This window comes from Pseudophryne corroboree, chromosome 2 (genome assembly GCF_028390025.1).
Source record: "Pseudophryne corroboree isolate aPseCor3 chromosome 2, aPseCor3.hap2, whole genome shotgun sequence".
Classification (NCBI taxonomy): Eukaryota; Metazoa; Chordata; class Amphibia; order Anura; family Myobatrachidae; genus Pseudophryne; species Pseudophryne corroboree.
The window spans coordinates 609335166-609457061 of NC_086445.1; the positions used below are offsets into that span (position 1 = coordinate 609335166).

The 121896-nt window shown below is 45.8% G+C and overlaps 1 protein-coding gene and 1 long non-coding RNA gene across 3 annotated transcripts; both read right to left on the minus strand.

Moving 5' to 3' along the window:
- Positions 1-38047: 38047 nt before the first annotated feature.
- Positions 38048-42740, minus strand: LOC135051013 (mucin-2-like). Its single transcript, XM_063957214.1, has 2 exons — positions 42030-42740; positions 38048-39524 (listed from the first exon to the last, which is right to left on the minus strand). The coding sequence occupies exons 1-2, from the start codon at positions 42667-42669 to the stop codon at positions 38428-38430; spliced, it is 1737 nt and encodes a 578-aa protein (XP_063813284.1). The 5' UTR covers positions 42670-42740; the 3' UTR covers positions 38048-38427.
- Positions 42741-47137: 4397 nt separating this feature from the next.
- Positions 47138-121562, minus strand: LOC135039637 (uncharacterized). Of its 2 annotated transcripts, none has more exons than XR_010233645.1 (3): positions 121420-121562; positions 47724-47880; positions 47138-47228 (listed from the first exon to the last, which is right to left on the minus strand). It is a non-coding gene; the product is annotated as an uncharacterized LOC135039637 (long non-coding RNA). The 2 variants fall into 2 exon arrangements; XR_010233639.1 differs by lacking the exon at positions 121420-121562 and adding an exon at positions 120968-121068.
- Between the last annotated feature and the right edge of the window lie 334 nt (positions 121563-121896).

Consider the following 121896-nt stretch of genomic DNA (forward strand, 5'->3'; position numbering starts at 1 on the left):
AAATGGGTGTGAACTGGCTCCTCCCTCTATGCCACTCCTCCAGACTCCAGTTATAGGAACTGTGCCCAGGGAGATGGACATTTTGAGGAAAAGGATTTATTGTTAAACTAAGGGTGAGAAACACACCATCTCACACCACAAACACGCCGTACAACATGGCATTAGCAAAAAGTCCAGTCAACGGCATGAACAAAATCAGCAACAGGCTGACCATAACAGAAACACAACCTTTGTGTAACAACAGCAATAACTATTAAACAAGTACTGCAGATAGTGTCCGCACAGGGACGGGCGCCCAGCATCCTCTACGGACTAAGAGAAAAGGATTTACAGGTAGGTATTGAAATCCTATTTTCTCATACGTCCTAGAGGATGCTGGGGATGCTTCAAGAACCATGGGGTTTATACCAAAGCTCCAGAATGGGCGGGAGAGTGCGGATGACTCTGTAGCACCGATTGACCAAACAAGAGGTCCTCTTCAGCCAGGGTATCAAACTTGTAAAACTTCGCAAAGGTGTTTGAACCCGACCAAGTAGCAGCTCGGCAAAGCTGTAATGCCGAGATCCCTCGGGCAGCCACCCAGGATGAGCCCACATTTCTGGTAGAATGGGCTTTTACCGATTTCGGTAACGGCAATCCTGCCGTAGAATGAGCCTGCTGAATCGTATGACAGATCCAGCGTGCAATAGTCTGCTTGGATGCAGGAGCCCCGATCTTGTTGGGAGCCCACAGGACAAACAGAGCCTCTGTTTTCCTAATCTGCGCCGTTCTGGTGACATAGATCTTCAAAGCTCTGACCACATCAAGAGACTTCGAATCTGCCAAGGCATCAGTAGCCGCCGGCACCACAATAGGCTGGTTTACGTGAAATGATTAAACAACTTTTGGCAGAAATCGCTGACGAGTTCTCAACTCCGCTCTATCAGCATGGAAGATTAAATAGGGGCTTTTGTGAGACAAAGCCGCCAACTCGGATACCCGCCTTGCGGATGCCAAGGCCAACAACATGACTACTTTCCAAGTAAGGAATTTTAGCTCAACCTTACGTAAAGGTTCAAACCAATGATATTGCAGAAACCGCAATACCACATTAAGATCCCACGGTGCCACAGGGGGCACAAATGGAGGTTGGATGTGCAGTACGCCTTTCACGAAGGTTTGAACTTCTGGAAGGGAGGCCAATTCTTTCTGAAAGAAGATTGACAAAGCCGAAATTTGTACTTTAATAGAGCCCAACTTTAGGCCCTCATCCACAACTGCATGCAAAAAATGGAGCAAACGCCCCAGCTGAAATTCTTCCGTAGAAGCCTTCTTGGATACAAACTGTCAAAGTCAGAAAAATATCTCTATGCACACTACCATATTTGCACCTCACACAGGTCCGTGCTGCGCATGCGTACGCTCTCCCGTACGTGCGCATACTCACAGTCGCGGGCACCCGCAGGCGCACGGTATGCGTATTTACGGTAGAGTTTATGTGATCGTAGCGTGCGACTCAATCATTACATATTTTCACTATATAATGTATTTTTTAGATCATGGTCCCTTTGATAGATTCTGAAAGTTTGGTTAATATAGAATGTTCATGAACAGAGAAATCCCCCTTTGTTTGATACGAAGGGTCAGACAGGAGTAATACAGTGGTGTTTAGTATCCATCGGAAGAATATTTAATTAGAAATATTCCGGTGTTGGTTTGAAGCAGATCAATCGCTCGTGCGAATAGTTATGGACATAAGAAGTTTATGAACATTTACTTTATTTGCACTTTATTACCCATGCGGCGGGAAACCCAGTTTCCCTCCCACCTGAGCTGTTGGAAATAGTCACAGCCCACCTGTATGAATCAACCTATGACCTTTTGTTATGATGCAAGGCCGAATTCCTGTGTCCAATGAACAATGAGATTGTAGGGACCATTGAATTGCATTGTGTGTGGGGCATAAATAGAAAGGCCGATCACATCCAGCTCTTACTCTTCAACGGTTATCATTGCTGAAAATCGGGAGCTGGATGTCCAGAGGCGCATGCGATCGTTTCCTTTGTGCGTAAGTTTTTCTCCATAATCATACTGTTTCTCTCTTGTTATTATGGGCCATCTCTCTCTCTCTCTCTTCTCTTTCTCTCATTCTTCTCTTAAACTTAATTGTATTGTATTTACTGTGTAGTTACCTGGTTAGTTAGTCTATGTTATATTGTAGTGTATGATTTGTATTTGTATTAATTCTTTTGCAAGTATATCATTCAAAATATATATATATTAGGCGTTGGACCCTAAGCCCAGGTATCTGTGTATTTCTTATAGAGTTAAGTATTCTCAGAGCGTCGGTGACTCTCAAACTGCTTTTAAGCTAGTAAGGTTATACTGTGTTGCATTTACACCATATCACTACACAAAGGGTTTACTGCATAATACACTGTTTATGGTTTAGATATAAAGGTTTTACATTGTGAGCGTATGCGCCGCTGGTGATCTCCTCGTGGTCTCGAGCGGTCGCATCGCTATAGCGAATCATTACGGTAGTCGGCAGCCAAACGCCAGCGAAACGCGTAAGGAAACCAGCCCTGACCCAGACACCCTAAAGCCACCATCAGGACACCACTGCAGATAATACCATCTTGGATATTTTCAATCTATGGACGTGGAAAATTAACAGAGGGAAAACCACCAAAAACATCTGCGTTGGATCGGAGACAGCCTCTGGATCTTCGCTAGGTGGGATACCCGGCCAATCCACTGTAATCCTGGTAATTATACCACAAGATTGGACATATCTGCATATTTAAGGATCCTGTTGATATTGTGACCGGTCACAGGGACATTGTTAAATACCAAGAGGTGTGCATATTTACATCAAAATGTCGGTGGTCAGAGACTGGCTATAGAGGCTCTATATTTTTATGGTTTATCTTTGTGAGAATTTTCTCTTTTATATATATGTTGAATATTATTAAAACGTATGCAATTTATTTTAAGGAAACACCTGTCTATTAGATTCTTTATTAGCGCTGTTTTTATGTTTCACACGTTGTATTGGCAGCCAATAGCGTGCCTGCCAGTGATCTCTTGGCCGTGAGCGAACGTAACGCTTGAGCGTCTCGACCACGGCTAAGCGATTGTTACGCAACGTGCGTACCCTTACGGTACTTCATACGTAGTTAGCGTACAGTGTTCTTAGACCTCATAAAGGGTATTATATACAATAAATATTTAGCTTTAACAATAGCGGGCTCGTCCTGTCCTTCACATATCTGCACTAGGTAATTTCAGCAGACATTATCCAGCAGCAAAGGGCGGGAGATCATATTCCTCGTAGTGCTGTTTGGATAAGCGTCTGCTTCTCTTAGTAAAGGGTGCTGAAGGAATCCGGGAACCGGAGGTAAGAACAACACGCTAGTCTCTTTTAAAACTGTTTATTTTTCTGTCTTGCGTACACACGCACGCATATCTGCATTTCTTTTCATTCGTGTATTTTCGTATATCACTCTCCTGTTTGCTATTGTATAGTTGATAAACGTGCTAAGAGAGATTTGCCGCTATTTCGAAGTGTAAAAGTAAAGATAACATAGTTAAAATATAGACAAACACACAGCTGTGCCTGAGAGACAAGGCGAAGTCAGTGTGGTGCGCGGTAGATGATAAAGGATCATCTACATTGATAAACGTATAAATTGTGTTACGGTGGATCTTTGCTTTGCGTACACGTGTCTCTAACAAAAGACTGAGACTTGCGTACGCAATCCAAGGGCCGACGCACGCAGCGTATATTACGCAACGGAGCGTACGGGTACGCCCACGTAACTCAAATCACAAGTTTTTTTTCCTCTCCTCTCAACGCGATAAGTAGCGCCACGCGGTAAATAACGCCAGGCGATAAATCGCACAAATTTATTTTAAATTCGAAATTTAAATTAATAGATCCTTCTCCTAATTTGTAACACATCTGGTCTAAAGAGAAATTTCTGCGCAGAAATAGAAATAGAAACAAAAGTGTACATGTGGTGAGTGAGTGTGTTGTATACAATTTTACAGGTTGAACCACAAGAAAAGTCGAGTTCTCGTGAGGTACATGCGTGTAAGTGACGTACATGGTGGCTAGGGAGGCATCCCTGGTTAAAACATACAATTTGAGCATTAGAGTGTAGCAGACCAGGAGGTCATACTGTAACAGACCAGGAGGTCATAGCAGACCAGCAGGTTCAGGTACAGCAGACAAGGAAGTCCGCTATACAGTCCACAGGCACAACACCAAGAAAGGGTTGGTGCAACACCCATATAGGCCATACAAGCTCTTGCTGAAGGAATTCGCAGCCGCAATTTTCGATTCCACTGGTCGCTCCATACATAAGATTAGTTGCTTATGTGCTGAACGATTGTACCGCACGTAATTGTGTACATTAGTAAACCTGACCGGTACTATTTGTGTACGAAGGTCATAAACGCTATTTGTACATTCTAACGTGATTTGTGTAATTTTTTTTTATTTTAAGGGAAGTTCGCTGCTCACTCAGGAACTATCCAGCAACCAATAGTTACTGGAAAGAGTAAGTGTTCTTCGGATCACCCTCACAGGTTCCAGTAAATAGAGGTTCAGGTCGCAGGGGCCCTAGGTCGAGTACGCCAGCACCATATCGGTGTGATCAGGTCGTATTGGTCGGCGTGGGCGAGTGAGTGGGGTACTCGGTAAACCGCCACCGTCAGCCTATTTTGGACATTTGGTTTGCGTAAGGGTTGGCTGGATAAAGCAACACTTTCGAACTATGGGGGCCACTTGTTCAGGTAGGGGGCGATCAACCTCGGTTCGGGTTGATTCAGTGAACCGACCAATTGGGTCGGCAAGGTATGTAATGTGTGAGAAATACGGAAGTCACACAGAAGCTTTATGTGATGAATGGGAGAGAATGACAGTACATGACGGGGAGAAATTCCCAAGAGTAGGTAGCTTCAGCTCAGAAGTGTTAACGAATTTAAGGAGAAGGATATGTCTCATTAAATCAGCAAAGAGACGAATCAAGCATTATGATTATTTGCAGTTGTGGCAACAGGAGGGTGACATACAGAGAGGATTGGCTCAGGCGGCGGGATCTGGCTCAATCAGAAAACTGATAGCCACGGCCCCACCGCCACCATACATATCAGGAGAGAAATTGGTTGCGGAGAATGACGCACTAAGGTGTAACACACAAACACTTAGCAACTGTGTAAATGTTAAAGATAATGTTAACCAATTAACCAATGCAAGTATTAACCCGTGCAAGTTGTACCCTGTTTTGAACTTTCCTCAGGAGTGTGATCAAGAAGACGAATCGGCAACAATTTCAGCGCTCTCTCTAGCAGCCACCATAGCAGAGACCACAGTAGGCACAGCTCCACCCACGAGATTAGTAACAAGGGCCCCTAGCGGAGGGATAGGTGAGGTCGTATCTACAGGTAAGTACGGCACCATACACTATGCTGAAGCCATTTCACCACAGGCTGTAGAACCCACACAGAGTGATGTTGTTAGAGTTAATCCTGTTAGGGTAATAGCTGTTCCAAATGGGAAAACTGACACATCAGGAGTCACCCCTGTGAGGAACATTGCCATGTATAGCCCATTTTCCAGAATGGAATTAAGGACCATAGTGTCTGAATTCCCTGACCCTAGAAAAGACTTAGTTGCCAGTCAAAAATACATCAGAGACTTAGGTAACACTGTAGAGCCCAACAATAAAGACTGGCAGATATTGCTGAGAGCATGTTTACCCTCCAATGTTGACGCAACTCAATTTTTAGCTGATTGCGGATTAGATCAGGATGTACCTCTTACAGATGTGTACAACAAAGATAATGTAAAAAGAATAAGCTTACAGTTAAAAGAGTATTTCCCAGCGGTAGTCAGATGGAACAAGATATTCTCCATTAAACAGAAGGAGTCAGAGACAGCTGCAGAGTATTTTCACAGAGCATTATCAGAAATGGCAAAATACACAGGCATAGAGGACATTAAAACAAACATAAACCATCGAGAAGTAGCAGTATCGGTACTGATGGATGGTTTAAAAGAATCATTAAAGACTAGGGTACAGACCACACAACCATGTTGGCGAGGTCTGTCTGTGGCTACTTTGAGAGAGGCTGCTATTGATCACGATAGGAACATCACCAGACACAGGGAACAACAAAGTGATAAGTTAATGGCAGTAAGTATACAGGCCCTGACCACAAAACAGCCTGTGTTAACATCACCAAACCCTGTGGGTAAGTCAAATGTGGTAACATGTTATTTTTGTCACAGACAGGGACACTTTGCACGAGACTGTAGATCGAGAAATGTACAAAAATCTTATCAACCCCCTAGACAACGACACGACACACGACATTGGGAGCAAGGCCCGCAGAAACGGAGTTATGAGCCACATGCAGGGGAAACAAAAAGATACCCCCCAAACAGAGATTGACAAACCTCTGGTAGTTCCCAGCTAACTCCCTCACAAGTAGTTGCTGCCAGCGGGATTCAGGGAGGTCACCATACCCAATAGGGGTGTGGCCATACCTGTAATCTGCAGCCAGTAAAATTGATTGCAAGTCTTGGAAGTGAACCAGAAATTGCAATCAATGTAGCTGGTAAATCATTAAACTTTCTTGTAGACACAGGGGCGGCCAAATCAGTGATAAATTCGACAGTGGGCATGAGGACCACTGGTAGGACAATTCCAGCCGTGGGAGTAACAGGAGTAGTCCAGCATTACCCTGTTAGCAAACCAGCAGAGATTACAATAGGGCCTTTACATACCAAGCATTCCTTTTTGCTGGCTGCATCGGCACCGACCAATCTCCTGGGAAGAGACTTACTGTGTAAAATGGGGTGCGTCATTTATTGTACTCCTGAAGGTGTATTCTTGGACATACCTGAGAATCACGCTCAGGAAGTGCGAGACATGTTAGACTCCCCATCAAAATTAATGTCACATACCATTATGACAAATAGGGCTCCCTCCCAAGTAGAAGAAATTACATCTCAGATACCAGAGTCACTTTGGACTAAAGATGGACAGGACACTGGATTAATGGCAAACGTAGCTCCGGTAGTTGTACAAGTAAAAGATGGTAGGATAGCTCCAAAAATCCCACAGTACCCTCTGAAGCCAGAGGTGGAGTTAGGAGTTTACCCAGTAATAGAGCGCTTGCTACAACAGGGCATTCTGGTAAGAACGTCCAGCACTGCTAATAGTCCCATCTTCCCTGTGAAAAAGAGTGGGGGGAGGGGTTACAGGCTAGTGCAGGATCTAAGGGGGATTAACAAAATAGTTGAGAGTCAGTTCCCCGTAGTGCCAAATCCAGCTGTCATCCTAATGCAAATCCCTCCCACTGCGAAATTTTTCACTGTTATTGACCTCTGCTCCGCTTTTTTTTCGGTACCTCTGCACCCTGACAGTCAATATTTGTTTGCATTTACATACAGAGGAGTCCAATACACATGGACTCGATTACCACAAGGATTCATAGATAGCCCAAGTATATTTTCTCAGGCTTTGCATGATTGTTTACAGTCTTTCCAACCAGTGAGTGGATCAGTATTAATACAGTACGTGGATGATCTACTACTGTGTTCTGATTCATTGGATGCATCCCTGAAGGATACGAAACAGCTCCTGTTTCATCTTTCAGACACAGGACACAAGGTTTCCAAAGACAAGTTGCAATTATGCCAAACTAAGGTAAAATATTTGGGACACTGTTTAACACAAGGACTGAGACACCTGACCGCTGATAGAATTCAAGCAATTAGAGACATGACTCTGCCACAAACCCAGCAACAGATCAGAACATTTTTAGGAATGTGTGGGTATTGCCGTAACTGGATCCCAGGGTTTTCCATCCTAGCGTTACCTTTGCAGGAGATGGTCTCCTCAAACAAACCTGATCGGATTTCGCATACAGACGAGTCTGAGGCAGCATTTGAGAGACTTAAACAGTGCCTAACGCAGGCACCAGCATTAGGTATGCCGGACTATGGGAAACCCTTTGAACTATACGGAACAGAAAGTGCTGGTTGCGCGGCAGGCGTACTAACCCAAAAGCACGGTGATGCCAGCAGGCCGGTAGCATATTACAGCGCTCAGCTAGACACGGTAGCGCGATCCCTCCCCACATGCTTGCGAAGCGTTGCTGCGATAGCATTGCTAGTAACGAAAAGCGAAGACGTCGTGCTAGGTCACAACCTCACAATTCATACACCACATGCAGTGTCAGCCTTGTTAAATTCTGCCCAAACCAGGCACGTCTCATCAGCGAGGTTTACAAGATGGGAATTGGCACTAATGGCCCCCGTAAACATCACCATAAGGAGATGCAGTGCATTAAATCCTGCAACATATCTCCCAGGTGTGCCTGGACAGGCACAAAGGGTGGAGGATGAGAGTGGTGGGGAAGGAGGATTTAATACAAAGGAAGACACTCATGATTGTATGGAATATTTGACCCAAAATTTTACCGCAAGGCCTGACATCAGTGACAACCCACTGGAAGATGCAGAACTTACGTTCTACACGGACGGTAGTTGTCATAGACAGTCAGACTCGGGAGACTTGTGTACTGGATACGCAGTCGTAGATGACCAAGGCACCATAGAAGCGGAACCGCTAGGCCCACCTCACTAAGCCCAGGTTGCTGAACTGGTCGCCCTAACCAGAGCATGTGAATTGGCTAAGGGCAAATCAGCCAATATCTACACCGATTCTAGATACGCATTCGGGGTAGTCCATGATTTCGGAGCCCTATGGCGCCTCTGAAATTTCATGACGGCAGCTGGTACACCGGTAGCGCATGCAGCTCACATAAAAAGGCTTCTAACAGCGATACAGGAACCCGACAGAGTGGCTGTTATCAAATGTAAAGCACATACATATAGCCAAGACCCAGTATCGCTTGGTAACAGCCGAGCAGACGAAGCGGCTAAATTAGCAGCTGGTACCCCCAGACAGACAGACACCACACAATTGATGGTATTTAATACCATCAACACACAGAAGTTGTGTGAAATGCAAAATTTGTGTTCCACACAGGAAAAGGCAGTCTGGAAGGCAAAGGGATATGGCCATGAGTCCTCAGGACTCTGGACGGATGGACATGGTAAACCAGTGGCCCCCAGAGCATACCTTCCATGTTTGGCTGAAGCAGCTCACGGGCTGACTCATCTAGGCAAGGAAGGGATGTGCAAGTTGGTAAGAGCATATTGGTGCGCCCCAGGATTCTCCTCTCATGCGAGTAAAAGAGCCATGTCATGCCTTACCTGTTTGAGAAAGAATATTGGAAAGGCAATACCTACAGAACCATCCCATATCCCACCTGCCGGCGGCCCTTTCCAGGTAATACAGATTGACTTCATTCAATTACCCCCTTGTCGAAATTTGAAATATGCACTTGTTTGTATAGATGTTTTCTCAAATTGGGTCGAAGCATTTCCGGCGGCCACAAATACCGCTATGTTTACTGCTAAGAAAATTGTGCAGGAATTTGTATGTAGATATGGTATCCCTAGAATTATCGAAAGTGATAGGGGTACCCATTTTACAGGTGATGTCTTTCAAGGAATGTGTAAATTGATGGGAATTGATAGCAAGCTGCACACTCCATACCGTCCACAGGCGAGTGCGAAAGTGGAAAGAGTGAACAGCACTATTAAAAATAAACTGAGTAAAGTGATGGCAGAGACAGGATTGACATGGCCAGAAGCTTTACCCATTGTACTGTACAGCATCAGAACCACTCCCAGGTCCCCTCTTAATCTGTCTCCCTTTGAAATCTTGTTTGGTCGACAACCGCATGTTATGATTAACCCTCAGGATGATTTGAAGTGTAACAATGAAGTGACTGTAAAATACTTGATTAACATGAGTAAACAGTTAAGGAATCAAAATGATAATCTGAAGTTAGTGATTCCTGATTTACCAGATAGTAATTGTCATGACATTGAACCTGGGGATTATGTAATGATACGGAATTTTCTACGCTCAGGTTGCCTTATTGACAGATGGGAAGGACCATACCAGGTCTTATTGATTAGCACTACAGCATTGAAGGTTGCTGAGAGAGAGACTTGGGTTCATTCGTCCCACTGTAAGAAGGTCGTTGATCCAGAGAAGTCCTGTGATAAGGAACAGACGGTAGAGGTTGTATCACTAGAGTGTCTGTTCCAGGAGGACTAAGGCGGCACCTGAGCATCGAGAACCACAAGATCAAAAGCAGTTGTCGATCCCCTGTTCCCTTTTATTGTTTTTCTCCAACTTCCCATCCCCTCTCCCTCAAATTATTTTTTTTCCCCCTTCTCATTCTTCTCCGTTTCCTCCTACAAGATGGACTTGCCCCAAGAGACTGTGATCCGGATTTTCCTGTTGACCATGATGTTGACCAGAGCAGTCTGTTCCGGCGAGAGTACCATGGAGGTCGAGAGAGGTTCTGGAATGGGTTCTGATGACAGAGATGGAGGCGTAGTTTTCCAAGAACAACATAATCAACAAGCAAAGGCGAGTATCAGAAAACGATCCGATAGCATTGACCATAGAAGGAATTGTGAAGGATTGTTAGCTGAAGAAAACTGTATCTGTCGGCTTTGTAACAATGTCATTGAGGATGGGTGCATAAAGAAATGCCAATCCAGTTTTAATATCCATATGGACCGGCATCCATTGAGTGACTATCACTCCTTAGTGGGTAGTGTGTTAAATAAAACAGATTGTTGGGTATGCTCTCAAGTACCTCAAGGTCATAGCAAATCAGGGCTAGTACCATTTCCTTTAACGATAGGGGAGGTACTTGAGTTAAGTGGTGGGAGACCGGTGGACAGGAGGTTTAATATCTCCAGTCCTCCTAGTTTGAAGCTCCACCAATACCATGTGGATAGGTCCCTATTATGTTTCAACATCTCCAATCCCCGAAAGCCGGAAAATTGGGAAGTGTCATGGAGTAACCAAACCATGACCTTTTCGCATAGAGCAGATAGAATGCCTACAGATACAGAGCTTGTACGCCACATAGCCAGTAGAGGAAAATCTTTCCGGTATAGGTATACCTTAGGAAATAGGATTACGAGAGTTGGAGAGGTATCACCAGGATACTGTGCACATATCGTACAACCTGATACGTGTACTAAGCAGATGGAAGAATTAGGGTTAGGAGATTTCACATGGAAGGTGTGTAACCTGGTTATGTCCTACTCCGTCCCATATGTTCTCCCCGATGATGCATATTTCATATGCGGGAGAAAGGCGTATAAGTGGCTTGCCCCAAACTCTGAAGGATTGTGTTATATTGGAAAAGTACTGCCCGAAGTAATGACTGTATCACATGACAAAATGAAAGACATACACCGTGGTGCCCAAGCTCCTTATACTCACACCCATTACGAGCACGTTGTTAAAAGGCACCTGATAGAGAAGACAGAGCACCCGGCCTCTGATCTGATAAGTGAATCCACCGGGATTCAATTCTTAATCGCGTTAGATTTCACCCGCACCGCTAGAGGAGTGCTGAATTATAAATACATATCGGACCTCGCAAATTTGTTAGATAATTAGAGATGAGCGCCTGAAATTTTTCGGGTTTTGTGTTTTGGTTTTGGGTTCGGTTCCGCGGCCGTGTTTTGGGTTCGACCGCGTTTTGGCAAAACCTCACCGAATTTTTTTTGTCGGATTCGGGTGTGTTTTGGATTCGGGTGTTTTTTTCAAAAAACCCTAAAAAACAGCTTAAATCATAGAATTTGGGGGTCATTTTGATCCCATATTATTATTAACCTCAAAAACCATAATTTCCACTCATTTTCAGTCTATTCTGAATACCTCATACCTCACAATATTATTTTTAGTCCTAAAATTTGCACCGAGGTCGCTGGATGACTAAGCTAAGCGACCCTAGTGGCCGACACAAACACCTGGCCCATCTAGGAGTGGCACTGCAGTGTCACGCAGGATGTCCCTTCCAAAAAACCCTCCCCAAACAGCACAGGACGCAAAGAAAAAAAGAGGCGCAATGAGGTAGCTGACTGTGTGAGTAAGATAAGCGACCCTAGTGGCCGACACAAACACCGGGCCCATCTAGGAGTGGCACTGCAGTGTCACGCAGGATGGCCCTTCCAAAAAACCCTCCCCAAACAGCACATGACGCAAAGAAAAAAAGAGGCGCAATGAGGTAGCTGACTGTGTGAGTAAGATAAGCGACCCTAGTGGCCGACACAAACACCGGGCCCATTTAGGAGTGTCACTGCAGTGTCACGCAGGATGTCCCTTCCAAAAAACCCTCCCCAAACAGCACATGACGCAAAGAAAATAAGAGGCGCAATGAGGTAGCTGTGTGAGTAAGATTAGCGACCCTAGTGGCCGACACAAACACCGGGCCCATCTAGGAGTGTCACTGCAGTGTCACGCAGGATGTCCCTTCCAAAAAACCCTCCCCAAACAGCACATGACGCAAAGAAAATAAGAGGCGCAATGAGGTAGCTGTGTGAGTAAGATTAGCGACCCTAGTGGCCGACACAAACACCGGGCCCATTTAGGAGTGTCACTGCAGTGTCACGCAGGATGTCCCTTCCAAAAAACCCTCCCCAAACAGCACATGACGCAAAGAAAATAAGAGGCGCAATGAGGTAGCTGACTGTGTGAGTAAGATAAGCGACCCTAGTGGCCGACACAAACACCGGGCCCATTTAGGAGTGTCACTGCAGTGTCACGCAGGATGTCCCTTCCAAAAAACCCTCCCCAAACAGCACATGACGCAAAGAAAATAAGAGGCGCAATGAGGTAGCTGTGTGAGTAAGATTAGCGACCCTAGTGGCCGACACAAACACCGGGCCCATCTAGGAGTGGCACTGCAGTGTCACGCAGGATGGCCCTTCCAAAAAACACTCCCCAAACAGCACATGACGCAAAGAAAAAAAGAGGCGCAATGAGGTAGCTGACTGTGTGAGTAAGATAAGCGACCCTAGTGGCCGACACAAACACCGGGCCCATCTAGGAGTGGCACTGCAGTGTCACGCAGGATGTCCCTTCCAAAAAACCCTCCCCAAACAGCACATGACGCAAGGAAAAAAAGAGGCGCAATGAGGTAGCTGTGTGAGTAAGATTAGCGACCCTAGTGGCCGACACAAACACCGGGCCCATTTAGGAGTGTCACTGCAGTGTCACACAGGATGTCCCTTCCAAAAAACCCTCCCCAAACAGCACATGACGCAAAGAAAATAAGAGGCGCAATGAGGTAGCTGTGTGAGTAAGATTAGCGACCCCAGTGGCCGACACAAACACCGGGCCCATCTAGGAGTGGCACTGCAGTGTCACGCAGGATGGCCCTTCCAAAAAACACTCCCCAAACAGCACATGACGCAAAGAAAAAAAGAGGCGCAATGAGGTAGCTGACTGTGTGAGTAAGATAAGCGACCCTAGTGGCCGACACAAACACCGGGCCCATCTAGGAGTGGCACTGCAGTGTAACGCAGGATGTCCCTTCCAAAAAACCCTCCCCAAACAGCACATGACGCAAAGAAAAAAAGAGGCGCAATGAGGTAGCTGTGTGAGTAAGATTAGCGACCCTAGTGGCCGACACAAACAGCGGGCCCATTTAGGAGTGTCACTGCAGTGTCACGCAGGATGTCCCTTCCAAAAAACCCTCCCCAAACAGCACATGACGCAAAGAAAATAAGAGGCGCAATGAGGTAGCTGTGTGAGTAAGATTAGCGACCCTAGTGGCCGACACAAACACCGGGCCCATCTAGGAGTGGCACTGCAGTGTCACGCAGGATGGCCCTTCCAAAAAACACTCCCCAAACAGCACATGACGCAAAGAAAAAAAGAGGCGCAATGAGGTAGCTGACTGTGTGAGTAAGATAAGCGACCCTAGTGGCCGACACAAACACCGGGCCCATCTAGGAGTGGCACTGCAGTGTCACGCAGGATGGCCCTTCCAAAAAACACTCCCCAAACAGCACATGACGCAAAGAAAAAAAGAGGCGCAATGAGGTAGCTGACTGTGTGAGTAAGATAAGCGACCCTAGTGGCCGACACAAACACCGGGCCCATCTAGGAGTGGCACTGCAGTGTCACGCAGGATGTCCCTTCCAAAAAACCCTCCCCAAACAGCACATGACGCAAAGAAAAAAAGAGGCGCAATGAGGTAGCTGTGTGAGTAAGATTAGCGACCCTAGTGGCCGACACAAACACCGGGCCCATTTAGGAGTGTCACTGCAGTGTCACGCAGGATGTCCCTTCCAAAAAACCCTCCCCAAACAGCACATGACGCAAAGAAAATAAGAGGCGCAATGAGGTAGCTGTGTGAGTAAGATTAGCGACCCTAGTGGCCGACACAAACACCGGGCCCATCTAGGAGTGGCACTGCAGTGTCACGCAGGATGGCCCTTCCAAAAAACACTCCCCAAACAGCACATGACGCAAAGAAAAAAAGAGGCGCAATGAGGTAGCTGACTGTGTGAGTAAGATAAGCGACCCTAGTGGCCGACACAAACACCGGGCCCATTTAGGAGTGGCACTGCAGTGTCACGCAGGATGTCCCTTCCAAAAAACCCTCCCCAAACAGCACATGACGCAAAGAAAAATAAAAGAAAAAAGAGGTGCAAGATGGAATTGTCCTTGGGCCCTCCCACCCACCCTTATGTTGTATAAACAAAACAGGACATGCACACTTTAACCAACCCATCATTTCAGTGACAGGGTCTGCCACACGACTGTGACTGATATGACGGGTTGGTTTGGACCCCCCCAAAAAAAGAAGCAATTAATCTCTCCTTGCACAAACTGGCTCTACAGAGGCAAGATGTCCACCTCATCATCATCCTCCGATATATCACCGTGTACATCCCCCTCCTCACAGATTATCAATTCGTCCCCACTGGAATCCACCATCTCAGCTCCCTGTGTACTTTGTGGAGGCAATTGCTGCTGGTCAATGTCTCCGCGGAGGAATTGATTATAATTCATTTTAATGAACATCATCTTCTCCACATTTTCTGGATGTAACCTCGTACGCCGATTGCTGACAAGGTGAGCGGCGGCACTAAACACTCTTTCGGAGTACACACTTGTGGGAGGGCAACTTAGGTAGAATAAAGCCAGTTTGTGCAATGGCCTCCAAATTGCCTCTTTTTCCTGCCAGTATAAGTATGGACTGTGTGACGTGCCTACTTGGATGCGGTCACTCATATAATCCTCCACCATTCTTTCAATGGTGAGAGAATCATATGCAGTGACAGTAGACGACATGTCCGTAATCGTTGTCAGGTCCTTCAGTCCGGACCAGATGTCAGCATCAGCAGTCGCTCCAGACTGCCCTGCATCACCGCCAGCGGGTGGGCTCGGAATTCTGAGCCTTTTCCTCGCACCCCCAGTTGCGGGAGAATGTGAAGGAGGAGATGTTGACAGGTCGCGTTCCGCTTGACTTGACAATTTTCTCACCAGCAGGTCTTTCAACCCCAGCAGACTTGTGTCTGCCGGAAAGAGAGATCCAAGGTAGGCTTTAAATCTAGGATCGAGCACGGTGGCCAAAATGTAGTGCTCTGATTTCAACAGATTGACCACCCGTGAATCCTTGTTAAGCGAATTAAGGGCTCCATCCACAAGTCCCACATGCCTAGCGGAATCGCTCTGTGTTAGCTCCTCCTTCAATGTCTCCAGCTTCTTCTGCAAAAGCCTGATGAGGGGAATGACCTGACTCAGGCTGGCAGTGTCTGAACTGACTTCACGTGTGGCAAGTTCAAAGGGCAGCAGAACCTTGCACAACGTTGAAATCATTCTCCACTGCGCTTGAGACAGGTGCATTCCACCTCCTATATCGTGCTCTACCTCTGAAGCATATAGAGGGTTGAATTCCACCTCGTTACCACTTCTTGCTTCAGATGATGGCAGGGCAGGTTCAGTAGTTTTTGGTGGTGCTCCAGTCTTCTGTACGTGGTGCCTGTACGCCGAAAGTGTCCCGCAATTCTTCTGGCCACCGACAGCATCTCTTGCACGCCCCTGTCGTTTTTTAAATAATTCTGCACCACCAAATTCAAGGTATGTGCAAAACATGGGACGTGCTGGAATTTGCCCATATTTAATGCACACACAATATTGCTGGCGTTGTCCGATGCCACAAATCCACAGGAGAGTCCAATTGGGGTAAGCCATTCCGCGATAATCTTCCTCAGTTGCCGTAAGAGGTTTTCAGCTGTGTGCGTATTCTGGAAACCGGTGATACAAAGCGTAGCCTGCCTAGGAAAGAGTTGGCGTTTGCGAGATGCTGCTACTGGTGCCGCCGCTGCTGTTCTTGCGGCGGGAGTCCATACATCTACCCAGTGGGCTGTCACAGTCATATAGTCCTGACCCTGCCCTGCTCCACTTGTCCACATGTCCGTGGTTAAGTGGACATTGGGTACAGCTGCATTTTTTAGGACACTGGTGACTCTTTTTCTGAGGTCTGTGTAAATTTTCGGTATCGCCTGCCTAGAGAAATGGAACCTAGATGGTATTTGGTACCGGGGACACAGTACCTCCAACAAGTCTCTAGTTGGCTCTGCAGTAATGATGGATACCGGAACCACGGTTCTCACCACCCAGGATGCCAAGGCCTCAGTTATCCGCTTTGCAGTAGGATGACTGCTGTGATATTTCATCTTCCTCGCAAAGGACTGTTGGACAGTCAATTGCTTGGTGGAAGTAGTAAAAGTGGTCTTACGACTTCCCCTCTGGGATGACCATCGACTCCCAGCAGCAACAACAGCAGCGCCAGCAGCAGTAGGCGTTACACGCAAGGATGCATCGGAGGAATCCCAGGCAGGAGAGGACTCGTCAGAATTGCCAGTGACATGGCCTGCAGGACTATTGGCATTCCTGGGGAAGGAGTAAATTGACTCTGAGGGAGTTGGTGGGGTGGTTTGCGTGAGCTTGGTTACAAGAGGAAGGGATTTACTGGTCAGTGGACTGCTTCCGCTGTCACCCAAAGTTTTTGAACTTGTCACTGACTTATTATGAATGCGCTGCAGGTGACGTATAAGGGAGGATGTTCCGAGGTGGTTAACGTCCTTACCCCTACTTATTACAGCTTGACAAAGGGAACACACGGCTTGACACCTGTTGTCCACATTTCTGTTGAAATAGTTCCACACCGAAGAGCTGATTTTTTTGGTATTTTCACCAGGCATGTCAACGGCCATATTCCTCCCACGGACAACAGGTGTCTCCCCGGGTGCCTGACTTAAACAAACCACCTCACCATCAGAATCCTCCTGGTCAATTTCCTCCCCAGCGCCAGCAACACCCATATCCTCCTCATCCTGGTGTACTTCAACAATGACATCTTCAATCTGACTATCAGGAACTGGACTGCGGGTGCTCCTTCCAGCACTTGCAGGGGGCGTGCAAATGGTGGAAGGCGCATGCTCTTCACGTCCAGTGTTGGGAAGGTCAGGCATCGCAACCGACACAATTGGACTCTCCTTGTGGATTTGGGATTTCGAAGAACGCACAGTTCTTTGCGGTGCTACTGCTTTTGCCAGCTTGAGTCTTTTCATTTTTCTAGCGAGAGGCTGAGTGCCTCCATCCTCATGTGAAGCTGAACCACTAGCCATGAACATAGGCCAGGGCCTCAGCCGTTCCTTGCCACTCCGTGTGGTAAATGGCATATTGGCAAGTTTACGCTTCTCCTCCGACAATTTTATTTTAGGTTTTGGAGTCCTTTTTTTACTGATATTTGGTGTTTTGGATTTGACATGCTCTGTACTATGACATTGGGCATCGGCCTTGGCAGACGACGTTGCTGGCATTTCATCGTCTCGGCCATGACTAGTGGCAGCAGCTTCAGCACGAGGTGGAAGTGGATCTTGATCTTTCCCTAATTTTGGAACCTCAACATTTTTGTTCTCCATATTTTAATAGGCACAACTAAAAGGCACCTCAGGTAAACAATGGAGATGGATGGATACTAGTATACAATTATGGACGGACTGCCGAGTGCCGACACAGAGGTAGCTACAGCCGTGAACTACCATACTGTACTGTGTCTGCTGCTAATATAGACTGGTTGATAAAGAGATGTAGTAGTATGTATGTATAAAGAAGAAAGAAAAAAAACCACTGGTAGGTGGTATACAATTATGGACGGACTGCCGAGTGCCGACACAGAGGTAGCTACAGCCGTGAACTACCGTACTGTGTCTGCTGCTAATATAGACTGGTTGATAAAGAGATGTAGTAGTATGTATGTATAAAGAAGAAAGAAAAAAAAACCACGGGTAGGTGGTATACAATTATGGACGGACTGCCGAGTGCCGACACAGAGGTAGCTACAGCCGTGAACTACCGTACTGTGTCTGCTGCTAATATAGACTGGTTGATAAAGAGATGTAGTAGTATGTATGTATAAAGAAGAAAGAAAAAAAAAACACGGGTAGGTGGTATACAATTATGGACGGACTGCCGAGTGCCGACACAGAGGTAGCTACAGCCGTGAACTACCGTACTGTACTGTGTCTGCTGCTAATATAGACTGGTTGATAAAGAGATGTAGTAGTATGTATGTATAAAGAAGAAAGAAAAAAAAACCACGGGTAGGTGTTATACAATTATGGACGGACTGCCGAGTGCCGACACAGAGGTAGCTACAGCCGTGAACTACCGTACTGTACTGTGTCTGCTGCTAATATAGACTGGTTGATAAAGAGATGTAGTAGTATGTATGTATAAAGAAGAAAGAAAAAAAAACCACGGGTAGGTGGTATACAATTATGGACGGACTGCCGAGTGCCGACACAGAGGTAGCTACAGCCGTGAACTACCGTACTGTGTCTGCTGCTAATATAGACTGGTTGATAAAGAGATGTAGTAGTATGTATGTATAAAGAAGAAAGAAAAAAAAACCTCGGGTAGGTGGTATACAATTATGGACGGACTGCCGAGTGCCGACACAGAGGTAGCTACAGCCATGAACTTCCGTACTGTGTCTGCTGCGACTGGATGATAAATAATGATATAAAAATATATATATATCACTACTGCAGCCGGACAGGTATATATATTATATAATGACGGACCTGCTGGACACTGTCTGTCAGCAGAATGAGTTTTTTATAGAATAAAAAAAAAAACACCACACAAGTGAAGTCACACGACGAGTGTTTAACTTTTTCAGGCAATCACACAATATAGTATACTACTAACTAACTATACTGGTGGTCAGTGTGGTCAGGTCACTGGTCAGTCACACTGGCAGTGGCACTCCTGCAGCAAAAGTGTGCACTGTTTAATTTTAATATAATATGTACTCCTGGCTCCTGCTATAACCTATAACTATTAACTGGCACTGCAGTGCTCCCCAGTCTCCCCCACAATTATAAGCTGTGTGAGCTGAGCACAGTCAGATATATATACATAGATGATGCAGCACACTGGGCTGAGCAGTGCACACAGATATGGTATGTGACTGAGTCACTGTGTGTATCGTTTTTTTCAGGCAGAGAACGGATATATTAAATAAAACTGCACTGTCTGGTGGTCACTGTGGTCAGTCACTAGTAAACTCTGCACTCTCTATACTTCTACAGTACTCCTAAGCTCCAGTAAATCAGGTCAATCTCTCTCTCTCTCTTCTAATCTAAATGGAGAGGACGCCAGCCACGTCCTCTCCCTATCAATCTCAATGCACGTGTGAAAATGGCGGCGACGCGCGGCTCCTTATATAGAATCTGATTCTCGCGAGAATCCGACAGCGTCATGATGACGTTCGGGCGCGCTCGGGTTAACCGAGCAAGGCGGGAAGATCCGAGTCGCTCGGACCCGTGAAAAAAAACATGAAGTTCGTGCGGGTTCGGATTCAGAGAAACCGAACCCGCTCATCTCTATAGATAATATCACTGAAATGTATGATGACACATTTAGGTATACTGGAAGGGAACTTCAAGCTTACAAAACAGAACTGGTACAGCATAGAATGGTTCTCAATTACCTCACAGCAGTGACAGGCGGATATTGTGTCACACTGGCAACACAATACGGCGTGAAATGTTGCACATATATTACGAATAGCACCGAGGATCCGGTCGAGGTCATAGACCAAAAGATGGACGATATTCTCCAACTGAAGTGGGAATTTCGCAGGAGACACAATCTCACTCTTGCTGCTGTAGGTAATGAGCTGACTGGTTGGGTGTCATGGTTGAACCCGCGAAATTGGTTCTCTGGTTTAGGAGACTGGGCTCAAGGAGTCATAATGGATGTTGGGAAGTTTCTCCTATGTATCTTGGGTGTTGTCATATCGATTGGATTGATATTTAGATGCGGTCAGGCTTTAATGAAGTGCAAACATCGTACAAGGGTAATGAGTTTAAGGAGTGAGGAAACTGTAATTCCAATGGACTTGATTTATGACCCAAATGTAGAAACAATGATGTGATGAAAATGCGATTTCTACGGTCCGTTTCTTTCACCTGTTTTTCCGTTTCCTCCAAGGTAAAAATACCCACTTGGACGAGGAATTTGATGAGCCGATATACAGACAACAGAGGGATTAAAGAAGAAGTTTTGACAACCTGATACACAGATTTTTGATGAACTATGCCATAGATCCCCAGTTTCCCTAGAAATTTTAAAATTACGCTAGCCCAACACTTTTGTAAATCTATGGACATTGACAGCTTTTGCTCGCACCTTATGGGCAAAAGCACAAAGAAGACTGCATTCAACAGACACCAAACAAGACCTCAATCGACGAATGTACATTTACCTGACATAGAATACCACCGCATTTACCGTAATTATGTCTTTTCTTCATTTCTACCACCCTCAGGTAGTGACACACATAGTCGATAGGGAATACAGGCACAGATATCAGCAATCACATATCTCCCCCATTCATGTATCATCAACTAAAATGTGCTCCCCCATTTTGTTACAACCAAAGCCGAAAAGAGCTCGGTAAAGTTTGACAGCCCATCCACAGACCCGTACCACGGGATAAGAAGGAATTCAAATGTATACTTCGCAATACCTCGAAGCTTGATTTAAAACACGTACGGCACGATGATACATGACCCCCAGGCACGGATTCATACACACATGCTTCTGCTATCTCACTAGGTCATACCCTTTTCCTACCATCTCCTCTCCTCCCTTACCCAACCATGTAAATGTATTAACCCCTAACATATATTTTTCTTTTTTTGAAATGTTTTCAGGAAGTGGCAGTTATTGTTGACTGCCAAAGGGTGGACTGTCAAAGTCAGAAAAATATCTCTATGCACACTACCATATTTGCACCTCACACAGGTCCGTGCTGCGCATGCGTACGCTCTCCCGTACGTGCGCATACTCACAGTCGCGGGCACCCGCAGGCGCACAGTATGCGTATTTACGGTAGAGTTTATGTGATCGTAGCGTGCGACTCAATCATTACATATTTTCACTATATAATGTATTTTTTAGATCATGGTCCCTTTGATAGATTCTGAAAGTTTGGTTAATATAGAATGTTCATGAACAGAGAAATCCCCCTTTGTTTGATACGAAGGGTCAGACAGGAGTAATACAGTGGTGTTTAGTATCCATCGGAAGAATATTTAATTAGAAATATTCCGGTGTTGGTTTGAAGCAGATCAATCGCTCGTGCGAATAGTTATGGACATAAGAAGTTTATGAACATTTACTTTATTTGCACTTTATTACCCATGCGGCGGGAAACCCAGTTTCCCTCCCACCTGAGCTGTTGGAAATAGTCACAGCCCACCTGTATGAATCAACCTATGACCTTTTGTTATGATGCAAGGCCGAATTCCTGTGTCCAATGAACAATGAGATTGTAGGGACCATTGAATTGCATTGTGTGTGGGGCATAAATAGAAAGGCCGATCACATCCAGCTCTTACTCTTCAACGGTTATCATTGCTGAAAATCGGGAGCTGGATGTCCAGAGGCGCATGCGATCGTTTCCTTTGTGCGTAAGTTTTTCTCCGTAATCATACTGTTTCTCTCTTGTTATTATGGGCCATCTCTCTCTCTCTCTTCTCTTTCTCTCATTCTTCTCTTAAACTTAATTGTATTGTATTTACTGTGTAATTACCTGGTTAGTTAGTCTATGTTATATTGTAGTGTATGATTTGTATTTGTATTAATTCTTTTGCAAGTATATCATTCAAAATATATATATATTAGGCGTTGGACCCTAAGCCCAGGTATCTGTGTATTTCTTATAGAGTTAAGTATTCTCAGAGCGTCGGTGACTCTCAAACTGCTTTTAAGCTAGTAAGGTTATACTGTGTTGCATTTACACCATATCACTACACAAAGGGTTTACTGCATAATACACTGTTTATGGTTTAGATACAAAGGTTTTACATTGTGAGCGTATGCCCCGCTGGTGATCTCCTCGTGGTCTCGAGCGGTCGCATCGCTATAGCGAATCATTACGGTAGTCGGCAGCCAATAGCGTGCCTGCCAGTGATCTCTTGGCCGTGAGCGAACGTAGCGCTTGAGCGTCTCGACCACGGTTAAGCGATTGTTACGCAACGTGCGTACCCTTACGGTACTTCATACGTAGTTAGCGTACAGTGTTCTTAGACCTCATAAAGGGTATTATATACGATAAATATTTAGCTTTAACAAAACCAAGACACATATTTCCTCCAAATATGGTGGTAATGCTTTGACGTTACTTCTTTTCTAGCCTGAATAAGTGTGGGAATGACTTCACTAGGAATACCCTTTCGGGCTAGGATTTGGCGTTCAACCACCACACCGTCAAACGCAGCCGCGGTAAGTCTTGATACATGCACGGTCTTTGCTGTAACAGGTCCTCCCATAGAGGAAGAGGCCAGGGATCTTCTATGAGCAATTCTTGATGATCTGGATACCAGGCCCTCCTTGGCCAATCTGGAACGAGTGTCGCCTGAACCCTTGTTCTTCTTATCATCTTTATCACCTTTGGAATGAGAGGAAGTGGAGGCAACACATATACCGATGAAAACACCCACGGTGTCACTAGGGCGTCCACCGCTACCGCTTGAGGGTCCCTTGACCTGGAACAATATCTCTGAAGTTTCTTGTTGAGGCGGGACACCATCATGTCTATTTGAGGAATTCCCCAACGACTTGTCACTTCTGCAAAGACCTCTTGATGAAGCCCCACTCTCCTGGATGGAGATCGTGTCTGTTGAGGAAGTCTGCTTCCCAGTTGTCGACTCCTGGAATGAAGACCGCCGACAGAGCGCATGCATGTCTTTCCGCCCAGCGAATAACCTCCGTGGCCTCGGCCATTGCCGCTCTGCTCTTTGTTCCGCCCTGGCGGTTTATGTACACCACTGCTGTTATGTTGTCCGACTGAATCAAGACGGGCAGACCGCAAAGAAGATGTTCCGCTTGCAGAATGCCGTTGTAAATGGCCCTTAATTCCAGAATGTTTATGTGCAGACAAGCTTCCTGGCTTGACCATTTTCCCTGAAAGTTTCTCCCCTGTGTGACTGCTCCCCAGCCTCGGAGACGTGCATCTGTGGTCACCAGGATCCAATCCTGATTCCCGAACCTGCATCCCTCCAGAAGGTGAGAACTGTGCAGCCACCACAGAAGGGAGATCCTGGTCCTGGAAGATAGGATTATTTTCCGGTGCACGTCCAGGTGAGACCCGGACCACTTGTCCAACAGGTCCCACTGAAACACCCTGGCATGGAACCTGCCATACTGAATGGCCTCGTAGGCCGCCACCATCTTCCCCAGCAACCGAGTGCAATGAAGAATCGACACTCTTGCTGGTTTCAGAATCTGTTTTACCGTGTTCTGAATTTCCAGAGCCTTTTCCACTGGAAGAAAAACTCTCCGTAATCCTGTATCCAGAATCATGGGGTTAATTCCAAGTTTATCGCAGCAGGAAATTTTTTTAGCAGTTGTGCAAAACCATGTGCACTGCAGGGGGGGGGGGGGGGGGGGCAGATATAACATTTGCAGAGAGAGTTAGATTTGGGTGGGTTATTTTGTTTCTGTGCAGGGTAAAATACTGGCTTCTTTACTTTTACACTGCAATTTAGATTGAAGATTTAACTCACCAGACCCAAATCTATCTCTCTCTGCAAATGTTATATCTGCCCCCCTGCAGTGCACATGGTTTTGCCCAACTGCTAAAAAATTTCCTGCTGCGATCAACTTGGAATCACCCCCCATACCTAGGAACGACAGCCGTGTCGTCGGAATCAATTGTGATTTTGGCTAGTTTAGGAGCCAACCATGTTGTTGCAGAATCGTCAGTGAGAGCGCAACATTTTTCAGCAATTGCTCCTTGGATCTCGCCTTTATGAGGAGATCGTCCAAGTACGGGATAATTGTGATTCTCTGCTTGCACAGGAGAACCATCATTTCCGCCATAACCTTGGTGAAAATCCTCAGAGCCGTGGACAGACCAAACGCAATGTCTGAAATTGGTAATTATAATACTGAACAGCAATCCTCAGGTATGCCTGATGTGGAGGATATATAGGAACGTGTAAGTAGGCATCTTTTATGTCGACCGACACCATAAAATCCCCTTCCTCCAGACTGGAGATCACTGCTTGGAGAGATTCCATCTTGAATTAGAATTTTTTTTAGAAAGACATTGAGGGATTTTAGGTTTAGAATCGGTCTGACAGAGCCATCCGGCTTTGGTACCACGAACAGACTCGAATAAAAACCCTCCCCCCGTTGTGACGGGAGTACCGTGACAATGACTTGATTTTGACACAGCTTTAGTATCGCAGCACATACCACCTCCCTTTCTGGAACAGAAGCTGGCAAGGCCGATTTGAAAAATCGGTGAGGGGGCACGTCTTGAAACTCTAATTTGTACCCTTGAGTCACTATTTCTAATATCCAAGGATCCAGGTCCGAGCGAGCCCAGACCTGACTGAAGAGTTTGAGACGTGCCCCCCACTGGTGCGGACTCCCGCAGAGGAGCTCCAGCGTCAGGCGGTGGATTTGGTAGAAGCCGGAGAGGACTTCTGTTCTTGGGAACTTACCACAGCCTGTGACCTTTTTCCCTTTCCTCTTCCTTTCGCAGCAAGGAAGGAGGATCCTCATCCTTTTTTGTATTTATTGGGCCGAAAGGACTGCATCTGATAGTGGGGCGTTTTCTTTTGTTGCACAGGAACATAAGGTAAAAATGATGACTTACCCGCGGTAGCCATAGATACCAGGTCAGTGAGGCCATCACCAAACAAGACACTACCGTTAAATGGTAGAGACTCCATAGCCTTCTTCGAGTCAGCATCAGCATTCCATTGATGAATCCACAATGCCCTTCTAGCCAAGACATCCATGGCATTGGCCCTTGATCCCAAAAGGCCAATATCCCTTGCAGCTTCTTTTAAATATGCTGCAGTGTCCCTGATATGACCCAGAGTCAAAAGTACGTTATCCCTGTCCAGGGTATCTATCTCAGATGACAAGTTATCTGCCCATTTTTCAATAGAGCCACTCACCCATGCCAAAGCAACGGCAGGCCTGAGTAGCGAACCTGTAGTGACATAAATGGATTTTCCTGCTTACGATCCGCAGGATCCTTTAGGGCTGCCGTGTCCTGAGACGGAAGCGCCACCTTCTTGGACAGACGCAATAGAGCTTTGTCCACTGTGGGGGTTGACTCCCACTTTTCCCTGTCCCCCGAGGGGAACGGATATGCCACTGGAATTCTTTTGGGAACCTGTACCTTCTTGTCAGGATTTTCCCAAGCCTTTTCAAAAAGAGCGTTCAGTTCATGAGAGGGAGGAAACGTTACCTCAGGTTTCTTTCCTTTACACATACAGACCCTAGTATCAGGAACAACAGGGTCCTCCGTGATATGTTATACGTCTTTTATCGCCACAATCATGTACTGAATACTCTTAGCCAGTTTAGGATTTAATCTGGCATCACTATAGTCAACACTGAATCAGAGTCCGTGTCAGTATCTGTATCTGCTATCTGGGTAAATGCACGTTTCTGTGACCCCGAAGGGGTCTGAGCTTGTGACAATGCATCTTCCATGGATTTCCTCCATGTCTGGTTCTTAGACTCAGATTTATCTAATCTCTTAGTCAACCGAGCAATATTTGCATTCCAAACACTCAACATATTTACCCACTCAGCAGTTGACGGTGCCGACAGGGTCACTCCCACCTCCTTTTCTGTCCCCACTCCGGCTTCCTCCTGGGAAGAGCACTCAGCCTCAGACATGTCAACACACACGTACCGACACCTACAATCACACTGGGCTTTAGGGGACAGACCCACAGCAAAGCCTGTTAGAAAGACACAGAGGGAGTTTGCCAGCTCACAACCCAGCGCCAACCCGGTACTGAAACTTTATATAGAATGCCTCAGACCTGCTAGCGCCAAGTCTACTGTGCCCCCCTCCCCCCCCGTTTTGCACCCTGTTACATGTACAGCAGTGTCGAGGTCAGGGCCAGCGTCTCTGTAGCTTCTGTGAAGAGAAAATGGTGCTGGTCAGAGCTGTGGGGACTAAGCCACGCCCCCTGACCGGCGCGCTTCAGTCCGCTCATTTTTTATTTTTATACTGGAGGGGATCTATATTGAGTGCCTAGGCACTTTTCATATAACTTTTGCCAGTCCTTTCAGGTCTACATGCTGCCCAGGGCACCTCCCCTGCACCCTGTCAGAGCTGCTGTGTGTTTGGGAGCATGGCGCACAGCGCGACCGCTGCGCGGTACCTCAGGACCTGAAGTCTTCTGCCATCACTGAAGTCTTACATTTTTCTTTTACTCACCCGGCTTCTTTCTTCTGGCTCTGCAAGGGGGGTTGACAGCGCGGCTCCGGAAATGAGCAGCTAGGCGTACCAAGTGATCGAACCCTCTGGGGCTAATGGTGTCCAGTAGCCTAAGAAGCAGAGCCTTTGTACTCACAGAAGTAGGTCTGCTTCTCTCCCCTCAGTCCCCTGAAGCAGGGAGCCTGTTGCCAGCAGTGCTCCCTGAACATAAAAAACCTAACATATGTCTTTTTTCAGAGAAACTCAGTAGAGCTCCCCTGTTTGTGACCAGTCTCCCTGGGCACAGAATCTAACTGGAGTCTGGAGGAGGGGCATAGAGGGAGGAGCCAGTTCACACCCATTTAAAGTAGTGACGAGCGGGTTCGGTTCGTCGGAATCCGAACCCGCCCGAACTTCACCCATTTTACACGGGTCCGAGGCATACTCGGATCCTCCCGCCTTGCTCGGTTAACCCAAGCACGCCCGAACGTCATCATCCCGCGGTCGGTTTCTCGCGAGATTCGGATTCGATATAAAGCCACGCGTCGCTGCCATTTTTCACTCGTGCATTGGAAATTATAGTGAGAGGACGTGGCTGGCATCCTCTCAGTTTTATTCAGGTGGCTGCAAATATCTGTGCTCACTGCTTTATTGTGGGGACTGGGGACCAGCAGTATTATATAGGAGGAGTACAGTGCAGAGTTTTGCTGACCAGTGACAACCAGTATTATACATTCTCTGCCTGAAAAACGCTCCATATCTGTGCTCAGTGTGCTGCATATATCTGTGCTCACACTGCTTTATTGTGGGGACTGGGGACCACCAGTATTATATAGGAGGAGTACAGTGCAGAGTTTTGCTGACCAGTTACCACCAGTATTATACGTTCTCTGCCTGAAAAACGCTCCATATCTGTGCTCAGTGTGCTGCATATATCTGTGCTCACACTGCTTTATTGTGGGGACTGGGGACCACCAGTATTATATAGGAGGAGGACAGTGCAGAGTTTTGCTGACCAGTGACCAGTGACCACCAGTATTATACGTTCTCTGCCTGAAAAACGCTCCATATCTGTGCTGCATTGTAGTATATAGGAGTACAGTGCATAATTTTGCTGACCACCAGGATATAATATATAGCAGTACGGTACAGTAGGCCACTGCTCTACCTACCTCTGTGTCGTCAAGTATACTATCCATCCATATCTGTGGTGCATTTAAGTTGTGCGCAGTATATATAGTAGGAGTACAGTGCATAATTTTGCTGACCACCGATATAGAATATATAGCAGTACGGTACAGTAGGCCACTGCTCTACCTACCTCTGTGTCGTCAAGTATACTATCCATCCATACCTGTGGTGCATTTAAGTTGTGCGCAGTATATATAGTAGGAGTACAGTGCATAATTTTACTGACCTCCAGTATATAATATATAGCAGTACGGTACAGTAGGCCATTGCTATTGATATATTACTGGCATATAATTCCACACATTAAAAAATGGAGAACAAAAATGTGGAGGGTAAAATAGGGAAAGATCAAGATCCACTTCCACCTCGTGCTAAAGCTGCTGCCACTAGTCATGGCCGAGACGATGAAATGCCAATCAACGTCGTCTGCCAAGGCCGATGCCCAATGTCATAGTAGAGAGCATGTAAAATCCAAAAAACAAAAGTTCAGTAAAATTACCCAAAAATCTAAATTAAAAGCGTCTGATGAGAAGCGTAAACTTGCCAATATGCCATTTACTACACGGAGTGGCAAGGAACGGCTGAGGCCCTGTCCTATGTTCATGGCTAGTGGTTCAGCTTCACATGAGGATGGAAGCACTCATCCTCTCGCTAGAAAAATGAAAAGACTTAAGCTGGCAAAAGCACAGCAAAGAACTGTGCGTTCTTCTAAATCACAAATCCCCAAGGAGAGTCCAATTGCGTCGGTTGCGATGCCTGACTATCCCATCACTGGACGGGAAGAAGTGGCGCCTTCCACCATTTGCACGCCCCCTGCAAGTGCTGGAAGGAGCACCCGCAGTCCAGTTCCTGATAGTAAAATTGAAGATGTCACTGTTGAAGTACACCAGGGTGAGGATATGGGTGTTGCTGGCGCTGGCGAGGAAATTGACAAGGAGGATTCTGATGATGAGGTGGTTTGTTTAAGTCAGGCACCCGGGGAGACACCTGTTGTCCGTGGGATGAATATGGCCTTTGACATGCCTGGTCAAAATACAAAAAAAAATCACCTCTTCGGTGTGGAATTATTTCAACAGAAATGCGGACAACAGGTGTCAAGCCATGTGTTGCCTTTGTCAAGCAGTAATAAGTAGGGGTAAGGACGTTAACCACCTAGGAACATCCTCCCTTATACGTCACCTGGACCGCATTCATCAGAAGTCAGTGACAAGTTAAAAAAAACTTTGGATGACAGCGGAAGCAGTCCACTGACCACTAAATCCCTTCCTCTTGTAACCAAGCTCCTGCAAACCACACCACCAACTCCCTCAGTGTCAATTTCCTCCCTACACAGGAAAGCCAATAGTCCTGCAGGCCATGTCACTGGCAAGTCTGACGAGTCCTCTCCGAACTGGGATTCCTCTGATGCATCCTTGAGTGTAATGCCTACTGCTGCTGCTGGTGCTGCTGTTGTTGCTGCTGGGAGTCGATCTTCATCCCAGAGGGGAAGTCGGAAGACCACTTGTACTACTTCCAGTAAGCAATTGACTGTCCAACAGTCCTTTGCGAGGAAGATGAAATATCACAGCAGTCATCCTGCTGCAAAGCGGATAACTCAGGCCTTGGCAGCCTGGGCGGTGAAAAACGTGTTTCCGGTATCCACTGTTAATTCACAGGCAACTAGAGACTTGATTGAGGTACTGTGTCCCCGGTACCAAATACCATCTAGGTTCCATTTCTCTAGGCAGGCGATACCAAAAATGTACACAGACGTCAGAAAAAGAGTCACCAGTGTCCTAAAAAATGCAGTTGTACCCAATGTCCACTTAACCACGGACATGTGGACAAGTGGAGCAGGGCAGACTCAGGACTATATGACTGTGACAGCCCACTGGGTAGATCTATTGCCTCCGGCAGCAAGAACAGCAGCGGCGGCACCAGTAGCAGCATCTCGCAAACGCCAACTCGTTCCTAGGCAGGCTACGCTTTGTATCACCGCTTTCTATAAGAGGCACACAGCTGACAACCTCTTACGGAAACTGAGAAACATCATTGCAGAATGGCTTACCCCAATTGGACTCTCCTGGGGATTTGTGACATCGGACAACGCCACCAATATTGTGCGTGCATTACATGTGGGCAAATTCCAGCACGTCCCATGTTTTGCACATACATTGAATTTGGTGGTGCAGAATTATTTAAAAAACGACAGGGGCATGCAAGAGATGCTGTCGGTGGCCCGAAGAATTGCGGGCCACTTTCGGCATTCAGCCACCGCGTGCCGAAGACTGGAGCACCAGCAAACAGTCCTGAACCTGCCCTTCCATCATCTGAAGCAAGAGGTGGTAACGAGGTGGAATTCAACCCTCTATATGCTTCAGAGGATGGAGGAGCAGCAAAAGGCCATTCAAGCCTATACATCTGCCTACGATATAGGCAAAGGAGGGGGAATGCACCTGACTCAAGCACAGTGGAGAATGATTTCAACGTTGTGCAAGGTTCTGCAACCCTTTGAACTTGCCACACGTGAAGTCAGTTCAGACACTGCCAGCCTAAGTCAGGTCATTCCCCTCATCAGGCTTTTGCAGAAGAAGCTGGAGACATTGAAGGAGGAGCTAAAACAGAGCGAATCCGCTAGGCATGTGGGACTTGTGGATGAAGCTCTTAATTCGCTTAACTAGGATTCACGGGTGGACAATCTGTTGAAATCAGAGCACTACATTTTGGCCACCGTGCTCGATCCTAGATTTAAAACCTACGTTGTATCTCTCTTTCCGGCAGACACAAGTCTGCAGAGGTTCAAAGACCTGCTGGTGAGAAAATTGTCAAGTCAAGCGGAACGTGACCCGTCAACAGCTCCTCCTTCACATTCTGCCGCAACTGGGGGTGCGAGAAAAAGGCTAAGAATTCCGAGCCCACCCGCTGGTGGTGATGTAGGGCAGTCTGGAGCGAGTGCTGACATCTGGTTCGGATTGAAGGACCTGCCAACGATTACTGACATGTCATCTACTGTCACTGCATATGATTCTGTCACCATTGAAAGAATGGTGGAGGATTATATGAGTGACCGCATCCAAGTAGGCACGTCAGACAGTCCGTACTTATACTGGCAGGAAAAAAAGGCAATTTGGAGGCCCTTGTGCAGAAACTGGCTTTATTTTACCTAAGTTGCCCCCCCTCCAGTGTGTACTTCGAAAGAGTGTTTAGTGCAGCCGCTCACCTTGTCATCAAACGGCGTACGAGGTTACTTCCAGAAAATGTGGAGAAGATGATGTTCATCAAAAAGAACTATAGTCAATTCCTCCGTGGAGACATTCACCAGCAATTGCCTCCAGAAAGTACACAGGGAAAAGGGGTGAGGAATCTGACGATGAGGAGGAGGTGGACATCTTGCCTCTGTAGAGCCAGTTTGTGCAAGGAGAGATTGATTGCTTCTTTTTTGGTGGGGGCCCAAACCAAACAGTCATTTCAGTCACAATTGTGTGGCACACCCTGTCACTGAAATGATGGGTTTGTTAAAGTGTGCATGTCCAGTATATACAACATAAGGGTGGGTGGGAGGGCCCAAGGACAATTCCATCTTGCACCTCTTTTTTCTTTCATTTTTCTTAGCATCATGTGCTGTTTGGGGACTATTTTTTGGAATTGCCATCCTGCCTGACACTGCAGTGCCACTCCTAGATGGGCCAGGTGTTTGTGTCGGCCACTTGGGTCGCTTAGCTTAGTCATCCAGTGACCTTGGTGCAAATTTTAGGACTAAAAATAATATTGTGAGGTGTGAGGTGTTCAGAATAGACTGAAAATGAGTGGAAATTATGGTTATTGAGGTTAATAATACTATGGGATCAAAATGACCCCCAAAATCTATGATTTAAGCTGTTTTTGAGGGGCTTTTGTAAAAAAAAAACCAAATCCAAAACACACCCGAATCCGACAAAAAATTTTCAGGGAGGTTTTGCCAAAACACGTCCGAATCCAAAACACGGCCGCGGAACCAAATCCAAAACCAAAACACAAAACCCGAAAAATGTCCGGTGCACATCACTAATTTAAAGTCTTAAAGTGGCCATGTCTCCTGCGGATCCCGTCTATACCCCATGGTTCTTGAAGCATCCCCAGCATCCTCTAGGACGTATGAGAAAACAGTCCCCAAACAGCACATCATACAAAGAAGATAAAGAGGTGCAAGGAGGTAGCTGCATGACTAAGCTAAGCAACACAACTGTGCGGCACAAACACCTGGCCCATCTAGGAGTGGCACTGCAGTGGCAGACAGGATGGCAGATTTAAAAAATAGGCCCAAAACAGCACATCATGCAAAGAAGAAAAAGAATTGCAATGAGGTTGCTGTATGACTAAGCTAAGCGACACAAGTGTGTGGCACAAACACCTGGCCCATCTAGGAGTGGCACTGCAGTGGCAGACAGGATGGCAGATATAAAAAAATGGCCCCAAACAGCACATCATGCAAAGATGTAAGGGTGGTGCAATGAGGTAGCTGTATGACTAAGCTAAGCAACACAAACAATTGGCCCATCTATTAGTGGCACTGCAGTGGCAGACAGGATGGCATTTTAAAAAACTGGTCCTCAAACAGCACATGATGCAAAGAAGAAAAAGAAGTGCACCGAGGTTGATGTATGACTAAGCTAAGCGACACAACCACCTGGCCCATCTAGTAGTGGCATGCAGTGGCTGAATGTCGAAAGTGGCCCGCAATTTTTCAGTCCACTGACAGCATCTCCTGCATGCCCCTGTCATTTTTCTAAAATTCTGCAATTGGTGGACTTATACGGCAGTACCCTGGACTAATAGAGCAGTACCCCTGGACTTTTACGGCAGTGTCAGACAGGATGGCACGTTAAAAAAACATGCCTCAAACAGCACATGATGCAAAGATGAAAAAGAGGTGCACCAAGGTGCTGTATGACTAAGCTAAGCAACACAAGTGTTCGGCACGAACACCTGACCCAACTAGGAGTGGCACTGCAGTGGCAGACAGGATGGCACTTAAAAAACTAGGCCCCAAACAGCACATCATGCATATATGAAAAAGAGGTGCAATGAGGTAGCTGTATGACTAAGCTAAGCAACACAAACAATTGGCCCATCTAGGAGTGGCACTGCAGTGCCAGACAGGAGGGCAGATATATAAAAAATTACCCAAACAGCACATCATGCAAAGATGAAAAAGAGGTGCAATGAGGTAGCTGTATGACTAAGCTAAGCGACACAAACAATTCGCCCATCTAGGAGTGGCATTGCAGTATCAGACAGGATGGCACTTTTAAAAAAAATAGTACCCAGCAGCACATCATGCCAAGAAGTAAAAGAGGGCAATGAGGAAGCTGTATGACTAAGCTAAGCGACACAAGTGTGCGGCACAAACACCTGGTCCATCAAGGGTTGGCACTGCAGTCCCACTGCACTAATGGGAGATACCGGACACCAGCATAGTTGTTATGGCCTCAGTAATCCGCTTTGCAACAGGGTATATATATATATATATATATATATATATATATAGTATCACTGGAATTATATGACAGTACCACTGGACATATATGGCAGGATCACTGGACTGGATTTATACGCCAGTACCACTGGAATTATACGGCAGGATCAATGGATTTATATGGCAGTACCGCTGGACATATATGGCAGTATCAATGGACATATACGGCAGTATCACTGGACATATACAGCAGTATCACAGGACTGGTTTTATAAGCCAGTACCACTGGAATTATATGGCAGGAACACTGGAGTTATACGGCAGGATCACTGGATTCATACGGCAGTTCCGCTGGGCATATATGGCAGTATCAATGGACAGATATGGCAGTATAACTGGACAACGACGGCAGTATCACTGGACTGGACTTATACGCCAGTACCACTGGAATTATACGGCAGGATCACTGGAATTATACGGCAGGATCAGTGGATTCATACGGCAGTACCGCTGGACATATACGGCAGTATTAATGGACATATACGGCAGAATCACTGGACATATACGGCAGTATCACTGGACTGGATTTATACGCTATTACCACTGGAATTATACGGCAGGATCCCTGGATTTATATGCAAGTACCACTGGAATTATACGGCAGGATCACTGGAATTATACGGCAGTATCAATGGACATATACGGCAGTATCACTGGACTGGACTTATACACCAGTACCACTGAATTTATATGGCAGGATCACTGGATTTATACGGCAGTACCGCTGGACATATACGGCAGTATCAATGGACATATACGGCAGGATCACTGGATCTATACGGCAGTACCGCTAGACATATACGGCAGTATCAATTAACATATACGACAGTATCACTGGACATATACGGCAGTATCACTGGACTGAACTTTTACGCCAGTACCACTGGATTTATACGGCAGGATCACTGGAATTATACGGCAGGATCACTGGAATTATACGGCAGAATCACTGGAATTATACGTCAGTATCAATGGACATATATACGGCAATATCACTGGACTGGACTCATACACCAGTACCACTGCAATTATACGGCAGGATCACTGGAATTATACGGCAGGATCACTGGAAATATACGGTAGGATCACTGGATTTATACGCCATACCGCTGGACATATACGGCAGTATCAATGGTCATATACGGCAGTATCACTGGACTGAACTTTTACGCCAGTGCAACTGGAATTATACGGCAGTATCACTGGATTTATACGGTAGTACCGCTGGACATATACGCCAGTTCAATGGTCAAATACGGCAGTATCACTGGACATATACGGCAGTTTCACTGGACTGGACTTATACGCCAGTACCACTGGAATTATACGGCAGGATCACTGGACTTATACGGCAGTACTGCTGGACATATACGGAAGTATCTATGGACATATACAGCAGTATCACTGGCCATATACAGCAGCACAGGGACACCACCACTGGACTGATGCAGCACAACACAGCACCACTGGACTGGACTTAAACAGCAGCACTGGACATACGGCAGAAGAGGACACCACCACTGTGACTGGAATGATGCAGCACAAGACACCACCACTGGATTGATGCAGCACAAGACACCACCACTGGACTTGACTTATACAGCAGCACTGGACATATGGTAGCAGAGGACACAACCACTGTGACTGGACAGATGCAGCACAAGACACTACCACTGAGGACACTGAGGACGGAGACACGTCCTCTCTCTACACTCAACAAGGCCGGAGTGAAAATTGCGGGGACGCGCAGCTCCTTATATGGAATCCAAACCCCGCGAGAATGCGACAGCGGGATGATGACATTTCGCCTCGTTCTGGTTTCCGAGTCAGGCGGGAAGCCTGACTAGGATCCGGGCTCGTAACGTGAAGTCCGGGGGTGGCCGGTCCTCTGAGAACCGAACCCGCACATCTCTACTTTAAGTTGCCTTGTTTTTTATCTGTTGTCTAGTCTGTTTTAAAGGTTTACAACAACAATTCAAGATATCCCCCTGCGCACTCCCAATGCAGCCAAAACACAAGACTCTATCCTAATGTGTCACCAAACACATCAAAATTGTACATATGAAAAGAAATTGGACAGATTCTTATAGTGGTGGAAATAAACAAGATATTTCTAATATTGGCCCTCATTCCAAGTTGTTCGCTCGTTCTTTTTCTTCGCATTGCAGCGATTTTCCGCAAACTGCGCATGCGCGATGTTCGCACTGCGGCTGCGCCAAGTAAAATTGCTAAGAAGTTTGGTATTTTACTCACGGCTTTACGAGGTTTTTTCTTCGTTCTGCTAATCGTAGTGTGATTGACAGGAAGTGGGTATTACTGGGCGGAAACTGGCCGTTTTAGGGGAGTGTTTTGAAAAACGCTGCCGTTTCTGGGAAAAACGCGGGAGTGGCAGGAGAAACGGGGGAGTGTCTGGGCGAACGCTGGGTGTGTTTGTGACGTCAAACCAGGAACGACAAGCACTGAACTGATCGCACTGGAGGAGTAAGTCTCGAGCTACTCAGAAACTGCAAAGACAAATCTTTTCGCAATATTGCGAATACTTCGTTCGCACTTCTGCTAAGCTAAGATACACTCCCAGAGGGCGGCGGCTTAGCGTGTGCACTGCTTCGAAAAGCGTCTAGCGAGCGAACAACTCGGAATGAGGGCCATTACCCCTTAGGGTCAAATGTTCATCGATATTCTCGTATTAAGTCCATACGTTGATTCAATTCCAATGGTCGATATGTGGAAAAAACACAATATGTATACAAATGTTCACAGAGAGTCCTTCATGAGATGCTTCCGTGTGTAGCTTCCACCTGGAATCCTCCTAAACCAATCTATATGGGGTGTGCAATGGTTTATTCATACAGGTTCACCCTTTATGTGGATGATGGAATATTGCTTACATGCGTGCTTACTTTCAAACACTCCGGACTACTCCCATAAAGGTTTCTTTCACCCTTTTATACTCCCAAAATAGCCACCACTATCAAGCTGTACCACATAGGGTATCAGCGCTTCCTCTGTGCTGACATGTGTAACAACAAGTCAAGTGAAGGCACACAGGAGGCGGATGTAACTATAGCTCCCAAGGGGCGCCCTCACGGCTGCTCCTCATAGTCCTGATGCACCTCCTCCAGGCCTCTGGATCTCTGCTCTCCAGCAGCAAGCAGCACCTGACTACATGTCTGCGCCCAGAAGCGTCGCTGTAATGCTGCTGCCACCTGTAAGAAGAACCATGCCAATTATGGAGAAAACAAGAAATTACTTTTAGGTAAGTAACCCAATGTGGGTTTCTGTGGGACCACAGACAATACAGATCTTGCAGCATGATGGGTGGTTTGCACTTGTAAATAGCATAATAGGGAAATCACAGGCACTGGGGCACAATACAGTACATATGGAGGAGGGGAGTCAGTAATGAACTTACAGATGGGGGATGTAACACAATAAGGAGCATATAAATATATGTATGTGAAATTGGCCTTAGTGTCCTATACAATTCCTAACATGCCAGCTAGCGTGTATACATAGAGAGAAAGAATGGACGTCACTCAAGGATTTGAAAGTTAAGTATATTGTGAACTCATTTACCAAAATTTGTGACTTTGTTTACAATATACTTTTTTACTTTAAAAGTCCTTGAGCGTTGTCCCTTATCTCTGTATATGTAAAATGGTGCAATTCACCCAAGCCCACCTAGTGGCCACCTGCATCTCCCCTCCTAGAGGTGGTGGTGGTAGTTTTTTTGCAGGTTAGGGGGCGCTAGGCTGAAGCTTTGCCTAGGGTGCAGAGAGATCTTGCACCGGCCCTGATTTTACTTGTTCAGTGCTCAATACAATCAATGAGTAACATGACCAGTGTGTTTATAGTATAATAAAAGCACTCACAGAAATGCAAATATGGTATAGATGAAAGAAGTTTATAGACAGCTACTACAGTACTTGAGACTGTATAAATGCAGAGATAAGAGTCACCTGTGTGTGTGACGTTACTACTCTAGTAAACATACCGTTTGCTGCAGTTGTTGAATCTAAGTAAATCTGAAGCTAAGTTAAATTTAAGAGATTTTAAGTGATGATGGGGTCTATTTACTAAGCCTTGGATGGAGATAAAGTGGACAGAGATAAAGTACAGTACCAGCCAATCACTGTCTAACTGCCATGTCACAGGCTGGGTTTGAAATATGACAGTTAGAAGCTGATGGGCTGGTACTCTATCTCCATTCACTTTATCTCCATCCAGGGCTTAGTAAATAGACCCCAAAGAACTTGGAACATATGCAATAAATATTTGCTATTTTAGTTTCCATTAAAATGTTTACAGCATTTAAAAAAGCATCAGTCTTCTTTCTCCATTTATCCCCTTCACAATCCTAACACTTCCCTTCCTCTTCTTCCCCTTGTCCCCCTTCACTGTCCTCTAAAGGTTTAGCCTCCACTCAGTCCTCAGCACTCCTCTCAGCTGAATCTTTCCCATAACTTCATGACACATGTTTATTTATTCTGTTCTCTAGTCTCCCATCTGACTGCAAGTGTAATTGACTAATATTTTCATTCTTGTGTTATATGTCACAAAAAAAGCAATAAGAGAAATATATATATATGAGCAATATACATATATTTATTTGGTTATACAAGTATTCTTTAACAAAAAGAGTTGGGAAGTTTGAAATATAGCATAGAGTACATAACATTGCAGCTAACAGTCTCAATTAGCTATCATCAGTCCCAATGAACCTTTTCCTGCACAAGTTGACTGCAAACCCTACAGGCCTCTAATCATAGGCATAATTCTACTCACTGGTTAATAAATAATATGATGATTGCAACAAGGATAATAGATATGAGTATATTGGGCAGGTGTTATATAAGTAAATACAGCCCTGATGGTTACTGTACTGTACCATGTCAGGTGTGTGATTATAGATAATGTCTAGGTATTTCAGTATTGGTAAAAATTCCTATTTCCAATTTAATATATTAAAACAAGTATTACAGTGATTTAGACAAATATTGTAAATGAGTTGAGGTTGGCAGTAGTGGTGGTTATTTCACAATGATCTCTTCTGTTATAATGGTTGTTGTTGTAGTGATGCTAGTAACATTAATATTACTGACTGTAAAGGTCTCAGTTGTGGTGCTGGTTTCAGCTGGCTGACTGCTATACATATTTGGCTGGAAAAGCTGTTGATTTGGGACTATTGTTTCATTGCCTGTAGTCTGAGGTACAGATGTGTCAGTAACTGCCATAGGATTAGCAGTGCCAATTGTTAACTTGTAATAAAATGGTGTGACTGAGTTGTTAATATTAGTTCTGATAGTGGTAGGAGTAATGGTCATCACTTCAATGTAGACATTGGTAGTCTCATTTAGCTCTAAACTAGTTACATCTGTGCCATTCACCGTTTCAGTTGTGGCTGTGATTCTCACTATGGTGCTGCCTCTCAGTGTAGTCACAGTGAAATTTTGTTCTGGCTGAGTGGCAGTTGGTACTGGTGTTGTTGGGGTCGAATTTGTTGATGGAGATGTAGCTGTTGGGCTTGTTGTATTTGGAGTGGATGTTGTTGGAGTAGTAGTTTTTGTTGGAGTGGTAGTGGTTGGAGTAGATGTTGTTGTTGGTGTGGTGGTGGTGGTGGTTGGAGTGGTAGTGGTTGGAGTGGTGGTTGTTGGTGTGGTGGTGGTTGTAGGTATAGTGGTTGTGGTTGGAGTCGTAGTGGTTGTTGTTGGTATAGTGGTTGTCGTTGGAGTAGTAGTGGTTGTGGTTGGAGTCGTAGTGGTTGTTGTTGGTATAGTGGTTGTGGTTGGAGTCGTAGTGGTTGTGGTTGGAGTCGTAGTGGTTGTTGTTGGTATAGTGGTTGTGGTAGGAGTCGTAGTGGTTGTGGTTGGAGTCGTAGTGGTTGGAGTCGTAGTGGTTGTGGTTGGAGTCGTAGTGGTTGTGGTTGGAGTCGTAGTGGTTGTTGTTGGTATAGTGGTTGTGGTTGGAGTCGTAGTGGTTGTGGTTGGAGTTGTAGTGGTTGGAGTCGTAGTGGTTGTGGTTGGAGTTGTAGTGGTTGGAGTGGTGGTAGTTGTTGGTGATGTAGTGGTTGCAGTAGTAGTGGTCGTGGTGGGGAGCATAGTTGGAATAACAAATCCTGTGGTGGGATCTGAAAGAAACACACAAATTATAATATTATTAATGAGTTCAACAATAAGTTTAAAAAAATGTTAAAAAGAATGAATAAAAATACTAGTATAGCTTAGAAAATTACTGGAAATATTTAAATTACTGATGGCTTTAAAAATACAATAGATCAACAAAACAAAAGAACGGGGGGGAGTGATGTAATAGGGTGTGAGAATCAGAAAGTGAGACATTTTGGGAGAATTCTCCAGTTTTTTTTAAAGTGGCAATAATTTACATGTCAAAACCAGGTTGATTTTGCCATGTAAATGATTGCTACTTTAAAAGTACAGGAGAATTCTCCCAAAATCTCTCACTTACTGATTTTCACACCCTATTACATTCGCCCCCGGGATTGTCTTGAAGAGAAGAAACATATATATTCCCTAAAATGTAACTTTTGTTGCATATTGTTTAAATACCCTGTTGTGTGAAATAAAAACTCAATCGAGTATTTTAAATGATATGAAATAAAAGTTACATTTTAAGGAATATGTAATTTCCTTCTCTTCAAGTGCGTCAACCAACAATACAATCCTGTTCTTTTGTTTTGTTGATGTCTAGTATTACTGTTTTGGGCAGCACCCCCTCTTTGAGGATTCAATTGTTCATTGACATCAGTAATTGGGGACTAGTGTAATGTTAATTGATACCAACTTGTGCAGAAGTCCAAACCCTTCCCTTATTCCCTTTTCAATAACTTTAAGAATACACTGCAATGTGAGGCACAAAAGGCATGATGTTGAGTTGGACATAAGCTCATTTGCATAGTGTAAAATGCAATTTTGTACTGCACATGCCCCCAAAACAAGCCACACACATATACATGTATGCAGAGTAGCTCAAATCTACACTTGCACCTGCTTCTGAATTCAGAGGCAGGACAAGGGAGAGAAGAAGAGGGAGGAGGCCATGCAATGTAAGTTGAGTACAGTAAAGGTAAAATAATTGTAAACAGATAAATAGTAAACATCCCCAAAGAACCAGATTTATCTGTCTATATTGGTGTGTAGCCATATCTATTATTGGTGGGTAGCCGTATCTATTGTGAGTGGGTAGCCGTATCTATTATGGGTGGGTAGCCATATCTATTATGGGTGGGTAGCAATATCTGTTATGGGTGGCTGGTGCAAACACACTCTGATGATGATAGTCACCACCACTAATTAAGTGCTGCAGAAGTGATGATTGTAAATTCACCTCTTAAGCTGATAGGTGATTTATTTTTCTCATTGCACTGGTTATAGGGCTTCTTGCCACATTCGCTCATGCTGTATTATATCAAGCCTAAGAGAATATTGTTTCTTTTCTCATGACCTTCCAAAATGACATGAATGACTATGTAAAACAGTACAAAACAATAAACAGGTCTAAATAGGTTTAAACAGCATCAAAGACTTCCTAACTCTAAAATGAGAACCCTAAACACAGATTTTCGTTTCTCTCAGTATGGGAATTTCACATTTATTTAAAAAAAAACTTGTTTATTATGAACCAAATTAGATGATGGGTCTCAAGACCTTATAGGTAGTGTACTGTATTATTACTACTGTATTTATCAATGCAAGGAAATAACTTACAGTATCTTTTATTGATAATTTAGAATCAATAATACAGTGCATTGCACTACAATACATAAACACATTTTGCTGTTTCAATCTCTTCCTAATGGGATCTGACCAGGATCTCGATGCCATCCCTTCCTAACAATTGCAATGCACTTGAAACTAGTGTAATAACAATTTAGTTTCTCTTTATCCTGACTTTCCTTTATTCAAGTTAGTTTTTAGAATTACTGTATGTGATATAAAGGAATGCTCAAAATGGGTAGCTATAATTTGATTACAGTTAATTGTTATTGGGTTTTTTATACTTGAGTTATATATACTGTACATGGCCCTCATTCCGAGTTGTTCGCTTGGTAATTTTCTTCGCATCGCAGCGATTTTCCGCTAAGTGCGCATGCGCAATGTTCGCACTGCGACTGCGCCAAGTAAATTTGCTAAGAAGTTTGGTATTTTACTCACGGCATTACAAGGTTTTTTCTTCGTTCTGGTGATCGTAGTGTGATTGACAGGAAGTGGGTGTTTCTGGGCGGAAACTGGCCGTTTTATGGGAGTGTGTGAAAAAACGCTGCCGTTTCTGGGAGAAACGGGGGAGTGCCTGGGCGAACGCTGGGTGTGTTTGTGACGTCAAACCAGGAACGAAACTGACTGAACTGATCGCAGTGGCAGAGTAAGTCTCGAGCTACTCAGAAACTGCAAAGAAATTTCTAATCGCAATTTAGAGAATTTTTCATTCGCAATTTTGCTAAGCTAAGATACACTCCCAGTAGGCGGCGGCCTAGCGTGTGCAATGCTGCTAAAAGCAGCTTGCGAGCGAACAACTCGGAATGAGGGCCCATGTTCCTTCATCTCCAAATAGGATCACTGGAGATTGTCCATATAATAAATTTGTTACCACAAAAACATGCAATGATTCCACTTACCTGTGCAATAAACTTCAGACCCTAAGCTCTCAGAAAACTTATAGACGTAGTATTGTCCAGAGCAGGCCTTCACAGGGATGGTTCCTCCCGCTGTACATCCAGATACTGTGTTGGATAAGAGAGGCAAGAGCACAACTCCTTGTCCGATAGCTGGATGGCTGCTATTCAAAGTAAAGGGTGCCGCTGATCCACATTTTATAGAACCAACACAACCTTGCTGCATCCTTAAACCGACACTTCCACTGTAGCGATACCAACCAACGTTGTATCGGTCAGTGGCGAATACACCAGTGGAATTGATTGTAGACAATCTAGTTGTTCCATTCTGTAGTTGGTAATATGAGCATGGGTCTGCACACTGTACAACTCCTCCAATATTCAGACAATCTTGATCAAAGGGACATATACTATTGTTGCATACAATGTTTCTGTTATTACCACATAGATAGACACCAACCCTGTTTATACAGGTGGATGTAGGGACACACTTGTTCAATGTTGAATCAGTACACTCATTGATATCTGTGCAGACTTTATAACCTACTCTGCTATCCCAGGTATAGCCTTGGGAACAGCAGGTAGCGGTGGTGCATGAGGCCATTGCAGTGCAGTTTATTCCATTTCCAAAATAGCCAGGCATACAGCTACATGTGACGTAGCCGTTCTGCGCCGTACATATTCCAGCAGTAGCATGGCAGGAAGCACAAGTTTTGGCATCTGTGTTATAAAGGAAAAAATAATACAGTTGTTACAGAAAAGTAAAATGAAGAAAACATTTATTAAGCAAACCATGGACCTCATTTAGGTCCAGTTAAATGTGTCCACTAATGCGCACAGTACTGATGTTCGGTACTTTGCGCATGCACAACGCCCGTTTGATTGACAGTCTCATACTGTTTGGAGGCGAGGAAGGGGCAGTGACGGCTTCCAGTTGTAAAAACGGAGTTGTGGAAGGTTAGGGTTAGGCTGCGGGGGACATTTCTTAACTTTTCCACTCTTTAGAAAGTTTGGTACATCTCCCCCAAATTATCTAATTATGTGGGAGATGTATCAAGTCTTCTAAAGAATGGAGAAGCGGATAAATAGACAAGCAACCAATTAGCTTTCAGCTAGAATCACACTCTATAAAGTTATAGGTAGACGTTAAATGGTTGCTATGGGCAACTTCACCAACTGTCTAGTCTACTTCTTTTAGAAGGCTTGATACATCTGCCCCTCTGTGACTTACTAAGTGATTCACATGCCCCTAAACTTTGACACTTCCTAAATGTTGATCCTCATAAGTATTTAAGTTACAGTACTCTAGGGTTCACACTTGCCCCATACTAACCTACTCTCCAGGAACGGATGGGAGACTCCCAAAAATTGTGTTGTGCTCCACCTGGAAAAGTCAAATCTACTGCCACCCAGCCATGGCCACTCACTTTACTCAGGTGGTACAGGCAGTCAATGATGCAAATCACATTGAATCACGTCATAGTGTACACCCCCCCCCCCTCCCCCAGTAATTGCAACATCGCTTAGCAGTGGTGGAGCTATTTAGGTGGTCAGGGCTTTGTGCAACTGTAGCCTTTAGGATGGTCAATGTGTATACAAATACTGCAACAAAATCTTGCCTATCCAATTCATTCTAGATTGTTGATTTCTTTAATTGTCATTAGCAGCCATCTACTGTAGGTAAAGTTCTGGAAAAATTGAGCACTATTATCTGCATGATCTGAATGCACAATATTTGGCCATGGATGCACCATCGTTTCCTTCAGAACATCGTTTCTTTCCGGACATTAATTCTATTGCTACTGCATTAAGCTAGATGTGGAAAACTTTACTGTACTGTTATTTATTTATTATTTTATTGCCAGTAATTTATATAGCGCACATATATTCCGCAGCGCTTTGCAGAGAATATTTGGCCATTCACATCAGTCCCTGCCCCAGTGGAGCTTACAATCTATATTCCCTATCACAAGTACACACAGACACATTCACACTAGGGTTCATTTTTGTTGGAAGCCAATTAACCTATCAGTATATTTTTGGATTGTGGGAGGAAACCGGAGTATCGGGAGGTAACCAACGCAAGTACGGGGAGAATATACGAACTCCTCACAGTTTGGGCCATGGTGCGAATCGAACCCATCACCTCAGTGCTGTGAGGCAGTAATGCTAACCATTACACCAGAGGTTCTCAAACTCGGTCCTCGGGGGCACACACAGTGCATGTTTTGCAGGTCTCACAGAATCGCAAGTGAAATAATTAGCTCCACCTGTGGACCTTTTAAAATGTGTCAGTGAGTAATTAATACACCTGTGCACCTGCTGGGTTACCTGCAAAACATGCACTGTGTGTGCCCCCGAGGACAGAGTTTGAGAACCTCTGCATTACACCATCCGTACTGCTACTGTTGGGAGAATGATTTGCTGGAACAGCCAGCATATATTTGACACAAAGAAATGTTGCAAAATATCAAAAATATGAATAAGCTGCCACATATTTTCAGGGGTATAAAATTACTTTTAAAAAGATTTGTGGTACATCATCTACTTTTAGAACAGCTGCATAATTACAGTTGGGAACATTTAAAAACAATTAGGACACACATATTTGTAAGAGGAAGTCCCCTTTTTTTTCAAATTATGCAGCCCCTATCCCCTGTGTTCACCAGACAATATCACCCTGCACTACGGAAAACACATATTTTCCATATATGGTCAGGAGGGTAATATGAGGGGAGATTTATTAAAGCTTGGAGAGCAATAAAATTCCCCCTTAGCAGCTATTGTCTGGGCGGAATATGCCCTATCTCCCTCACACTGTACTGCACATAAGTGGGGGTACCCTTGCATGAAAGAGGGCACTATCCACTTTCATACAATGGTCCTCATTAGTAGTTATTTTACTGTGATCACCAGACAATAACGTAAACAGTACACACAGAAAAGAAAATTCCACACTTTGGAAGATCTAAAGCAGAGATCTCTTTCATATTGTGTAAAATAAAAAAAGGTCTATCCTCAAATAAAGTATTGTACAGTAGGTTCGCTAGTTAAAAGAAAATGATAGGCCTTGTTGAGCTGTGACATTATTCTTGCACATCGTTAGTGTGTAAATTAAGATGGAGAAAATGAGGCAAAAAAAATCATTATTTCAAGTGGAGATTTTTTTGTGAAACCTACACATAGAATTAGCAAATTTAGGTGATATCCAATTAGCTACAAAAATATTTTTATCACTGATTTACAGGTATTTTTTTTTTGGGGGGGGGGGGGGGGGCTATTCAATTACCCCAGTTTTTTCCATCTAAAAATTAATTTTTTCATGCAAAAAACATATAAGATCCACGAAAAGTCACGGACCTATGTGTTTTTGCTTTTGATTCATATTCTTGAAACTTCAATAACCATTTTTTTTTATTTTATTTTTTGCCATTTTGACTAGATTTTAATTCATGTGTTAGGAGGCTAATGGTATTTTCTGAAAACATAAAAAAAATGGTATAATTAAAAATATTAGTGATCTTGATGTTTAGAAAGTGATATGTGTAAATGTCAAAAAAGGGCCTCAGCACAGGGATAAAAAAAACCTTCAACAGAGAAGGGATTAAATAAGCTACTTCAATATGCCTTAATTTAAAGAATCAAAAGAATAAGAACTGCAACCTATATGCAGGCAGAAAAAGAAACTTCATTGAGCATTTCATCAATATTGAATAACTGGAACCGTACCATGGATAAATGGATGTTGTTTTTCAGTTGATGAAAATCAACCTTTAGTAAATAGATGTTTTTTAACTGATCTATACATATAATAAAACTGTAAGGGTTATGTCTGTACATAGCAATTATTTTTTTGTAATATACTTCTAGGGACTGTTTTGGAACTATGAAGAGGGGAAAAAATTGAATTTTTGTCTGTCTTTTTTCTGTATGTCTGTCTATTCATTTCGGCATCAAGCAAAAACTACTGGATGAATTTGGATTGTGCTTTCACTATTGTATAGCTTAGTGACCAATACAGAAAATTAGGTATTGATGATTTTGATATCAGTGAGAGGAGCAATAAAGGAACAAACAGATGCTTGACACATGGCACACTAAAAGTTAGTGTTCCGATCATGCGTCAACTTAAAGTGATTGTTCTGCAGAGGAATCTAATTGTGACAGAGATTCTGATAAGATGTGGCCCAAGTGAGATTGTTTATACCATGTATACCCCTTATCCCAAACTATTTTCCTTTCCAATTCAAGCGCCTCTATGCATTTGCTTTGCTATGAAGATCAACAAGTCACAAGGGCAAGCACTAAGGACTGCAGGCAGATATCTCAGGACCAGCTACTTCTCACATGGGCAGCTTTACGTGGCTTGCTCATGAGTTAGTAGCTTCAGGCATTTTTTTTTTTTGTTACTCCCTGAAGGAAAAACTGCAAATATTGTGTGAAATTTTGCGATCAGTGTCTACAATATAAAATGTACATCACTATATTTAATGGCATTACTGTCTTTGTAAAATTAGTTCCGTTGAGCAATAACATCCATGCGAGCAAAGCCACGGCTAAACGCTAGTATAACATATTTTTAAGAAGCTGCTATTAAATCACAAAAGTATGGGAATTTATTTTGCTTATGCAGTTAATATTCATTGAGCCAGATAGGAGAAAATCAGCTAGAAAGTGCAATTTTGCAACTTGGAAAAACCATGTTGCCCTGTAGGGGAGAGGCAGCGAATTTAAGATTTGTAGACAGATTTAGGTATATATTTATTAAATTCTGGGTTTATAAGTGTAGATGCTGCCCATAGCAACCAATTAGATTGTTCTTATGTATCTTGCAACTTATAGAAGTGAATAGCTCAAATCTGATTGGTTGCTATGGGCAGCATCACCGCTTCTAAAAACCTGCGGTACTGTAAATATACCCCTTAGAGTTAAATGGAGATCACCTCTGAATTGTGTTGTAAAATTACAGCTACAGTAGCTAATTTTTGAACCCTTATTATCACAATATAATTTGTGCAGATATCAATTTACAATCTATCTATCTATATCTATTTAAATACATATAATCTATTTATATACATATACAGTAAGGTAATCTTACTTACTGTCAGCATGGGCTACTCCAACATAGAAAACCAGGAAGGAAAATGAGATCAATAAATTCATGCTTTATTCCGAGATTTACCCTGAGTGACAAGGGACCTACAGAAGAATAATCAAACAAAATGCAGATCTTTTAAAGAATATTCAGATTAAATTACTAAACCATATTGCTTTGTCACAATAGATACTTTTGTTTCTTATGTTATTTTTGTCCCTTTGAATAGTAAACTTTGAAACACATGGCTCTACTTACCGTGATATTCTTGCATAAATGTCTTTATACATTTCTGGTAAATGTAATAATAATAATAAAATAATAACAAAATAGTATTAATATTAATAATATTAATAAATACTACTACTACTACTACTACTACTACTAATAATAATAATAATAATAATAATAATAATAATAATAAGCACCTCATTACAGTATAATGGTTGTTTTGCATTGAAAAACAAAACATTTTCATGCAATCACACCAGAACCCAATGGCTCTGTTGACAGTATAATGTTATTATAATGTTGTTATTTATAATGTTATTTGTAATGCTATGATGTTGGCAGTATAATGTTGGTTACGTGAGTTTTACCTTAGTTTGAATCCAATGTTCTTTCTCTGTACAGGATTCTGTCACTTTCCAAACGCATGAAGTTTGCAATTAAACCTTTTTGTTTACAACAGACTTGATCATCTGACCAATCATCACATGGGGGCAGGTTTACCAAACAAAAGCAGAATTACTTCAACTGTTAACAGATGTTTGAAAAAGAATACGCATGTTACTATTTCAGAACAATACACTGATCCATTTTGTTTGCTTTTTCACATAGTTTTCTCATTTATATCCATTGACCATGTAATCTAACTACACACCCACATTTCAACATGAATTTAGGAATGAAACCATTACTCTTACTGCTATCTATAGAGTGAGGTCATTAGTGGTATTTACCACTTTTCACCTGTTACTTGTTTGAAGAGGTTTTATATATGTTATAAAACATGTAATTTGCTGAACTGACTTTTTCATACGCAGGAAAGACTCAAGTACGATCAACAGTCTTTTAAGGGTATGTTGTGGCTTTCCGCATAGGTAATAAGCAGTACCAATTTGTAACGGATTAAACCCTGTGGCAGTCAAATTTCGGGGTCCCACCGCAAATTATCGCCTAATACGTTTTTTTACAGTTACCAACCAACAATCTACGATCTGGAAACTGTAATGTGAATCTGATGTCTATGGTTTATGCACTTTAAGTTGTTCATGGGTACATTACATTAATACAAAATTTTCTGTAATGTAAAGTTTTCGTTATTTTGTAATGATTAATTTTTTCTATTTTTGGAAACAATGTAAGAAAGTTTGATTGTAATTTTCTTTTAAGATCAAATCGATATTATTTTGATCCATTGTTGCGGGGCCCCTAATAGGCGCGGAGCCCATAGGCCAGTGCAAACTCTGCCTATTTGGTAATCCAGCAGTGCTTATAATTTACTCCAGAAACAGGAAAAACAATGAATAAAATACATATTTACACACTTAGCATATCATCAAGCTACCATAAAAACTGTATCAACTTGTACCTTTTGGTGAGTACCAGTCATGTTTTTTTCTGAGTACCTCCACCTTTTCTCATAGGCAAAAAAAGCCCTAGTAATAAAAGGTAGGAATGTGAGGGTGTATATAATGCAGATTGCACGTTTAGAATTATTGGAAGCAATTTATGAAATGCTGCAGCTTTCTTCTGTTCTTCTTCTTATTCTTGTGTTCAGTGCTGTAACAATGCTCCGGAGTGCTCTGTGTGAATAGCGTCCACCTCTCAATCAGCCCCATATTGGGAATTTATCACGGACAAACACTCCTGAACATGCAAGCTTAGTAACAAGTGTAAATGGTTTGTGGGCCTGACGTACCATACAGTTACAGTTGCCACAGTAATTGGATGACATTTTAGCAATTAGATACTTGGTCTGCAGAAGCACCATACAGTTTAAAATGATCAACCCAGGTATTAGAATTATCACTTTGACATAAACTCTTTCAGTCTCAATGCCATGAGTGTCTCTCCTTTGACATTTGTCTTGCTTCAGTACAGGGTATCCCTGGGTTGGGTTATGCCTGTGAACACACATCAGAACGCAGGCACCTACTCTCAAATTTGTTGCTTGTCACAGTCCCAGAGTCTTCCTCTTCCTCTTGGTACTCAAGCTGTCACTTGTCACTTATCTACTGTCAAATTGCTAAAAGTAGAAACAGAGAAGTACTGTATATTGGACCCTATTCACTGGGGTGGGGACTAGTTTTTTTAAGTGCCATCCTGTCTGTAACTGCAGTGCCACTCCTAGATGGGCCAGGTGTTTGTGCCGCACACTTGTGTCGCTTAGCTTAGCCATCCAGCTACCTAATTGCACCTCTTTTTCTTCTTTGCATCATGTGCTGTTTGGGGACTAGTTTTTGAATAGTGCCCAGTGGCGTAACTACTGCCCCCGCAGTCCTCGCGGTGGCTTGGGGGGTGCGGGGGTGCCACTGACTTAGCACAGATTGACATGCGGACGAGCGTCCGCATGTCAATCTGCGGTCTCCTTCCCTCCGCTGCTGTGTTGGAGGGACACGGAGGGCACAGCGCGCGCCTCTCCCGTGTCCCTCCTGGCTCTCCGGCCGATCTAATAAAGGAAGTGCCGTTCGTGAGTTCTGATTGGCTCACGAACCGGCACTTACTTTATTAGACCGGCCGGAGAGCCAGGAGGGACACGGGAGAGGCGCGCGCTGTGCCCTCCGTGTCCCTCCAACACAAAGTAGCGGGGGGGGGGAGCAGGCACTGAGGAGGGCATATGTGCCACTGTGGGGGAATATCTGGCACTGGGGGCATATACCTGGCACTGTGGGGGAATATCTGGCACTGGGGGCATATACCTGGCACTGTGGGGGAATATCTGGCACTGGGGGCATATACCTGGCACTGTGGGGGAATATCTGGTACTGGGGGGAGCAGGCACTGAGGGGGCATATCTGGCACTGGGGGCATATACCTGGTACTGTGGGGGAATATCTGGCACTGGTGGCATATACCTGGCACTGTGGGGGAATATCTGGAACTGGGGGGAGCAGGCACTGAGGGGGAATATCTGGCACTGGGGGCATATACCTGGCACTGGGGGGAGCAGGCACTGTGGGTGCATATGTGGCACTGTGGGGGAATATCTGGCACTGGGAGCATATACCTGGCACTGGGGGGAGCAGGCACTGTGGGGGCATATGTGGCACTGTGGGGGAATATCTGGCACTGGGGTCATATACCTGGCACTGTGGGGGAATATCTGGCACTGAGGGGAGCAGGCACTGAGGGGGCATATGTAACACTGTGGGGGAATATCTGGCACTGGGGGCATATGTGGCACTGGGGGGTATATTTGGTACTGGGGGCATGTACCTGGCACTGTGGGGGAATATCTGGGACTGGGGGCATATACCTGGCACTGTGGGGGAATATCTGGCACTGGGGGCATATGTAGCACTGGGGGGTATATTTGGCACTGGGGGCATGTACCTGGCACTGTGGGGGAATATCTGGCACTGGGGGCATATGCGGCACTGGGAGCACGGCCCTAGCAACAAGCACTACCCCCTAGCAACGAGCATGACACCCAGTGCATGAAACCCCTGGCAACAAGCATGACACCCTAAGCATGAAAATCCCTGGCACCGTGCATGGAACCAAGAGCATGAAACCCTTGGCAACGAGCAGGTAATTTAAAAGTAATTAGAAGCCTTACTGTAGAACTTTATGTGTAATGGGCATTACGGTGTGTGGCATAATGTATCACGGACATTGCGGTGTGTGTCATAATGTGTCAGGCATTACGGTGTGTTGTATACTATATCACGGGCATTGTGGTATGTGGTATAATGTCTCAGGATCATTGTGGTGTGTGTCATACTGTGTCACAGACATTGTATGTGCTATAATGTATCAGGGGCATTGCAGTGTGTAGCATAATGTATAACGGGCATTGCGATTCCTGTCATAATGTGTCACAGGCATTACGGTGTGTGGCATAATGTGTCGGGGGCATTACAGTGTGTGCATATTGTGTCATAATGTCTGAGGGCCTTTGCAGTATGTGGCATAATGTATACTGGGCATTACTATAAGGAGGAAAAATGACAAATAATGTAAGGGGCATGAATTAGGATTATTTTTCTTTCCTGTGGTGGCTAACGTCTGGGCGTGCAGGTTGCAAAACTGGGGTATAAGGTATAAGGGGTATAAGGTAGTCTTTTCCTGCAATGCCACGTCCCTTTATGCGAAGCCACGCCCATTTAAACGAAGCCACACACCCTTTTTGGCGGCGCTTTACTAGTGCCAATTATGGGGGGGGGGCACCAAATAATTTTTTGGCTTGGGGGAGAAAAATTTCTAGTTACGCCACTGATAGTGCCATCTTGTCTGCAACTGCAGTGCCACTCCTAGATGGGCCAGGTGTTTGTGACGCACACTTGTGTCGCTTAGCTTAGTCATACAGCCACCTCGGTGTAACTTTTAGGCCTAAAAACAATATTGTGAGGTGTGAGGTGTTCAGAATAGACTTGAAATGGGTGGAAATTATTGTTATTGAGGTTAATAATACTGTAGGAGCAAAATTGCCCCAAATTCTGTGATTTTAGCTGTTTTTATGTTGTTTTTTTCAAAAATCATCCAGATCCAAAACCAAAACACAAAAGTGTGGTTTTGGCAAAACCTAGCCAAAACCAAAACACGAAAATGGAATTAGAACCAAAACCAAAACACAAAACATGAAAAGTGCCCGCCGCACATCTCTAGTTACCACCCACAAACGCCTTCTTCCTGTCAATCTCCTTGCGATCGCCCTTGCGCATGTGCAGTTCTGACTAGAGATGAGCGGGTTCGGTTCCTCGAGATCCGAACCCCCTCGAACTTCACCCATTTTACACAGTTCCGAGGCAGCCTCGGATCTTCCCGCCTTGCTCAGTTAACCCGAACGAAGCCGAACGTCATCATCCCGCTGTCGGATTCTCGCGAGATTCGTATTCTATATAAAGACCCGCGCGTCGCCGCCATTTTCACTCGTGCATTGGAGATTGAACGGAGAGGACGTGGCTGCGTTCTCTCCCTGAAAACCTCCATAATCTGTGCTCAGTGTGCTGCAAATATCTGTGCTCAGTGTGCTGCAAATATCTGTGCTCAGTGTGCTGCAAATATCTATGTTCTCTGCCTGAAAACGCTCCATATCTGTGCTCAGTGTGCTGCAAATATCTGTACTCAGTGTGCTTTATTGTGGGGACTGGGGACCACCAGTACATAATTAATTATACAAATTATACTATATTATAGTAGTACAGTACAGAAGGCCATTGCTGTATTTTCTTGCAGCTCTGTGTCACTGCAAGTATCTATTCCATATCTGTGCTGTATTTTTGTGAGCAGTATATAGGGGTGTAGTATGGTATGCCGGCAGCCGGGCTCCCGGCAACCAGCATACCGGCGCCGGGAGCCCAACCGCCGACATACCGACAGTGTGGCGAGCGCAAAGGAGCCCCTTGCGGGCTCGCTGCGGGCACGGTGGCACGCTATGCGCGCCACGCTGTTTATTCTCCCTCCAGGAGGGTCGTGGACCCCCACGAGGGAGAATAACTGTTGGTATGCCGGGTGTCGGGATCTCGGCACCGGTATACTGTGCGCCAAGATCCCGACATTTGGCATACTGAAGACCACCCGTATATAGTATTACAGTGCAGTATTTTGGTGACCCAACAGTATATAGTGGTGTACAGTAGGCCATTGCTGTATCTTGCAGCTCTGTGTCACTGCAAGTATCCATTCCATATCTGTTCTGCATTTTTGTGAGCAGTATATATAGTATTACAGTGCAGCATTTTGGTGACCCAACAGTATATAGTTGTGTACAGTAGGCCATTGCTGTATCTTGCAGCTCTGTGTCACTGCAAGTATCCATTCCATATCTGTGCTGCATTTTTGTGAGCAGTATATAGTATTACAGTGCAGCATTTTGGTGACCCAACAGTATATAAGGGGTCATTCCGAGTTGTTCGCTCGTTATATTTTTCTCGCAACGGAGCGATTAGTCGCTATTCGCTAATGCGCATGCGCAATGTCCGCAGTGCGACTGCGCCAAGTAAATTTGCTATGCAGTTAGGTATTTTAAGTAGAGATGAGCGCCTGAAATTTTTCGGGTTTTGTGTTTTGGTTTTGGGTTCGGTTCCGCGGCCGTGTTTTGGGTTCGACCGCGTTTTGGCAAAACCTCACCGAATTTTATTTGTCGGATTCGGGTGTGTTTTGGATTCGGGTGGTTTTTTCAAAAAACCCTAAAAAACATCTTAAAACATTGAATTTGGGGGTCATTTTGATCCCATAGTATTATTAACCTCAATAACCATAATTAACACTCATTTTCAGTCTATTCTGAACACCTTACACCTCACAATATTATTTTTAGTCCTAAAATTTGCACCGAGGTCGCTGGATGACTAAGCTCAGCGACCCTAGTGGCCGACACAAACACCGGGCCCATCTAGGAGTGGCACTGCAGTGTCACGCAGGATGTCCCTTCCAAAAAACCCTCCCCAAACAGCACATGACGCAAAGAAAAAAAGAGGCGCAATGAGGTAGCTGTGTGAGTAAGATTAGCGACCCTAGTGGCCGACACAAACACCGGGCCCATCTAGGAGTGGCACTGCAGTGTCACGCAGGATGTCCCTTCCAAAAAACCCTCCCCAAACAGCACATGACGCAAAGAAAAAAAGAGGCGCAATGAGGTAGCTGTGTGAGTAAGATTAGCGACCCTAGTGGCCGACACAAACACCTGGCCCATCTAGGAGTGGCACTGCAGTGTCACGCAGGATGTCCCTTCCAAAAAACCCTCCCCAAACAGCACATGACGCAAAGAAAAAAAGAGGCGCAATGAGGTAGCTGACTGTGTGAGAAAGATAAGCGACCCTAGTGGCCGACACAAACACCGGGCCCATCTAGGAGTGGCACTGCAGTGTCACGCAGGATGTCCCTTCCAAAAAACCCTCCCCAAACAGCACATGACGCAAAGAAAAATAAAAGAAAAAAGAGGTGCAAGATGGAATTGTCCTTGGGCCCTTCCCACCCACCCTTATGTTGTATAAACAAAACAGGACATGCACACTTTAACCAACCCATCATTTCAGTGACAGGGTCTGCCACACGACTGTGACTGAAATGACGGGTTGGTTTGGACCCCCACCAAAAAAGAAGCAATTAATCTCTCCTTGCACAAACTGGCTCTACAGAGGCAAGATGTCCACCTCATCATCATCCTCCGATATATCACCGTGTACATCCCCCTCCTCACAGATTATCAATTCGTCCCCACTGGAATCCACCATGTCAGCTCCCTGTGTACTTTGTGGAGGCAATTGCTGCTGGTCAATGTCTCCGCGGAGGAATTGATTATAATTCATTTTAATGAACATCATCTTCTCCACATTTTCTGGATGTAACCTCGTACGCCGATTGCTGACAAGGTGAGCGGCGGCACTAAACACTCTTTCGGAGTACACACTTGTGGGAGGGCAACTTAGGTAGAATAAAGCCAGTTTGTGCAAGGGCCTCCAAATTGCCTCTTTTTCCTGCCAGTATAAGTACGGACTGTGTGACGTGCCTACTTGGATGCGGTCACTCATATAATCCTCCACCATTCTATCAATGGTGAGAGAATCATATGCAGTGACAGTAGACGACATGTCCGTAATGGTTGTCAGGTCCTTCAGTCCAGACCAGATGTCAGCATCAGCAGTCGCTCCAGACTGCCCTGCATCACCGCCAGCGGGTGGGCTCGGAATTCGGATTTGGGATTTCGAAGAATGCACAGTTCTTTGCTGTGCTGCTTTTGCCAGCTTGAGTCTTTTCATTTTTCTAGCGAGAGGCTGAGTGCTTCCATCCTCATGTGAAGCTGAACCACTAGCCATGAACATAGGCCAGGGCCTCAGCCGTTCCTTGCCACTCCGTGTGGTAAATGGCATATTGGCAAGTTTACGCTTCTCCTCCGACAATTTTATTTTAGGTTTTGGAGTCCTTTTTTTTCTGATATTTGGTGTTTTGGATTTGACATGCTCTGTACTATGACATTGGGCATCGGCCTTGGCAGACGACGTTGCTGGCATTTCATCGTCTCGGCCATGACTAGTGGCAGCAGCTTCAGCACGAGGTGGAAGTGGATCTTGATCTTTCCCTAATTTTGGAACCTCAACTTTTTTGTTCTCCATATTTTATAGGCAGAACTAAAAGGCACCTCAGGTAAACAATGGAGATGGATGGATTGGATACTAGTATACAATTATGGACGGACTGCCACGGTTAGGTGGTATAAAAAAACCACGGTTAGGTGGTATATAATACAATTATGGATGGACGGACTGCCTGCCGAGTTCCGACACAGAGGTAGCCACAGCCGTGAACTACCGCACTGTACACTGGTTGATAAAGAGATAGTAGTATACTCGTAACAACTAGTATGACACTATGACGACGGTATAAAGAATGAAAAAAAAACCACGGTTAGGTGGTATATATTATAATAATAATACAATTATGGATGGACGGACTGCCTGCCGACTGCCGACACAGAGGTAGCCACAGCCGTGAACTACCGCACTGTACACTGGTTGATAAAGAGATAGTAGTATACTCGTAACAACTAGTATGACACTATGACGACGGTATAAAGAATGAAAAAAAAACCACGGTTAGGTGGTATATATTATAATAATAATACAATTATGGATGGACGGACTGCCTGCCGACTGCCGACACAGAGGTAGCCACAGCCGTGAACTACCGCACTGTACACTGGTTGATAAAGAGATAGTAGTATACTCGTAACAACTAGTATGACACTATGACGACGGTATAAAGAATGAAAAAAAAACCACGGTTAGGTGGTATATATTATAATAATAATACAATTATGGATGGACGGACTGCCTGCCGACTGCCGACACAGAGGTAGCCACAGCCGTGAACTACCGCACTGTACACTGGTTGATAAAGAGATAGTAGTATACTCGTAACAACTAGTATGACACTATGACGACGGTATAAAGAATGAAAAAAAAACCACGGTTAGGTGGTATATATTATAATAATAATACAATTATGGATGGACGGACTGCCTGCCGACTGCCGACACAGAGGTAGCCACAGCCGTGAACTACCGCACTGTACACTGGTTGATAAAGAGATAGTAGTATACTCGTAACAACTAGTATGACACTATGACGACGGTATAAAGAATGAAAAAAAAACCACGGTTAGGTGGTATATATTATAATAATAATACAATTATGGATGGACGGACTGCCTGCCGACTGCCGACACAGAGGTAGCCACAGCCGTGAACTACCGCACTGTACACTGGTTGATAAAGAGATAGTAGTATACTCGTAACAACTAGTATGACACTATGACGACGGTATAAAGAATGAAAAAAAAACCACGGTTAGGTGGTATATATTATAATAATAATACAATTATGGATGGACGGACTGCCTGCCGACTGCCGACACAGAGGTAGCCACAGCCGTGAACTACCGCACTGTACACTGGTTGATAAAGAGATAGTAGTATACTCGTAACAACTAGTATGACACTATGACGACGGTATAAAGAAAGAAAAAAAAATACCACAGTTAGGTGGTATATATTATAATAATAATACAATTATGGATGGACGGACTGCCTGCCGACTGCCGACACAGAGGTAGCCACAGCCGTGAACTACCGCACTGTACACTGGTTGATAAAGAGATAGTAGTATACTCGTAACAACTAGTATGACACTATGACGGTATAAAGAATGAAAAAAAAACCACGGTTAGGTGGTATATATTATAATAATAATACAATTATGGATGGACGGACTGCCTGCCGACTGCCGACACAGAGGTAGCCACAGCCGTGAACTACCGCACTGTACACTGGTTGATAAAGAGATAGTAGTATACTCGTAACAACTAGTATGACACTATGACGACGGTATAAAGAAAGAAAAAAAAATACCACGGTTAGGTGGTATATATTGTAATACAATTATGGATGGACGGACTGCCTGCCGAGTTCCGACTGCCGACACAGAGGTAGCCACAGCCGTGAACTACCGCACTGTACTGTGTCTGCTGCTAATATAGACTGGTTGATAAAGAGATAGTATACAATACATACAACAATATACTACTATACTGGTGGTCAGGCACTGGTCACCACTAGTCACACTGGCAGTGGCACTCCTGCAGCAAAAGTGTGCACTGTTTAATTTTAAATTAATATAATATTATGTACTCCTGGGGGCTCCTGCTATAACAACCTGCAGTGCTCCCCAGTCTCCCCCACAATTATTATAAGCTTTGCCTTTTATACATTGATGTGCAGCACACTGGGCTGAGCTGAGTGCACACAGACTGAGTCACACTGTGTGACTGGCTGCTGCTGTGTATCGTTTTTTTTCAGGCAGAGAACGGATATAGCAGAGAACGGATATATTATATTAAAATAAATAAAAGTTAACTAACAACAACTGCACTGGTCACTGTGGTAAACTCTGTCTGACTCTGCACAATCTCTCTCTCTCTTCTAATCTAATTTCTAATGGAGAGGACGCCAGCCACGTCCTCTCCCTATCAATCTCAATGCACGTGTGAAAATGGCGGCGACGCGCGGCTCCTTATATAGAATCCGAGTCTCGCGAGAATCCGACAGCGTCATGATGACGTTCGGGCGCGCTCGGGTTAACCGAGCAAGGCGGGAGGATCCGAGTCTGCTCGGACCCGTGAAAAAAACATGAAGTTCGTGCGGGTTCGGTTTCAGAGAAACCGAACCCGCTCATCTCTAATTTTAAGCACGGCATTACGAGGTTTTTTCTTCGTTCTGGTGATCGTAATGTGATTGACAGGAAGTGGGTGTTTCTGGGCGGAAACTGGACGTTTTATGGGTGTGTGCGAAAAAACGCTACCGTTTCTGGGAAAAACGTGGGAGTGGCTGGAGAAACGGAGGAGTGTCTGGCCGAACGCTGGGAGTGTTTGTGACGTCAAACCAGGAACGAAACTGACTGAACTGATCGCAGTTGCCGAGTAAGTGTGGAGCTACTCAGAAACTGCTAAGAAGTGTCTATTCGCAATTTTGCTAATCTTTCGTTCGCAATTTTGATAAGCTAAGATTCACTCCCAGTAGGCGGCGGCTTAGCGTGTGCAAAGCTGCTAAAAGCAGCTTGCGAGCGAACAACTCGGAATGAGGGCCAAAGTTGTGTACAGTAGGCCATTGCTGTATCTTGCAGCTCTGTGTCACTGCAAGTATCCATCCATTCCATTTTCTTCCAGTGATTTTGACCAATAATACCATTGATTAGAACGAATAATTCCAGTGATTTTGTCATTTTCTTCCAGTGATTTGGACCAATAATACCATTGATTAGAACGAATAATTCCAGTGATTTTGTCATTTTCTTCCAGTGATTTGAACCAATAATACCATTGATTAGAACGAATAATTCCAGTGTGTCACGATCCGGGTATCTGGACGCCATTTCTTACCTATCAGATGCCTCCTAAGGCTGGCTCAGCGCTCCAGGACCGGATCCCATCTGTTATCCTGATGTGCACATTCCCGCATCCTCTCCTGTCTCTCTGGACGCAGCCACAGTAACGCCTTATACATCTGGCATGGCGTCTCCCGCGGCCTCCGCCGCCGTCCCTGAGCTTCTGCATTCAGAGTGGCGATTACGTCAGCCGCGGCCTCCGCTGTGTCCGCGTGGTCGGATGTGCATCTGTCAGCCTGGCGTCTCCTGTCTCCGGTGGCCGGCGCCGCCATTACTGTTTTCCAGACCACATGGATTACAATCCAAACTTCCCTCCAAGTGTCTGCATGGGCGCAGCCATCTTGGATTCTGTCAGCTGATCATTCCTACCTATCCATTGTCAGTATTATTAATTTGCATAATTGCCTAGCCAATGCCTTCCTTGCTGCAGGTATAAATAGGTTGTGCCTGAGCAAGGAAGGCGTCAGTGCTTTGGTTGTCAAACCTAGTTCCAGTTTGTCTCTCTTCTGTGAATGTCTTTCAGGTTCCAGCTCCTGTCTCCAGACTTCTGCTATAGAGACCCGCACCAGCATTCCATCTGCGGTGTAGCCTGACTCTCCGATCCATTCTGGACTCACCTGTTTCCAGCTACAACATCACCTGCTTCCAGCTCAGCTTCCAGCAGTGTACAGCTTCTCTTAAAGGGCCGGTGTCCTTTCTGCAGTTTACCACTCTCCACCGGTATTATTATTTCTCCGCTCTCAAATTCTACATTTCATCTACATTGCATCGCTCTCAAGCTTTATTTATTATTTAACTGGTTCCAGCCAGTATCCACTCCGTGCCAACATCTGTCTGGTTCTAACCAGTACCTACAGCAGCATTTTATCTACAGCAGTCCAGCTTTCCCTGGAACACCAGCTGGTACGACCCTGGGCTTCCCTCATTGCTACAGTTGAGCCTGGTAAGGACTTTCCAACTTGCAGATAATAAGAACTGTCTCATACCACCAGAGCTCTGTGGCCCCTGCCACCCTGTAGTACCCAGGAACTGTATTATTATTTCTCTGCTGATTTTTATGTTACTTTTTACTGCTACTGTGATGCATGGAGTTTGTCATAAATAAATATCATTGACTTTTACTCAAGTTGTCGTGGTCACGCCTTCGGGCGGTTTCTCTTCATGATACTTACATGTCCAGGGGTCTGATACAACCTCCCAGGTTCCGGTACATCTCAGCCCCTACAACTGAGGCTGCCTTCCGTCAGCTCAGGCCCTCAGTTGTGACACAGTGATTTTGTCATTTTCTTCCAGTGATTTGGACCAATAATACCATTGATTAGATCGAATAATTCCAGTGATTTTGTCATTTTCTTCCAGTGATTTGGACCAATAATACCATTGATTAGAACAAATAATTCCAGTGATTTTGTCATTTTCTTCCAGTGATTTGGACCAATAATACCATTGATTAGAACAAATAATTCCAGTGATTTTGTCATTTTCTTCCAGTGATTTGGACCAATAATACCATTTATTAGAACGAATAATTCCAGTGATTTTGTCATTTTCTTCCAGTGATTTAGACCAATAATACCATTGATTAGAACAAAAAATTCCAGTGATTTTCTCATTTTCTTCCAGTGATTTGGACCAATAATACCATTGATTAGAACGAATAATTCCAGTGATTTTGTCATTTTCTTCCAGTGATTTGGACCAATAATACCATTGATTAGAACAAATAATTCCAGTGATTTTGTCATTTTCTTCCAGTGATTTGGACCAATAATACCATTGATTAGAACAAATAATTCCAGTGATTTTGTCATTTTCTTCCAGGGATTTGGACCAATAATACCATTGATTAAAACGAATAATTCCAGTGATTTTGTCATTTTCTTCCAGTGATTTGGACCAATAATACCATTGATTAGAACAAATAATTCCAGTGATTTTGTCATTTTCTTCCAGTGATTTGGACCAATAATACCATTGATTAGAACGAATAATTCCAGTGATTTTGTCATTTTCTTCCAGTGATTTGGACCAATAATACCATTGATTAGAACGAATAATTCCAGTGATTTTGTCATTTTCTTCCAGTGATTTGGACCAATAATACCATTGATTAGAACAAATAATTCCAGTGATTTTGTCATTTTCTTCCAGTGATTTGGACCAATAATACCATTGATTAAAACGAATAATTCCAGTGATTTTGTCATTTTCTTCCAGTGATTTGGACCAATAATACCATTGATTAGAACAAATAATTCCAGTGATTTTGTCATTTTCTTCCAGTGATTTGGACCAATAATACCATTGATTAGAACGAATAATTCCTGTAATTTTGTCATTTTCTTCCAGTGATTTGGACCAATAATACCATTGATTAAAACGAATAATTCCAGTGATTTTGTCATTTTCTTCCAGTGATTTGGACCAATAATACCATTGATCAGAACGAATAATTCCTGTGATATTGAGGTGTTTGTGTTACTTAGCTTAGCCGTCCAGCGACCACAGTGCACCTCTTTTTCTCTTTTCTTTGCATCATGTGCTGTTTGGGGCCAATTTTTTTTAAGTGCCATCCTGTCTGACACTGCAGTGCCACTCCTAGATGGGCCAGGTGTTTGAGCCGCCCTCTTGGGTCGCTTTGCTTAGTCATCCAGCGACCTCGGTGCAAATTTTAGGACTAAAAATAGTATTGTGAGGTGTTCAGAATAGACTGGAAATGAGTTGAAATTGTGGTTATTGAGGTTAATAATACTATATGATCAAAATTACCCCCAAATTCTATGATTTAAGCTTTTGAAAAAAAATTCAGGGAGGTTTTGCCAAAACGCGTCTGAATCCAAAACACGGCCACGGAACCGAATCCAAAACCAAAACCCGAAAAATTTCCGGTGCACATCTCTAGTTCTGACCTGATCGCAGTGCTGCAAAAACCGCTAGCGAACGATCAGGTCTGAATTACCCCCTATGTCAGTAGTAAATGCTAACATTGCACATAATATAATAATGTAACAAAGTGTCATATACACAAAGGAGAATGATGTCTCTACCATTCATTAATAAAGTAATGAAAACCGCATTTATTGTAAAGTATAAAATATAATAAAAAATGACAACCATCTTTCATATTCATATTCAGCTTTAAAAATCAAATGGGAATCTTCTTTTCTGCTGAAGTCCAAATGGAAATATCAATGAACTAATGCAAATAGACCACTGCTATTACATACAATATACAGTAGCAGCCACATTAATAAAGTATTATCAGTGGAAGATACAAGTAGCCAATTAAAAGCAGCCAGCTAGTACTGTTAATATGCCTGGCAGGCGTACACAGAGGTGTAGCTAGATGCCATGGTGGTGCCTGGAGCAAGGGTATGTTTTAGCGCCCCTCTCCCCTGTACTGAATTAAGAGCCTAGCCAACATGTGTTGGCATATTAATCCTAAAATGGAAGTTCTAGGCCTTGTGAAACTCCGGGTGCATCAAATATATAGGAGTGTGGCTTCATTGGGATGGGGTGTGGTCACAGAATAGTACAGAATTCACATTACACAGCACAGTAGTGTCCATTATTCATATTACACCACACAGTAGTACCCCGAATATACATTATGCTACATAGTAGAGCCCCATATTCACAATACACCACACAGTAGAACCACTTATACATGTTACACCACACAGTAGAGCCCCTTATACACATTACACCACAGTATAGCCGCTTATATATGGAATAGAGAGTGGTGCTGCAGCAGCCGGTGCAGAAAGATATGCTGTAGCATCTGAAATAGAGACATTTGCTCCAGCTTCCAGAAAAGTGAGAGGTGATGCAGAAGCTGGGGCAGACAGGTGCCATAGCAGCATGGCAAGAAAGAGAAAGGCGCTACATAAGTAGCCCTTCTGCGCAGCTACAAGCAGAGAGTGAGACATATAAAGAGGGTGGGCAGAGCTCCGGCATGTGCCGGCTGTCGGTGCCTCCTCCTGTGTTGCCTCTGGCCTGCTCTGTTCCCTACCTAATGTATTTTCTGAGTCTGGGTCAGTGTGCACCCTCTCTGCTCCTGCTCTGCAGCAGTCCACAGTGCAGCGTGAAGAGGGAGAGGTGACGCGCCCTCTAACTTTTTTGGCGCCCGGAGCTCTCGCTCCACTGGAGCCACCCTTGCTACACCCCTGGGTGTACATACAGTATGTTTATGTGTTCAGGTCTTCCTGACTCATATTTACATGAACATGGCCTTTCTATGCTCAACCTACACTCCCCTGACCCTTGCAACCCTAGTGCAGCCTCCCTATGGGGCAGATTTACTATGTTGCTGTTTTTCAAAGCTGACTATGTTTAGCAGCTGATAGTTTTAAATCAGCATCAGTGATAAATACTAAACCAGCATGATTTGGCATTTATTACTGTTGCTTTTTTAAAACCATTGGTTAAAGTCGATGATCATTGGCAGCTTTGGAAAAACTGTGGTATGGTAAATTTGCCAACAAGACTTGTAAATGTAAGATGGGACTAAGGTCCTGATTCAGGTTGGATCGCAATACGCTAAAATGATGCGGACACATGTGCAGTGCTCATCCTGCGCATGCACCTGCATTTTCTGCAGTGCCTTGCAAAAATGTGATTGCCTCTGATGTCAATCAGGCAGAGATGACCGAGCATTGCAGGGGCACGTCTGCAAAACGGGGGCGGCGATGGAGAAAGGGGGGCATGATCGGGGCAGCTGAATGATGTCACACGCAGCTGCTGCGATCACTAAAATGGCAGCGGGCCTCCTGCGGTCGCACTGCACTTTCAGCGTGGTCATGGATGGGGCGGCGTTTAGAATGCTGGGCGGCCTCACCCTGTGATGGACGGCTCCCAGCATGCGATCTAAAGGATTGCAGATTCTGCTACTTAGCAGAATTTGCAATCCTTACTGAATCATGTCCTAAATATGCAAAAGGAGAGTATGTCTATTACAGTAATGAGCATTTTATGCAAAACAGACTTATATACATATATACAGATCTATATACAACTATATATGAACTACATACTGTCCAGCTAGTAAAACATATGAAGCCTGCCAATAGGGCACACAGCCTCTAATTTATTAAACTCACACGTCACTAACTAAAATCACACGAAAGTTTTTAATTATCAAGACAATTCTGTTAGTAGGTTGGTGAATTCAGTCTGACGTTGAAAAGTGACATCTGGAATTCCTATTGACGCAATGCAAACATTAGAAAAAAATCATGTCATAAGTACTTTTGTGTCCCTGACATGGCTATTTCTGTGACATTTATTTACAGTCTTTATTGTGACATTTTTTGCACATGCAACTGAATAGAATTTACCCTAGCCTTTAATCTGTATACAGCTTTTTACTAGAATTGTCACTACACCCTTCCTGCGCACTCAAAACATTTGAGAAATGTTTTCAGGATGAAAAACAGAAAATGCCTGCTTGGCGCCATTGTTCTTTTCTGAGAAAGTATTATCCCTGAAGTTATAACCAATTTAAGCAAATAGTATACACACCAACGTATATTATCATGCTTTGAGCAATAACACACCTCAAAATGTGACAATCAATGACCTTTGCATGCAGCCATTCTTACAGTATTTAGCTACGTTTTTGTAACTGCACCTCAAACCGCAAGAGAATATTTTTATTCAGGTGGATCAACCCTGTCGACTTATTTTTCAGTCCTACCTTGTATCTACATAGCAGAGCTTTTGATAATGGAGAGGAAATTACTTTGAGCTGTTTGAAAGTTAAATATAGTACATAACTCACGTGATCTGATGCAGGAGCACAAATTTGATAATATTATCTAAGTATTACATATTGCTGATTGGGTGAGTCCATTCAGTGTAGTCTAGTTACCATTCAATATGTAGCGGTCATTTGAGGATATCATTGTATGCAAAATGATGTCCACAAATGACATCTGATTTCAATATATCAGTAAATATATCTACAAAAAAAAATCAATAAAATTAGATTGATGCTCTGTAGCCTAGTAATGTGTTTTACATTTTGCTACATTTAATTATTATACAAGAATGACATAATATAATTATAAAGTGATCTATGGGCCTAATTTAGTATGGAAGCCCCTGACTTAAGCCCTTGTCCAGTGTGCGCCCCCACGTAGGAGCCGTACTGCGCGTGCGCACACAGAAGATGCGATAGCATCTCACTTATGCGAATGCCTCTGCCTGTATGACAGACAGAGGCGTTAGCACTTAGCAGGGCAGGCGGGGGTGTCGACGTGGCATTTAAAAGAGGGCGTTGCGGCATTGGGGGGGGGGGGGGGGCGCGTTCCAGAAAACGCAAACATGTCTGGAGCATTTGTGGTGCGGGCTGCCGTGTGCCACTGTGACCCGAAACATGGCTGCCTGGTGACTGTCTTTGCTATAGCTTTAACTGCCTTTTCGCACAACTACAACTCATGCTGAATTAAGCCCTATGTTTTGTAAAGACAAAAAAGCAAACTCTACCAGACAGGGTTATGATTACTTGAAAGAATGTTGCCTTTAACGCTACGTAGCGATTTCCAAAGCTTTTCTTATAGTGACCTATGAAGTGTAACTCTGGTTATAAACAATATTTCATTAAAGACAAAAATGTGTAAATGATTTATCAGATTTGTTGGACTTGAATTTGTTTGAGGCGATTGGATTGGTTTTTACCACCACAGTTGCCCTGCTCTTAGCAATCCTTAAATTAAAGTTTAATATCAACTATACATTTTATAGCATTTCAACAATTTGTTTACATTCAAAGAGCAAAAATGATCATGATCAAGTACAAAGTTTGATGTTCGCAAGAAACACTGAATGACTGATATCATATAAACAATATGTATGATGCACTGTAGGTAGGACTAGACAGCATTAGTGTAGCAAGAAATTTTACTTGTTAATAGAAATAAAATACAATATACATACAGTATGTTAACAGTGTGTTAACAAAGCAACAGAGCTATGTATAGTTATGATATATTGTTCGTGTATCGAATCGATAGCACCATACAATAGGAGAATCCTGTGTCCAATGTATGGTATAGCCAAGGCCGGCCAGCCCGTTACGCGGGGTACACGCATGAGTAAGGCGCCACAGTAAGAAAGGCGCCGGCAGCCTGGACCACGCTCCCAGCCCATGCTGCATACCGCCAGTTCCGGCAGTGGCGGCTCCTGCGTGAGGAGCACCAGCTAGTGAGGGATACTGTCTGACGATGAGCGACAGGCCAGCCCCCATAGTTGTAAGTGACAGTAGGCAGTATGAGGAGATGGAGTGTGCAGCACGGCTGTCAACAGAGCTTCCATTACCGCTGTGTTCTGTGCATCAGCTCGGACATCTCACCTGTGATGGGAAGTATGGTCCCCAGCCAGCCGGGATAGGCGAGACCCTGCAGGTGCACAGGCAACATGCTGACCTCCGTGTTTCTCCTTCTGCTGCATCAGGCTTTCTTACTGCTGCTGCATGGAGCTGTCACTCCGTGCACAGGTACCGAGATTTTCTCCACAACTTTGAGGACTTCTCCCATGTTAGTGTCAGGAGGCAGTGCAGGTTTTCTATGTGTCACCTACTGTCTCCCTGTCAGTGCCGTAACTAGACATTTTAGCGCTGTGTGCAAGAAACAGCACCGGCGCCCCCCATAGGGGCGTGGCTTCATGGGAAGGGGCGTGGCTACAAAATTATGCCAATTCATACTATGCTGCACAGTAGTCTCCATTATTCAAATTACACCGAACAGTAGCACCACTTACACACATTACGGCAGGTAAAGCCCCATTTTACACATTACGACAGGCAGAGCTCCCTTAGACACAGTACAGCAGGTAGAGTCACCTTTTACACATTACAGAATGTAGAGTCACCTTTTAGACATTACCCTGGGGGAGAAAGGGATGGAGAGAGAGAGATATTGATTTTATACTGACATCCCTCCTGCGTAAATGCTGCAGACACAGGGGAAGACCAGCGGCAAAGCCTAGTGAGGGACGGGAAGCTGCAGGCTGGGGTGCTGCTGCAGTGGTCAGTGTAAACTCAGCTGGACTGAATGCCCCCTCCGTCCTCCCCTGACTGCCCGTCCGAACGCTGCAGCAACTCGTGGCACAGGGCGCTGTGGGAGACAGTTGGGAAAGACGTCATCACGTCTCTCCCTAGACACTGCAGGTAGGAGGGAGGCAAAGCATCTGATTGGGCCCGGAGAGAAGGTGCTGCGTTGGTGCAGGTTGTGGGTGCGCTCAGCAGCAGAGGAGCTGAGCGCACACCACACACAGCAGGGGCAAACGCAGAATTTGTAAAGGGGGGTTTCCAGATTATATATTTATAAATCCATATCAGTAACGGCACTCGGAGTTGACATGAGGCAAAGAAGATTTGTATTAGACAAGCGTTTTCAGTGCATGCGAACTGTCATCAAAACAACATAAATAATAATTGTGTGGTCTTGATTACATGACGCATGCCCTGAAAACGCTTGTCTAATACAATTCTTCTTTGCCTCATGCCAACTCCGAGTGCCGTTACTGATACTGATATGGATTCATGCTGATTATGCTATCAGTGCGCCGGAGTGCCTTTAATAAAGCAGTAACTACCTTATATATATATATATATATATATATATATATATATCTATATATCTATCTATATATATATATATATCTATATATATATATATATATATACACACACACAAACATACTGTCATATATCTATGTGTATATGTCTATCTTATACTGTGTGCCTCCCTATAGTATATATATATATATATATATAGGGAGGCACACAGTATAAAATAGATATATACACATAGATATATGACAGTATTTTGTATATATATACACGATATATAGAACAGGAGGGGGCATGTAACCTGAAGTCAGCGCCGCAAGGGTCTGTCCATCTTTGCTGCCTTCATTGAGCTGGAGCCTGCCCCTTGAAGTCCTGTTAAGCTGGGAACACTGAAAAAGGAGGCAGTGGCGCTGGAACTGGGAGCACAGCAGAGTGTAGGTCAGCCCCGGTGAGAAGAGTGTAAAGGCCGCCCGGCGCCCAATAGAGAAAAATCCTTTGTGCATTGCTGTTTAGTGCCTGCCGCCGCTGCCGGTTCTACCGCTTCCCCTGACGCCGGGTGCCCGAAGCTCCTCTCAGACGTAGCACAGGAGAGCTTTGTTGAGCAGCGCTCTCTATCTATAGGAGCTGCTGGCAGCGACGATCATCGCTGCGGGAATCACTAAAGGAGACAGAGACAGAGCAGAGGTGGATTTAGACTTCATGGGGCCCTAAGCAAGACACCAAGGGGAACCCCCCCTTTCTCAAACAATCCTCATTGTGTGCTTGCAGTGTCTTACTGGCATGCCCCCTCCACAGCAGCGCGTTCCCCACTACACAACATCAATGCACTACACCCCCCATAGGCTACAATACTTTGCTGCACTACACCACCGCAGTACATCGCTACATTACATCACTACAGTACGCCTTCCTATACACTGCACTAGACCACTACACTACACCCCTCCCAATATGCTGCACTAAATCAGTACACGCCCCTAATACACTGCACTACATCACTATATTACATCACTACGCCCTCCTACATGCCGCACTACATCGCTACACCACATCGCTACACCACATCACTACACTACAATATGCTGCACTACATCCCCCTACTGTATATGCTGCACTAAGTCGTTACACCCCCCCATACTCTGCTTACATCCCCCTCCCCCAATATGCTGCACTACATCCCCCCTATATGCTGCACCAAGTCGTTACACCCCCTTTTATACACTACACTACATTCCTCCTATATGCTGTACTTTTATTACACACACACTGCATTAATCATTACACCCTCCCATTTGCCACATTAATCATTATCCCCCCATATGCTGCATTAATAATTACCCCCCCCCCAAATGCTGCATTAATAATTACCCCCATATGCTGCATTAATAATTACCCCCCCACATGATTCATTAATAATTACCCCCCCTCCCCCCATATGCTGCATTAATCATTACACACACACACCCATTGCCCATTCAACATACAGTAAATGTGCTACAGGCGCACTGCGGCCACCCAGATCTCCGGAGTCTTACCCGGGCCGAGTGAGTCCTGGGAGGTAGGACTGAGAGCCTGAAGATAGCTGGATGATGCTCCTCAGCGTTGTCTCGTCACCGGCGCACACTTCTGCCTGGGCGTTAAATTAATAGCGCAGAATGAATATTCGTCCCAAACGGCGGACCCCTGGATCTCTCCGGGGGCCCTAAGCAGCCGCTGTGATTGCTTTGCCGTAAATCCGCCACTGAGGCAGAGGTGTCTCCGTCTCAGGGGGGGTTTCTGATTCAGAAACCCCCCCCCCTTCCCCCTGCGTGCAGGACAGCACTGCAGCGGCGGCTGGCGGGAGGCAGGAGGCAATTAAGAGTGGGTGGCGGGCAGCGGCCGTGCGGGTGGTGCTGCCAGATGGTGCGCCCACAGTGCAGTTGCGCTGTGTGCAATGCCCATCTGGCACACACCTAGTTACGGCTCTGCTCCCTGTCACCCCAGCCTCCTCAGTCACCCACTATCTCCCTGTCTCCCTAGCCTCCCTTGTCACCCACTATCTCCCTGTTAGCCCAGCCTCCAAAGTCACCCACTATCTTCCTGTCTCCCTAGCCTCCCCTGTCACCCACTATCTCCCTGTCACCCCAGCCTCCAAAGTCACCCACTATCTCCGTCACCCCAGCCTCCCCTGTCACCCACTATCTCCTTGTCAACCCGGCCTCCTCAGTCACCCACTATCTTCCTGTCACTCCAGTCTCCAGAGTCACCCACTATCTCACTATCACCCCAGCCTCCAAAGTCACCCACTATTGTCAAAGTCAGAAAAATGTCTCAATGCACGTTGCCATATTTGCACCGCACACTGGTCCGCGCTGCGAGTGCATGCGCTCTCCCGTGGATTCGCATACCCGCAATAACGTGCACTCGCAGGCGCGGTATGCGTATTTACGGTAGAGTTTATGTAGTCGTAGCGTGCGACTCATTCGTTACAAATGTTCACAATTAATGTAGTTTATAGATCATGGTCCCTTTGATAGATTCTGAAAGTTTGGTTAAAATACAATGTCCCAGAGCTGAGGAATCCCTCTTTATATCGTACAAAGGGTCTAACAGGAATCATACAGCAGTGTTTGGTACCCATCGGAAGAGTATTTAATTAGCAATATTCCGGTGTTGGTTTGGAGCGTATTAATCGCTCGTGCGAATAGTTATGGACATAAGAAGTTTATGTCCATTTCTATTAATTACACATACTCAGGTATGCGGCGGGAAACCCAGTTTCCCACCCACCTGAGCTGTTGGAAATCGTCACAGCCCACCTGTATGAATCACCCTATGACCTTTTGTTATGATACAGGGCCGAATTCCTTCGGCCAATGGACAATGGGATTGTAGGACCAGGAGATTGCATTGTGTGTGGGGCATAAATAGGCAGACCGACCACATCCAGCTCTCACTCTCTCATCAACGGTTATCTGCTGATAGCCGGGAGCTGGATATCGAGGCGCAGGCGATCATACCCTTTGTGCGTAAGTTTCTCTCCGTTATCATTGTCTTTCTGTGAGCCAATTTCTCTCATCTCATCTCTCTCTCTCTCTCTCTCTCTCTGGTCTGTTCTCTCATATCTCCCCTAGACTAGGCTAGTATTGTATTGTATTAGATAGTATTGTATTGTATTTCATTTAGGTCAGAGTAGTATTGTCCTTTTGTATTTATTGTTTAGTTCTGTGGTTAGGAAGTCTCTGTTATATTGTAGTGTATCATTTGTACTGTTATCCCCTTTTACAAGTATATTAGATATAATACAGTTAATAGGCCTTGGAACCTAAACCAGTATCTGTGTATTTTCTATAGTGTTAAGTGTTCACTTGAGCGTCGGTGACGCTCAAGCAGCTTTGTAGTTAGTCAGGTTACACAAGGTTGCACTTACACCCTGTACTCACATTAAGGTATTCAGTGTATTTCATTGGTATAAGGTTTTATCATAAAGGTATAGTGTTGTGAGCGTCTGCATCGCTGGTGACCTCCTCGTGGTCTCGAGCGTAAGCTACGCCATAGCGAATCATTACCCTAGACATAACCAATAACGTGTCCTGTGATCCCTGGGCCGTGAGCGAACGTGACGCTTGAGCGTCTCGCCTACGGCTGAGCGATCATTACGCAACTAGCGTACCATTACGGTACTTCTTAAGTAAACAGCGTACAGTGTTCTTAGCTTCATAAAGGGTTGTTTATACGACAAAGGAATTTAGCATTGTCAATTGCGGGCTCGTCCTATACTTCTCACATCTGCACTAGGTAGATCAGCAGACATTATCCCTCCAGCAAAGGGTGGGAGGTTGTCTCACAGTGCTGACGGGATAAGCGTCTGCTTCGCTTAGATAAAGAGTGCTGAAGGAACCCGGTAACCGGAAGTAAGAACAAAACGCTTGTGTCTTTTTAAAACTGTTTATTTTTCTTTTGTCTTGCGTACGCATACATACCTGCATTTCTTTTCACTTGTGTATTTCATTTTTCGTATATCACTATTCCTGTTTGCAAAATTTTATAGTTGATAGAAAGTGCTAAAAGGAGATTTGCTGTTATTTAATAGTAGAGGTAATAGTTAAAGTATAGAACAACACACGGTTTGTCTGAAGATACAAGGCAGTCAGTGTGGATTGCGGTAGATGATCAGGGATCACCTACATTGATAAATAAAAATATTGTGTTACGGTGGATCCTTTGCATTGCGTACACGTGTCGCTAACAAAGACTAGCGTACGCAATCCAAAAGCCAGACGCACGCAGCGTACATTACGCAACGTAGCGTCCGGTTACGCTCACGTAGCTCAAGTCACGAAAAAGTTGAATTAGCGCAAAGCGATAATTAGCGCAAGGCGATAAGTAACGCACAGCGGTAGATAACGCGAAGCGGTAAATAACGCAAATCTATTTTTAGAAAATCTGAAATTTAGTTTAACAGATCCTGCTCCTAATTGGTAACACTCTTGGGCTAAAGACAAATTTCTGCGCAGAAATAGATATAGAAACAAAAGTGTACATGTGTTGAGTGAGTGTGTTTTGTATACAAAAGTTTATATAACTTTAAGGTGGAACCAAAAGGAAAGCCGGGTACTCGTCAAGGGACATACGTGTAAGTGACATATACGGTGGCCAGGGAGGCATCCCTGGTTAAATAATATTTGAGCATTAGAGTATAGCGGACCATAAGGTAACAAGACCAGGAGGTCATAAGGTAACAAGACCAGGAGGTCATAAGGTAACAAGACCAGGAGGTCGTAAGGTAAAAGGTCCGCTATAAAAGTCCAGTGGCACAACGCCTGGGGTGTTGGTGCAGAACCCATATAGGCCATACAAGCTCTGGCTGAAGGAATCGCAGCCGGAAACATAGATTCCATTGATCTTTCAGTACATGACAAGTAGTGCTCGTATACTGAACGATTGGACCGCACGTTATTGTGTGCAGTAGTTAGTAATCTGACCTAATACCATTAGAGTAAAGTGGTCACAAACGCTATCTGTACATTCTGACGTGATTTGTGTAATTTTTTATTTTTGGAAGGGAAGTTCGCTGGTCACTCAGGAACTATCTAACAACCCCAACTTTACTGGAAAGAGTAAGTGTCCTGCGGGTAACCCTCATATGTTCCAGTAAACTAAAGGTTCACAGGGGCCCTAGGTTGGGTCCAGCAGCTCTGGCTACAGTGATTGCAGCACAGGCCAACGTGGGCGAGAAGTAAGTGGGGTACTTGATAAACCACCACCGCCGGCCTGCCCAAGGACATCTTGGTTTGTTTGTAAGGGTTCGCTGAAAGCCTTGATATTCAAGGAGGAATAAGCAACGCCTGCAGATTATGGGGGCCATTTGTTCAGGTAGGGGGCGATCAACCCTGGTTCAGGTTGATTCTGTGAACCGACCAGTTGGGTCGGCACGATATGTAATGTGTGAAAAATATGGAATTCACACCGAGTCTTTATGTGATGAATGGGAGAGAATGACTGTACAAGACAGGGACAAATTCCCAAGAATAGGTAGCTTTAGTCCAGAAGTGTTACAAAATTTAAGGAGGAGGATATGTCTCGTAAAATCAACAAAGAGACGAATTCAACATCATGATTGTTTACAGTTATGGCACCAGGAAGGTGAGATACAGAGAGGTTTGGCTCTGGCGGCAGGATCTGGGGCAGTCAGGAAGTTGATTGCCACAGCTCCTCCTCCACCATACATTGCAGGAGAGAAGTTGATTGCGGAGAGAAACGCACTGGGTTGTAAAACACAAACTCTTAGTAACCCTGTAAATGTTAATGATGTTAACCAAATAACTCATGCAAGTATTAACCCGTGCAAGATGTACCCTGTTTTGAACCTTCCTCAGGAGTGTGATCAAGAAGACGATTCAGCAACAATTTCAGCTCTCTCTCTTGCAGCCACCATAGCAGAGACCACAGTAGGCACAGCGACACCCACGAGATTAGTGAAAGCCCCTAGCGGAGGGATAGGTGAGGTCGTGTCAACGGGTAAGTACGGCACCATGCACTACACTGAAACAATTGTACCACAACAAGCTGTAGAATCTACACAGGAAGAGGCTGTTAGAATTGCTCCTGTAAGGGTAATAGCAGTTCCCAATGGAAAAACAGATGTGTCTGGAGCCACTCCCATAAGGAACATTGCCATGTACACTCCATTTTCCAGAATGGAATTAAGAACAATAGTGTCCGAATTTCCTGACCCCAGGAAGGATTTAGTTGCTAGCCAAAAATACATCAGGGATCTAGGTAACACTGTAGAACCCAACAACAAGGATTGGCAGATACTGCTAAGAGCTTGTTTACCTTCCAATGTTGATGCAACTCAGTTTTTAGCTGATTGTGCATTGGATAAAGATGTACCGCTTACAGACGTGTACAACAAGGATAATGTAAAGAGGATAAATTTACAGCTAAAGGAGTATTTCCCAGCCATTGTTAAATGGAATAAAATATTTTCCATTAAGCAAAAGGAGTCCGAAACGGCAACAGAATATTTTCACCGGGCACTATTAGAAATGGCAAAGTACACTGGTATAGAAGACATTAAGACCAACCCAAACCATCGGGAAGTAGCAGTATCTGTACTGATGGATGGTTTAAAGGAAACATTAAAGACTAGGGTTCAGACCACGCAACCGTGCTGGCGAGGTCTGTCAGTGTCCGGCTTGAGAGAGGCTGCTATTGATCACGACAGAAACATCACTAGGCACAGGGAATCGCAAAGTGATAAGTTGATGTCCGTAAGTATACAGGCGCTGACCACAAGGCAGCCTGCGTATGTACCACCGAATCCTGTGGGTAAGGCAAGTGTAATAACATGTTTTTCTTGTAACAGACCGGGACACTTTGCACGAGAATGTAGAACAAAGAATGTACAAAGATCTTTTCAACCCCCTAGACAACAACACAACACACGACATTGGGAGCAGGGTCCACAGAGGCGGAGTTTTGAGCCACATACAGGGGAAACAAAAAGATATCCCCCGAACAGAGATTGGCATGCCTCTGGTAGTTCCCAGCTAACTCCCTCACAAGTAGTTGCTGCCAGCGGGATTCTGGGAGGTCAGCATACCCAATAGGGGTGTGGCCATACCTGTAATCTGCAGCCAGTTAAGTTGATTGCTAGTCTTGGAAACGAACCAGAAATTGCAATCAATGTAGCTGGTAAAACTTTAAACTTTCTTGTAGACACAGGGGCGGCCAAGTCAGTGATAAATTCGACAATGGGCATGAGAACCACTGGTAGGACAATTCCAGCCATGGGAGTAACAGGAGTAGTCCAGCACTACCCTGTTAACAAACCAGCCGAGATTACAATAGGGCCTTTGCATACCAAGCATTCCTTTTTGCTGGCTGCATCTGCACCAACTAATCTCCTGGGAAGAGACTTACTATGTAAAATGGGTTGCGTCATTTATTGTACTCCTGAAGGTGTATTCTTGGACATTCCTGAGAATCACGCTCAGGAAGTACGAGACATGTTAGACTCCCCATCAAAATTAATGTCACATTCCATTATGACAAATAGGAACCCATCCCAAGTAGAAGAGATGATATCTCAGATACCAGAGTCACTTTGGACAAAAGATGGACAGGACACTGGATTAATGGCAAACGTAGCTCCAGTAGTTGTGCAAGTAAAAGATGGTAGGATAGCTCCAAAAATCCCACAGTATCCTCTGAAGCCAGAGGTGGAGCTAGGAGTTTTTCCCGTAATAGAGCGCTTGCTACAACAGGGCATTCTAGTAAGAACGTCCAGCACCGCAAATAGTCCCATCTTCCCTGTTAAAAAGAGTGGGGGGAGGGGTTACAGGCTAGTGCAGGATCTAAGGGGGATTAACAAAATAGTTGAGAGTCAGTTCCCCGTAGTGCCTAATCCAGCTGTCATCCTAATGCAAATTCCTCCCACTGCCAAATTTTTCACTGTTATTGACCTCTGCTCCGCTTTCTTTTCGGTACCTCTGCACCCTGACAGCCAATATTTGTTTGCATTCACATACAGAGGAGTCCAATACACGTGGACTCGGTTACCCCAAGGTTTCATAGATAGTCCAAGTATATTTTCTCAGGCTTTGCATGATTGTTTACAGTCTTTCCAACCAGACAGTGGATCAGTATTGATACAGTATGTGGACGATTTATTACTGTGTTCAGATTCACTGGAAGCATCTCTGAAGGATACGAAACAGCTCCTGTTTCATCTTTCAGACACAGGTCACAAGGTTTCCAAAGACAAGTTGCAATTATGCCAAGCTAAGGTAAAATATTTGGGACACTGTCTAACACAAGGACTGAGACACCTGACCGCTGATAGAATCCAAGCCATTAGAGACATGACACTGCCACAAACCCAGCAACAGATCAGGACGTTTTTAGGAATGTGTGGGTATTGCCGTAATTGGATCCCAGGGTTTTCCATATTGGCGCTACCTTTGCAGGAAATGGTCTCTTCAAACAAACCTGATCGGATTTCGCATACAGACGAATCTGAAACAGCATTTGAGAGACTCAAACAGTGCCTAACGCAGGCACCAGCACTAGGTATGCCAGACTATGGGAAACCCTTTGAACTATACGGAACAGAAAGTGCTGGGTGCGCAGCAGGTGTACTAACACAAAAACACGGTGATGCCAGCAGGCCAATTGCATACTACAGCGCCCAGCTAGATACGGTAGCGCGATCCCTCCCCACATGCTTGCGTAGCGTTGCGGCGATAGCATTGCTAGTGACAAAAAGCGAAGATGTCGTGCTAGGCCACAACCTCACAATCCATACACCGCATGCGGTATCTGCCTTATTGAATTCTGCCCAAACCAGACACGTCTCATCAGCAAGGTTTACAAGATGGGAATTGGCATTAATGGCCCCCGTAAACATCACCATAAGGAGATGCAGCGCATTAAATCCTGCAACATTTCTCCCAGGTGTGCCTGGTCAGACACAAAGGGTGGAAGGTGAGAGTGATGGGGAAGGAGGATTTAATGCAAAGGAAGACACACATGATTGTATGGAATATTTGACCCAAAATTTTACCGCAAGGCCTGACATCAGTGACAATCCACTGAAAGATGCAGAACTCACGTTCTACACGGACGGTAGTTGTCACAGACAGTCAGACTCGGGAGACTTGTGTACTGGATACGCAGTCGTAGATGACCAAGACACCATAGAAGCGGAACCGCTAGGCCCACCTCACTCAGCCCAGGTTGCTGAACTGGTCGCCCTAACCAGAGCATGTGAATTGGCTAAGGGTAAGTCAGCCAATATCTACACCGATTCCAGATACGCGTTCGGGGTAGTCCATGATTTCGGAGCCCTATGGCGGCTCAGAAATTTCATGACGGCAGCTGGTACACCGATAGCGCATGCAGCTCACATAAAAAGGCTTCTAACAGCGATACAGGAACCCGACAGAGTGGCTGTTATCAAATGTAAAGCACATACATATAGCCAAGACCCAGTATCCCTTGGTAACAGCCGAGCAGACGAAGCCGCAAAGCTTGCAGCTGCTACCCCCACACGGACAGACACCACACAGTTGATGGTATTTAATACCATCAACACACAGAAGTTGTGTGAGATGCAGAATCTGTGTTCCACACAGGAAAGAGCAGTCTGGAAGGCAAAGGGATATGGCCAGGAGTCCTCAGGGCTCTGGACGGATGGACATGGTAAACCAGTGGCCCCCAGGGCATACCTTCCATGTCTGGCTGAAGCAGCTCACGGGCTGACTCATCTAGGCAAGGAGGGGATGTGCAAATTGGTAAGAGCATACTGGTGCGCCCCAGGATTCTCCTCTCATGCGAGTAAAAGAGCAATGTCATGCCTTACCTGTCTGAGAAAGAATATTGGAAAAGCAATACCTGCAGAACCATCCCATATCCCACCTGCCGGCGGCCCTTTCCAGGTAATACAAATTGACTTCATTCAATTACCCCCATGTCGAAATTTGAAATATGTACTTGTCTGTATAGATGTTTTCTCGAATTGGGTCGAGGCTTTTCCAGCAGCTACAAATACCGCTATGTTTACAGCTAAGAAAATTGTGCAGGAATTTGTATGTAGATATGGTATCCCTAGAATCATTGAAAGTGATAGGGGTACCCATTTTACAGGTGATGTCTTTCAAGGAATGTGTAAATTGATGGGTATTGATAGCAAGCTGCACACTCCGTACCGTCCACAGGCGAGTGCGAAGGTCGAAAGAGTGAACAGCACTATTAAAAATAAATTGAGTAAAGTAATGGCAGAGACAGGATTGACGTGGCCAGAAGCTTTACCCATTGTTTTGTATAGCATCAGAACCACTCCCAGGTCCCCTCTTAATCTGTCTCCTTTTGAAATCTTGTTTGGTCGACAACCGCATGTCATGATTAACCCTCAGGATGATTTGAAATGTAACAATGAAGTAACTGTAAAGTACTTGATTAACATGAGTAAACAGTTGAGGAATCAAAATGATAATCTGAAGTTGGTGATTCCTGATTTACCAGATAGTAATTGTCATGACATTGAACCTGGGGATTATGTAATGATACGAAATTTTCTACGCTCAGGTTGTCTTATTGATAGATGGGAAGGACCATACCAGGTCTTATTGACTAGCACCACAGCATTGAAGGTTGCTGAGAGAGAGACTTGGGTCCATTCATCCCACTGCAAAAAGGTGGCCGATCCAGAGAAGTCCCGTGATAAGGAACAGACGGTAGAGGTTGTATCACTGGAGTGTCTGTTCCAGGAGGATTGAGGCGGCACCTGAGCCTTGAAAATCGAAAGCAGCTGTCGACTCCCCTCTCCCTTTTATTGTTTTTCTCCACTTCCCAGCCCCTCTCCCTTAAAATTTCTTTTTCCCCCTTCTCATTCTTCTCTATTTCCTCCTCAAAGATGGACTTGCCCCAAGAGACTGTGATCCGGATTTTGATGTTAACCATGATGTTGACCAGAGCAGTCTGTTCCGGCGAGAGTACCATAGAGGTCGAAAGAGGTTCTGGAATGGGTTCCGATTATGATGATGGAGGCGTAGTTTTCCAAGATCAACCAAACCAACAAGCAAAGGCGAGTATCAGAAAACGATCCGATAGAAGAAATTGTGATGGATTGTTAGCTGAAGAAAATTGTATCTGTAGGCTCTGTGATAATCTGGTTGAAGATGGATGCATAAAGAAATGCCAATCTAGTTTTAATATCCATATAGACCGGCATCCATTGAGTGACTATCACTCCTTAGTGGGTAACGTGTTAAACCAAACAGATTGTTGGGTATGCTCTCAAGTACCTCAGGGTCACAGCAAATCAGGGCTAGTACCATTTCCTTTAACGTTAGGGGAGGTACTTGAGCTAAGTGGTGGGAGACCGGTGGACCGGAGGTTTAACATCTCCAGCCCTCCTAGTTTGAAGCTCCACCAATACCATGTGGATAGGTCCCTCTTATGTTTTAACATCTCCAATCCCAGAAAACCGGGAAATTGGGAAGTGTCATGGAGCAACCTTACCATGACCTTTTCACACAGAGCAGATAGAATGCCTACAGATACAGAGCTCGTACGCCACATAGCCAGTAGAGGAAAATCTTTCCGGTATCGATATACCTTAGGAAATAGGATTACTAGAGTTGGAGAGGTATCACCAGGATACTGTGCACATATCGTACAAACCGATACGTGCATTAAGCAGTTGGAAGAATTAGGGTCAGGAGATTTCACCTGGAAGGTTTGTAACATGGTCATGTCCTTCTCCGTCCCTTATGTTCTCCCCGATGATGCATATTTCATATGCGGGAGAAAGGCGTACAAGTGGCTAGCCCCAAACTCTGAAGGATTGTGTTATATTGGAAAAGTATTGCCTGAAGTGATGACTGTTACACATGACAAAATGAAGGACATACACCGTGGTGCCCAAGCTCCTTATACTCACACTCACTACGAGCACCGGGTTAAAAGACAACTGTCAGAAAGGTTAGAGCATCCGGCCTCTGATCTTATCCATGAATCCACCGGGATTCAGGTTCTGGTAGCGTTAGATTTCACTCGTACCGCTCGAGGAGTGATGAATTATAAATACATTTCCGCACTCGCCAATTTGTTAGATAATATCACTGAAATGTATGATGACACGTTTAGATACACTGGAAGAGAACTTCAAGCTTATAAAACAGAACTAGTTCAGCATAGGATGGTTCTTAATTATCTTACAGCAGTAACAGGCGGATATTGTGTTACATTGGCAACACAGTACGGCATAAAGTGTTGCACGTATATCACAAATAGCACCGAGGATCCGGTAGAGGTCATAGACCAAAAGATGGATGATATTCTGCAATTAAAGTGGGAATTTCGTCGAAAACACAATCTCACCCTTGCTGCTGTAGGTAATGAGCTGACTGGTTGGGTGTCATGGTTGAACCCGCGAAATTGGTTCTCCGGTTTAGGAGACTGGGCTCAAGGAGTCATAATGGATGTTGGAAAGTTTCTACTATGTATCTTAGGTGTCGTTATATCGATTGGATTGATATTTAGATGCGGGCAGGCTTTAATGAGGTGCAAACAAAGTACAAAAGTGATGAGCTTGAGGAGTGAGGAAACTGTAATTAACCTGGATTTGATTTATGACCCAATGATAGAAACCAGGATGTGATGAAAATGCGATTATACGGTCCGTTTCTTTCACCTGTTTTTCTGCTTTCCTCCAAGATACAAAGACCCCCTTGGACGAGGAAGCTGACGAGACGAGATGTATACAGACAACAGACAAGCACCGAAGAAGAAGATTTGACAACTTTAAATATGGACACTTGATGAACTTTGCCATGGATCCCCAGTTTCCCTAGTATTTTTAAACTCACGCTAGCCCAACATTTTGTAAATCTGATGGCACTGACAAAGCTTGTTGCTCATGCCTAAGGAGCAAAACAGCGCAAAGAAGACGACTCTCAACAGATACCGAACACAACTTCAACAACAGATGTACATTTCCCTGACATAGAATATCATTGCATTTTTCGTAAGTGTTCTTTATCTTCATCTCTACAACCCTCAGGTAACGACACACATAGACGATAGGGAATACAGGCACAGATATCAGCAACCACATACCTCCCCCATTCATGTATCATCAACTAAAATGTGCATCCCCATTTTGTTACAACCACAGCCGAAATGAGCTCGGTAGAGTTTGACAGCCCATCCACAGACCTGTACCACAGGATAAGAAGGAATTCAAATGTATACTTCGCAATACCTCGAAGCTTGATTTACAACACGTACGGCACGATGATACATGACCCCCCAAACATGGATTCATACACACATGCTTCTGCTATCTCACTAGGTCATACCCTCTTCACACCTTCTCCTCTCTCCTCCCCTACCCAACCATGGAAATCAATTAACCCCTGACTTACATTTTTCTCCTTAAATGTTTTGTGGCAGTTATTATTGACTGCCAAAGGGTGGACTGTCAAAGTCAGAAAAATGTCTCAATGCACGTTGCCATATTTGCACCGCACACTGGTCCGCGCTGCGAGTGCATGCGCTCTCCCGTGGATTCGCATACCCGCAATAACGTGCACTCGCAGGCGCGGTATGCGTATTTACGGTAGAGTTTATGTAGTCGTAGCGTGCGACTCATTCGTTACAAATGTTCACAATTAATGTAGTTTATAGATCATGGTCCCTTTGATAGATTCTGAAAGTTTGGTTAAAATACAATGTCCCAGAGCTGAGGAATCCCTCTTTATATCGTACAAAGGGTCTAACAGGAATCATACAGCAGTGTTTGGTACCCATCGGAAGAGTATTTAATTAGCAATATTCCGGTGTTGGTTTGGAGCGTATTAATCGCTCGTGCGAATAGTTATGGACATAAGAAGTTTATGTCCATTTCTATTAATTACACATACTCAGGTATGCGGCGGGAAACCCAGTTTCCCACCCACCTGAGCTGTTGGAAATCGTCACAGCCCACCTGTATGAATCACCCTATGACCTTTTGTTATGATACAGGGCCGAATTCCTTCGGCCAATGGACAATGGGATTGTAGGACCAGGAGATTGCATTGTGTGTGGGGCATAAATAGGCAGACCGACCACATCCAGCTCTCACTCTCTCATCAACGGTTATCTGCTGATAGCCGGGAGCTGGATATCGAGGCGCAGGCGATCATACCCTTTGTGCGTAAGTTTCTCTCCGTTATCATTGTCTTTCTGTGAGCCAATTTCTCTCATCTCATCTCTCTCTCTCTCTCTCTCTCTCTCTCTGGTCTGTTCTCTCATATCTCCCCTAGACTAGGCTAGTATTGTATTGTATTAGATAGTATTGTATTGTATTTCATTTAGGTCAGAGTAGTATTGTCCTTTTGTATTTATTGTTTAGTTCTGTGGTTAGGAAGTCTCTGTTATATTGTAGTGTATCATTTGTACTGTTATCCCCTTTTACAAGTATATTAGATATAATACAGTTAATAGGCCTTGGAACCTAAACCAGTATCTGTGTATTTTCTATAGTGTTAAGTGTTCACTTGAGCGTCGGTGACGCTCAAGCAGCTTTGTAGTTAGTCAGGTTACACAAGGTTGCACTTACACCCTGTACTCACATTAAGGTATTCAGTGTATTTCATTGGTATAAGGTTTTATCATAAAGGTATAGTGTTGTGAGCGTCTGCATCGCTGGTGACCTCCTCGTGGTCTCGAGCGTAAGCTACGCCATAGCGAATCATTACCCTAGACATAACCAATAACGTGTCCTGTGATCCCTGGGCCGTGAGCGAACGTGACGCTTGAGCGTCTCGCCTACGGCTGAGCGATCGTTACGCAACTAGCGTACCATTACGGTACTTCTTAAGTAAACAGCGTACAGTGTTCTTAGCTTCATAAAGGGTTGTTTATACGACAAAGGAATTTAGCATTGTCACTATCTCCATGTCACCCCAGCCTCCCCTGTCACCCACTATCTTCCTGTCCCCTCAGCTTCCTCAGTCACCCCTATCTCCATCATCTCTGCCACCCAGTCACACAATTTCTCCCTGTCACCGACAATCTCCCTGTACCCTGGGGGTACTATCGTGTGACCACGCCCCTTCCTCATGAGACCACACCTCTTTTAAAATTTGATCCCATCAAGGGGCGCAAAATTCTAAAAATGCTTACCAAAAAAATTAAGCTCAGGCCGGCCTTTGGTATGGTATTGCAGCAAGGATAGTTAAATGTCTCTAGTCAAAGCTTCAAATTTAAATACTTGGGGGGGATATCCAATTAGCCCTGGTAATTTACCAGGGCTAATTGTCCCGCCGGGGACTAGCTAATTAGCCCCGATAAGCCGCGGCATGCGCCGGCTTATCTGGGATTTTGTTTCATCTGCCTCCAGCAGGCGAAGCAGAATCCCCGGAAACAGTCCGAAAACGGGTCTGTTTCCAACGAAACACACAGGTTTCACTGAACCTGTGTGTTTTCGGGAGAAGGTTTTTTTTTTTTTTTTTACAGGCGATCCATCTAGATAGCTTGTAAAAAAAATAAATCGGTAAAACATCGGAAAAAAGTCAGAAAAACTACCGTTTTTCAGACCCGATGTATTACAAGGGATAATTGGATATCCCCTTTGGTGTACCAACACTTAGGGGTGTATTCAATACCTTGTCGGAAAGACGGCAGTTTCCAACAGGTTTAGGTTGGAAGGGGTTCCGACCTATTCAATGCCGGGCCATTTTTTCCGACAAATTGGGAATTCCCGACTTGTCGGAAACCACGTGGATTATCGGATTAGCCACGGATCCATGTGTTCCGCGTCCAATTCCGACAGGTTTTGGCCCAGTTTCCAACAATGTCAGTCTGACTTTTTTTCAAGTCGGATTGACATTGTCGGAACCGGGGAGATGAGACGGGGGAGCGGGGACACGTTTTTACCTCTGCCTCCATGGCCTTCTCCTCCGCCCCCTTGCTGCTATTGGTGGCTGCGGCTGTGCCCTTCATTGACTGCTGCCTCTGATGCTGCTGGTCCTGGCTGCGGCCTCCAGTGATGGGTCAACCCGGCGACCTCTCCAGCAGTGCATGTGCTGGAGCGAGACCAGTGCTGCTTCCCGCAGCCTCCCACATCTTGCCTGCTGTGCCATACAGGGTTGCCCGGACGCTGCGGGAGAGCGCACGGTCGGAGCTCCAGTCCCGCAGTTGCACCCGCCACAATCCTGCTTCCCTGCCGGACAGTCACAGCTCACAGCTCCTGGTTGTAGGTACACTTGGGTCATTCACGATTGCCCTGTTTCCGACAATGTCAATCAGACTAAAAAAGTCGGATTGGCATTGTCGGGAAGGTGGCACTGAATACTGACCTCTCGGATCCTTTCCGTCGGAAAGGATCCGACAGGTATTGAATACACCCCTTAGTGTGTCGGCAGAGTTGCAGGAGGTTGCACTCTCAGAACACCAAGGATTTATATTTGATTAAACTTTGAGTAGAGACATTAACTATCAGAGTTGCAATAGCTTAAAGCTTAATCATTAACTACAGTAAAACGATAGACAGTCAATAGGGTAAATTTACTAAGGTGTTTTTTTTTAGAACTAGTGATGTTGCCCATAGTGACCATTCATATTCTATTATCTTCTAGAAGCAGCAAAATAAATGTTAAGTAGAATCTGATTGGTTGCTATCGGCAACATCACCAGTTCTAAAAATCTCCCCCCTTAGTAAATTTACACCAATATGTTGACCCCATATAGTCAACATGCAAAAGGTTGACAGTGTCAAAAGGTTGATAGTGAAAAGGTCTACAGTGTCTAAGGTCAACAGGCATAAAAGGTCAACAGGGTCAAAAGGTTAAAACAAAAAAAGAAGACACCAGTTATTTTACGTTTTTGGGGTGTCATTTTGTATGTTTCACCATATATGACCACAATTAGTGCACAGTGTCCTCTTGCGAGGCTCGCTTCATTTGTCACTCCGCTACCTCTGCGCTCAGTTACTATTCCCAATCATAGTCTACATGGATGGTACATGTAGCAAAAGTTGAAAAAAAATGGTATCGACCATTTGTGTGTCGACCATTGTCATGTCGACCTTTTGAACATGGCAATCTTTTGTACCTGTCAACCTTAGATACAGTTGACCTATTACTTGTCAAATGTTTGACCATGTCGACCTTTTAACCCTGTTGACCTTTTACATGTCGACCATATGGGGTCAACCTATTGAGTGTCTACCTAGACACTGTCCATCCAATGTGTATCCACCCCAGTGGGCCCCCAGGAAGGTTTGACACACTTAAAAAAAATGGATGCAGATAGACTATGCAATCATTACTACTCAAAATTGGTGATCATATCATACAACCCATTAAGAACCATGGGGGTCATTCCGAGTTGATTGCTCGCTAACTAGTTTTAGCAGCCGTGCAAACGCTATACCGCTGCCCACTGGGGAGTGTATTTTAGCTTAGCAGAAGTGTGAACGCATGTGCAGCCGAGCTCTGGAAAAACAGTTTGTGCAATTTCAGAGTAGCTCTGAACCTACTCAGCACTTGCGATCACTTCAGCCTATTCATGTCCGCATTTGATGTCATACACCCGCCCAGTGAATGCCCAGCCATGCCTGCGTTTTTTCAGACATGCCTGCGTTTTTGCAAACACTCCCTGAAAACGGTCAGTTGACACCCCGTAACGCCCCCTTCCTGTCAATCTTCTTGCGGCCGCCAGTGCGAAGGAAAACTTTGCTAGAACCTGAGCACAACCACAAAGAGCTTTGTACCCGTACGTTGCGCGTGAGCATTGCGGGGCATACGCATGCGCAGAAATGCAATTTTTTCACCTGATCGCCGTGCTGCGAAAATCGGCAGCGAGCGATCAATGCGGAATGACCCCCTAGCAATCTGGTGGACCATTATGCAATAGATAGCATCTATCCTTGTGTATCAATGCCTATTTCCCTAAAGATTGTAAGCTTGCGAGCAGGGCCTTCCTACCTCTATGTCTGTTTGTTTTTGCCCAGTTTTGTTCTATTACTGTTGTTCTAATTGTAAAGCACAACGGAATATGCTGCGCTATATAAGAAACTGTTAATAATAATAAAAACAATAATAATAATAAAATAATAAATATATATTACAATTAAATATCATATTTGAGGTTGTTAGCATATATTTGTCCAAAGATATGGACCTGCCCACGAATGTTTGACACTCTGCATGACTAATTATAGACTGGTATCAAACCTTCTGTTTGTAGGAAAAGTTATTGAGAAAGTGGTTGCAAATCAACTGGAAACCCGCCTGACAACCCATGATATTATGATCCATTCCAATCAGGATTCAGAAGACATAGCACTGAACAGCCCTGGTGTGTGTGTTAAATGATCTTCTGACGGCAAGAGACAGAGGTGACTTTTCAATCTTAAGCCTTCTAGATCTCTCTGCAATATTTGATACCGTGGACCATGGAATTCTGATTGAGCACCTGAAACATTTTTGTGGACTGGATGGTACAGTCCTCAGTTGGTTTAAATGACTTCTTACCGGCAGGTCCACAGAGAGTTTTGCCTGGAGTATACTCATCATCACCAATGCCACTGCCATGTGGTGTCCCACAAGGTTCTATACTATCCTCCACACTTTTTGCAGTAAGCATGCTGCCACTGGGTGAAATAATCAGACACCTGCTCTGGGTACTGAGAACCTTAAATGGCTGTCTAGCTGAGCTCCAGGAATGTATGAGTGCCAGTTGCTTGTGACTGAATCTTGATAAAACAGAGGTCCTATGTATGATAGGACCTCAACATTAAACAACCAGATTGCAGCACAGCCATTGGTCACTGGAATGCCATACACAGTGGCACTGCGAGAGGGGTGGGGTGGGGGTACTCTTTTCCTGGCCCTGCTAGGGGGGCCCAGGTCCTGCCACCCCTCTGTCCCCATTGCAGGCAACGGCACTTTGGGCAGGAACAGAGAAGAGACTGCTGTCCATATCTTCCCGAGTTGGCCACACACCCACACATAGTGCTTGGGCCCAAAGAGCTGTCAGCATCCCTGGTCATACATTAACAAAAGTGATGCCAATTCTGGTAGCAACATCAATTCCTGTGAAGAAGAATAAAGCTTATAAATCTGTCAATGCATACCGTTCTTGCAATGCATGTGCCCATGTGTATGCACCACAGCAACGTTATGGGAAGACACATCTGTACTTTTCCCTGTTAGTTCTGCAGGATTTGGTTCAGAAAAATCCAGCTGAATAGAACTGGACAAAGACAAATTTTCTGGCAATGCTATTTGATATCCTACACAAATTATTTATTTAACTAAAACATATTTGCACTCAGTAGCGGATCTTGCCACGGGCAAGCAGGACTTTTGCCCGGGGCGCCGCCTTCCGGAGGGCGCAGGGCGCCGCACCAGGGCAAGATCCGCTGCTGCTGTGTGCCCCCCGCTGCCCGCTGCCCCCCTGCTGCCGCTGGCCGCTGCCACTGTGAAGGGAAACTAGACGCGTACGCGTCTAGTTTCCCTTCGTGGAAAGGTCCTTTACTGTGCGGTGCGCGATGACGTCATCGCGCACCGCACATCATTTCAGTCTGTACAGGGGGCGTAAATGACCACGCCCCCTGTACGAAGCCATGCCCCCTATTGCCGCCCGGGACGCACAGAGCGCCAGAACTGGCCCTGTTTGCACTTTGACAATTACCAGACAGAAGATGTCCTAATTTCTAACTTCAGCAAAGTAGAGGCCATTTATTCATGTGTAGTATGGCATGCCGACGTCCAGGCTCCTGGCGGCCAGCATACCGGTGCCGGAATCCCGACCGCCGGCAAACCAACAGCTGGGCGAGTGCAAATGAGCCCCTTGCGGGCTCGCTGCGCTCGTCACGCTGCAGGCACGGTGGCGCACTACGCTATCTATTCTCCATCCAGAGGGAGAAAAGGTGTCGGTATGCAGGGTGTCGGGATTCCGCCGCCGGTATACTGTGCGCCGGGTTCCCAACAGACGGCAAACTGAAGACCACCCCATTTATTCATGCTTGAACAATATTTTAGCTAAAACTCTGACACTGGGACACTCTGGAGGTTATGTTATATCCTGAGAGATGCAGGCAGGAGTGATTCTGGTGAGTCTGCCCATATTGTTAATGCAGAAATCATTGAAAAGGAAAAATCAAGCTAGTTTTGCCTTTTAAATGATTGCCACTTAAAAAATACAGGCAGACTTGTTGGAATAGCACCCATGTTTGCATCTTGCAGGATTTAGCATATACCCTAATGTCTCTATTGGAAAAAAAAAAGTGTTACTATACAAAGGCAGACTGGGGTGGAAACAGTACATACATTCCAATAGTTCAGCTTCGAAATCAAAATACTGTATATATTCTCTGTGAATCTAAATAAGGCTAAATGTTGTTTACTATTATACTGGGTAAAGTAGCTGCATTGGATGAAAAATCCAGAGAATTGCCATTGTCACCACAAACTGTAATGACGCACATGAAACTCTTGCTCAATTTCTGATATTGCCTCACAAGGATCAAATTATCGAATCAACACTGAGGACAAACATAAACAGAGAAGATGTCTCCTATGCGCTGAAGCAAAAGAGCTACAAAATAGAGAAATCATACTGTAGGTGTTCCTGGAGGAAAGGTGGCAGAAAAAAAAAGGACACCTGTGTTTTGTCAACAGTCCATATAAACATGCCTCCCAACTGTCCAGATTTTCATGGGACAGTCCCGTTTTCCAGGGACTATCCTGCTGTCCCACCAGCGGGTTGCAGTGTCCCATGGTGGTGGTGGTGGTGGGGGGGGGCTAGTTGGGAGGATCCTGTCACTCACTGCTCTGCTTAGCAAACCAAAGGTGAATAGATGCTGTGGGCATGTTTCTGTTGACGGGAGACAGTGGGACTGGGGGCATGCCAGCTTCTTACAGCGCACTGGTCATGCCCCCTCAGTGACGAAAATGGGGAGGCGTGGCTTGTAATTGAAGCACCCACAAAGCCATGCCCCCTTTTCCAAAGGAGTACCGATCTGATGATTGTGAATGTTGGGAGGTGTGATGTAACCACAGTGAGACCACAGCTTGTTGTTGATTATTATTTCACAATGGATGAGGAACATCATGTAGATCTGATATAGTAGGGGTACCAAATTATATTCCAAAGTTTTGGACCAAGCAAATGGGAATGCTTTATTTTTATAGGGAAATCCAAAATAAAGGTGGAAAAAGCTATCTTTAATTTAGAAATAAAATTTGCAAAGTCTCTGAATGAATACAAACATTCAACAGAGGCCTCCATATAAAAAGTGGTCATCCAGGAACCAAGTTGAACCAAGCTGAACTCTGGTAACAAAGAGGCAGTTCCCAGAATGTCCTGCAACAGAGAATAGTGGCAATCTAGCAAGGAAGTGTGCTGTGTCCTGCTCAAAGAGAGAAGACAGGGGCAGAAGAATTTGCAAGGTGTATGTATACGAGTAAAGCTGGGCATACACTATGCAATCAGGCTGGTTGGAATGAAAATATGATAATGGATGAGAGCAAATGACAATCAACAGGCTCGCTGCTACCCGCTCAGAAAAGGGATGCAAAGCAGGAGACGCTAGGCTGGAGAGGCGCTCTCCCTACTCTACATCCCTGTACTGCACCTGTCTCCCCTTCTGCTGCTGCTGCGACTGTCACACTGCGTGACAGGCATGGCGCTGGCAGCTTCAAGCCTCCAGTCCTCCCCCACTTGATAGTGTTCGTCAGAAAAGGGGCAGAGCTTCATGGCGTGGAGGGGACGGGGCTACATGTGTGATACCCTGCTGCAGAAGCCAGTGCAGGCCTTCTATGGTGTTGCCATATCCCCTGTTTAGACTTCCTGCACTGCTTTGCGGCATCACCAGGGTTAACAAACCCACCCCCTTAATGTTATGTCAGCAGCAGCACAAACACCACAGGGACTAGGACCCGGGGAAGTGGAGCAGCACTGTCTAGAGAGCAGGAGCACAGCTGTGCAGCAGTTGGTTGACAACTGAACTGGGGTGCATGGCCTAGTGAGCAAAAACTGAAAAATGGCACAGTTATCGCTCTGAGGGAGAGTTTAGTGAGGAATAGCTGAGCTCTATGAGGAGAGAAAAAGCCACGTCATTTCTGCTGACTGAGGAGGTTGGTTGTGGAGGAGATTGTCCATGCGGTAACAGAACTGCATTCATTTGGGGCAGTGAGACATTCAGCTGAGGCTAAAACAGGCAGCTTTTACCTCACAAACTCAGCCTGTCAGCCAGCATAAACTAACACTAGTCTGTCAGCCAGTACCAGGTATCACTAACTAAAGACAGCATGAGACAGGACTAGTCAGCAGCCTACTTATACCAGGGATGGTTATCCTTGTTTGCCCCGTGCCAGGCAGTGTTAATGTCAGGGAAGAGAACAGACAACCTCCCCATGTCACACAAAGTGAGAGACGGACCTACTACACGTGAGAGACTGAGCTATTATACGTTAAGGAGTAGTTGAACTGTTTCCCTTGTACCCACTTAAGGAGAGGTACAGACATCAATCCACTAAAGTGAGTACTGAGTGCTTTAACTTATTTCTGCCACCCCGTGGAAGGGAACCACAGTTAATGCTGTAACTCACTGCTAACAGTTAGACCATCTGCATGCCTGCTTACTGTAACTGAACCGAGTAACTGCAACTGCTTCCTTACCTGCTATCTAACTGAACTGTGAACTGTGCAGCCTTCTGCTTGCTTAACAGCTGGAAAGTAAACTGCATTATCTCTTGCTATGCAATGCTTACTTACAGTCCTTCATCACTGGCTTGCAGGTTAAGTTAACAACTGCAACTCTTGCTACTCACTGTCTTTGCTTATCTCTAGAGATGTGCGGCTGGCACTTTTTGTGTTTTGTGTTTTGGTTTTGGTTCTAATTCCACTTTCGTGTTTTGGTTTTGGCTTGGTTTTGACAAAACCACCCTTTCGTGTTTTGGTTTTGGTTTTATATCTGGATGATTTTTGAAAAAACCATAAAAACAGCTAAAATCACAGAATTTAGGGGTTATTTTGCTCCTACTGTATTATTAACCTCAATAACAATCATTTCCACTCATTTCCAGTCTATTTTGAACACCTCACACCTCACAAAATTGTTTTTAGGCCAAAAGGTTACACCGAGGTTGCTGGATGACTAAGCTAAGCGACACAAGTGGACAACACAAACACTTGGCCCATCTAGGCGTGGCACTGCAGTGGCAGACAGGAGGGCAGATATAAAAAAAAAGGCCCCAAACAGCACATCATGCAAAGAAGAAAAAGATTTGCAATTAGGTAGTTGTATGACTAAGCCAAGCGACACAAACAATTGGCCCATCTAGGAGTGCACTGCAGTGGCAGACAGGAGGGCAGATATAAAAAAAAAAAAAGGACCCAAACAGCACATGATGCAAAGAAGAAAAAAAGGTGCACCGAGGTTGCTGTATGACTAAGCTAAGCGACACAACCACCTGACCCATCTAGTAGTGTCACACAGTGGCTGAATGTTGAGAGTGGGCCGCAATTGTTCGGTCCACTGACAGCATCTCCAGCACGCTCCAGTCACTTTTAAAAAAATCTGCAATTGGTGGACTTACACGGCATTACCCCAGGACTAATACAGCAGTACCCCTGGACTCATACGGCAGTGTCACACAGAATGGCACTTTTCAAAAACTAGGCCCCAAACAGCACCTCATGCAAAGATGTCGAAGAGGTGCAAAGAGGTGTCTGTATGACTAAGCCAAGCGACACAAACAATTCCAACTGGAATTATACGTCCAAATCACTGGAATTAATTGACAAGATCACTGTAATTAATAATTGTAAATCACTGGCATTAATTGGCAAAATCACTGTAATTATACGTCCAAATCACTGGAATTAAATGGCAAAATCTCGCTATCGCCTGCCTAGTGAAGTGGAATCTAGATGGGATTTGGTACCGGGGACACAATACCTCCATCAATTGTCTAAATCCCACTGCACTAATGGCGGATACTGGCTGCACGTCTAACACCAACATAAGTGTCAAGGCCTCAGTTATGAAGACTTCCATCGTCATGTGAAGCTGAACCACTAGTCATGAACATAGGCCAGGGCCTCAGCTGTTCCTTGACACTCTGTGTCATAAATGGCATATTGGCAAGTTTACGTTTCTCCTCAGACCATTTAAATTTCTTTTTTTTGGATCTTTTCCTGAACTTTGGCTTTTTGGATTTTACATGCCATCTACTATCACATTGGGCATCGGCCTTGGCAGATGATGTTGATGGCATTTCATCGTCTATGTCATGGCTAGTGGCAGCAGCTTCAGCACTAGGAGGAAGTGGTTCTTGATCTTTCCCTATTTTATCCTCCAAATTTTTGTTCTCCATTATTTTTTGGGAGTTATATAAGACAATATGCGCCACAGGAATGACTGATGGCCAGGACACTACCACTGGTCTGATGCAGCACAACACAGCAACACGGTAAGGGACTTGTTGTTGTTGTTGTTATTATTATTATATGGCAGCAGTGGACATATAGCAGCAGCGTATAAGACTGTGACTGCCTCGTCACTGGAATGACTGATGGACAGGACACTACCACTGGTCTGATGCAGCATAACACAACAACACTGTAAGGGACTTGTTGTTGTTATTATTATTATTAGAGATGAGCGCCTGAAATTTTTCGGGTTTTGTGTTTTGGTTTTGGGTTCGGTTCCGCGGCCGTGTTTTGGGTTCGACCGCGTTTTGGCAAAACCTCACCGAATTTTTTTTGTCGGATTCGGGTGTGTTTTGGATTTGGGTGTTTTTTTCAAAAAACACTAAAAAACAGCTTAAATCATTGAATTTGCGGTCATTTTGATCCCATAGTATTATTAACCTCAATAACCATAATTTATACTCATTTTCAGTCTATTCTGAACACCTCACACCTCACAATATTATTTTTAGTCCTAAAATTTGCACCGAGGTCGCTGTGTGACTAAGATAAGCGACCCAAGTGGCCGACACAAACACCTGGCCCATCTAGGAGTGGCACTGCAGTGTCACGCAGGATGGCCCTTCAAAAAAATACTCCCCAAACAGCACATGACGCAAAGAAAAAAAGAGGCGCAATGAGGTAGCTGACTGTGTGAGTAAGACTAGCGACCCTAGTGGCCGACACAAACACCGGGCCCATCTAGGAGTGGCACTGCAGTGTCACGCAGGATGTCCCTTCCAAAAAACCCTCCCCAAACAGCACATGACGCAAAGAAAAAAAGAGGCGCAATGAGGTAGCTGACTGTGTGAGTAAGACTAGCGACCCTAGTGGCCGACACAAACACCGGGCCCATCTAGGAGTGGCACTGCAGTGTCACGCAGGATGGCCCTTCCAAAAAACCCTCCCCAAACAGCACATGACGCAAAGAAAAAGAAAAGAAAAAAGAGGTGCAAGATGGAATTGTCCTTGGGCCCTCCCACCCTTATGTTGTATAAACAAAACAGGACATGCACACTTTAACCAACCCATCATTTCAGTGACAGGGTCTGCCACACGACTGTGACTGATATGACGGGTTGGTTTGGACCCCCCCCAAAAAAGAATCAATTAATCTCTCCTTGCACAAACTGGCTCTACAGAGGCAAGATGTCCACCTCATCATCACCCTCCGATATATCACCGTGTACATCCCCCTCCTCACAGATTATCAATTCGTCCCCACTGGAATCCACCATCTCAGCTCCCTGTGTACTTTGTGGAGGCAATTGCTGCTGGTCAATGTCTCCGCGGAGGAATTGATTATAATTCATTTTAATGAACATCATCTTCTCCACATTTTCTGGATGTAACCTCGTACGCCGATTGCTGACAAGGTGAGCGGCGGCGCTAAACACTCTTTCGGAGTACACACTTGTGGGAGGGCAACTTAGGTAGAATAAAGCCAGTTTGTGCAAGGGCCTCCAAATTGCCTCTTTTTCCTGCCAGTATAAGTACGGACTGTGTGACGTGCCTACTTGGATGCGGTCACTCATATAATCCTCCACCATTCTATCAATGTTGAGAGAATCATATGCAGTGACAGTAGACGACATGTCCGTAATCGTTGTCAGGTCCTTCAGTCCGGACCAGATGTCAGCATCAGCAGTCGCTCCAGACTGCCCTGCATCACCGCCAGCGGGTGGGCTCGGAATTCTGAGCCTTTTCCTCGCACCCCCAGTTGCGGGAGAATGTGAAGGAGGAGATGTTGACAGGTCGCGTTCCGCTTGACTTGACAATTTTGTCACCAGCAGGTCTTTCAACCCCAGCAGACTTGTGTCTGCCGGAAAGAGAGATCCAAGGTAGGCTTTAAATCTAGGATCGAGCACGGTGGCCAAAATGTAGTGCTCTGATTTCAACAGATTGACCACCCGTGAATCCTTGTTAAGCGAATTAAGGGCTCCATCCACAAGTCCCACATGCCTAGCGGAATCGCTCCGTGTTAGCTCCTCCTTCAATGTCTCCAGCTTCTTCTGCAAAAGCCTGATGAGGGGAATGACCTGACTCAGGCTGGCAGTGTCTGAACTGACTTCACGTGTGGCAAGTTCAAAGGGCATCAGAACCTTGCACAACGTTGAAATCATTCTCCACTGCGCTTGAGACAGGTGCATTCCACCTACTATATCGTGCTCAATTGTATAGGCTTGAATGGCCTTTTGCTGCTCCTCCAACCTCTGAAGCATATAGAGGGTTGAATTCCACCTCGTTACCACTTCTTGCTTCAGATGATGGCAGGGCAGGTTCAGTAGTTTTTGGTGGTGCTCCAGTCTTCTGTACGTGGTGCCTGTACGCCGAAAGTGTCCCGCAATTCTTCTGGCCACCGACAGCATCTCTTGCACGCCCCTGTCGTTTTTTAAAAAATTCTGCACCACCAAATTCAAGGTATGTGCAAAACATGGGACGTGCTGGAATTTGCCCATATTTAATGCACACACAATATTGCTGGCGTTGTCCGATGCCACAAATCCACAGGAGAGTCCAATTGGGGTAGGCCATTCCGCGATGATCTTCCTCAGTTGCCGTAAGAGGTTTTCAGCTGTGTGCGTATTCTGGAAAGCGGTGATACAAAGCGTAGCCTGCCTAGGAAAGAGTTGGCGTTTGCGAGGTGCTGCTACTGGTGCCGCCGCTGCTGTTCTTGCGGCGGGAGTCCATACATCTACCCAGTGGGCTGTCACAGTCATATAGTCCTGACCCTGCCCTGCTCCACTTGTCCACATGTCCGTGGTTAAGTGGACATTGGGTACAACTGCATTTTTTAGGACACTGGTGAGTCTTTTTCTGACGTCCGTGTACATTCTCGGTATCGCCTGCCTAGAGAAGTGGAACCTAGATGGTATTTGGTAACGGGGGCACACTGCCTCAATAAATTGTCTAGTTCCCTGTGAACTAACGGCGGATACCGGACGCACGTCTAACACCAACATAGTTGTCAAGGCCTCAGTTATCCGCTTTGCAGCAGGATGACTGCTGTGATATTTCATCTTCCTCGCAAAGGACTGTTGAACAGTCAATTGCTTACTGGAAGTAGTACAAGTGGGCTTACGACTTCCCCTCTGGGATGACCATCGACTCCCAGCAGCAACAACAGCAGCGCCAGCAGCAGTAGGCGTTACACGCAAGGATGCATCGGAGGAATCCCAGGCAGGAGAGGACTCGTCAGAATTGCCAGTGACATTGCCTGCAGGACTATTGGCATTCCTGGGGAAGGAGGAAATTGACACTGAGGGAGTTGGTGGGGTGGTTTGCGTGAGCTTGGTTACAAGAGGAAGGGATTTACTGGTCAGTGGACTGCTTCCGCTGTCACCCAAAGTTTTTGAACTTGTCACTGACTTATTATGAATGCGCTGCAGGTGACGTATAAGGGAGGATGTTCCGAGGTGGTTAACGTCCTTACCCCTACTTATTACAGCTTGACAAAGGGAACACACGGCTTGACACCTGTTGTCCGCATTTCTGGTGAAATACTTCCACACCGAAGAGCTGATTTTTTTGGTATTTTCACCAGGCATGTCAACGGCCATATTCCTACCACGGACAACAGGTGTCTCCCCGGGTGCCTGACTTAAACAAACCACCTCACCATCAGAATCCTCCTGGTCAATTTCCTCCCCAGCGCCAGCAACACCCATATCCTCCTCATCCTGGTGTACTTCAACACTGACATCTTCAATCTGACTATCAGGAACTGGACTGCGGGTGCTCCTTCCATCACTTGCAGGGGGCGTGCAAATGGTGGAAGGCGCATGCTCTTCACGTCCAGTGTTGGGAAGGTCAGGCATCGCAACCGACACAATTGGAGTCGGACTCTCCTTGTGGATTTGGGATTTCGAAGAACGCACAGTTCTTTGCGGTGCTACTGCTTTTGCCAGCTTTAGTCTTTTCATTTTTCTAGCGAGAGGCTGAGTGCTTCCATCCTCATGTGAAGCTGAACCACTAGCCATGAACATAGGCCAGGGCCTCAGCCGTTCCTTGCCACTCCGTGTGGTAAATGGCATATTGGCAAGTTTACGCTTCTCCTCCGACAATTTTATTTTAGGTTTTGGAGTCCTTTTTTTACTGATATTTGGTGTTTTGGATTTGACATGCTCTGTACTATGACATTGGGCATCGGCCTTGGCAGACGACGTTGCTGGCATTTCATCGTCTCGGCCATGACTAGTGGCAGCAGCTTCAGCACGAGGTGGAAGTGGATCTTGATCTTTCCCTAATTTTGGAACCTCAACATTTTTGTTCTCCATATTTTAATAGGCACAACTAAAAGGCACCTCAGGTAAACAATGGAGATGGATGGATTGGATACTAGTATACAATTATGGACGGGCTGCCGAGTGCCGACACAGAGGTAGCCACAGCCGTGAACTACCGCACTGTACTGTGTCTGCTGCTAATATATAGACTGGTTGATAAAGAGATAGTATACTCGTAACTAGTATGTATGTATAAAGAAAGAAAAAAAAACCACGGTTAGGTGGTATATACAATTATTGACGGGCTGCCGAGTGCCGACACAGAGGTAGCCACAGCCGTGAACTACCGCACTGTACTGTGTCTGCTGCTAATATATAGACTGGTTGATAAAGAGATAGTATACTCGTAACTAGTATGTATGTATAAAGAAAGAAAAAAAAACCACGGTTAGGTGGTATATACAATTATGGACGGGCTGCCGAGTGCCGACACAGAGGTAGCCACAGCCGTGAACTACCACACTGTACTGTGTCTGCTGCTAATATAGACTGGTTGATAAAGAGATAGTATACTCGTAACTAGTATGTATGTATAAAGAAAGAAAAAAAAACCACGGTTAGGTGGTATATACAATTATGGACGGGCTGCCGAGTGCCGACACAGAGGTAGCCACAGCCGTGAACTACCGCACTGTACTGTGTCTGCTGCTAATATAGACTGGTTGATAAAGAGATAGTATACTCGTAACTAGTATGACTATAAAGAAAGAAAGAAAAACCACGGTTAGGTGGTATATACAATTATGGACGGGCTGCCGAGTGCCGACACAGAGGTAGCCACAGCCGTGAACTACCGCACTGTACTGTGTCTGCTGCTAATATAGACTGGTTGATAAAGAGATAGTATACTACTAATATTATATATACTGGTGGTCAGGTCACTGGTCACTAGTCACACTGGCAGTGGCACTCCTGCAGCAAAAGTGTGCACTGTTTAATTTTAATATAATATTATGTACTCCTGGCTCCTGCTATAACCTATAACTGGCACTGCAGTGCTCCCCAGTCTCCCCCACAATTATAAGCTGTGTGAGCTGAGCACAGTCAGATATATATATACATTGATGCAGCACACTGGGCTGAGCAGTGCACACAGATATGGTATGTGACTGAGTCACTGTGTGTATCGTTTTTTTCAGGCAGAGAACGGATATATTAAATAAAACAAACAACTGCACTGTCTGGTGGTCACTGTGGTCGTCAGTCACTAAACTCTGCACTCTCTTCTACAGTATCACAGCCTCAGGTCAATCTCTCTCTCTCTCTCTCAACCCTAATCTAAATGGAGAGGACACCAGCCACGTCCTCTCCCTATCAATCTCAATGCACGTGTGAAAATGGCGGCGACGCGCGGCTCCTTATATAGAATCCGAGTCTCGCGAGAATCCGACAGCGTCATGATGACGTTCGGGCGCGCTCGGGTTAACCGAGCAAGGCGGGAGGATCCGAGTCTGCTCGGATCCGTGAAAAAAACCATGAAGTTCTGGCGGGTTCGGATTCAGAGAAACCGAACCCGCTCATCTCTAATTATTATATGGCAGCAGTGGACATATAGCAGCAGCGTATATCGTCACTGAAATGACTGATGAACAGGACACTACCACTGGTCTGATGCAGCACAACACAACAACACTGTAAGGGACTTGTGGTTGTTGTTATTTTTATTATACGGCAGTAGTGGGCATATAGCCGCAGCGTATATCGTCACTGGAATGACTGATGAACAGGACGCTACGACTGGTCTGATGCAGCACAACACAACAACACTTTATACAGCTACACTGGATATATGGCAGCAGAGAACACCAACACTGTGACTGGCTGGACTGATGCAGCACAATACACTGACTACACTGGACTGGACAGCACAACACAGCACCACTTTATACAGCTACACTGGATATATGGCAGCAGAGGACACCAACACTGTGACTGGCTGGACTGATGCAGCACAATACACTGACTACACTGGACTGGACAGCACAACACAGCACCACTTTATACAGCTACACTGGATATATGGCAGCAGAGAACACCAACACTGTGACTGGCTGGACTGGTGCAGCACAATACACTGACTACACTGGACTGGACTGAGCAGCACAACACAGCAGAAGACTCGCCACCCCACTTTCCCGCCCCCACACAGACACTGAGGACACGTCCTCTCAATACACTCTCCGAGACTGGAGCGAAAGTGGCCACGACGCGCGGCTCCTTATATGGATTCCAAATCCTGCGAGAATCCAACAGCGGGATGATGACGTTTTGCTGCGTTCAGGTTTCTGAGTCAGGAGGGAAAGCCCGAGCCTGGCTCGGAACCGAACTCGGAAGGCAAAGTCCGGTAGGGTTCGGTTCTCTGAGAACCGAACCTGCTCATCTCTACTTATCTTCATTATTCCCGGAAACTGTTACCAGGCAGTAGACTTTATTTGTGAGGAACATTGACTTATGTAAGGGCTTTATAGGCTCATAGATTGAGCTATAGTCACAACTTTAAACACCACCCAATGGACATTCAGAACATTTCAAGGAACAATTCAGTAATAGTGTTTAGTGTGCCACCCTATGGCCAATTCAAGGTTTACAGTATCATTATACAGTAACTGTACATGTATATTGCAGTGGAACTACTGTGAACTGCATGTCATGTCATGTCTTTTGTTTTGGATTTTTTTTTTTATTATTCTATGGTTTGACTATTAATTCATTGCCATCAGTTCTTTAAAAGTTTAACTAAGTTTACTCTACAGCGGTGACCAGTTACCTATCCTGATAAATAAATATCAAGTCACCATCCAAACGTGGTGATTTTGGGGGCTGCTTCTTGGGGGTCCTGATCCTTTTGCCTGAAGCCTGTAGGCGAGAGCTTGAGAAAGCCGTCATCATTGTGGAAACAGGTACAGCCGACACCGCACCACACTTACCACTTTATCACACATGGACCAAGCTGCTTGTAAGGTACTGTGAGAGGGAGTTGAGGGAAACAGGTGTATGTGCATATGTGACTGAGTGTGTGTGTGTGTGTGTGTGTGTGTGTGTGTGTGTGTGTGTGTGTGTGTGTGTGTGTGTGTGTGTGTGTGTGTGTGTGACCGTGTGAGGGGGAAGGAGTAGTGTGAAAAAAAACATAGACAGCACAGGATAGAGAGGTGTTACATAGAGCCTTCCCCCTCTCTGGTGCCATCTTACCCCCCTCTTCCTGTTCCTTCCCACCACTCACCCAGCACACCCACCCTCTTGCAGAGAAAGAAAGAAAGGAGGTGGTGGTAGCGGGGGGTGAAGGTGTTAATGTTAATACATGCGGCAGATTCTCTTTATCACCAAAATTGGTTAATCAGCTCCAGTTTCTTAAATAGCCATAGGAATAATTGGTCACAGATTTTTGACTTAGCAGACAGAGTGTGGTATTCAGATACAATTTATCAGCCAGCGGTATGCTCCTACCTCCCGCTTATGGTATTTGATCTCACTAATTGTGTTCACAGTTGTCCTGAGTGTGCGTTCTCTTTTGCTCCGTTGAACTGGTTGGCCATAGGTGAGTAGAGATTTTGAGATCTCCTCTCGCCTCCCGCCTTTTATCTCAAAATCTCTACTCATCTACGGCCAACCAGCTCATCGGAGCAAAAGAGACTGCATACTCAGGACGGTAAAGTGTATAAGCGGCACTACTACTGGGTGCAATATGAGTATAAGCAGCACTATGACGCATGGGGATAATGTGAAAAGATTGTGCTACTGTGTGGCGTAATTTGAAATAGGGGTACAATTGTGTATCTACACCCCTTCCTTGTGAGACCACTCCCCTTTTTTTAATCACGCTGTCCCTTTGTAAAATATGGAAGGGCGCAAATTTATAGTTTGTAAGGGGCGCCGAACACCCTAGCACCGGCCCTGACAATCGACCATTTGTTCCCAAATACTGGAAAATGGACAAAACCTGTCATTAATAGAATGGGTTAAATCCAGAGGAGGATTTACCACAAGGCAACCAAAGCAGCTGCTTAGGGCCCTGTTGGTGTGAAGGGAACCTGCTGGTCCCAGGTGGCTCTCCGACAAGGCTGTATAAAAGGCATTTCTGGCAGACCACAAGCTTCATCGAAATTGTCCGAGAGCTGGGCTGGCTGAACACTCCTGGCAGGCTGTCAGTGCTTAGACAGCTGCTGGGTGCCGGCTCCAGCGCATGCCTGTGGCACTGTGCGTGTGACCAGTCATGACACACGTGTGCATGACGACAGACACTTAGAGAGAGGAGCCAGGGTGTGAAAAAACATGAGTTCTTCCAATGTACTTTATTACAGCATTTTTTACATACCATCCACCACTTACTTCAAATTCCAATCAGGCGTGAGTGGGGGTTGATGGTGGGGGAATGACGAGGAAGGGGGGAAGTAGACAGTGAGGATTGTTTGAGGAAAGGCTCCCCCAAATCGGTGTCTTGCCTAGGACGCCATGAGATCTAAATCCACCTCTGGTTAAATCACGTGGAGTTTCTGTCCATTTTCCAGTGTTTGGAAGCAAATGGTCGATTGTCATTTGCTCTCATCCATTACCAGATTTTCATTCCAACCAGCTAGATCCGGCAGATTATCCGACAGATAATTGTACAGTGCATACCCAGCTTTAGATCCAAAATCGCATTAAAATATTGTGGGGGTAATTCTGACTGGATTGCTGCAGCAGCAGCGATCGCAGTCTGAATTACTATGCGCAGTGCACTCGCATGGCGGGTGCACTGCGCATGTGCAGCGCTAGGGACCCCAAATATACAGAGACGCCTTGATGCGGCTTTGGAGCTTATTCACACATTTGCGCAAATATGTGTAACGAAGATCTCTGAATTCTATTATCATGTAGAATTTATATCTGGTTACGGTTATCATTCAGGGTGCTGGGGGAAACAAATGCCTTTTTTTCTTGCTTAAATAGTGACAAGTAAGAGTAATATTTTAACCAGATCTCTCTGTGTAAGCAATTGTCTATACAGGTAAAGATTATATATGAATAATAAAAGTAATAAACCAATCTTACTCAAAATGAATTAGGAATTTAAATGTAATACTTGGAATAGACAGCAGAGGGAAATAAAGTTCTACCGTTCAGTAAATACCTACAGCTTTCTTTCATGCTTTTTTTTAGAATGTTGTTATTATGAAGCTACTGTATAAATAGCAAAAGCAGTAATGCTTACATGCAGAGGCATAACTGTGGGAGGCAATGGAGTTGGCTGCCGCTGGGCTCCTGCTCTGTAGGGGGGCACCTCTCCTCCCATTCTGTGTGTGCATGCAATTAAGTTAATTGATAGCCGCCGCTATCTCTACCTTACAAGTGACATCCTCTTTATTATAGTAACACATTTGACAAGTGTCATACCCAGGATTAGAACCCACGACTTATTACACTGGAAGCAGACACCTTACTGATGAAGTTATTTGCTCCTGTATAAAAAGTGTGAGTATTCTAACTATATGAAGTTACTTCTCTGACAATTACAAGTAACTTCATATAGTTAGAATTATCATGCTTCCTATACAGGAGCAAATAGTTCCATCGGTAAGGCGACTGTTTCCAGTGTAATAGGTCGTGGGTTCTAATCCTGGGTATGACACTTGTAAAATAATTGCCAGAGAAATAAGCAGCATTGTGACTGAGGAGATCTATGTAGTGTGTGGTTGCACACTACATAGATCTGTCTAGATGCAATGGTTTTGAACTGACAATTCTAAGTAGCTTCATGTAGCCCCTAATTCAGACCTGATCGTAGTAGCAAATTTGTTAGCAGTTGGGCAAAACCATGTGCACTGCAGGGGAGGCAGATATAACATTTACAGAGAGAGTTAGATTTGGGTGGGGTGTATTAAAACTGAAATCTAAATTGCAGGGTAAAAATAAAGCAGCCAGTATTTACCCTGCACAGAAACAAAATAACCCACCCAAATCTAACTTTCTCTGCAAATGTTATATCTGCCCCCCCCTGCAGTGCACATGGTTTTGCCCAATTGCTAACAAACTTGCTACTGCAATCAACTCAGAATTACCCCCCATGTACACTGCAGGGGATGGGGGCAGTGCAGTTTCTTACGGCGGGCGAGCTGTGCAACCGCACGGGGCGCCCGCCGCGGCACTTCCTGAGCACTTTCAAACCCCCTCCCCTCTTCTCCCGAGTGCCCAGCTCGGGGGGCGGGATTTCGCGGAATGACGCGTTTGCATCGTGACATCACGACGCAATCGCGTCATTCCACGAAACCCTGCCCCCCGAGCTGGGCACTCGGGAGGAGGGAGAAGGGGGAGCCAAGACGGCCAGCGCTGCACAGACGAGGGAGAGGCGGCTGAAGAGCGGGAAGAACCACTTCAAATGTAAGTCAGCCCCTCTCCCTTTCTCTCTCTCCCTCCCCCCACCACCACCTGCCATACTGTGTAAAATAGGGACACTTCTCTGCCGGAATGTGTAAAACAGGGACACCTGTCTGCCGGAATGTGTAAAATGGGGACACCTGTCTGCTGGAATGTGTAAAATGGGGACACTTGCCTGCCGGAATGTGTAAAATGGGGACACCTGTCTGCCGGAATGTGTAAAATGGGGACACTTGCCTGCCGTAATGTGTAAAATGGGGACACTTGCCTGCCGGAATGTGTAAAATGGGGGCACGTGCCTGCCGCAATGTGTAAAATGGGGGCACGTGCCTGCCGCAATGTGTAAAATGGGGACACTTGCCTGCCATGCTGTGTAAAATGGGGACACTAGCCTGCCGTGCTGTGTAAAATGGGGTCGCGTGCCTGCTGTAATGTGTAAAATGAGGACTTTTTTTCTTTTTTTTTATCGTGTGGTGGCCTTGATGATGAGATCAGATGAGGGCACACCCATCCAACAAATCCACGCCCATTTTAACGAGGTTCACGCCCCCTTGCCGGGAGCGGATTAGAAAGGTGTTTCACCACCTGTGAGGGCAATCGTATAGTAAGACGGAAGTCCAGGAGCAGAGCATTCTGTCTCTCCTGGAGAGGGTCATGTTGGGTGGTATGATATGGTGACCCTGGCTTGGGACCCTATACACCTTAACCACTTAACTAGAGTGACCATTTTCTCTCTTTTACCTGGGACGCTCATGGATTACACAGGTTCTGTGGCCGATTAAAACCAGCTGAAATGTAGGCTTGAAGTCAGCCAGCCACAGAACCTGTGTAATCCATGAGCGTCCCAGGTAAAAGGGATGATAATTTTTTCCCCTCCGAAATTTGTATATTTTTTTTTTATTATTACTTTAAAAAGTTTTAAAAATATTTTTAATAAAACATTAAAATATTTAACTTAAAAATATATATACAATATTTAGGGGGTGTTTTGCACCCCCCATCCCATCCATGTCTATAGAGCCCCATTAAGAAAATAATTTCCCAAACCCCATTGACAATAGACACCCAGTAGTCTTAAATTCTAATAATATTACCCCTCCACAGGATCCGGTCAGGAAACCCAGCAGAAGAAATACTGACGCCGCAGTCCCGACACTACTTGGAATGTCGAAACGGAATCCTGACTGCCGGAATCCTGAAGAAGATTTTGCCGGCCCGTCTGAAAGGTAAGCTGTGGGTGGTGGTGGTGGTGGGGGGGGGGTTAGGTTTAGGCTGCGGGAGGAGGGATAAGGTTAGGCTGTGGGAAGGTTAGGTATAGGCTGCGGGGAGGTGGAGGTTAGGTCTAGGCACCCCCGGGGAGGGTTAGGCTGCGGGTAGGGGGGGGGGGGAGAGTTAGGTTTAGACTGCTGAGGGTTAGGGGCCATTGGGAGAAAGTAAGTAATACAATCCCCACCCCCCTCCACTCCCCTTAGTAGTAAAAAAAACAACCATGTTTTAAAAACCACCCTCCCCGTTTTAAAGTCCCTTTTTCTGTAACCCCCCCCACCCCACCCCACCCCCACCAATACTCTGTGACCAGGGCATTTTTTATTATTTTACCCTCCTCCCTCCAGCATAATTTAAATATTTATCTTAATCTCCCTCCTTCCCCACCCCCATTGGTTAAACTTTTCCCCATGTAGGTTGCCCCACCCCCCTCCTTCCCCATGCAGAGCACAGTAGACTATTTGGCTGGGGGGACTGATGATCAGTCCCCCTGCTGTAGCTGATCGCATCATTGCTGCACCATCGATTTAAAAGAAAAAACCCTAACCTTTGGCCATAGACCATCAATGGTCATCCCTACTTCCAATTATTATTTTTTTAACTCTTTATTTATAATAGGAGAAACAATAAAATGCGCAAAATACAATTAGGCGTACAACAAAATACAAAAGGTTCTCCTAAAAAAATTTCAAGAATAAATTCAACACATAAGAAGGGGGGGGGGGGGGTGCCACAAGGGGGAGGACGACAGACAGACGGGGAAGAAAATGAAGGGGAGCAGCAGAAGAGGGAAAGGAGGAAACAGGGAGGGGAGGAGAAGGAAAAAAAAGCAAACACAATCGGGCCATACCAGGCCGATCTAAGCCATACTTTAAAAGGTATACAAAACACATCAATATGCAGTGTGTGAATATAACAGTATACAAGTGTACATGTAAAAAGTTACTACCCATCCACCGAGAGACTGCTAGGAATGGTAGGTAAGCATCCGGAGGGAGTAGTCAGGCGCAGCGTGTCAGACAGATCCAGAAGGTCCGATCAGGGGGGCAGTCATAGTATCAAGTAGGGGGGGACATCTTAAGTAACCAAGGGCTCCACACTAGTTCAAATTTGTGTGGACAATCATGCAGATAGTAAGTGATCTTTTCCATGTTAGTTACAAACCAAATGTAATTATTTAGCGCAAAAAACAGTAGGGGCATCGGGAGACTTCCAGTTCTTGGCTATCAAGGATTTACCTGCCACCATTATATGGGAAAACAGCTTATTCAGGAGCGGGTCAAGATCCGGGTACGGCCGCGCCAACAAAAATACCCAAGGGTCCAATACCCAAGGGTCCAACCCGAGGGGAAGGCCAGAGAGGGACTTCAATAAGTCAAGCACCTTATTCCAAGAGTGAGCTATACGGGGGCAGGTCCACCAAATATGGAGGAGGGTTCCCCGATGTCCACATCCTTGCCAGCAAACCGGGGTGGCAGAAGGGAACATCCTAGACAATTTATCCGGGGTATCTTACCACCGGTAATACAATTTATAGGATGTTTCCTTAAGTCGAGTTGAGATAGAGCTTTTAGCAATGCCCTCTCGTACCTCCTCCCAATAGGCATCATCCGGCGGGGGGCCCAGGTCCCTCTCCCACTCCGGCTCATGGCGAGTCTGTGGGCCAGAGGAAGCCCCAACTAACATTGAGTATATTAGCGAAATTAGACCTCTACATATAGGTTTTGTGGTGCAAAGAGATTCAAAGGGGGTGAGATCCCGCTGGACTTCGGGTTGAGGTAGGGAGAATAGGAAGTGTCGGATCTGGAAATATTCAAAGAAGGGAGGGGAGAGAGTGGAAAACTCACATTTGATATCGTCATCCAGCTATCCCAGAGGTAGAGATCATGTACCACATGGACTCCCGCACTAAACCAAGGGATGAAACGAAGGGTTGAAACCCCGGCGGGGAAAAGCAGGATTATCCCATAGGGGGGTAAGAGGGGAGCAGGGGGAGGACAGTTTATATTTCGTGAGGGAGTTATGCCAGATAGATAGATGGAATTTGAGAGACGGAGAAGAGTCCGCCAGAGTGAGCTGCTACGGTTTGCCCAGGCCCCAAAGCGAAGCCAATGAACGGATCCCCAGGAAGAGAGCTGCCATGTCCACCCAGGCAATAGAGCCACGGGGCACAAAGGAAGCCACTATTTGGCTCAGGTGACTAGCCAGGTAATAAAACCTGACATCCGGGAATCCCCGGCCACCTGCGGAACGAGGGAGTCAGAGAACTGCAAAAGCTATTCTTGGAGGTTTATCGTTCCATACAAACTTCACAAATGAGGCCTGGGCATCCCTAAGAACCTTCTCCGGGACCTTGACAGGTAAGGTTTGAAAGAGGTAGAGAAGTTGCGGCATGACTGTCATTTTAAGGGGAACTATCCTACCCAGCCAGGATATCATATGGGACTTCCATCTCGACAGGTCACATTTAATCTTAGCAAACATGCGTGGGAAGTTTTCAGAATATAGGGAGCTATAGTGAGATGTGATATAGATTCCTAAGTACTTGATCTTATTGGTTTGCCAGCGAAGGTCATAGGAGGACTGTAGATCACGTTTAAGGTCTCCTGAAACATGTAATAACATGGCTTCAGATTTAACAAAATTAATTTTATATCCCGATAGGGAACCATATTCCTCTATAATCTGATACAAGGCAGGGAGTGAAGACCGTGGCTGAGTGAGGGACAGCAGTACATCGTCTGCAAAAAGTGAGATCTTGAACTCCTGAGAGCCCATCTTCACTCCCCGGATTCTACGAGAGTTCCTTATCACAGCAGCCAGGGGTTCTAAGACCATAGCGAACACCAGGGGGGAGAGAGGGCAACCCTGCCTCGTACCGTTGGACAATGGGAATGGAGTGGACAGCACTCCGTTAATGAGGACCTTAGCTATAGGGGAGGAGTAGAGGGTAGAGACCCCCGTCAAAAATTCAGCCGATATCCCAAACGCATGCAGGGTCTGAAACAAGAAGGGCCACGATATACGGTCGAACGCCTTCTCAGCGTCTAGTGAAAGGACAATAGACGGGGGGTATTTCTGCAGTTCAGTCGTTGTATCAGATCTATCGCTCTTCTAGTGTTATCCCTGGCCTGACGGCCAGGAATAAAACCGACCTGATCATAATGAATCAGGCCAGGGAGCACGCCATTGAGACGGGTAGCTAAAATTTTGGCATAGAGCTTAATGTCCAGATTCAAAAGGGATATCGGCCGATAGCTAGTGCAATCTCGAGGGTCTCTACCCTCTTTGTGGATAACTATTATTCTGGCCTCCAGCATGGTGCTCGGGAATGGGGTGCCATGCAGTACAGCATTGAACAATACTCTGAGACGTGGGATTAAGATGGGAGCAAATTTCTTATAATATGATGCCAAGAAGCCATCGGGCCCCGGAGCCTTGGAAGATTTAAAGGACTTCCGGAAGGCAGCAATTTCCTCATCTGTTATATCTCTATTCAATTCTGAAGAAGCACCGTCAGACAGTTTGGGGAATTTAGCCTTACGCAAGAATTCCGAGATTAAGACATCTGGGGGGCCAGAACCTGGATTGACAGGATTTAAATTATAGAGCTGAGCATAAAACTCCTGAAATGCCTTGTATATGGCATCCGGGGCATACGTAATCTCGCCTGACGTAGTATGCACCGCCAGGATATTATTCCGAGAGCGTTGTGCTCGTAGACGGGATGCCAGCATCCTATCCGCTTTATCTCCCTTCTCATAGAAGGACTGGTTAAGCCTCTGAAGGGTCTTAGCCGTCCGCTCTGACAAGAAAAGAGACAACTCAGGCAGCGCCCTCAGCAAAATCTCTAAATTGGCAAGGGTAGGGGAGAGCTTATGTTGTCTTTCAAGCACCTGCAATCTAGTGGACAAGGAGAGGAAATTCAATTCCAGTGACTTTTTGTACCTAGCAGATTGACTTATCAAATGACCACGGAGAACATCTTTATGTGCTTCCCATAATATGATAGGTGAGGTCTCTGGGAGGTCGTTGAGTAAGAAATAATCAGTAAAGTGACCTTTAATCAAATTAGTAATTTCCGGATTATGTAATAGGGAGTCATTCAACCGCCAAGAGGCGGGAGGGGGGCGGGGAGCAATAGAGTGGAGCTCAGCAGTGATCGGACAGTGGTCCGACCATACCATAGGAAGTATGCGAGTAGACTTCAGTTTAGAGGAAAGGTCCTGGCTGAGTAGGATTATATCGATCCTAGAGTAGGATTTATGTACAGGGGAGTAGAAAGTGTAGTCCCTAGTAAGTGGGTCAGTGAGTCTAAAGGAATCGAATAGTAATTGAAGCTTCAAAAGATCTAACAGTGCAAGAGATCCCAGGGATGGACGTTTGGGGGTAGAAGGAAGAGAGGAGAGAGAGGAGGATCTGTCTAACGAGGCATCCAGGACCTCATTAAAATCACCGGCCACTATGATCTCCCCTTGGCGGAGCCTAGTTACGCGTGAATTCAAACCCCTAAAAAAGGCAGCCTGATTTTGGTTCGGAGCATAGACATTGACAAGGGTACACAGGGTGTTGTTAAGCTTCCGAACAAGGATTAGCCATCTACCAGATTTATCTGCATGACTGTCCAACAACTCAAACGTAAGGTGAGCAGCGAGCAAGATGGAAACTCCCCTTTTTTTGTGTGTCGCATCACAAGCATGAAATGTATGTGGAAAGAGTTTAGATTTTAAATCAGGGTGGAGGGACTTTTTAAAGTGGGTTTCCTGCAGGAAAACCAAATCACCTCTGGCCTGTTTAAGAGAAAGAAAGAGCTTGGTGCGTTTGGTGGGGCTGTTCAAACCTTTAACGTTGTGGGAAAATACCCTAAGGGCCATGACAATCAACTCTCTGGAACGCCACGTCTCCTCCCTCCGGACACCGCACCACTGCAATAGACCAAACAGAAAACATCATAAACATTAGAAACAAACATGGCAATCGGCAGTCATCAGTGAATGGCTGAGTGAAAGAAAAGAGAAAAGAGAACAGGACAGATAGAGTTCGGGGAAGGCAGGGAAGAGGGGAACGTTGGGGACCAGAAGAAACGACATCTGGTCTAACATGCCGGTCAAGAAATGACAGAGAAAAGTCACTAAGTGACAACAACCGGACTTGGGTATAAGACCCAGTAGGGAGGACGCAGCCCAGCCAGGCCAGGCGCATCGGGTACAGCGGACACTCAACATGTGTCCCGAGTCTAGGGACCAGTAGCAAAAGGGGAAAAGAACGGAACTTAGTGTCCCAGAACCTACTACCGTTTAGGGCAACTAATAACGAAGACGAGACTATCCAAGGCTTAAACGAGTCAAGTCTGGGGTAGGTAACAGCGCTAATCTACATCTAAGCAGGGGGCGTCAGGTCCCACACAGGGGGGATCCTACCCCCATAAGGGGGGGACAATACATGATAGATACCTAAGGTGGTCTAATACAAGAAAAAAAGGGGCTTTTGTTCTTGTACGCACACAGAAGGCGTGGAGCAGGACAAATCCAAAAATCAAGGCTGGAAAATAAAGAGACTAAAGAAAGAGATTAGCCCCTCACAACATACGCATAAACAAAAATACAAAACCACAGAATGAAATGGCATTAGGACATGTACAACATCAGGTGGCAGGGCCAGCGGAAGCAGATTTCCGTGCAGAGGGCACTTTCGTCCAGTCCTGGTTCAAGGATCGTCGAGGGGTGGCAGTCGACTCCATGGGCGAGGCCACATGTGCCCGCTGCGGGGAAATAGATGAAGCCGGTGGGGGGGGAGGCCCAAGGTGCGCAAAAGTCCCTGCGCTTCAGCCAGGTCCCTCGCCGAGTGGAGATGGTTGTGATGCCACACCAAGATGCGGAAGGGGAAACCCCATCTGTAGCGAATGCCATTGTCCCAAAGCACTGAGGTGATAGGCTTGAAATCTTTCCTCTTGATCAGAGTAGCAGGAGCAATGTCTTGGAAAATTTGGAGCGAGTGGCCCAGGAATAGTAAGTTGAAAATCTTCCTAGCTTCTCTGAGGATGGCCTCCTTAGTCGTATAGTAGTGGCATCTCAGGATGACATCCCTAGGTAGAGCTGAGTCTTGTGATCGAGGGCGTAGAGCCCTATGGGCCCTATCTAACAAGAGCTGGTCCTCTGGAGTCGATGGCGATAAATGGACAAGCAGTTTTTTGAGGTAATCTTGCAGGGACGTCATATCAACGTCCTCGGGGACGCCTCTAATGCGCAGATTATTACGTCGCGCCCTGTTGTCCTGGTCTTCTTGATGTTCCAGGATGTGCTGGATCTCCTTCTTTAGACCATGAATGTCATCGCTCATGCCCTGTTGGGTAGTGATCACTTCATCCACTCTAGTCTGTTTTGAGGGAGGCTATTACCGTGTACACCTCCGCCTGTACCGCTTGGATGGATTTCCTTGTCTCCCGTATCTCACGGAAGAGCAGCTGTAGATCTTTCCGGTTCAGCGGGGAGTGGTCTGAATCCTCCGAGTCAGAGACATCAGGGTGCGAGGGGGTTTCCGGATCTGGAGAGGTAGCATGGGAATAGGCAAATTTATTAATGCTTTGGGTCAGGTCCGCTCCACGTTGTTTTTTACTATTTCTAGGCATGGTGGAACCCAGAGACCGAACACCTGAGAAAAGCCACCACAACACATAGCTAGGTAAATCTCGGTAGCAGGGAGACAGTCCTGTAGTTATTCAAACATAGATATCGGTAAAAGGAGGTCCCAAGACTCAGGGCGCGTTCCAAAGGGTCACATGTTTAGGGAAGCAAGCTTCATCCAGGCAAAGCAATCCCAGCGAGAAAAGCTGCCAGCAGGTGGAGCTCCAGGGTCAGTAAGGATGGAGAGGGTGACCTTCCGGTGCCCCGCCAGCTTGCTCTAATCAAATAACTGGAGACGAGACTTGCAATTTTGTGCAAAGAATAAATGGTCACAGCTTTATTTCCACCTAATACCAAAAACACACCATTGCGGGGTAAAAAGGAGAGGAAGCGGTGCACGGCTCTCCCGCTGTTTAGAGAAACGACTGGGGCGTGCATTACGCCGCCTTACCGGCGATGCCCCCTCCCCGCCTGAGGCGTACCCGGCCTGCCCTTGCGGGCCGACGGACCACGCCCCCTGCACTGGGGGACCAGCTACCATGTGCATAACACCCTACCACGGCACGCAACCCGTATGGCCCCTGCCGCATTTAGCTGGAACCAGGCGTACGGCCTACTAATTGGTGACTTATGCGAGGCATTCTGACAATCCCCCCTTACCATGCCTTGTGCACCGCTCCTTCCCCGCCACACGAGGTCCCAGCAACCTGCGGACCGAAGCCCCACCCTGCGCTACCACCGCAAACCCTCCAACGCATCCTGCAACGCATTGTTGAAGATATCAAGGCCTACGTCCGACAGGTGCACCCCATCGTGCCTGTAAAAACCCTCACATCTCCCTGCAAGGTCATTGTGGTGCATAACGCTTCCCCCATTGGCTATGACCACTTTACCGATGGCCGCATTGACTTTCTTCCTAGCTCGTGCCCTGACCTAACCCCCCTCCAGGCTAGTCGCGGGATAATATTTGACCAGACTATGCGCACGTTGCTCCACCTCCCTTTTATCCAGGCAATGTCCTCCCTGGCCTGCCTGATCAGGTCTAGCGACTTTGTTTTCCCGATATCGTTTCCCCCAAGGTGCAACACCAACACGTCGGGCTTTCCCAATGCCCGCTCGGCCTTGAGCCAGGCCTCCCTGGCCTGCTCCCATACCATGCCCCTGTTGCCCAGCCAAAAAACTGCTGCCTCTTCTCGCCTCATCCCCAGCTGGCGCCCGTATGGTCTTTTTGCGGCCCGTGCCGCTGCCCAGAATATGTATTAATGGCCGAAGATCCAACACCGCTTCCCGGCGATCCCTGCGAAGAATAGAGGAAGCAGGGGGGGGGGGGGGTGTTAGGACAGTCGTCAATTCCCTTTATTGCGGCGGCGCCCTGGCCACCGGCCTGACGTAAGATTTGTAACTGTTTGACTTCCACCCCCCTTTCCCCTTTATCTCTTCGGCTGAGCATCCCTGGCTGGCGGCGGATGTTGCCGCGCCGATCCTAAATGAGTGGGTTCCGAACTTCCTCGGGTTCCAGCCTAACTCCTTGATGCATTTTTTTAAATATGGCTGTGAACTGGAACCTGGTAAGTGCCGCCTGATCCACATGAATAAGCAAATTCTCGCCCCCTTTTGGCCTGACCTCCAAAAAAAATTTGTACCGCCTCGATTGGACAGACTGTTGTGTCCGGGTGCCTGCCCAACTGGACCCATCTTCCCTTACCTATCTGGTCTGTTTTTGACTTGTGAATTTTGCACAAGACCACGCCCTGCGAGGCCGCTACGTTTTTTACCAACAGGCATGTTCCGGCGGCCATTTTTGACTGCGCTACCAGCTCCCCGACCCTAAATGCTCCGCTAAACGCCATGATAAATGCTGCTTTAAACAGTTTTTCCTCGTACTCTCCATTACATACTTTCGCCACTATGTGAATAATGCTCTTAAGCCTCTCTATGGTTACTGGCTCCCGGGAGTCCGGTCTCCATATCTCCGCTCTGGCCCATCCCTTCATCACTGTGCGCACTACGAATGCCTTAGTTAGGTCCTCTTTCCCTAGCAACTTTGAAAAGAAAGATACCCCTGCCAGCCTGCTGTTTGCCACTGCCCTTGATGCTCCCTCCTCCTTACTCTTGCCTAAGAATTCCAACAATTGCTGCAGGGGCATCTGGCCCTCTGAGATTACATTCCCCTTGAACTGCTGCCATTTCTCCCATGCTGCCACGTACGCATTCCAGGTCTTTGGCGCCAGGGACCTTTCCACCAGCTCGTTCAAACAGGCTCGGCTATCTGCCAAAGATTAGAAGGGCATGTTAAACCTTGGCCCCGCGCGAACGGCGCTGCCGCCCTAAACACCTCCCATTTCTGACGTGACAGCGTGTCCGCGATAACGTTCTCGACTCCTGGTACATGCTTTGCCCTGAATGTGATGTTGTGCCTCAAGCATGCCGCTACCAACCACCTCAGCAACCTAATCACCGGTGCGGACGAGGCAGATTGGCTGTTTATGGCCTGTACCACGCCCATATTGTCGCACCAAAACTGTATGAACTTATTCTCTAGCCTGCGGCCCCAAACCTCTACGGCTACCACTGAAGGAAACAACTCCAAAGCTGCCAAGTTCTTAGTCAAACCGCTGTCCTTCCACCTTTGCGGCCATTCTTCTGCGCACCACTCTCCCTGCAAGTATGCTCCGAAGCCTATGGCTCCTGCTGCGTCTGTAAACAGCTGCAGTGCATGGTTTGGTAATAACTTGCTCGGCCACATGCGCACCCCGTTAAACTGTTTCAAGAAATCCTGCCATACTAACAAATCTTCCTTCAATTCCCCGCTGATGCGGATGAAGTGATGTTTCTTCCTCACTCCCGCTGTTGCCCTTTCCATACGTCGCTTGAAAATCCGCCCCATAGGGATTACGCGACAAGCAAAATTCAGCGACCCTAGCAATAACTGCAACTGACCCAAGGTAACTGACTTCGCTTGGGCGCATGCACTGATCTCTCGCTCCAACTTTTCGATTTTTTCTGTTGGCAACCGGCACTCCATCTTCTCTGTGTCGATCTCTATACCTAGGTAAGAGATGACCTGTTTTGGGCCCTCAGTTTTCTCCCCCGCGATGGGGACTCCGAACTCGTTCAGCATCTTTGTAAGCTCTTGCAGCAACTGCGCGCACTGCCCAGACTGAGCTGGACCTGCCAGCAAGAAATCGTCCAGGTAGTGCGCTACTGCCCTACAGCCTGTCCGTGCTTCCAAGCACCAGGTCAAGAAGGAGCTGAAAATTTCGAATAACGCGCAAGATATTGCGCATCCCATAGGCAAACATTTATCTACGAAATATTGGCCCTCAAACTGGAAACCCATAAGGTAAAAACTGTCCGGATGCAGGGGGAGTAGCCTGAATGCTGACTCGATGTCCAGCTTCGCCAACAAGGCCCCTTTCCCTTGCCTCCTAACCATTTTTATCGCATGGTCAAACGACTGATATTGCACCGAGCACTGTTCCACGTCCAGGGCATCATTAACCGATGCCCCCTCCGGGAAAGATAGGTGTTGAATAAGTCTGAACTTTCCCGATGCTTTCTTGGGAACTAACCCCAGCGGTGACACTACCAAATTTTCAATTGGGGGGGCCGCGAATGGCCTGGCCATCCTGCCCATCTCTAATTCTTTTCCAATTTTCTGTCGCGCCACCTGCGGCTGCTCCCTGATGGAATGAAGGTTCCTATTGCGGTCGCCCGGAAGGACATCCCGTCTTATTGGGATCTTGAACCCTACTCTAAAACCCTCCTGCAACCGCTGGGCTTCAAAACGCTTGGGGTACCTGGCTAGCCATGCCTGCATACCCTCCAGCCTCACTGGGTTACTTGCTTTTGACAGGCACAAGCACTCCGGATACCTTTTCCCCTCTCTCTCCCTGTCGGCCTTTTTTCCTAAAGCAGTCTTTTGCCGGGTGACTTCCGCTGCAGTGCGTGCATGCGTGCTTGAATTTGCAGAAAGCCCGTGTGCATCGGGTGTCATTGAAGGCGTAGCATTTGAGCATATCTTGTCTATGCGTGCCAGGCCTCCCTGTCCCCTGCCTTTGCGCTGTCGCTTCTTTATCGCTAGCCCCTCTTGCCTGCGCCTTGAGCCACAGCTCGATATCCTTTGTCCCAAACTTGATGGGTTGCTGCCCTTGCGCTCTTAACCTGAAGGACTCGTCGTATCTGCGCCACGCAGTTCCCCCATAATCCTTGTACACTGAATAAACAAGATTGATGTATTTCATCATGTTCATTGCCATATTTGGGTAAGCTTCTACGTAGCAACCAGAGTATGCGAACATCCCGGTCATCCAATTGTCAATTGTCTTGTAGGATTCCCCCCGCCCTACTCCCTTCTCACTGCCCCTCTCCTTGTCCCTGAGACCATCCTCTGTAAGGGAGCATATGTCGATGAAATCCCCCTTCACAATTTCCTTCCTAATTTCTTTAGGCAAATGACCTGACAATGCGCCTAGCTCGTGATCCAATGCGCCTCCCTGCTGTAAGAAAACTGGCTTAGCTGCTCCGGTCTGACCTAGCTTACTCCACGCTGTATCTGCCCCTGGGGCTGACAACTTCTTCTTCTTGTGATTGGCCCTGGCCAACCGCAGTTGCTCTTTCAATACCTTGCATGACTCGTCGTCGTCTGACTCGGACGCGCTGCTATTGCCCCGCTTGCCCGCCTGATTATCTGCGGCGCTGTTACCCTCCCATTGTGTGTTCGTTACCTCGTTTAAGGTGGCCCCCCCGCCATTTGCGCTGCTCGCGCTGTTTTGGTGCAACCCCTGCCTCTGCCCCTTTTCAGTACCACCTCTCACACTTTGTGTATTGCTATTATACAACGGCATAACATTCACATTCTGCATATTAAACACATGGTTCATCTCACCGTTCCTGAGTGATGCTGTGGAGACGTCTTCTCTGGCCGGGCTGGTCACGGCACCGGCCTCCGCTGTATTCTTCTCCACCGCTCTTGCCGCAGCAAGATGCTGCACTGACGGGCCGCTGGGCATGGCGAGGACCGCACTGTCTCTGTAACTGCTGTAATTGTCTTGGATTCTCGCTTGTGGTTGTGATGTGAAATCTTGCGATTGTGATGCGAAATCTTGCGATTGTGATGTGAAATTTTGCGCTTGTGATGTGAACCTTTGCGAATGTGATGTGAAATCTTGCGATGTGGCTCCTTGCTCCCGATTGCTTGCTTGCGGCATTTCGTGGCCCCTGCTCTGTCCTGTGACTGGCGTTGGTGTCTGCTGGTACATTCTCCTGGGCGGGGATGTAAACGCAGGGGAGCGGGCAAGCTGGTTTCGCAACCCTTGTGTAATGTCCCTGTCCTGTGCGCTCCCTGTCCCCAGTTACCCCCTTGCCTAGGAGTGCCCTCTGGCTGCCTAGCCGGGCTATTATATTGCTGTGTCTCTGCCAGGAATACCCATCTCCCCCTCACTTCGGGTGACCCTGACCCACTGGCTGTGTCGGCGAGAATAACTCCCCCTTCCTGGCATGCTGCTCCTACGTTCCTAGCCTGTGTTGGGGTATTCTGCAAACCCTGTGCTGCAACGTTAATAGGGGTTCCCCTGGACTGTAGTGGACCATAGCCGCTCTGCCCCTCCCCCCTTGGGCCTAAAAATGGCTGCCCCATTCCCCCTTGCTCCTATGCCTTCTTGCCCCGGCTGGTACTCACCCCCCTCTTGCCCTTGCTCCTTTTGCAGGGCTGCTGCCTTCCGGATCTAGCAGGTGCTTTTCCTGCCTTTTTTCTTTTTTCCCCTGGCTGTTTCTTCTTATGTGTCCTCCGGCCACCAGATGGCACCCCAGCACCATTTTCACTACTCCTGTGCTGCCTTTCTGGAGAGGGACGGACGGATGGGCCTTGCAGCTGCTGGCCGGAAACGCTGACCTCCCGGCCCCTGTATCGTGCTGGAAGCTCCCTTCTCCTCTCTGGCCGCTCTGCCAAGTGCTGCCCGACCCTTGCTCCCTGCTGTGAGGGTGACCTGCCTCCGGTCACTGTGGATGCCATGCCTGGATCCCTGGAAGTGCAGCAGCCACCAGACAGACACAGGTACTTCCTTTCCTGTGTGGGGAAAATGGAGCTATTAACTCTCTCCCCCCCGGCTGCTGCTTTTATCTGCCTCTCCCTCCTCACCCCCACCCCGCCTCTGGGCCGCACCTTTTACTGGCCCAGGGCTCCCTGCAGGTGACGAAAAGGGGAGGGGGTCCCGCCTCCCTGCGGCCAAACCCCCCTACCCCGGCGTTCGCGCCTTTGGGCCGCCCGGCACCCCTCCTCCTTATCCCGCTGCGGCGCCATTGCTGCCCCCTTCGCCCCTGTTATCATAGATGGTGTGACACAGCCGGGGCTCTGGAGGTATATAATAGGAACAGAAATACTCCCAGCATGTGGGGCACAGGGGGAGCCCCCTCTGAAATCCCACAGTGTGACACAGTGCGTACAGGACCCCATCAGTGGGGAAGGGAGCCAGCTAGGAAAGGGATAGGGATATGTGCTATAAGGGGTGGGAATCCCTTTTTTGTCCCCAAAGCACTATTTTTCCTGCCAAAGATCCCAGGTGACAAGGGGCAATACCCAACCTGAGGGGGGGCCCCAGCCACGGACCAGCCAGTAGCCAGGGAACCCCCCAGTTACCCCCAGCTATCAGGGGAAGCAGGAGCTCTGGTTGCCCTTAAGCAAGATGGCCACCGGCGTTAAGGGAGGGCAAAGAATCCTGGGCCCAGCACCTTTTTATAACTTCAGGCCGGACTCCCCAGGCGCCCAGTGCCAACAAATACAGTGCCGCTGCAAAAAGGGGGGTCTCAGCCCGCTCGACCGCAGAGACTTCCGGTCTGGACCCTGGCCGCCAGGAGCGCGCGGCAGCTGGCGCCATCCCCTCAGCTCCCGGCGCAGCAGGCGGAAGCAGGCCCGGAGGCGGACGTCAGGCACGGAGCCCGCTCTGCCGCTCCACAAAGGACAGACGGGAGGTGGATACGGGTCTGCCCAGGGGTGGAGGGAGCCGCAGGCAACAAGAGGCCGGGTAAGCCAGGCGCAGCGTCAATTCTCCACGGCGGGGATCGCCAGGTACGGGGCGCAACAGGAATCGAGCCCCCAGTTCCGGGACTCTGCTCACCAGGATCAGGGGAGATAAGGGCAGGATACAGGGAACAGGGATAGGCTGGAACAGGGCCAAATGAGGTATTTTTGGAGAGGATGATACAGGAGCTCTCCTCTGGAACGTCTGCCCTGCCTGCCTGCCAAGCCACGCCCCCCCCCCCCCCTACTTCCAATTTTAAACTATCTTTAGTACATATATAAATTGCCCATCCCTAATCAGTGGTCCCATATCGATATACTTGACTGATGAGAGATTGCCATAAACAAAATAATTCATGAAAATAGCTGTCATTAGTACAGATTTTTATAAAATATCAGTACACTAGCTGTTCTAGTCCCGAGGAAGGTTTGACGCACTTCAAAAAAATGGATGCAGACAGGTCCGGTCCTATGCATACGCCAGCTAAGCGGCGGCGTAAAGCACCGGACCACTGAGGGCGCTGCTGCATTATGTGACAGTGAGTCACAGTCACTCACATTGCAGCATGCTGCCCGCCAACAGTCTCCGCTGACAAGCGCACTGCTGTGCCGTTGTACAGGGTGTACTACATTATGCCGGCTGTCGAGATCCCGGTGCACAGCATACTGGCGCTGGGATCCTGACTGCCGGCAGCGGAGCGAGCACAAAAGAGCCCCTTGTAGGCTCGCTGCGCTCGCCACGCTGTGGGCACGGTGGCGCTTATTTATTCTCCCTCCAGGGGTGTCGTGGACCTCCCAAGAGTGAAAATAGTTGTCGTATGCTGGCTGTCGGTATTCCGGCGCCGGTATGCTGAGCGCCAGGATCCCAACAGCCAGCATATCAAATGCCTCCTGTTGTACAGAGGAGACATGGAAACACCTACATCTGCCCCACACATTTTAAAAGCTGTCGCCGTGACCACTCCACTCCCGTCACTTCTGCCGTGGCACGGCCGTGATGAGTTGCAGCTTCAGTCTGAGCTCCTAGGACAGAACTGTTGCTGTCTTTGCCATGGCGTGGCTACACTAAGAGGGGATCCAGTCAGCGGGTGGCAGGTACGGGTCACTGTTAGGGTTGCCACCTGATGCATCATCGATTCCTAGAGATCCACCCCCCCCCCCTCCCAACACCAAGCAATGTTCATGTAAATAAAATGATGTACCATATTTAGAAAATAGTAAATATGTATTTTATTAGAAATACACCACATTTTTTTAAAAAAACTACTTTCAAATAGACAAAAAGTCCAGAACAGTTTGGTACGCACCTTGGAATTTTCTATGGTCTTTCTAAATGGATGTTTGACTAATGGAGACATACTACTATACCATCATTTTCTATTTTTGTTTTTCGTTTGATTCTCCACCACACAATGGAGTGTTACTCGGCATCTTTAAAGAGACATTGCACAGCGTTTGAGGAACAAGACCTATACTTATGGCTATGGCATAATGACACAGGAGGATGCCACACATAAATCAAAGGTGTACATGAAATTGAAAGACAAGAGAAAATAGCTGAAAATGGAGCACAACTTGCACGAGTGTGTGACAAACTGGTGTGATATTTCATAAGCAGCGCCTCCAGTGGATGCTAAATTGAGAAGCTCATGAGGAGCGGTATATACTGTAACTCACATCAAGTAAATTAGGGAAGGGGGAGGGGGTGGAGCGGGACAATGTAATTAACTTTATCAAAAATGCCAGCGCCCTGCGATGTGGATGCCACCTATGACAGGCTGTGCCCAGCAGCTACAGAGGCTGTAACGTGCAGTCGTGCAGTGCCAGTGAGTGAGAGGCGCCACTCAGTCTCAGAGCGCCTGCTCTGCACATTCTGGGGGCTGACGTGATGTCCATCCCCTATGTGGCACCGCCCCCAGCAGTCCCTCCACAAGCACTGGTTTGTGGGCTGGAGGTGGAGGTAGAGCTCTCTGCGCTAAGAGTGACAGGGTCCCCTTATTCCTGGAGAATCACGGAATCCGAGTGAGGGGAAAAGTCTCCTGGAGGGTTGCCACCAAATCCTGGAGAATCCCGGAAATCCGGAAGAGGTGGCAACCCTATGCTGTAGGCATGTGTCTATTCACGGGAAACAGTGGGACTGGGGGCATGCCAGCATCTTACAGAACCCCTCAGTGATGGAAATGGGTAGGCGTGGCTTGCAACCGCAGCACCCACAAAGCCACTCCCTTTTCCAAAGTCATTCCCCTGCGTAAAGGAGTCCCAATCTGATGACTGTAAATGTTGAGAGGTATGATGTAACCACAGTCAGACCACTGCTTAGTGTTGACTATTATTTCACAATGGATGAGGAACATCATGTAGATCTGATATAGTAGCCCATAACCATACCTCCCAAGCGGGACAGTCCCTCTATTCGGACCCTGTCCCACTGTCCCACCCACGGGCAGCAGTGTCCCGCGGGCGGGGGTGGGGGCAGTTGGGAGAGCTTTTGATCACCCACTGCTCTGCAAAGCAGCTGGTGATCACTGAATACATGCTACGCGCACGGCATGTATTCAGTGCTAGGAGGGGAGTGGGGGCTGCCCAGCCCCCAAAAGGCAGGAAAATGATCTGTTTGGTGAGGCCACGCCCATCACGATCAAGGCCATGCCCCCTTTTTGTGATAGTCCCTATTTTGTCAACGCAAAAGTTGGGAGGTATGCCATAACTCATAAAAGGGGTGCCAAATTTTATTCCAAAGTTTTGGACCAAGCAAATGGGAATGATTTATTTTTATAGGGAAATCCAAAATGAAGGTAGAAATAGCTATCTTTAATTTAGAAATAAAATTTGCAAAGTATCTGAATGAATACAAACATTCAACAGAGGCTTCTGTATAAAAAGTGGTCAACCAAGCTGAACTCTGCTAACAAATAGGGAGTTCACAGAATTTCCAGCAACAGAGAATAGTGGCAATCTAGCAAGGAAGTGTGCTGTTTCCTGCTCAAAGAGAGAAGACAGGGGCAGAAGAATTTGCAAAGAAACAAGGTGCATGTATATGAGTAAGATCCACAATTGCATTAAAATATTGTACTTGCTTAAATAGTGACAAGTAAGAGTAATATTTTAAGTAGATATCTCTGTAAGCAATTGTCTATACAGGTAAAGGTTATATATGAATAATACAATGAATAAACTAATCTTACGCAAAATGAATTAGGAATTTAAATGTAATACTTGGAATAGACAGCAGAGGGAAATAAAGTTCTACCGTTTAATAAATACCAATAGCTTTCTTTCATGCTTTTTTTTTTAGAATGTTTTTATTATGAAGCTACTGTATAAATAATAATAATAATAATAATAATGTATAATAATGCTTACTTGTAATCCACTGGGTAAACAAAATCTATCATGAATAGAAATTAATTTATATACTATAGCACACAATACATTTGTTAGAAGTCTGTTGCTCGTATTAAGATCTGGAGATATTGCTGGTTTTCTATAGAAGCTTAATTCATCAGTAGAAAACCACCTATTGCCATAATTTATCAATAGAAATCTCAGCAAGGCAGCTGAGTAATAATCATCTGCATCAGTAAAACTGTCCCTGAGGCTCTGAGCAGAAAGAGTTAACATTACTTTGCCAGACCAGTCATAGTGAATATCCCATACACATACCTCCCAACATGACCCTCTCCAGGAGGGACACAATGCTCTGATCCTGGACTTTTCTCTTAATGTATGATTTCCAGCAACTGTGTTGATCAGGTTAATGGATAAGAAAGGGGTTTCACCACAAGGGATGGCAATCATAAATAAGAGGGAAGTCCATGAGCAGAGCATTCTGTCCCTCCTGGAGAGGTCATGTTGGGAGGTATGCATACATGACACAGCTTTACCTGTAGCTTTCTAAGTATGTTTGGCTCATTTAGGGCAAGGCCTGATGTGAACGAATAAACATTCTCTATAATATGCTGTGTATTGTTCTATTGCACAGGTCCCAGCTCCATCTGGCATTGAGCAGCTAGGTTTCAATCATGCCAAATTGCCAGCAGGATGCCCGGGGTAACCACCACACATAGGAGCCGCCAGGGTCTGACATGTCCAGAGACGCAGCTAATATACAGTACCTGTAGCTGGTAAGTGTGTAGCGGTACTGGGGGATCTGTGCAGAGGAACAAGCAATGTGGCTGGCATTAGGAGCCAGCAGCAAGGAGAATACAGCTGCAGGTGGGATTTAATTGCGGCAGTTCCTGCAGTAACAACTCTGATGTGCCTCAAGCGGGGCTGCGTGAAATTGGGAAGGGGGTTAATGTAAAGTAGCAAGTAACCTTTATAGCTGTGTACCCACAGGAGCAAAATTGATGAGGATTGGGGCTGACAATGGAAATCAGTGGCTGCTGATATGTGACTTGAGGACTAGTAGTCACTGCACAGCAGCCTAGTTTACATTAATTGGGTCATATCAGTTCAGCAAGCCTGCAAGGTCCAAAACGATAGCCACCACTCTCACAGTGTCACCCTTCCACTCTCAGAAACTCCCCTACCATTTTATTTGTTCCCATTGTGGTTCACATACAAGGGGCAGAAGTACTCCAGTGACATTG

Coding starts and splice junctions, on each gene's coding strand:
- LOC135051013 (XM_063957214.1), bottom strand. CDS start 42,669: ATGCCTGGCTATTTTGGAAATGGAATAAACTGCACTGCAATGGCCTCA. Junction 39,525..42,029: donor GTCTGAAGTTTATTGCACAG/GTAAGTGGAATC, acceptor TGTTTCTTTCAG/ATCCCACCACAGGATTTGTT.